The sequence below is a fragment of the Hevea brasiliensis genome, chromosome 16, assembly GCF_030052815.1.
Source record: "Hevea brasiliensis isolate MT/VB/25A 57/8 chromosome 16, ASM3005281v1, whole genome shotgun sequence".
In the NCBI taxonomy this organism is placed as follows: Eukaryota; Viridiplantae; Streptophyta; class Magnoliopsida; order Malpighiales; family Euphorbiaceae; genus Hevea; species Hevea brasiliensis.
Window position 1 is genome coordinate 36836118 of NC_079508.1, and position 144179 is coordinate 36980296.

Consider the following 144179-nt stretch of genomic DNA (forward strand, 5'->3'; position numbering starts at 1 on the left):
TATAATAAAACTATGTTATATATTCATGAAAACTAATTATATTCACTTACTATGTGGAACTTTTAAACCATTTCTCCTATGAATTGTTATAAAATAAATCTTAATAGATCATAACAATCATAAACATAATGTGAATCATAAACGTAAGATTCAACTATCACCCTATGGATCTTGAACAAATAATTTCTCACAGATCTAGAAAGCATACCTGATGCGGAGTTTTAATTAAGCCATGGTAATAATTGAGAGAGACCATTTGATTTAATAAACTGATTTCTCCCTCTTGACCCTTCTTGATTCACACACAAAACTTTATTGATGAAAGAATTTCTTGAGATGATCTTAATATCTCTGACTTTATAAAATAGAATGTGTGTGACCTTATGGGTAGAGAGAGGACCAACTCATATATATATCAAAGACTTAATCTGATACGTCCATTAAGTATCTTTATACAATTAGAATTATGATTTACTTCAATTAAAGTAATCCTTGTATAATTATGATTTGTATTAATTAAAGTAAATATTAATTAATATTGGGCCATATTAAACGAATTGATTTTGACTCATATAGTAATATTAATTACCGGATAAAATCTTACAAATGTATCACAAACCACTCGACTATTAACAACTGATGCCTCCCAACCAGGCAATACGTAAATAAATTACCCATCTTGTGACCAAACTCCAACTATATGAGTTGCAATTTCACCCTTTCGAGTTTGATATCTAGGTCTATTTTGGTAGGAACCTTGCCCCTAATGTATGCACAATCTAAAGCTCTTAGACAATTCTAATGTTTACGAAAGAGAAAGGATAACAAGTTAAATCAATCATTACTTTCCTTCTAAACACAAACAGTAAAGAGTAAAATCATGAGATAATACCTTAAAACATTTTTATCTCCGATCATTGGAGTTCGTGGGAAGAAGTTCTAGTTTCTTAATTAATCTTCCTTGTAATCTAATGACAGATTTCAGAACTTCCCCAAAATGCCTACTAATGGTTTCTCATTGTTAAGGAAAGTCAATGTAGATTTTGTATTTAAATTCCTAATCCTAATTAGGTTAGGTATCTCCAGTCACTTATATACAAACAAACACACACCAATTCTTTCATGAATGATATATAGAAAAAAAAAAATCATTAGATGGTATTGAAGCTCTATTTTTGAGATTTTTTAGTCTAGGGGTGAGCATTCAATTCAAACCGAATTAAATTATGAAAATCGAATTACATATTTTAGAAACCGAACCGAACCGAAATGGATGAAAAATCGAATCGAACTGAACAGCTCTATTCGGTTCATACTGATTGGTTTTAATTTTTTATTGATTTTTTAATTTAGACTTGATTTTCAAGTTATTTAGTCTAATTTTGACTTTGGTTTGAACCTAATAACCATTAATCAATGAAATTAAACAATTTATATATATATATATATATAATTAAATATAATTCATAAATTATCCATAAAAATAAATCAATTCAAAAATTGATTCAATTTGATTTGATTCGATTTGAATATGAAAAATTATTATTCGGTTCGATTTAATTGATTTTTTTCTCTTAAAAACAAAATCGAACCAAAATAATCGAAATTCTTATAATATAAAACTGATCCGAACGAATTGAATTTTAAAATCGAACTGATTAAATCAAATTAATTCAATTTAATTTTATTTTTCGATTTTAATCGAAATCTGCTCATCCTTATTTTAGCCCTTTATTTCCTGAGAGTCCTGCGACTTTGTTTGTGTGCACCTACTATAGCCAAATCAGGTCACTCACATAGGGTTATATTTTATTCTCCCCAACTGCCCTAGAAGCACGACTGACCATCGACCGACCTTTTCCGTTGAATTGGTTGTCTAGAATATTGATGCATTGCCTTACTAGGATAATTAAATTGATTATATGACAAAATTCATTAAGATTGAACAATAGGTAAAGTGAAATCAATACCGCTAGCCTTAATTAGTTGTTAGACATATTAAAAACAATACTTTTCTAACTTATGCTACATTTAAATTTAAATATTTAACATGAAATAATTATTATATTCGCATTATATTTCATACTATTACCCAATAAAAAAAAATACAAGAGTTTTTTTTTTTAAGTACAATTGATTCTAACAAAAAAATATGGTTTCTTAAAAAATCGTGATGTGGCATTTCAATGGATTAAATGAATATAATTAAAAAAAATAAAAATAATCTGTTAACAAACTAATTTCAAAATTTAAAAACTTAATGGCATTTTAATGGGTTAAATTAATATAATTTAAAATATAATAAAAATAATATGTTAACAAACTTATTTTAAATTTTAAAAATTAAATATTATATATCTTTATATTTTCTGTCAAACACAAAATTGCATTAGTTATTGCTAATTTAGAAATAATAAAAATAACATGTTAACAAACTTTTCTTTAATTATTAGTGTAACATGTTTAAAATAATTAGTCTTCTTACATAAGAACTAAGTTTGAAATTTCAATTTAACTTATCTATTTTTAATACAAGGTAAGAGATATGAGGAGTGATTTGCAGCAAAGTCATGGGCTAGAACTATCACAGATTTGCTTGGTTTAATTAATGCTTGGGTGCTGGTTTTATCAACAGCATTGCCCACCCTCTACCTCACGTCGTCATTGGATGATGAAATGAAATGCTTGTGCTCATCTTTGAAATTAAGAAAGTGGAATTAAACTGGTCTTGCTTGGAGATCAAAAGCATAAAGCTTGCAACTTTTATTGTTCCTGAATTGCTGTGAGATAGATATTCTTGATCCTACAGTTATTCTTTGTAGATGTAGATTTCCAAGTTTTGTAGAACAAAGCACAGATTGCAATCCAGATACATGTGTCCTCTTCATGAAATGTATAGATTCTTGTAGGGATTGAACTTCTGGATTGAGCTTGTAGTGATATTCTTTCATCCCAAAAAATGAGGTCCTTTTAGCATTTGTTGTTTGCATGTTTTACATTTTAATTACACTTTTTCTTTTTTCCAATATATATATATATATATATATATATATATATATATATATATAAACACACAGAGAATATTTTGTAATATTTTCCTCTAAAAAAAAATAAAAAAGAAAAATGATAAAGATTGAGAGAGAGAAAAATTATAGTTTATGTAGTTTTCATCAGCAACACATATTCATTTTAACCATTTGAAGCAATTCTTGGCTCTTGCTTTGCTCAAATCACATTTGAACCAAAACAGGACCAACTATCAAGTGCTCTCGCCACCCAAACGCCTATTACACTTTTCTTCTTCTTTTTCTTTTCTTTTATATCATTAATCTTAATTATGCTTATATATATATATATATATATATATACTATTAATTAGCACTTGGTATAATTTTAAAAAATAAATTTATTTAAAGATATAAAATATTTAGAATTTAAAAAGTACAAAATATTTAAAATTTTATTTCAAAATTGAAATTAATTTTATTAGATAAAGCCTGAGTTTTAAATTTCATTTTAACTTTTTTTTAATTATAAATTTAATTTGTTTAACTTAATAATTTTATTTTTAATAATATATATTATTTTAGTAGCATTTGGTTTAAACCAAAATAACTAACCAAATTTTATGAATTCACATTTTCCTTATTGGGTAATTTTGATTTGGTTCAATTAATTTTTTTTTTTGTTATCAAAACCAAATCAAATTAATTAAATCAGTTTTCAAAAAATTGAAAACGAATTGGTTAAAGTTCAATTTATTTAGGTTAAATAAAAATTAAATGTAAGAAATTTTAATTATTACTGCACAACGTATAGGTGAATTAACTAATTAAAATTTAAAGTCGAGACTTTACAACTCTACAAACAAATCCAGTGAGTTAAAACTAATTGCTAATCCAACAAGATGAGCTACCCCACAATAATCATGAAGAAATTAAGGAAGAATGCCATATAAAATAAAATGATTTCAATATACTTAAATTCTCACATTACATGAGAGATTAGTTGTTAGACATATTAAAAACAATGTTTTTCTAAATTATGCTACATTTAAATTTAAATATTTAACACGAAATAATTATCTTATTCGCATTCTATTTCATACTATTCTCGAATAAAAAAACACAAGAGTTTCTTTTAGTACAATTAATTCTAATTGAAACTCAAACTTGAGATGCTACAATTATAAACAAATCCAATACTATTGATCGAGTAAAGGTAACTATTAATCTAATGGGATGAGCTGTCTCACATTAATTATGAAGAATGCAATATAAAATAAAAATCACATTTATTTTAATATATTTAAATTATCACATTACATGAGAGATTAGTTGTCAGAAGTATTAAAAACAATATTTTTCTAACTTATGATATATTTAAATTTAAATATTTTACATGAAATAATTATTCTAGTCACATTCTATTTCATACTATTCCCCCAATAAAAAGAAGCAAGAATTTTTTTTATTGCAATTGATATTAGTCGAAACTTTGAGACCTTACAATTCTATAAATAAATCAAGTACTAGTGAGTTAATCTAACTGCTAATCCAATAAGGCCGCCTCATCACTGCAAAAAAAGAAAAAAAAAAATTAGCAATCGATAATCTATTAAAATAGGTTACTAATTGATTTAGCAATTGATTCAATTGGTTATAATGAGATTGGTTGCAAATAGCAACTGATAATCAAATCGGTTGCTAGATTAATTAAATTTAAAAAAATAAAACTTTTAGTAAAAACTATCGGTTGCAAGTAGCAACAGGAATTAGTTACTAATATAGCAACCGAAACATAATTAATTGCAAAAATTTTGTTGTCTTTAATTTTATAATTTGAAACCGTTTTGTAAATCAATTGCTATTTGTAATTAATTTAATAATTGAAAAGTTAGTTTCTAATTTAAAAAAATTATAAAAAAATTAAATTTTCAAATAATAAATAAATAATTTAAATAAATAATTTTTTTAGAAAATTATGAAAATAATAAATTATTAATGAAAAATTAGTACTAAAAAATTAATATAAAAATATTAACAAAAAATTAAATATAAAAAGATATTTATAAGACAAATATATATATATATATATATATATATATATATATATATATATATATAGTATAACCAAAAAATTATTAAAAATTAAAACTACCAATAATTTACTAACAAAAAATATATTTGTACAAAAATTTTTATTTATGCTAAAGAAGAATAAATTAAAAAAAAAAAGATGAAAAAGAAAAAGATGAAAAAAAAGAAAATATATGAGAAAAAAAAAGAAGAAAAAAGATGAGAAAAAATAATAAAAAATAAATGAGAAAGAAATATTAGAAAGGAAAAGGTGATGAATAAAATATATGAAATGAAAAAGATGAATAGAACGAGAGAAAAGAGAAGAAAGAGAGAAAAAAAAAAGAGCAGTGGAAAAGAAAATGTGTAATAGTTTATCCAAGTGAATAGGCAACCGGTTTTAGCAAATTATTGTTAGTTGCTAATTTTTTTTTTTAAATTAGATAGAAATTTTTGGGAGAAAATTTTGTAACTGATTCGCAATCGATTTGTAAAATCAGTTGCAAATGAAAATAAAAAACACAAAAAATGGGCAAAAATTTCTTTGGAGAAAAAATAGGTTTCAAAAATTGATTGTTGTTAACAACTAATTCGTGAATCAGATGCAAATAAAAAAAAATGGACATAAATTTTTTTAGGGAAACTTTGGTTACAAAATCGGTTGCCAATAACAATCGATTTTAATTAGTTTTAAAAATTGATTGTTTACAAATTAGTTGAAAAAAAAAATTGGATGGGAATTGTTGGGGGAAAAAATCGGTTGCAAAAAAAAAAAAAAATTAGGCGAGAATTTTTTAGGAAAAAAATTTGGCAACCGATTTGCAATTAGTTGTAAAAATCTATTGCTATTAACAACCAACAATAAATCAATTGTAAATAACAATTGGTTGAGCTGCTGATTTTTGTAACCGATTGCTAATTTTGGAGTCAATTAAAATATTTTTTTAATTAGCAATCGATTCTCTAAATTAGTCTAGTAATAAATTTTAGCAACCGATTTCTTAATTAATTGTTAATCATATATTTAAGATTTTTTTAATATTAATTAATAATCGATTTAGTAACCAATTAAACATCTGTTGCTACTAGCAACCAATTATAAATTGATTGTTAATAACAACTGATTTAATAATCGATTCTTAAATAGGTTGCCAAATTTTAAAAATTAATTATTTTATAAAAAAAAAAGCAAATCACAAATCTGTTGCTTTGCAAAATTGATTGTTAATGGTAACCAATTTCAATCGGTTACAATAATTAATTACAAAATTAAATTTTTTTTAGTGAATGTTAATCATGAATAAGTCACAGAAGAATGCCATATAAAATAAATCAAGTTGATTTTAGTGTATTTAAATTATCACACTACGCAAGAGATTAGTTGTTAGAAGTATTAAAAATAATATATTTCTAACTTATGCTACATTTAAATTTAAAAAGAATTGATTTCGGTTGAAATTCAAACTCCGCAAGAATTTTTTTTAGTAGAATTGATTTCGGTTGAAATTCAAACTCCGCAAGAATTTTTTTTTAGCACAATTGATTTCAATTAAAATTTAAACTCGAAACCTTCAACTCTATAATAAATTAAGTACCGCTGAGTTAAAACCAACTACTAATCTAACAGGGGTGAATTGCCTCATGTTAACCATGAATAAGTCAAGGAAGAATGCCATATAAAATAAAATCACATTAATTTCAATTTATGTAAATTTGCACATTATATGAGAGATTAGTTGTTAAACATATTAAAAACAATATTTTTTTAAATTATGCTATATTTAAATTTAAATATTTAACATGAAATAATTATTTTATTTGTATTTTATTTTTATATTATTTTTTAATAAAAAAATAAAAATATTTTTTTAATATAATTAATTATAATTAAAATTTAAATTCAATGCCTCACAGGTGGTAAATCGTGTACTACTGAGCTAGTGGTAAAAAGCAAGGGTTTTAACTCTTACCCATTTCTTAAAAAATAAAAGGTAAATTTCATTAACATGCATATATATTATTTAAATTGTTATGAAAACAGAAACGAAAACGTGGCGGGAGGGGATTGAGAAGGAGAAGGGGAAGCAGAAGCGGCGGTTAACGACGCTTCGTGGCGGAGAAGGGTGGCCACTGAGGCAGCTGTGGGATGTGGTTGAGCCTATGATGAGTTGAAGAAGCAGTTGGTCTTGCTTGGTTTTCCCTCGTTCTCTCTACCATCTTACCCTCCCTGCCTCCCTCCTCCGAGCGACTATGCCTATCTCTTCTTCACCATTAACCAAATGTTAAACAAATCACTCATACTAATCGCAATCATTATATATAGTGCATTCACCATTCTCTATTCTTCGCTCCATTGGTGAGCATGGGAATCAGGGGGAAAATGTTTTTCTTCTCTTTGCTTTCTTTCTTTCTTTCTCTTCCTCTGTTTTTCTAGGTGACCAAACATACTAGAAGGACAAATTAATTGGGGTTTATGATGGTGAAGATTATAATGCATTTGGCTTGGGAAATCCTTTTTCCTTTGTCTTGCATTTGTGATTTTTCAAATTCTTTTTCTTATTATTTGCTTTTGCAGATACGAAACATCAGTAAAATAATCCAGAGTTATTCAAGTGCCACAGGTACTATTTCTTTTTTATTGATTGTATTTTGCAATTGTTTGGATGTGTTTATGATATTACTTTAGTGTTTGGCTCATCTTAGCATCAAAGGCATGAGCTTCTAGTCTGTCATGACTCACTAGTTTGGAATATTAGCACAAGATCAGTCCAGTTCTATTTGTGGGTTGTTTGAGAATTGAGAAAAGTTCATGCATTTTTTGTGGTTATTCATAGAAAATGTAAAAGTAAATAATCTCTCATATGCTTTGGAAATTGGAACAGTTGATTGACAAGGTACTAACAGCATGGAGCTTTAATTTTCCTTTTTTTTTTTTTTATGAATAATCAGTTTATTTCCTGAGAAGAAATGCACAAATTAAAAATTTCCACAACTGCGAAGGGACCGAAACACCGTAACAATATTTCTAATCCTATCATAAGTTCTATGGAATTGAAGACTGATTGGCTTGCATGAATTCTGTGTAATTGTAAACAGAAGCACTGAAAATTTCCATTTTAGTAACTAATAAAGTAATAAATGATTTAATTTACAATGGAATGAAGATTTGTTTAAATTGTTTAATCCTTTTTTTTTTTTTGTTTCGGAATTCTGAGAATGAAGTTTTTCTGTTGCTGTAGAATTCCTTTCTGTTCCACCAGCTATTTAAGGCAAGAGTTAGCTTACTGTTACGAATTTAGGACTTACATTTACTACAGGTGTTTTTTTGGAGACTATCCCTAAGTGAAAATTGATTTTTTTTTTCTAGAAATTATCTCTACTCCATTTTCTAGATTTATTTCTATTTTACAAGTTTTTATGATTCTTATTTCTACTTTGGGTTCACTGATTTTTGCAAATTTTTAATCTTTACTGGATGCTTTTTGCCATTTTAATTTGTTGATCATATGGTTGCAGCCTTGCAGGTCTTTTTTTTTTAAGAGTAGATTTATGTATAGAAGTTAACTGTGGAGAAAGGTAGACTAGTATGGCCATAGAAACTGATCATTCTTATCATCGTCAAGCCTCTAGCAGCATTTGGTCACGCCCAGAGCTAACATCAGATGGTGAAGGCCCTCAGGTCTGAAACATGATCTCTGTGTAATTTAATTAAATAATCTGCCTGTTAATTTCTCAAGTTGAGTTGGTTATCCAATTGGGAATCATATTATTGACTAGGAGCATGGGAGTCCCCGTCTGGGACATAGATAATCAGTCTATTTCAATTTTTTTTTCTTAATCTGATATGTTAGCTTATCATTGTTATGTGATCTTTAATATTTTTTCTTTAACTATTAATATTACCGCAGGCATCTCCCTCTCAAATCCTTGATCATGGTTCAATTTCTTTCGGAAGATATGCCACTGAGACACTTGCATGGGAGAAGTTTTCTGTTTTCACTCAGAACAGATGTCATGAGGAGCTAGAGAAGTTCAGGGAACCTGGATTAGTTGCAAAGAAGAAGGCATACTTTGAAGAATATTATAGCAAGATCAGAGCTATGAGGGCATTGAAAGCAGAGCAGCAAGAAAAAACTCAGACTGGTTCTTTTCATGAAGGACTGTGCAACGCAACAAAAGAAGAAAACAATATGGAGGCTGATGCATTGAGTGAGGAAAACATGCCTAACAATGCCAATAAAATTCAGGTCCAAGACAACGATACAACTGCTAACTTTAACCCATCTGAAGGAGGCACTGCATATAGAACCGAACAAGTCACTAAAGAATCAGAAAGTTTCTCTGATGGGAACAAGGATAAAGCAAGCACAGGAGATGGAAGAGACTTCTATTTGCACTCCAATCAAAAGATCAGAAACTTCCCACAAAGACTGGCCTACCTGCAACAAAGCTGAGTTCTTCTCTAGCTAACAGAAGAGCCAGTCTGCTGTTCGAAAGGCTAAGGTAGAAAAACACTGTTATTCCAAATTATCCTTTCTTTAACCAACCCTTTGAATGATAAAGCTTGCATATTTGAAATATCTCTTTTATATCTGAAAAGTTCTGGCCCTTGTAATTTCCTCTTCAATGGATGATAATCTAGTTGTCAACATTTCTATACATTATCCTGAATCTAGATATCAAATAGTTCATGTGATTTTGCATCTAAAGTTCCAATTTGATGATCTTCACCTCGAAGATTTATAATTGGCATTTTCCTCTGAATCTTGGTGAGATCGGAAAGTGAAAAGACAATATTATTTTTATACTCTTGAATATACATTTACATTGTGTTCCAAGTAGTTGTAATTAATATATTATGTGCTTTGTGCAAAATGTCATTGGAAAGCTCTCCTGTCATGTTAACCTTACCTTTGCAATTTTATGTTATCTGTGATTGTTTGCTTTATCATTGTATGATGGTACTCTCTAACGATGAGTTTGAACTTGTTTTCCTTAACCAGCATACTTTTTCTTCTGCTGTAACCAAAACAAAGTTGAACTACAGAATTAGGAAAGATGTAGTCAATTCATTTGCAAGGCAGATGCTAGACATATTTCTGGCGAAAGAAATACTCATAAGGCTTCCAGCAACATAACAGCCAACCATTTTCCATCACGTGGACAACTCAGGGAAGCACAATGCAGTGCTAAAATTATGCATGCTTCATTGACAAAGGAGAAGATGGTCACACCTTCATCTAGTTTTAGAGGTAGCCCATTTAAGAGATATTCAAGTTCCAGGGGCTTAGCAGACAAGTTGATAGGTGTCGAATTCACCAGAAATTAAATTAACTGAAATCACCAATTATGAAATATTTTCTGCAGTAAGTGAAAAATCCAGGTTGAACCCTAGAGACTGAATTATTAAATTTCGTACACTTGTGTAATGGAAAAAGAAACAAAGTTTGGGGGAGGTTAATTTGCAATCTAAAGAAGAAATCAAAAATCCAAAATTAAGATATAAAATTAAATAAGAAACTCTCGAATTAAACAAACTTCAGTCCAAGGTAATTCGCATTCCAATGCATTGATTTGATCATAAACAAAAGAAATACAATTATCTCTTATTGAATACTTAACGTAGATTTACCAAACAGCGAGCTAAAATCACTAACTTCCCTATACTCATCAATTCGAGCCCGGCATCCTTGTTGACTCTAATTATTAACTGAATTGGTATTAAACAATTCTCATCAAATTAATACCTGCTTTAAGAATAGGAAGTAGTTAAGCTGAACAATAATTTATGAAGCATAAATCATTTAATTCACTCTATTGTTTACTTAGGTTATTATCGAAAACTGGGATCATGATCAATAAAACCTAATTGCTATTCATGTTCAATCTTATACAACAATTACGGATTATGAAAATGAACTAGCAATTGACCACATCAAACAATTAACTAATAGGCATTTTTAGCAAATCATTCAATAGATCAAAGACAATGAAATCAGAAAACAATAGATATTCAAAAAGACAAATTAAATCAAGAATCTGGTCTCACAAATCAAGCAAAAGAACTTGAATCCCTTGAACTGAATTAAAAAATTAGCCATTCATGTTCATGGCTTACAGAAAAATTAAAGAAGAAAATTGAAGAAATCTAGAATGTGAATAGAGAACGAAAGTCTAATTCTCTCTTTTCGAGAGGCTACTCCATGGTCCCTTGTGTCGGCCGCTGTCTCTTCTATTTATAATAAATGGTCTAGGATTAGGTTTTTAAAGTCTCTGTCAAAAACTGCAACTGGAGCAAAATCAGGAAACTGATTGTCGACGAATACACGGCCCAGGGCTGTGTAACTTACTTGAGCTGAATGAGTATGTCTTGCATTAGCACAGAAGGTTACACGGGTCTCCAGGATTTACACGGGTCAAGTTACACGGCCCGTGTACTTTGTTTCTTCCTCGGTTCTCTGGATTTCTTCTGGCAGAATGTTACACGGGTCTGTGGTTGTGCTTACACGATCCATGTACTTTGTATCAACAACGCTTCTCAATCCTTCGACCTTTTCAAGTTTTCTTCCACACTTCTATGTTCTGGGACTTCACCAAAACCCTGAAAAATACAGCAAGAGTCAAATTAATGCAAATGCTGAAAATTTCTCCATTTAACACAATTATTTCTATAACTCTCTAAACATATGCTTAATAGATAATTATACTTTAATCAATTGAATTAGGCATAAAGATACCCTAGAAACATTAAATGTGATGGAAGTAAAATTAATAAATTATGTACTTATCAAATCCCCCACACTTATTCCATGCTTGTCCTCGAGCATGACTTAAATTCTCAATCAACTCCACTTAGAAGTTCCTTAACTTCACCCTATCACAACATTCTCTAATAAAAGATTAAAAGTTTGAAAGAAGAGGCAAGTAAGGTAATAACCATCACAACAAATTCTATCAACACCATACCAATATATCAATAATTTTTCAACACAAAATAAAATGCTTGAAATCAATGAAGCTCACACAGTTAAAGTTTCATAAAATTTTAAATCAATACACACCAAAGCACAAGGTTAATTTATCAAGGCACAACAATTATAACCCTTTGCAAATCTTAGGGGAGATAGAAATTCTCTTTTTTTTTTTTTATTTAAAATTGTTACTTCTCTCTTGTCACAGTTATCACCTTTTTTTTTTAATTTTTTATTTCAACCGTCACCTTCAGAAAAATACCTTACTCATATCTTAGCTAGCTTTTGGCCTGAGAATCGACATGGAATTCATGAAGACCCCTGGTTAGTTTGCTTAACAAAAATAGCGAAGCAATTTTCAAGTTCAACTTTTTATTTCCCTCAATTTATGCATCTACATATTATAAAGTGCCCTGATAGATTAAATAAAGTTCTGAAATATGCATAACACTAGTTTAAAGCACACATAACTAATCATTTCACCATTAAATCAAGCCTAAATGATTTATGCAGAAAAAATTGCTCTATGGTATGGAGAAGAGGGAAAATCCATCACTAAAGTTACTATTACCTTGCCTAAAATCTGAAAAATTCAATTTAAAATAGAAAAATCATTTCAAGGACAAAACACTTCTCTCCGAGAGTTAATATAGAATCATGAATCAAGCTTATAAGAACAATTTTTTTTTTTCAAACAATTAAAAAGATTGCAACAACAAATTTCTCCTCCCCCACACTTAAAACTTACATTGTCCCTGTTATGAAAAGTCAATCATTATATTATTTCTGTGTATATTCTGTATTCTGTATTCCTATTTAGGATTTCTTATTTAGGATTTCTTCCTAATTAGTATAACACAATTATAGGAATCAATTGTATATAAATACCCATGTACAGATTAATTGAAATATATGAGAATCATCTCTTTCTACATGGTATCAGAGCAGGTCATCTATCTAGGGTGATTATTTGTTCTCACCACCCAGCTCAGGAGAGACCTTGGCGGTAGGCCGTTTCGACTCCGATCAACATTGCCATCGGCGCCTCAATCCCATCATTCAACCACGTGTCTTTGTTCGATCGATTACACCATTAAAGGACTTCTGAGGTTTGACTCTCAGATCCTATTTCGGTATTTGCTTGATTTGTGATTTTGGATTATTTTGTTGCTGTCAGCACTTTGGATTAGCGTTTCGGTTAGTTTTCTTTGTCTTAACAAATGGCAGACAATAAGAATGTTATTTTTGATGTGATTCCGATGATGACTAAGATCATGGAACACAAACTTAATGGTTCGAATTATCTGGAGTGGAGTAAGACTGTTAGGGTCTATTTGCGTAGCATTGATAAGGATGATCACCTTACTAAAGATCCACCTACTGATGATACACAACAAACTTGGCTAAGGGAGGATGCTCGGTTGTTTTTGCAGCTTCGGAACTCGATTCACAGTGAGGTAATTAGTTTAATTAATTACTGTGAATTTGTTAAGGAATTGATGGATTACTTAGATTTTCTGTATTCTGGCAAAGGGAATATCTCCCGTATTTATGATGTTTGTAAGGTATTCTACCGTGCTGAGAAAAAGAATAAGTCTCTCACGGCTTATTTTATGGATTTTAAACGGGTATATGAGGAACTTAATGTATTGTTGCCTTTTAGTTCTGATGTGAAAGTTCAAAGAGCCCAACGAGCAAGCTGGTTATGAGTTTTCTTGCAGGCCTTCCTTGAGTATGAGGCTGCTAAATCTCGAATTCTTTCGATTACGAGATTTCCTCTTTGCATGAAACATTCACACGGGTCCTTCGTACAGAGAGTACCCAATCTTCACAGCCTGCTAGTAGTGCTCTTATTAGCCGTAATCCAAATGGACAACAGGGTAATAGAAGAGGAAGTAGAGGAGGAATTACAGAACCTTGTAATCAGTGAGCTAGTTCTAATCGGGACTCAAGAGGAGTCATTTGTTATTATTGTCATGAGCACAGCCATACAAAATATAATTGTCCGCAACCAGAGGAAAAATCAGCGATCACGGATGGCAAATATGGCGTGAGAGGATTCTCTGATATCTTCCTCTGAGAAAAGCTTTTGGTATCATGAGGATTTTGCACGATTTTCCGATGATCGTGCATCTCTAAAGCCTACCAGTTCCCTATCACCGTGATCGCGAGTCGAGTAAATCCACTACATGCCTTGTGTCTTCCTCATCCAAATGGGTTATTGATTACGGTGCATGAGATCACATGACAGTAATTCTAGTCTTCTATCTACTTTTCAGTCTAATCCCACTTCCTCTCATTACTTTAGTGATGGTTCTACTTCTTGTGTCATGGGTTGCAGGCTGAATCCGACCGTCAATTTCTTTGTCATCTGTTTTGTGTCTACCAAATTTCTCTTTTAATCTACTTTCTGTTAGTAAACTTACTCGTACCTTAAATTGTTCTATTTCCTTTTTACGATCAGTGTTTGTTTCAGGATCTTATGACGAAGCAGATTATTGGTAGAGGACGTGAGTCAGGTGGTCTCTACATTCTGGAAAATCATGTACCGCGATCGCTTGTTTGCTTCAGTACCTTAACACCTCTTGAAGCTCATTGTAGATTGGGTCATCCTTCTTTATCTACCATAAAGAAGTTGTGTCCTCAGTTTCAGTCTTTATCAGTACTAGAATGTGAGTCGTGTCAGTTTGCAAAACATCATCGTTTGCCTTCTGTGTCTAGAGTCAATAAACGGGCTTCATCCCCTTTTGAGTTAGTTCATTCTGATGTTTGGGGTCCTTGTTCTGTTACTTCTAAAACTGGATTTCGTTATTTTGTTACTTTTGTTGATGATTACTCTCGTGTTACCTGGTTATATTTAATGAAGAATCGTTCTGAGTTGTTTTCTATCTTTTGTGCCTTTTGTAATGAAATCAAAAATCAATTTAATATTTCTGTGCGCATATTAAGAAGTGACAATGTTAAAGAATATTTTTCAGCACAATTTCAGTCTTATATGACACAAAATGGCATTCTTCATCAGTCTTCCTGTGTTGATACCCCATCCCAAAATGGCGTGGCCGAAAGAAAAAATCGGCATCTTCTTGAGGTAACTCGTGCTCTTCTTTTTCAGATGAAAGTTCCTAAACACTTTTGAGCGGATGCAGTTTCTACGGCATGTTTTTTGATCAATCGTATGCCTTCTTCTGTCCTTAATGGGGATATTCCTTATACTGCTTTGTTCCCTACAAAATCTTTGTTTCCCGTTGAACCCCGTATTTTTGGTTGTACTTGTTTTGTACGTGATGTTCGTCCGCAGGTTACTAAATTGGATCCAAAGTCTCTCAAATGTGTCTTCCTTGGGTACTCCCGGATCCAAAAAGGGTACCGTTGTTTCTCTCTTACTCTTAATCGTTATCTTGTTTCTGCAGATGTCACATTTTTTGAGTCCACTCCATTTTTTTCTCAATCATCTGTGTATGAGAGTCAGGGGGAGGAAGATGATATCTTAATATATACTGTCCAACCAATGTCTAGTCCTCTCTCACAGCCTATTTCTTCCGTCTCTAGACCTACTCGGCCTCCCGTTGTTCATGTTTATTCCAGGAGATTGGAGATTCCTGACTCAGATTCTCCACCAGCTACTTCGTTGGGAGATCTTGTACCTCATACTGATCATGATTCTGATCTAGACTTATCCATTGCTCTTCGTAAAGGTAAACGTTCATGTACTTACCCTATCTCTTCTTTTGTTTCTTATAATCAATTGTCTTCTTGTTCTCGGTGTTTTGTTACTTCTTTAGACTCTATTCCCATCCCTATCTTTGTTGGTGAGGCCTTTGTCTCATCTGGCTGGTGTCTTTGCTATGAAAGAGGAAATGGAGGCTTTAGATGCTAATGGTACATGGGAAGCTATTGCCTTTGCCCACTTGGTAAGAAAGCTATTGGTTGCAAATGGGTATTCTGATGAGTAAATCATGATGGTTACGTGGCTAGATTAAAAGCACGCCTTGTAGCAAAAGGATATGCTCGGACATATGGGGTTGATTACTCGACACTTTTTCTCCTGTAGCTAAACTTATACATTCGCATGTTTATCTCTTTAGCGACTACATATGATTGGCCCCTGCACCAATTGGATATCAAGAATGCCTTCCTTCATGGTGATCTTCAGGAGGAGGTGTATATGGAGCAACCACCTGGGTTTGTTGCTCAGGGGGAGTTGGGTAAAGTTTGTAGGCTTCGGAAGTCTCTTTATGGCTTGAAACAAAGTCCTAGGGCCTGGTTTGGGAGATTCAGTGAAGCAGTATAGGAATTTGGTATGCAAAAGAGTAAGTGTGATCACTCAGTATTTTATAAGCAATCTGAGGCTGGTCTAATTCTCCTGGTAGTCTATGTGGATGACATTATCATCACTGGGAGTGACTCTGCAGGTATTTCATCTCTTAAAACCTTTCTCCAAACCAGTTTAGGACCAAAGACTTGGGATTATTAAAGTATTTTTTGGGTATTGAAGTTATGAGAAGTAAGAAGGGTATTTTCTTGTCTCAAAGAAAATATGTCCTTGATCTATTGACAGAGACAGGAAAATTAGGTGCTAAGCCTTGTAGTGCACCAATGACTCCAAATTTACAACTGTTAGCAGGGGATAGTGAGTTGTTTGAAGATCCAGAGAGATATGGGAGATTCGTATGAAAATTGAACTACCTTCTGTCACTCGTCCCGACATTGCTTATGCCGTTAGTGTGGTAAGTCGGTTTATGTCTTCCCAACCGTTGCTCATTGGGAAGCCTTGGGACAAATCTTGTGCTATCTGAAGGAGCTCGGGAAGAGGTTTGTTATATGGTAATCATGGGCATTTAAATGTTGAATGTTTTTGAGATGCCGAAATTTGGATCTAAGGTTGATAGGAGGTCAACTACTGGATATTGCGTTTTTGTTGGAGGAAATTTGGTGTCTTGGAAAAGCAAGAAGCAGAGTGTAGTTTCTCGATCTAGTGCTGAATCCGAATACAGAGCCATGGCACAATCAGTATGTGAAGTAATGTGGATATTTCAATTACCAGATGAGACAGGTTTTAAGACCCCCCTGCCTGCGAAATTGTGGTGTGATAATCAAGCTGCTCTCCATATTGCTTCTAATCCGGTATTTTATGAGCGGACCAAACATATTGAGATTGATTGTCACTTTGTTCGTGAAAAGATTCAACAACAGATCATCTCAACAGGACATATCAAAACTGGAGAGCAGTTATGAGATATTTTCACAAAAGCTCTGAATGGAGCTAGGATTGACTACATTTGTAACAAGTTGGGCATGATTAACATCTATGCTCCAACTTGAGGGGAGTGTTATGGAAAGTCAATCATTATATTATTTCTGTGTATATTCTGTATTCTGTATTCCTATTTAGGATTTCTTATTTAGGATTTCTTCCTAATTAGTATAACACAATTATAGGAATCAATTGTATATAAATACCCATGTACAGATTAATTGAAATATATGAGAATCATCTCTTTCTACAGTCCCCAATATAAAGCCCAAATGCAAAAGAAAAGGAAAAAAGAATGCTAGAAAATAAAATAAGATAAGGGAAAGAAAACAAATCTGATTGTGGCTAACAAGCCACCTATGGGTTGCCTCCCAAGAAGCGCTTTTGTTTATCGTCGTTAGCTCGACATGGTAAAGCTCCTTAATCCACTGAATGCTCCTGAAACCCCTCATAAAATGGCTTGAGTTCATGACCATTGACCTTGAACACTTTTTTTAGTTCCTAAACTTTGAATTTCAACTGCACCATAAGGAAACACATTAGTAACAACAAAGGGTCTGTTATGGAAAGTCAATCACTATATTATTTCTCTGTATATTCTGTATTCTGTATTCCTATTTAAGATTTCTTATTTATGATTTCTTCCTAATTAGTAGAACACAATTATAGGAATTAATTGTATATATATAACATGTACAGATTAATTGAAATTAAGGAGAATCATCTCTTTCTACATGGTATCAGAGCAGGTTATCTATCTAGGGTGACTATTTGTTCTCACCACCCAGCTTAGGAGAGACCTTGGCCCCCGACGGGCCGTTTCGACTCCGATAAACATTGCCGGCGTCGCCTCAACCCCCTTATTCCACCACTATGTGCTGTTGCCTGATCCAGTACACCATTAAAGGACTTCTGAGGTTTGCTTCTCAGATCCTATTTCGGTATTTGCTTGATTTGTGATTTTGGATTATTTTGTTGCTGTAAGCACTTTGGATTAGCGTTTCGGTCAGTTTTCTTTGTTTCAACAAATGGCAGACAATAAGAATGTTATTTCTGATGTGATTCCGGTAATGATTAAGATCACGGAACACATTTAATGGTTCGAATTACCTGGAGTGGAGTAAGACTGTTAGGGTTTATTTGCGTAGCATTGATAAGGATGATCACCTTACTAAAGATCCACCTACGGATGATACACAACAAACTTGGCTAAGAGAGGATGCTCGGTTGTTTTTGCAATTTCAAAACTCGATTCACAGTGAGGTAATTAGTTTAATTAATCACTGTGAATTTGTTAAGGAATTGATGGATTACTTAGATTTTTTGTATTCTGGTAAAGGGAATATCTCCCGTATTTATGATGTTTGTAAGGCATTCTACGGTACTAAGAAAGAGGATAAGTCTCTTACGGCTTATTTTATGGATTTTAAACGGGTATATGAGGAATTTAATGTATTGTTGCCTTTTAGTCCTGATGTGAAAGTTCAACAGGCTTAATGGGAGCAACTGACTGTTATGAGTTTTCTTGCAGGCCTTCCTTCAGAGTATGAGATTGCTAAATCTCAGATTCTCTCCAGTTCTGAGATTTTCTCTGTGCATGAAACGTTCACACGGGTCCTTCGTACAGAGAGTACCCAATCTTCACAGCTTGCCAGTAGTGCTCTTATTAGTCGTAATCCAAATGGACAACAGGGTAATAGAAGAGGAAGTAGAGAAGGAATTATAGGCAACAGAAGTAATCAGCGTAATGGAGAGCCTAGTTCTAATCAGGACTCAAGATGAGTCATTTGTTATTATTGCCATGAGCCTGGCCATACAAAATATAATTGTCTGTAACTTCAGAGGAAAAATCAGCGATCACATATGGCAAATATGGCAACAGAGGATTCTACAGTATCTTCCTCTGAGAAAACTATTTTGGTATCTGCAGAGGATTTTGCACAGTTTTCTCAGTATCAGGCATCTCTAAAGCCTACCAGTTCCCCTATCACTGCGATCGCTGAGTCAGATAAATCCACTACATACCTTGTGTCTTCCTCATCAAAATGGGTTATTGATTTTGGTGCGACAGATCACATGACAGGTAATTTTAGTCTTCTATCTGCTTTTCAGTCTAATCTCACTTCCTCTACTATTACTTTAGTTGATGGTTCTACTTCTTGTGTTATGGGTTCTGGAACTGCGAACTCGACTTCGTCAATTTCTTTATCATCTGTTTTGTGTCTACCGAAATTCTCTTTTAATCCACTTTCTGTTAGTAAACTTACTCGTACCTTAAATTGTTCTGTTTCCTTTTTTCCTGACTAGTGTTTGTTTCAGGATCATACGACGAAGCAGATTATTGGTAGAGGACGTGAGTCAGGTGGTCTCTACATTCTGGAAAATCATGTACCGCAGTTGCTTGTTTGTTTCAGTACCTTAACACCTCTTGAAGCTCATTGTAGATTGGGCCATCCTTCTTTTTCTACCATGAAGAAGCTGTGTCATTAGTTTCAGTATTTATCAGTACTAGAATGTGAGTCGTGTCAGTTTGCAAAACATCATCGTTTGCCTTCTGTGTCTAGAGTCAATAAACGGACTTCATCCCCTTTTGAGTTAGTTCATTCTGATGTTTGGGGTCTTTGTTCTGTTACTTCTAAAATCGAATTTCGTTATTTTGTTACTTTTGTTGATGATTACTCTCGTGTTACCTGGTTATATTTAATGAAGAATCGTTCTGAGTTGTTTTCTATCTTTTGTGTCTTTTGTAATGAAATCAAAACTCAATTTAATATTTCTGTGCGCATATTAAGAAGTGACAATGCCAAAGAATACTTTTCAGCACAATTTCAGTCTTATATGACACAAAATGACATTCTTCATCAGTCTTCCTGTGTGGATACCCCATTCCAAAATGGCCTGGCCAAAAGAAAAAATCGGCATCTTCTTGAGGTAACTCGTGCTCTTCTTTTTCATATTAAAGTTCCTAAACACTTTTGGGCGGATTCAGTTTCTACGGCATGTTTTTTGATCAATCGTATGCCGTCTTCTGTCCTTAATGGGGATATTCCTTATACTGCTTTGTTTCCTACAAAATCTTTGTTCCTTATTGAACCCTGCATTTTTGGTTGTACCTGTTTTGTGCGTGATGTTCGTCCACAGATTACTAAATTGGATCCAAAGTCTCTCAAATGTGTCTTCCTTGGGTACTTTCGGCTGCAAAAAGGGTACCGCTGTTTCTCTCATACTCTTAATCGTTATCTTGTTTCTGCAGATGTCACATTTTTTGAGTCCACTCCATTTTTTCCTCAATCATCTGTGTATGAGAGTCAGGGGGAGGAGGATGATCTCTTAATATATACTGTCAAATCAATGTCTAGTCCTCTCCCACAGCCTGTTTCTTCTGTCTCTAGACCTATTCGATCTCCCGTTGTTCATGTTTATTCTAGGAGATTGGAGATTCCTGACTCAGATCCTCCACCAGCTACTTCGTTGGGAGATCCTGAACCTCATACTGATCATGATTCTGATATAGACTTACCCATTGCTCTTTGTAAAGGTAAATGTTTACGTACTTACCCTATCTCTTCTTTTGTTTCCTATAATCAATTGTCTTCTTGTTCTCGGTGTTTTGTTACTTCTTTAGACTCTGTTCCTATATTTAATACTGTTGGTGAGGCACTGTCTCATCCTGGCTGATGTGCTGCTATAAAAGAGGAAATGAAGGCTTTAGATGCTAATGGTACATGAAAACTGTTGCCTTTGCCCACTGGTAAGAAAGCTATTGGTTGCAAATAGGTATTCACAGTAAAGATAAATCCTGATGGTTCTATAGCTAGGTTAAAAGCACGCCTTGTAGTAAAAGGATATGCTCAGACATATGGGGTTGATTACTCTGACACTTTTTTTCTTGTAGCTAAACTTACTTCGGTTTGCTTGTTTATCTCTTTAGCAGCTACATATGATTGGCCCCTGCACCAATTGAATATCAAGAATGCTTTCCTTCATGGTGATCTTCAGGGGGAGGTGTATATGGAGCAACCACCTGGATTTGTTGCTCAGGGAGAGTTGGGTAAAGTTTGTAGGCTTCGAAAGTCTCTTTATGGCTTGAAACAAAGTCCTAGGGCCTGGTTTGGGAGATTCAGTAAAGCAGTACAGGAATTTGGTATGCAAAAGAGTAAGTGTGATAACTCAGTATTCTATAGGCAATCTGAGGCTGGTCTAATTCTCCTGGTAGTCTATGTGAATGACATTGTCATCACTAGGAGTGACTCTGCAGGTATTTCATCTCTTAAAACCTTCCTCCAAACCCAGTTTCAGACCAAAGACTTGGGATTGTTAAAGTATTTCTTGGGTATTGAAGTTATGAGAAGTAAGAAGGGTATTTTCTTGTCTCAAAGAAAATATGTCCTCGATTTATTGACAGAGACAGGAAAATTAGGTGCTAAGCCTTGTAGTGCACAAATGACTCCAAATTTACAACTGTTAGCTGGGGATAGTAAGTTGTTTGAAGATACAGAGAGATATAGGAGATTGGTAGGAAAATTGAACTACCTTACAGTCACTCATCCTGACATTGCTTATGCCTTTAGTGTGGTAAGTCAGTTTATGTCTTCCCCAACTGTTGCTTATTGGGAAGCCTTGGGACAAATCTTGTGTTATCTGAAGGGCGCTCCAGGAAGAAGTTTGTTATATGGTAATCATGGGCATTTGAATGTTGAATAATTTTTAGATGCCGACTGGGCTGGATCTAAGGTTGACAGGAGGTTAACTACTAGATATCGCGTTTTTATTGGAGGAAATTCAGTGTCTTGGAGAAGCAAGAAGAAGAGTGTAGTTTCTCGATCTACTGCTGAATTCGAATACAGAGCCATGGCACAATCAGTATGTGAGGTAATGTGGATACTTCAATTACTGGATGAGACAGGTTTTAAGACCTTCCTGCCTGCGAAATTGTGGTGTGATAATCAAACTGCTCTCCATATTGCTTCTAATTCGGTGTTTCATGAGCGGACCAAACATATTGAGATTGATTGTCACTTTGTTCGTGAAAAGATTCAACAACAGATCATCTCAACAGGACACATCAAAACTGGAGAGCAGTTAAGAGATATTTTAACAAAAGCTCTGAATGGAGCTAGGATTAACTACATTTGTAACAAGTTGGGCATGATTAACATCTATGCTCTAACTTGAGGGGGAGTGTTATGGATTGTCAATCACTATATTATTTCTCTGTATATTCTGTATTCCTATTTAGGATTTCTTATTTAGGATTTTTTCTTAATTAGTAGAATACAATTATAGGAATCAATTGTATACCCATGTATAGATTAATTGAAATTAAGGAGAATCATCTCTTTCTACAGGGTCCAATCCAACGAGAACGCAACTTACCAGGCATCAGCTTCAATCTGGATTTATACAATAAAACTTTTTGCCTAATCACAAACTGCTTCCTTAGTTTGTCATGGAATGCCTTTGTCTTTTCTTTATAGATCCTAGAATTCTCATAAGCCTTAAGGCGAATTTTCTCTAATTCATGCAAATGTGATTTTCTTTCTAACTCATCCTCCATGCTTAACTCAAAAACATCCTGCACAAATGTATCAACAACATCAATAGAAAAAACATAATGATTATCAGTAGGATATTTTATGGCATCAAAGATATTAAATTTGACGGTCTCTCCATCAAACTCCATAGTTAAGGTACCCTCATCCACATCAATTTTTGTCTTGGCAGTTTTTAGGAAAGGTCTTCCAAACAAAATCAAAGCTAAGTTTGATGAAAGAGCACTATCATCCTCCATATCCAGAATGTAAAAATCTGTAGAAAAAATCAATCCTCCAACCTGCACCAACACATCCTCAACTACTCCCAATGGGTAAGCATTAGAACGATCAGCTGACTGAATAATGACAATGGTTTCTTTCAAAGGACTCAAATTCAAAGTTTGAAAAACTGAATTTGACATAACATTAATAGATGCTCATAAATCTGCCATTGCATTTTCAAATTTAGAATTACCTATTTTGCAGGGAATAGAAAACGAATCTGGATCCTTACACTTAGGGGGTAATTTTCGCTGAATTAATGCCGACACATTTTCCCCCACACTGATCTTCTCATTATTCCTTAACTTGCGCTTTGTAGTGCATAGTTCCTTAAGGAATTTAGCATACTTGGGAACTTGTTTGATCGCATCAAGTAAAGGTATATTCACCTCCACCTTCCTCTAAGTCTCCAAAATTTCTTTCTCTTGTTCTTCTCTCTTAGTCTTAGTCTTAGTCTTAGTCTTAGTCAACCTGCAGGGAAATGGAGGAAGAACGGAATTATTAACCTTATTCAGTTTAGGTTCAGTACTTACCTCAACTTTAGGAACTTCAGACTCTTTTGCTCCTTGCTTCTTCTTTTTTATTGGCTCATGTGGAGTCTGGTTACCAACTTCTTTCCCACTCCGCTACAGTATAGCACTCACATTTTCTTTGGGGTTCATGACTGTTTGTGATAGAAGCCTTCCAGAACCTTGGGCTTCCAGCTTACTCACAGATGAAGCTAACTGACCAATCTGCCTCTCTATATTTTGAATGCTATTTCTGATCTCCTGTTGAAACTGTTGTGTATTGTTAGCCAAAGCCTTAACAATTTCATCAAGTGACATATCTTGATTTGAGGGAGGCGGAGGTGGTAGATTCACTTGTCTCTGTTGCTGGTATTGGTTTTGCACCGGTTGATTCCCATAACTCAAATTGGGATGATCTCGCTATCCTGGATTATAAGTATTAGAAAAGGGATCATACTTGTGTTGTGGTTGTCCATAATGTCCTACTGCATTAGCATGTTGCATTGATTCATCATCTTGTAACGCAGGACACATGTCAGTAGCATGACCCGAACCCGAACAAATCCCACATAACTTAACAGTTTACATATTCCCTATAGCCAATTGCCTCACCAAAGAAGTTAAATCAGAAATTTGTTTCTCAAGGTTAGATGTACTTACCTCATTAACCTTCATGGGTGTGTGATCCATTCTCATTTCAAACTGTTGAGAATTTGTTGCCATGTTAGCAATCAGCCTCCTTGCCTCTTCTGGTGTCTTGTCAACCAAAGCTCCTCCACTAACAGCATCTATAATACTGCGGTCCATTAGTAGAAGTCCCTCATAGAAATACTGAATCAGAAGCTGCTCACTTATTTGATGATGGGGACAGCTTGCACACGGTTTCTTAAATCGTTCCCAATACTCATACAAGCTCTCTCCATTGTACTGCCAGATACCACAAATTTCTTTTCTTATGTTGGCAGCACGGGAAGCAGAAAAATACTTCTCCAGAAATATCTGCTTCATCCCATTCCATGAGTTGTTGGATCCGAAAGGAAGGTAATATAACCAATCCTTAGCTGTGCCTTCCAGTGAGAAGGGAAAAGCTCGAAGCTTGATTTGATCCTCTGAAACTCCTTGAGGTTTCATGCTGGAACACACAACATGAAATTCTTTTAAATGCTTATGTGGATCCTCACCTGCAAGACCATGAAACTTAGGCAACAAATGGATTAATCCAGATTTTAACTCAAAAGCAACATTTAAGGCAGGGTATTGAATACACAAAAGCTGTTGGTTTAGATCAGGAGCAGTCAACTCTTTCAAGGTTCTAGCAGCCATGGTTTCGTTTTCAGAATTTGAATCCAAATCCGAATCAGAACTTAACTCTCTTGGATATTGGACTCCTTCAGATGTACTCGGAATCTGCTTAACCTGCTTAGCTAATTTTCTAAACTGTTTAGCTGTTTTTTCTACTTCTGGATCAAAGATCAACTCACCAGATTGAGAAGTTCTTATCATAAACAAAAAGAAATCAAAGTAAAAACAGAAAAATGCCTCAAAATCCTAGAAAACAATCAAATTTTGCCTCAAGAGGGTGGGGCCAAGGAATCCTACGAATTGATTGGTCTTAATCAGAACGTTTGTTTCCTTCAAAATAGGTATGGGCCGCTCTCCAAATTCAACCAAACTTCTTGATGAATAGTAACATCGTAGTTTTTTTTTTTCTTTTCGAAAACCTAAAAACAGCAACAACTCACAAACAAAATTAATAACAGAATATTCTAACGCTAAAAACACAAAATCCAATAAATTTCAGTTCCCGACAACGGCGCTAAAATTCTTGATGGGTGTCGAATCCACCAGAAATTAAATTAATTGAAATCACCAATTATGAAATATTTTCTGCAGTAAGTGGTAAATCCAGGTCGAACCCTAGAGACTGAATTATTAAATTTCGTGCACTTGTGTAATGGAAAAAGAAACAAAGGTTGGGGGGGTTAATTCGCAATCTAAAGAAGAAATAAAAAATCCAAAATTAAGATCTAAAATTAAATAAGAAACTCTCGAATTAAACAAATTTCAGTTCAAGGTAATTCGCATTCCAATGCATTGATTTGATCATAGACAAAAGAAATACAATTTACCTCTTATTGAATACTTAACGTAGATTTACCAAACAGCGAGGTAAAATCCCTAACTTTCCTATACTCATCAATTTGAGCCCAGCACCCTTGTTGACTCTAATTATTAACTGAATTGGTATTAAGCAATGCTCATAAAATTAATAACTGCTTTAAGAATAGGAAGTAGTTAAGCTGAACAATAATTTATGAAATATAAATCATTTAATTCACTCTATTGTTTCCTTAGGTTATTATCGAAAATTGAGATCATAATCAATAAAACCTAATTGCTACTCATGTTCAATCTTACACAATAATTACGGATTATGAAAATGAACTAGCAATTGACCATATCAAACAATTAATTAATAGGCCTTTTTAGCAAATCATTCAATAGATCAAAGACAATGAAATCAGAAAACAAGATATTCAAAAAGACATAAATTAAATTAATAACCTGGTCTCACAAATCAAGCAAAAGAACTTGAATCCCTTGAACTGAACTAAAAACTTAGCCACTCATGTTCATGGCTTACAGAAAAATTAAAGAAGAAAATTGAAGAAATCTAGAATGTGAATAGAGAACGAAAGTCTAATTCTCTCTTTTCGAGAGGCTGCTCCATGGTCCCTTGTGTCGGCTGCTGCCTCTTCTATTTATAATAAATGGTCTAGGGTTAGGTTTTTAGAGTCTTTGTCAAAAACTGCAACTGGAGCAAAATCAGGAAACTGATTGTCGACGGATACACGGCTCGTGTATCACTACACGGCCCAGGGCCGTGTAACTTACTGGAGCTGAATGGGTATGTCTTGCATTGGCACAGAAGTTTACACTGGTCTCCAGGATTTACACGGGTCAAGTTACACGGCCCGTGTACTTTGTTTTTTCCTCGGTTTTCTGGATTTCTTCTAGCAGAATGTTACACGGGTCTGTGGTTGTGCTTACACGACCCGTGTACTTTGTATCAACAATGCTTCTCAATTCTTCGACCTTTCCAAGTTTCCTTCCACACTTCCATGTTCTGAGACTTCACCAAAATCCTGAAAAATACAGGAAGAGTCAAATTAATGCAAATGCTGAAAATTTCTCCATTTAACACAATTATTTCAACAACTCTCTAAACATATGCTTAATAGATAATTATACTTTAATCAACTGAATTAGGCATAAAGATACCCTAGAAATATTAAATGTGATGGAAGTAAAATTAATAAATTATGCACTTATCACAAGTCATCAACAAAGTCATCAGCTCTTACTCAAGCCATTCAGGAAGATTATCTGATTTGCATTCTATTTCGAATTTCAATTGGCTTTACTTCTGATGATTTTCCGTGATCAATCATCAGCATTCACATGTGCAGACCAATTCAAAAAAGATTACCATCACTGTCCATTCGAAAATATTGAGTCTGGACAAGAAGTTTGGTTTAACAATACGAACTCTCTCTCTATCTCTGTTGTTAGGTTTAGAACTTGAATAATTTTTCAGGAGTGGTGATGAAGTTGGAGTTTTTGCAGAACAAATTGCTGAACTAAACTAAACTAAACTAAACTAAGAATGATTACCACCTAGGTGTGTGCATTGTTGTAGCAGAGTGATATTTGTCATCCTATATAAATGTATACTTTCCAAACTAAATTGATATAAATATCGTTTTATTTTCCTCTTCTTTTCATGCAGTTGCATCTTATAACTAGTTAAATGCTCTGAAGCTAAGTGAGTTGTATAATATATTCTATTTTCAGAGATTGCACACCACCCACTAGGATGCAATCATTGATGAGGTGGTCTGAAAAATCTGATATAGAATATGATACATAACTTCTTACTGGAAAAGAACATAGAAGAATGAAAGCAAAGCTATGTATAATCTGTATCAATGGAGAAATAATGTTTCTTTCCCAGAATTTGTTCTTTGTGAAGCATGTGTATGATCTGTATCAAAGTTCTTGCAGATTTTTGAATTTCATTTGAAAACTTCTTTTTTATTCTAATGTAGCTTTTTGAATTTGATTCAAAATGCTACGATGCCATTGATTCGGTCTATTAGACCTATTGTAGGCAATAATTACGTTGTATAAACTGCTTTGCTTTATAAACAATACTTGTAAAATTGTAGAAGGATGTGATGATATGGTCTCCATAGTTTTCACTTTTTGGAAGTGGCAATGCAAAACTATTTTCTCAATCATTACATGCTGCACTGCAACCATTTCATGATCTTGTCAAGCCGAAGCTATAGCATAGCTGATTTGTTTGGGGCATCCTCAGTTCCTCACCCCTATTTTCCGGAATATATATCCACTCTACGAATCCCCTTCAAATATCCTCTCTCTTGCTTTAATTGCCTGCAACATCCACAGAAAATTGGTATCAGCATTTAAAAGCAGGTTGCCTTTTGACATGCTTAGCCATGTTGCTATGAACTTTTGCTTCTTTTGATGTGTGTGTGTGTGTGTGTGTGTCTCTCTCTCTATATATATATATATTCAAAGCGCAAAATGGTGTTCTTAGTGCAAGAGACTTCCATCTTTATGGGTTTGGGGAGAAGTATATTTATTATATGTAATCTTCTTCTACCTTTAGCCAAAAGCATCAATTTTTTTGGGTTAAAAACCTGTTTTTCCCAGTTTGTGAAAATGGTCATGAGAGCAAGTAGAGTTGCTTGTACAAATGATCCAGTGGCCAATCCAATCAAAAGGCCCTTCCCTTTCAAGTGTGCAACAAAAGCCAATACAGCACCTACTGGAGTCCCAACCAGATAATAGGCACCAAGATTCACATAGGCTCCTATATGCTGCCACCCACTTCCCCTAGCAACCCCTGATGCAGACCAGAAAATGACAGCATAATCATATCTTGAAGATGCATCAACAAATCATATGCAGGTAAGATACTTACCTGAAAGCACTGCTTGAGAGCCATCCATGATAATTGACAAACAAAGGAAAGGAGCCATATCTGCAACATGATCCACAATTTCCTTCTCATTGCTAATTGCATATCCTAAAATGTGGCGACAAAAGAAGAGAGCCATGCTTATAATAACCACCTCTGCAAGTGCAAGAATCATTATGGCTGAAATTGCTACTTTAGCTGCTTGTGGATTTCCAGCTCCCAATTCGTTTGAAACCCGAGTGCTAAAAAGATAGTTATCAATGAAAAAAAAAATGAATTACATGAATTTAGCAGCAAAGAATTGTAAGATCCTTCAATTAGTACAGACCTTGCAGTGGCACCAAATCCATATGGAATGAAGTAGTGCAGATAAGTGATTGTAAAGCTGCAAGCAAGAAATAATTTGCAGAAATTAAAAGTATACTTTTCAAAACTTTCTGCATATTTGAGTGATGCAGATGGAAGAATAATGAAGCATACCATATAGAAAGGACTGAAATTTCTACTTTTGGATTTGGTAAAAGGCCAGATAGTAAAATGATTACCTCATAGGACCACCATTCTAGGCTAAAGAAATTGGCAAGCCGAAGAAAAGATTAGGGAACTAAATAAGTATTAATAATAATGGAGGGTGAACAAGAAATATAAATAAAGCATTACCAAGTCATTACTGCAGAAGGAAGAGCAAAACGAAAGAACTCCTTCATGCTCAAGAACATATCCATGGAGATTACAGATCGAGTATCCTTGCACATTGAAGAATACTTCATGTACAATCCAAGCAAGAAAACATTCAACCAATATGATACACTAATGGCTAATGCAGCTCCTACACATCCCAATTCTGTTTTGAACACAAGAACCCAACAAAATGGTATATGGAAACACAGAGTAACAAATGAGCTAAAGAGCATTGGAATGATCAAGCTCTGAGTTTGGAAGTAACGAATCAATGCTTGAAGCACAGCATATGAAACCAGGTTAGGAATGAGCCAAACTGAGTATTTGCGAGCCGCATGTGAGATTGAAGGGTCTTGGCCTATTAAGATTAGTAGCTTGTCTGTGAACATCCACAGAAGGGATATAGGAATGCAGACCAGAATCAAAGAAATGATTGCACTGTAAGTATAAGTTCCAAGCTTCTGGTACTGCTCTGCTCCATATGCTTGGCCACATACAGTCTCTAAGGCACCAGCCATTCCAAACTGTTTGACCGTCACAAAAATCAGTTTTAATGGAGATTGGAAGTTTAATCTATGGAGTAGTAGCTCAGTGACTCACAGAATCTTGTAATGTCTTTTGTTCAATTCTCATTTAAATAGAATTTTAGCAGAATTCTTATATAAATATGTTCAACTAAAAGTTGTTATGATTGGCTGAATTCATGTCTCAATGTCTTGGATACATATAAATATGTTCAAGAATTATATTACTCTAACAAATAGAAATCAAACAAATATGTAATTGAAAAATATTAATTAGCATCAATTTCTTTTGAACACTCTTTTAAAATCAAGTGATTAAATTGCACAATTTAATTTTTTTTTATTTATTTGATTTTTGTAAGTAAATTAATTTTACTGTCATATATAGTTAAAGCTTTGCTTTGCAGAAAATTCACATTTATTGATATCAGCAACTGCCATCTGACATTCTTATTAATGTTGACACAACACCAACGTGAGTAGGACATGGCCAATGAATCAGATGAACAGCTGCATAAGAAAGCAATTCTTTATATACTAATTAAATTTAATTCAATGTTATTTGGGTTATTTTTAAAACTAAAATTTTTTTTAAAAGGAAATTAATTCTGTGTAGCCAATTATAGATTTTTTTTAGAAATAAACTAATTTTCTGCAATCAAGAAAGCCAGAGTCAATCCATCTCTCTAAATCAAAGCAGCGACTAAGGCTAAACCTTCCTTTTTTTTTTTTGAATTGCAACCTTCCTCAAACTCAAAGCAGAGTAGAGCAAAAAAAACAAAAACATCGGCAAGAAACTTTGAAACATTACTAGATTGATCATCTTCAGCAGATTCACTTCCAAAATTTTCTAATTCAACAGTGGTTAAGCAAATTTCAGCAATAAACACTATTATTATTATTATTATTATTATTATTATTATTATTATTATTATTATATATAAAGAAGGTCATAAAAACTATATATGTAGCTTAAAACAAGTTGAGCAAAGAAAGAGGAGAAAAATGAATGCATGAAGAGAAAAAAGAAGCAGGAGTTTTTACAAGAAAGCTGAAGCCAGTAACACTGGTGAAAGATGTGGCAATAGAGACACCAGAGAGGGAGAGCTCGTCAAGGTGGCCAACCATCACCATTGAAACAACCTGCAAGAGATACTGTAACACCGTCACTGCCACCATTGGCGCTGCTACATAGCTTACCTTCTTCAGCTCTTTCAAATTCACTTTCCATTTTAGACCCATTTAGCTTGGCTCTCTTAATTTCCTACTGGTAGTACTCTTCCTATATATCATACCTCGCAAGTGCTTAATGATTCAATATTGTAGGGTGTTGGATGCCATTAATTATGTATTCTTAGTGCTTCTCCCACTTTGCTTTATTTATGTCATTAGTAACGTCATCTAAACAGAAGAAGCCTATCCACAAACTTTTTTGTTAATATATATATATAGAGGGAGAGAGAGAGAGAGAGAGAGAGAGAGAGAGAGAGAGAGAGAGAGAGAGAGAGTAGAAAAATTGTATTTTTGACAGTGTATTATGATATAAAATAGAAAGTTATTTATACATAAATAGCTATGGTAGAATTCTTATGGGCAGGTGTTGTGATTTATCCTAAATTTATATATTTTATTCTGTTTAATTTGATAGGCCTTACCTTTTCTGAAAATGACCTAAGCCAACTTAAATTTGAAGGACACCATCTTTTAAACCCTTCTTTTTTTTTTTTTCTCTTTAGTGTCCGATGTGAGACTTCCCACCTCTACAAGTTATTCTAAACTAAACAAGGAAAATCAATAAAATGGATTTGTATATAACGCTAGACTCCTCAAGAATGCCATATCTTTCTCCAATCTCGAAACTCGTGGCTCCAATTCATCAAATTTCCTTTTATAAACTCCAACCTCGGTATTAGCTCTCAATCTTGAACATTTTAATTCATAGTTCTTTCACTTAAACTCAATGGCAGCATGCTTATCCAGTGCGGCACCTTGTAATCACACATTCAACTCATTTAGCTCTTCGCTTTCAATTGTAGAAGTCAACTCCCTTAGCTTAATGCACTCTCTCATGCACCTCTTAAGTCCATGCTTGCCCCCACTTTATTTAATATTTTGACCTGCAACATTTATTAGGTTGTTCATTCTCTTTTACCTTCGCTTCACTTCTGTGTTCTAGAACTCAAAACTGCTTCCATTTCAAAAAAATACACAATCTGAAACACCAACTTCAATAATGAGATCAACTTCTATACTATGGAAGCCTTAACATTCTCATTAAAAACATCTTCGACAAGATCCATTTATTTCCACAAAAAGCCAATAGTAAACCCAAAACTATTTCCAAAATTAACTAACTCAAATCATCATTTTCCATATGCTATTTATTGTGGTCTATGGAAATTCTTTATGGGTATGGACCTGCAAAACATATAACAAATGAGTTAAAGGTCCATCGGGGTTTATACCCTGTGAGAACCCTGCGACGCTTAAGTTAGAGTGTGTTAGGTTGATTAGAAAGAAATGAATTAGCTCCATAGATGGTCTGATTACTTTATACTGGATATAGTTAATAGTTGATTATGGTAAGTCAACTATATAATAATATGAATATTATTAGTTAGCATATTATAGGATTATATTTCTATTTATAGTGCATAATTATAGGCATTGCTATATTTGGTAATCCCACCAAGGATGCTTATCCTTAATCAAGATTATTTCCTTTTATTGAGTGAATCTTACATTGGTTGAATCGACTAAACAAATCTCATTACTAAACCATTAAATACGATTAGGTTCATGGGCTATTGGATTAATTATATATATTTTGGGTACCTATATCATTAGTTCTCCCTCGAGTACGAATTTTTAGGTTCATTTAGAAGTCGAAACTTTGGCAATCGCCCTAAAATTTTTTGAGTGCGAACTTTCGTCTTGAAAAATTTTAAATGACTAATTATTGCTTTAATAATTTTCAAATGGACTATTGCCTTTAGATCGGCTGATAAAGCCTGTCATCTTGGCAAACTATTGCTTTATTAGCCTCTTTAGGGCTTTTTGGGCAAATATTGTCTAGCTACCTTTTCAGGTCTTAGATGTCTTTTTGAGGTCTTAGGTGCCTTTTTCAGGTATTATAGTGCCTTTGTAGGTTTTAGAGCGTCTTTGCAGGTCTTAAAATGCCTTTTTAAGTGTTAGAGTACCTTTGCAGATCTTAGAGTGTCTTTGTAGGTCTTTAGTGCCTTATTTAGGTCTCACTACCTTTTTCAGGTACTACTGCCTTATTTAGGTCGTTAGTGCCTCATTGAGGTCTTTGGCGCCTTATTTAGGTCTCATTGTTTTTTCAGGTATTACTACCTTATTCAGGTCTTTAATGCCTCATTAAGTTCTTTGGTGCCTTATTTAGGTCTTATATATTTTCATTATATTAAAATTAAATAATTCAATTCATTATTAGTGATTTAATTTTTTTATTATATTAATAACCAAAAATATTATATTTATATATTTTTAAAATAATATTATTTTCTCATTAATTTAATGCATTTTCTGTAATTTATAAAAAAAAATATTGATTTACATTAATTATAAGATAAAATATAAAAATTTCATAAAATTTAAATTAATTTTTGAATAAAATATTTTTATTACATTTTAAACCAAATAATTATGGAAACTACAATTAATATATGTAACAAAAGAATTAAATAGATATTTTAATTAATTATATCATAAATTAATTAAAAATTTATTATTATAACAAGTAAAAATTTATTCAAATTAAGTTAAATTAAAGAGAAATTTTAATTTAAAATTAAAATAATAATAATAATTTATATCACTTAAAATGTAATTAAAAATTAAATTAAAAATTAAAAACTATAAATTACCCATGCATAGTATGGGCATTATGCTAGTTGCTTAGAAAACTAGGGCTTGAAAGTAAAACGGTCTTTTCAAACTAATTCCTCTGCATGTTTCGGTATTCTAGTATTTATATCAGTTACCTCAAAGTTATGTTTTAGATCCCAAAAGCCTTAGAAGTTTGTTCAGAATGAGTGGAGGGGACTTTAGGTTGAAACAAAAGTCTTTCTGTGGCAAAGTATACGGCTCGTGTGGCACTACACGGCCCTGGGCCGTGTAAGTCTTTGGACTACTTCAAATTTCGTATTTGAGAGAGACAGCAAGTTATCCAGGGGAAGGATGGTTACACAGGGCAATTCACACAGCCGATGTATTGTGATCTCTCCATAGTTCTTCAGGTTTTGACTGCTAGAAGGTTACACAAGGTCTGGTGAGTTACACGGGGTCTGTTGCACGACCCATGTACTGTGGTTCCCCCGTGCCTTCTTCAAATTCTCTTGGCCAGGGAGTTACATGGGTCAAGCTTCATGCTTATATGATCCGTGTAATATTATGCAGTAGGCCTTCTTGCTTTTCCTGTCTCCCAAACTTGTCCAATCGACTTCCATGCCTTGGATCTTTTGGAAAATATTTGAAAAAATACAGAAAATATGAAATTAAGTAGAGATTAACAAAATTAACAAAGACTAATGAAACTAAGTAAATTGCATGCAATTGACTACCTAAATGCTATGAAATGCAATGCAATAGTGCCTTAAAATACCTATATGATACAAGTGTATCATTTCATCCATCAAAAGTAGTAACTTTTGTAAATGAAAACAAAATCATGTGCTTCTTCTAATATTAGAAAAATAGTGGCATGTTGTAATTGGTTTAGAAAACAAAATTTTAAAGTAAAAGATCATCTTCTTCCTTGGGCCAATTTGGCACACAGGGAGGAGCACCTCCTCGTCTATGATGAGCTGCCCCAGGCTAACTTTCACAATTTGCTCATTACTTGAGCTTGACTATAACGATAAGAGACTTAACAAAACCAATTGCAATACATATGTTTAGACAACTATGAATATAATTATTGTGCTTTCAAAATAAGACCCATTTGTTTTGTTATATTTCTCTATATGGGTCCATGACCAAGAAAATAAAAAAAAATGTACATATAGAAATGAAAAAAAAACTGGCTTTGCCAACAAAGTTTTCAAATCTCACTCAGATAATAATCAATCAGATAAGAGTTATACCCACGAGTTTCAATTAATTACCTCAAGTTTTTTTGAGCCAAGCAATATTTCTTATGGCTGGGTTATTGTAAAATACCAACCTCCACTTTATGCAATCTTAGATCTCTTCAACAATGATTCCTTCTCCCATCTTGAACTCGGGATATGCAAGATATGAAGGAGAGACATAGTTTTTTGTGTCATTCGCACAGATGGTGCCACTAATACGGTCCATAGAAATTCCTTGTGAGTATGAACCTATAAAATAGATAATAAATGTTTCAGAGGTCCACTAGGTTTGTGCTCGGTGAGAACCCTTCGATGTTCAAGTTATTGCTAATATAAGAGAATAGTGTATTAAGTTGACCAGGGAGAAAGGACTTACCTCCATAGATGATTTAATATCTTTATATAAGACATAAAAAATAATTAGTTATGATAAGTCAACTACATAATCATATGGATATTATTAGCTAGCATAATTATAGGATTATATTTCTATTTATAGTGCATAATTATATGTTATATTTGGCAATCTCACCAAGAATGTTTATTTTCAATCAAGATTCTTTCCTTTTGTTTAGTAGGTCTTATAGTGATCAAATCGATTAAATGAATCTCATGGCTAAAGCATTAAATACGATTAGGTTCATGGGCAATATGAAAACCCGAGTTACTGGATTAACTATATATATTTTGGGGAGCTATATCATTATTACATTAGATTAACTAATTCCAATTGATGAGAATTTGTATATTTGAATAAACACATGCACATAAGGGATATATAGAAAATTAGTTGAAGAAGTAAGAGATTGAGAAATTAAACAAGTAAGGGTGAAGAAAATTAAAGAGACGTTCTATTGGGAGCGTTGTTTATATGCACCCAAATTTGTACAATATATCTGAAAATTCTGACATAATTGATAGACAAAATGGATATTTTTTAATGAACTGAATGTGAGGGATGCAACAATGGCAAAATTATTTAGTAATATGCTCAATTTAATTGATTCAGTTGGGAAAAAGTACTTATTTTTAGTCAAAATCTAACACCATTGAAATTTTTAGAGAGACTAGTAGTGAAAGTGAAGGATTGAATTTTTAGGAAGAGAAATCTTTGTAATATTGGGTGAATCAAGTTCTAATCATTAGTGTCGACACCATATTTGGGCCGACCTCCGAAGTCAAGAGATTTTTTTTTAAAAAAAATCGACTTCATCATCTTCTCAACCGATGTCATTCGGTCACAAATGACTTTTCCGAACTCACTGATTGCTCGACCATGGAATAAACTGATCCCACGTTTAGTTAATTGTTTCCGATCTCTTACCAGATGAGTCCGAATCAATATTGGGTTTCTAGGCTATCCAGTCTTGCCAACCGATGCTCTCAGATCCCTCCGTACAAATATTGTAGAACTTCATTTGACTATTGAGGTGTTTTGAATTTCTCGTTTGAAGACCCACGATGTTTTCAAAATAAAGTTATGGTTTCTATCTGATGTAATGATGGTTCCAATCTTAAAGGTTCAAGTCAATGTCAAGTTTTCCGATTCTAATGTTCTAAAGTTCTACCCCGTGTTTAGTCATGACTTAGTCTGATTTCAAGCTCACATTTAGTCTGATCTCAAGCTTACGTTTAGTTCGATCTCAAGCTTACGTGTAATGTCTTGCTGATCTCTTATACTTTGATTAATGGTTGCTTTCAAGTTTAATGTTCAAATACGTGCAAACAATTAAGTACTCATATGACTTGAGCACTTTCTGATCTCAACAAAGAAAGTAAACAAAAGGACTTCTATTCATTTCAAGGAAAATATATAATAGTCACTCAGCAGGTGGATCACCCCTAGCCTGCTCCCCAGGTACATCCTCCACTCTTTGATTCTCTCCCTCTCTCTCTTTCTCTGGCTCCTCGTCGCTCTCCTCTTCGGCATCTGGGGCGAGCTCATTCATCTAGGAGAAGTCCTCTTCAGGATACCGCTTCTTCAGCTCGGTTAGAAGGTCATTATGGGCGTTCACATAAGTCCCGGCCTCTTTTGTGGTGCTCTCCTTTTCCTTAGCTCGGAGCTCCTCCTCCTTGGCTCGGAGCTCCTCCTTCTTGGCTCGGAGCTCCTCTTCTTTCGCTCGAAGGTCTTCAGTAAAACAAGCGAGATCGGCAGATCGACTAGCCTGGGAGTCTTCAAGTTCCAGCTCCACCTTCGCTATCCTCTCCTCATAATGCTTCATCCGATCTTTCATTCTGGCGATGTAGTCATTAGCAGAGGAGAGTTGAGCTTGTGCAGCTGAGGCGTCCTGGACCGCCTTAAGGATCTCCCTCCTTAAGGCATGGGCCTTCTCCCTAATTACGTGTTGATTTGCGATGGCCTCCAAGCCCAGGCTCATTGTCTGAGTTAAGATATCATCGATGCTCTCCTCTGCTAACCTGTTCTGATCTTTTTGGAAGCAGATAGAAGCGCCCATAACCTTAGCTAGCTCGGGATTCCCTCTGGTAGAGCGGTTTCTTTCCAGTGATTGGATCACAAGTTGAGCGCCCCTGGAAAGTGTCCTAACTGTAGGACCCGAGGACTCCCCTTCCACATTGGAAGAGATCGGAGGAGGCGAAACTTCGATCAGCTGAGGAGCAGGAGCGACGATCTCTACCTCTGGGATCGGCTGCTCCTGAGGTCAGGGAGGTGAGCTCGGTACCTCTGCCAATTCCCGCTGGGGGGTCTGAACATCAGCAATGGTGGCCCCCTTCATCGCCCGCACTTTTCGGGAGACCTCCCTCTTTCGCTTACGGCTCTCCTTGGAAGTGCCACTGCTCGCCATACCTGCACAGAAAAGAAGTCAGTGAGTTCGCTAAGATTCAGAGGCTAGAGATATGGATAGTACTAGGGCCGAGACTAATTTTATCACTCAGTGGGGGGTATTCTGTTATCGGGTCATGCCATTTGGGTTAAAGAATGCTGGGGCTACCTATCAACTCGCCATGGTCACATTATTCCACGACATGATGCATAAAGAAGTGGAGGTGTATGTGGATGATATGATCATCAAGTCCAGAGAGGGAGAGAGTCATGTACAAGTGTTGAGAAAAGTATTCGAAAGGCTCAGGAAGTATCAATTGAAATTAAACCCAGCCAAGTGTGTGTTTGGGGCTAGATCTGGAAAGCTATTGGGATTCATAATGAGTGAGAAGGGAATAGAAGTGGATGCAGACAAAGTTTGAGCCATTCAAGAAATGCCATCCCCAAAGATAGAAAGGGAGGTGTGCAGTTTCCTGGGAAAACTAAACTACATCTCGAGATTCATTTCCAACCTCACTGCTAAAGTTGAGCCCATCTTTAAGCTACTCAGAAAGAATAACACCACTCGATGGGATCCAGTTTGTCAAGAGGCTTTCGAGAAAATTAAGCAGTACCTGTCAAACCCGCCAATATTAGTCCCTCCAGTGGCAGGAAGGCCGTTGATTCTATACATGGCAGTTCAACAGAGTTCGATGGGGTGTGTTCTGGGATAGCACGATGACACAGGGCAAAAAGAGAGGACCATTTATTATTTGAGTAAGAAATTCAATGATTGCGAGTCAAGGTACTCATTCCTAGAGAAAACTTGCTGCGCCTTGGCCTGGACGGCAAATCGGCTCAAACACTACATGTTGAATCATAAGACATGACTCATCTCCCGAATGGATCCCATCAAGTATGTATTTGAAAGCCCGTTCATGCCAGGGAGGATAGCAAAATGGCAGGTCATACTCTCTCAAAATGACATTGTCTATATGACTAGAAAGGCGGTAAAAGGGAGCGTAATTGTTGATCTTCTAGTAGAAAACCCGATCCAAGATTATGAAGCCCTGGATTTTGAATTCCCCGATGAGTATGTTAATGAGGTCCGCAGCGAGGATTAAGAACCAATTGATGTATGGGAAATGTATTTTGACGGAGCAGTCAATTTGTCTGGTAATGGGATCAGAGCTGTGTTGGTATCCCCTGACGAAAAACACTTCTCGATAGCTATCAAGCTAAGGTTTGACTGCACCAACAACGTCGCAGAATACGAAGCCTGTGTGATGGGTTTACAGGTTGCCATTGAAATGAAGGTTAGAAAGTTAAAGGTGTATGGAGATTCGGCCTTGATCATTTATCAAGTCAAGGGAGAATGGCAAACCAAGGACTCAAAGCTGATCCCATATCAGAAGAACATACTGGAATTGATCAAGAAATTTGAAGAGATTTCTTTCACTCACCTTAGTCGGGACAAGAATCAATTCGCGGATGCATTAGCCACTCTGGCTGTCATGGCTCAGATGGAGGAGGGGCAGATGACTCAGGTATTGCAGATCAAAGCAAGGGGTGAGCCAGCTTATTGTTTCATGGTCAAAGAAGAAACCGATGGTAAACCCTGGTATCATGATATCCAGGTCTACATCGAAACTAGGGAATACCCTCCAGGGGCAAGCAGAAACGAAAGGAGGATGATCAGGAGATTAGCTTTGGGATACTTCCCCAGCAGTGAAATTCTATACAAAAGGAGCTCCAATGGCGAATTGTTGAGATGCATAGATGCAAGAAAAGCAAGGAGAATCCTTTTTGAGACTCATGACGGGAATTGCGCAACCCACACAAATGGGCATATGATGGCCAAGCAAATCATGAGACGGGGATACTTCTAGACTACTATGGAAAAAGACTGCATCGAGTACTTTCGAAAGTGTCATAAATGTCAAATCAATGCGGATCCGATAAATGTCCCACCTCATCAATTGTTTAATCTTGTCTCACCTTGGCCTTTCGCAATGTGGGGCATCGACGTGATTGGTCCTATTAATCCCAAGGCATCCAATGGGCATAGGTTCATCTTGGTAGTTATCGACTACTTTTCTAAATGGGTCGAGGCAACATCATATTCTCACATCACACAGAATACATTCCTCAAATTTCTCAAGAATAATGTCCTCTGCCGACACGGCCTCCCCAGCAAAATTGTCACGGACAATGCCAAGAATTTGAATGGTCCAAAGATTCGAAATTTATGTGACCAATACAAAATTCGGCATCTCAATTCTTTGCCATATCGTCCCCAGATGAACGGAGCGGTGGAAGCCGCTAACAAAAACCTCAAGAGAATAATCCGAAAAATGATCGTCACCTATAGAGATTGGCATGATATGCTCCCCTTCGCCCTTCATGCGTACTGGACCTCTGTAAGGACATCAACTGGGGCAACTCCATATTCATTGGTTTACGGAATGGAAGCTGTTTTGCCTATCGAAGTAGAAATTCCCTCCCTAAGAATTCTAAAAGAATCGAGAATCGATGAGTTAGAATGGATCCAATCAAGGTTGGACCAACTAAATTTGCTGGATGAGAAAAGGTTAGCAGCAGCGTGTCATGGGAAATTGTACCAAAGAAGAATGGCTAATGCATTTAACAAAGGCATTCGCCCATGCGAATTCCATCCGAGAGATCTAGTTTTGAAAAAGATTCTTCCAAATTAAAATGATGTCTGGGGCAAATGGTTGCCAACTTATGAGGGACCCTATGTGGTTAAAAGGGAATTTTCCGGTGGTGCACTAATCTTGACTCACATGGACGACGAAGAATTCTCACGCCTCGTGAATGCAGATGCTGTCAAAAGGTATTATGCCTAAAAAAAAAATAATAATAATAATGTAGGAGTGAAAATCCGAAAAGGCACTCCTAGCAAAATGTGTGAAAGAGGGCGAAAACCCGCAAGGGCGCTTTCTGTAAAATGAGTGAAGGATGAAAACCCGAAATGGTATCCTAAGAAAGCAAGTGAAATAAAAATAAAAAAAGAGAAAAATCTAGGGGTGAAAATCTGAAAAGGGCGCCCCTAGAATAAAAAAATGGAGAAATAAGGGAGGGAGCATGGGACCAAGAAAGGAAATAAGTCACCACGGCACGAACGTTCATCAAAAAATTACTTGAAATAATGGCAGTTAAGGGAGTTCAAAGTTAACTACGAGGAATTTATGAGATCCATTCTTGTATCCTTTTTCTTTGAAACTGTCCTTTTTTTTCTCAAGCCATAATAAAATCATTCTTTCACTCTAATTTATCTTTCTTATATACTTACACTCTAATTTATCTTTCTTATATACCCACACTCTAATTTTATCTTTCTTCTACATCTTTATTTATGCGCTATTAATCTGTTAAAAATTTATCATAAGATTAAGATTTGAATATTGATAACCTCATGTACTTTGCTTTGAGATTTGCAGGAAATGATCGATGGCCTCAAAAAAAAAAAAAAAAAAAAACTAGGGGTGAAAACCCGAAAGGGTGCTCCTAGTAAAATATGCAGATGAGAAAGTGAGAACCCGCAAGGGCGTTTTTTCACAAAATAAGAAAGGAGTCGAGAACAGAAAGGGCATCCTGGGAAGTGAGTAAGAGAAAGAAAGTTGTAGGTCAAGTCTTGGAGATTGTCCTCCATTAATCATTTATCTTCAGAATCTTGTTAAATACACTTCGATGCAGAAGAACTTCTTGTGTTAGGTTAGCCTTGTTTTGTCAGCTTTTTAATTTTTAGCATTTAAATTTCCAGTCATCCAAGCTGATTTTAATTTTCAGCATTTTAATTTTCTGCTATCAACCTCTGGTTCCTTGATCCAAGTTAATTTTAATTTTCAGCATTTTAATTTCACGTCATCAACCTCTGGTTCCTTGATCCAAGTTGATTTTAATTTTCAGCATTTTAATTTCACGCCATCAACCTCTGGTTCCTTGATCCAAGCTGATTTTATTTTCCAGCATTTTAAATTCCCGTCATCAACCTCTAGTTCCTTGATCCAAGTTGATTTTATTTTCCAGCATTTTAAATTCCCGTCATCAACCTCTAGTTCTTGATCCAAGTTGATTTTAATTCTCTAGCATTTTAATTCCTGCTATCAACCTCTGGTTCCTTAATCCAAGTTGATTTTAATTTTCAGCATTTTAATTTTCAGTCATCAACCTCTGGTTCCTTGATCTAAATTGAATTTAATTTTCAGCATTTTAATTTCCTATTTTAATTTCTAGCATTTTAATTCATACTATCAACCTCTGGTTCCTTGATCCAAGTTGATTTTAATTTTCACGTCATCAACCTCTGGTTCCTTGATCTAAGTTGATTTTAATTTTCAGCATTTTAATTTCTTGCTATCAACCTCTGGTTCTTTGATCCAAGTTGATTTTAATTCCCAGCATTTTTAATTTCCAGTTATCAACCTCTGGTTCTTTGATCCAAGTTGATTTTAATTTCTAGCATTTTAATTTCCTGCCATCAACCTCTGGTTCCTTGATCCAAGTTGATTTTAATTTCTAGCATTTTAATTCCTGCTATCAACCTCTGGTTCCTTGATCCAAATTGAATTTAATTTCTAGCATTTTAATTTTCTGCTCTCAACCTTTGGTTCCTAAATCCAAGTTGATTTTAATCCTTAGCCTTCTAATTTTTCATACCCCAACCGCCCAAAATATGGGTCTGAATCTTTACATAATTCCTATACAAAAGAATTTCATTCTTTTAGTAGAAATTATGTAAAGAGGGGCAGCTGTCGACACCATATTTTGGCCGACCTCCGAAGTCAAGGGATTTAAAAAAAAAAAAATCGACTTCATCGTCCGCTCTCAACCGATGTCATTCGGTCACAAATGACTTTTCCGAACTCACTGATTGCTCGACCATGGAATAAACTGATCCCACGTTTAGTTAATTGTTTCCGATCTCTTACCAGATGAGTCCGAATCAATATTGGGTTTCCAGGCTATCCAGTCTTGCTAACCAATGCTCTTAGATCCCTCCGTACAAATATTGTAGAACTTCATTTGACTATTAAGGTGTTTTGAATTTCTCGTTTGAAGATCCACGATGTTTTCAAAATAAAGTTACGGTTTCTTTCTGATCTAATGATGGTTCCAATCTTAAAGGTTCAAGTCAATGTCAAGTTTTTTGATTCTAATGTTCTAAAGTTCTACCCCGTGTTTAGTCACGACTTAGTCCGATTTCAAGCTCACGTTTAGTCCGATCTCAAGCTTACGTTTAGTCCGATCTCAAGCTTACGTGTAATGTCTTGCCGATCTCTTATACTCTGATTAATGGTTGCTTTCAAGTTTAATGTTCAAATACGTGCAAACAATTAAGTACTATATGACTTGAGCGCTTTCTGATCTCAACAAAGAAAGTAAACAAAAGGACTTCTATTCATTTTAAGGAAAATATATACAAGTCACTTAGCATGTGGATCACCCCCAGCCTGCTCTCCAGGCACATCCTCCACTCTCTGATTCTCTCCCTCTCTCTGGCTCCTCGTCGCTCTCCTCTTCGGCATCTGGGGCAAGCTCATTCATCTAGGAGAAGTCCTCTTTAGGATACCACTTCTTCAGCTCGGTCAGAAGGTCATTATGAGCGTTCACATAAGCCCCGGCCTCTTTTGTGGTGCTCTCCTCTTCCTTAGCTCGGAGCTCCTCCTCCTTGGCTCGGAGCTCCTCTTCCTTCGCTCAAAGGTCTTCAGTAAAATGAGCGAGATCGATAGATCGACTAGCCCGGGAGTCTTCAAGTTCCCGCTCCACCTCCGTTATCCTCTCCTCATAATGCTTCATCTTATCTTCCATTTCGGCAATGTAGTCATTAGTAGAGGAGAGTTGAGCTTGTGCAACTGAAGCATCCTGGACCACCTTAAGGATCTCCCTCCTTAAGGCGTGGGCCTTCTCCCTGATTTCGTGTTGATTTGCGATGGCCTCCAAGCCCAGGCTCATTGTCTGAGTTAAGATATCATCGATGCTCTCCTCTGCTAACCTGTTCTGATCTTCTTAGAAGCAGATAGAAGCGCTCATAACCTTGGCTAGCTCGGGGTTCCCTCTGGTAGAGTGGTTTCTTTCCAGCGATTGGATCAGAAGTTGAGCGCCCCGGGAAAGTGTCCTAATTGTAGGACCCAAGGACTCCCCTTCCACATTGGAAGAGATTGGAGGAGTCGGGGGAGGCAGAACTTCGATCAGCTGAGGAGCAGGAGCGATGATCTCTACCTTTGGGATTGGCTGCTCCTGAGGTCAGGGAGTTGAGCTCGGTACCTCTGCTAATTCCCACTGGGGGGTCTGAACATCAGCAATGGTGGCCCCCTTCATCACCCGCACTTTTCGGGAGACCTCCCTCTTTCGCTTAAGGCTCTCCTTGGAAGCACTACCGCTCGCTATACCTGCACAGAAAAGAAGTCAGTGAGTTCGCTAAGATTCAGAGGCCAGAGATATGGATAGTACCAGGGCCGAGGTCAGAGAGCTGAAGCTCGTAGTCTTCATCAGTGATCAGCCGTATCATCCAATACTTCAGTTCGGCCATCACCGCGTCTAAGCAAGAGAATTTCTGGGTGGACGCCTGAGACTTTAACTCTTTCACCATGGCATCTTCGTCCTTATTTAAGGTGATCTTCTTCAGAATTGGAGCGACCAGGTGTTGCCAACTCCATGGGATACCCTCAAAGCCGTTCCGAATCTTGCTGCTCAAAATAAAGAACTGGTTCTTGCAGTTCTTCAATGAAGAAGGGAGATCGGTGAAGAGCCCACAGTTCAGCTTTACCTGAAAGAACCAAAATTCATCATCCTTCCTTCGGGCAATCCTATATAGCTCGGCAAAGACTTTAGCCATGGGCTCCAGTCTCTTAGCTCGGCAGAGGCCCTAAAAGGCTACCAAAGTCTGCCAAGAGTTCGGATGCACTTACGCTACTGAGACATGGTGAAACTTTAAGATGGCCTTGTAAAATTCGTCTAAGGGGAAACGGAGCCCGGCCTTCAGTTGCTCTTCATACACCATGATGAGATCGCTTTCATCAAAGAAGTGATCGGCCTGATGGTCACCATGGCATTTGATCAGTTCAAAGGAGTCGATCCGTAGATTGTACTCCTGACTTATAAATTGGAGATCGGTTTCTCTCAGGACCAAAGGAAACTCATCAATTGGCAGGTTTTCTCTCCTCAAAGACGCCCCTCGCCTCGGTCTGGTAGCCGATCCAGTAATTGGAATGATGGCTGTACTGGTTTGACCGCCTAATCTAATCACATCGTCCTCTTTCGAGGTCCACAAAACATGGACGGAAGGTAGGCTCGCAGCGCTTTGACCCTCAACACTGCTCATTTTCAGAAAAACAAAAGAAATTAACCGAAAAAAGAATCAAAATCCTTACTGGAATGTGATCGGTGCAGGAAAAAAAAATTTGAGAAAACGAGAGAATGCTGAGATTGCTAGGGAAGTTCTGAAAATGACATAAGGAAGCAACTGACTTACCCTCCCCCTATTTATACCCGTCTGAGCATTTAATGCTCACAAAGTCCCAAGCGACGCATCGGTTAGTGGAATTTGGTCACTTTCCTGACACGTCGCGGGAAGGTTCCAGAAACACTAATAAAATCAAATAAATGAGATCGATTAGTTAGGGTTATCGGATTGAGCAAACTTTCAAAACCACGGATCAGCTAATGGCGATTCACTTAGAGATCAGATCGGATATGCATATCAGAGATCGGAAAAATAACTAATGCAATAATAAAATAAAAACCTTCAAATAAAATTTCATTTCATTTTCAAAAGATCGGATTATATCATTAGGGGAATCTTTATAGATCAGATTACATCATTTGGGCGATCTCTAAAGATCAGCATTACATCTTACTTAGTAAGGGCCTATGTCAAAGCCTAGTCTTATGGCTGAATCAAAAGATGTGTTTGATCAAAAAGCCAGCCACACGTATTGGATAGATATGCAGCTCAAATAGAGTGACTATGACTCTCATGATAGTGAGCGGAGTCATTGTCGATGTCATCAACCAGAACCGAGCTGCAGTCGAGACGCCCGATGTGGTGAAGGGCCAAATGAACTTCAAGTGGCACTCACTGACATTAAGATTGAAATTAGCAGTCCTTTTGCCCGAGATCGGTTCACCGATTATACCAGTAGACTGATTTGACATCGGCACGATCGTCACTTTCGATCTTGATTGGTAAATTAGTTCGGTTCCCTCACTGTCATTAGATGTTGTCCTCATGGTTCTCCGATCGCCGGGATCATAAATTTTCAGGCGAAGGGCGAAGAAAACAGTTGAAAAAAGATCAAAAGCAATCACCATAATCAAAATTATTACCAGAGATGCTAGAATTGGAGAAATGGAGAAACTGAAGGAGGAGAAGTGAAGTGTGAAGGGGATTTCTCGTTGGTGCATACATATAGGGCTTGAGCATTTATTGCATGCAGAAACCGAAGCGGATGCATCAGTAACTGAAGAATTAATTGCTTTGACCAAGGCAGGTCAGATAAAAAGGAAAATCTAGAATGGGAGAGATCGGGAAGCGATGGGGGACCCGATATGAAGAGATTGGAAAAGAAGAAGGTCATAATAGAGAGATCGGAAGGAATAGAGATCGGAAAGCATGGAGAGATTGAATAGCTTTCAAATAACTCTCTTCATAATCAGAGCCGAGTTAGTTAAAGTGTTACAGGCGTAATCAAATCTTCACCGCACGCCTCATTTGCAGAAATGCCCACCTAGCTGACAGACGCCAAAACAGTTATAGCAGTTCTGCACATTTTTATCTCTACCGACGATCACAATTGTAAGGATGGACCCGGAGCCCTTGGATCAAAAAACAGACGATAGGTTCGGCGCTTTTTATTCCCAGCCTTCGGATCCATCTTGTAAAGCAAGACCCTAAGCCGTTCGATTAAAAGCAGAAAGGACGGATATTCTGAATAAAATCCCAACCCTCCATTTTAATTCTCTTTAATTCTCAGACTTTAGATTATGTCCTTTTGGATCTAAACCCTCTGTCTTCCCTGGAGAGATCTTGACCCTTCATTAAGAGCACCCATTCCCTATAAATACCTGTAAGCAATACTGTAGGACGGACGAAAAAAAAATGGTGCTGATTATAGTGGAAAAACTCTGAAATTTAATTCAGTCTTGCTACTTTGCCATTCTGAGCTTTCGAGAAACTTTGGAACCAGTTTTCTTAAGTATCTTCATCGAAGGAGTTCTGAGCCCTGAAATTTTCATTTTCAGTGCCCGTTCATTGCTCCGTAAAGGCCATTTTCTTTATTCAGTTTCATTCCTACTGCCTCGATATCAGTGCATTACTCTCCTTGTTCAACTTCATTCCGACCTGGTTCCTGCTACTTCGAGTAAGTTTTAGTCTTTTGGCCGTTGGCTTCCACCTCTACAAGATTTGTGGACACCGGAGTTTACTCATTAGTTTCCTCAACTCCCCACAGGTAAGTGTCTAGACTGTCACTTTTGTTGAATACTCGTGCTTTATTTTATCTATTTTTATTCTTGAAATTTCTATCATATTCAGTCGTACTAAAATCCCAACATAGATTATCCAGGCCAATAATAATTTCCCGAGTCTTCTTTTTCTATTTATTCGTAAACTCTATTTACCTCTTCTTAGTTTTCATTTCCTTCGAAAATAGAGGTTTTGGTCGTGGACAACTTGTAGGAAATTTAAAAGCTATCGGTAGAAGCATCTTAACATGAGAGTTTTCAAACAAATAAAAATGACAAAAGGATAGTCGTAATAAAAGGTTGAACAGTAGGTCACGTGAAAAATTTTTGAGGTCAGGCTACGAAACGAGCCCAGGAGATAACATAATAGAGCAGGAATCGAGATAAGATTGGGTCCCAGACTATTAATCAAAAGAGATCGGATATTGCCAGTCAAAGAGTTCTGATAGGGCGATCACATAGGAGATCGGTGAGAAGTTCGGTCTTGTATCCACCCTCTAATTATAAGGCTCAGTGGGTAAAGAAAAGCTTTGCACGAATTTCTAGCGCCCTCAGGCACTAGAATCCTTAGTTCAAAGTCCTCACAATATGCGATCCTAACAAACACTCTAAGAGTTCGGAGGAGAATTATTACCCAATTCTCATCCAAAATTTCAATAAAATATATGGAGATCGGAGGAGAGTTCTTATCCTAGATCCTTCGCTTAAACTTTAAATAGAATACTATAAGAGATCGGGGGAGAGTTCTTACTTGATTCTCATCCAAAATTTCAATAAAATATATGGAGATCGGAGGAGAGTTCTTATCAGAGATCCTTCGCTTAAACTTTAAATAGAATACTATAAGAGATCAGGGGAGAGTTCTTACCCGATTCTCAGCCAAAATTTCAATAAAATATATGGAGATCGAAGGAGAGTTCTTATATGAGATCCTTCACTTAAAAACTTTAAATAGAATACTATAAGAGATCGGGGGAGAGTTCTTACTCGATTCTCAGCCAAAATTTCAATAAAATATATGGAGATCAGAGGAGAGTTCTTATTCAAGATCCTTTGCTTAAAAATTTTAAACAGAATACTTTAAGAGATCGGGGGAGAGTTCTTACCCGATTCTCAGCCAAAACCTTAAAAAATATGTGGAGATCGGAGGAGAGTTCTTATCCGAGATCCCTCGCTTAAAACTTTAAACATAATACTTTAAGAGATCGGGGGAGAGTTCTTACTCGATTCTCAGTCAAAACCTTAAAAAATATGTGGAGATGGGGGGAGAGTTTTTATCTGAAATTTCCCATTTAAATTAATACATCAAGGGATCGGGAGAGAGTCCTTACCTGAATTCTCTTAACTAATACCCAAATTAAATACCACAACTTCAATTCACAAAGTAACCCCTAAACAAAAATTTGCTACTCGATACTTACTCACTAAGGGTCATCTCATGTACTCATGTCCTTGAGCAGCCCTAAATAGTGAAATATCAAATGTTCCTTTTATCCTTATGAAGGATTAACATCGCCACTCGAACCCCCAAAATTATCAATTTTAATTTATAAAGAGCATAATGATAAATCTGCTTACCCTCATTGAGGGACGAGGTGGGGTGCCTAACACCTTCCCCACCCATATACAAACCCCGAACCTAGAATCTCTGTTTTCGAAGTGGTTTCTTCTTAATTTACCTTTACAAATGGTTTTCTTTAATTACCCTCAAAATTAAAGTGGCGACTCCTCACTTTTCCCACTTCGGTGGGAGCCTCGTCCAGGTGACCGCAAAAACCCTTGCGACAATTAGAGTGGTCAGTGGAGTGATTCGAAAAATCTAATGACGCAAAAGTGTTTTTTGTATCAAATAAGGCATCAAATCAATAAGAATACAACACTGTTGCGTGTTCATTTTGGATGCCTTTATTGACCAAAAGAACCCTTTTACGTCAATTGAATTATTGAATCACTCCATTGACCACACTCGAGGAAGAACTTCACTCACATGATATCATGAAGATTTCTCTTCCTAAAATTCCAACCCTTCTTTATGACCTATATTAATGGTTAAAAGTGTTGGAAATAAAAAGATTGAGGAAAAATAAAAAAGATAGTGAAGCTAAGGTTTTAACAAAATTTAGGAATTTGTAAATCCCTTGTTGCTCTTTAAATTATTCATTCCACCATCTATTTTTCTTTTAATTATGAATAGTGATTTCTAGTGTTGGTATATGCTAAAGAAGAAGGAGTTGGTCTATCTTAAAGACTTTAGACCAACTTTAAAGCAGTAGGGTTTGCTTTAGTTTTCCTAAATTTTTAGTTCCAACAACTTTCTCATCAATTTTAATGATTCTCTAGAGTGATGATTGACTTAGAAAACAACAAAAAAGAAAGAAAAAAAAATTAAATTAAGAGTTTCGCTATCTTTTGGAGGCAACTGAGTAAAATCTTTTCCTTTTTCTTTGCCATGAGTATAAATTCTTTCCTCATAAATTCTAATTAATGATCTAGAATTAGCAAAGAGAGCTATAGAAATACAAATACTCAAGAATAGGATTACTTGCATAGTAGAGTAGTTCTAACCTTTATGAATTGAGGAATCTAGAGATTACATGAAAAGAATTACAAGTATTAAAAATTTTCTTAGAATTATGAATGTGAATTTAATTATTGGGAGGAATTGAAATGAAAATATATTTATGTAAATAAAGAGATTTATGAGGTAATTGGAAGCTAGTGTATTATGAATTGGAATTATATTGTAAATAAAGATTAGACTTTGGAATAGTTAGTGTAACAACCCAAGCCCAACTGACCCAAATAAATAAATAAATATATATATTCTTTCCTCATAATTTTATGCTAGTGGGGTGTTATAATCTTTCCTCATAATTTTGTGACGTCCTTATCGCAATGTTGTGTTAAACTAATTAAAACTATTGAGAATAAAAGATAGCAAAACAGTAAACTTAAACTTAGAAAGCAATTCACAAAAATAATTCCAGATTTAAGATTTTGCACTTCAACCTTATTATGGACTTAACCTTACCTATTCAACAAATTGAGAATTATTACTTTGATATAAATTAATCCTAAGATATTTTAAGTCATCTCTCAAGGTACCTAAGGTGTATTTTAATTAATCTGAATCCTACTCTCATGGTGATCAATCTTAATTAAAACCCTTTAAGCTCTTTAATTAATTATAGAACTCTACAAAGGATTTTAGCTTGTTTCTAGGTCAGATTTCCTAGTTTAAAATCTTAATTTCTAATATCAATATTCACCTTTTAGTTTTTCAATTAACATCTTATATCATAACTAAGGGGGTACCAACACACAGCATGCATTAAGAACGCAGAAGATTGAATCAAATAATAAAACTCAAATTCATTAAATAACTTTAGTATAAATCCATAACCGAATTTGAGATTGCTACTTCCCTAATCTTAGAATTAAACAAACTACTCACTCATGGTGAGTTTAACAAACAAAATAAAATTAAAATAAAAGAACATGAAACAATATGAAGAAATAAAAAAAAGAGCCTTGGACTTTTGGAACTTCAACTGATAATCCTTCTCTTTGAGCTTTGAAGCAGAATCTCCAAATTGCTTAGAAAATTATGGTTGAAAGTAAAGTGAACTCTCCTACTTGTTTTTTCCTTCTAGTATTTATATCAGGTGCTTAAAGGTCTTATTTCAGAGTCCTAAAATCCTTAGAAGTTTGTTCGGATTGAGTGTAGCAGAATCCATGTCAAATTAGAAGTCTTGTCTGGTGCAAGGTACACAGCCTTATGTGGCACTACACGGCCGGACCTGTGTAAGTTTTTAGACCACTTTGCATATCTTATTTTAGGGAGGACAACAAGTTACACGGGGCATGGCATGTTACATGTGGTCAACTACACGGCCCGTGTACTTGAGTTCTTTTAAACTTCAAGTTCTCTTAGCCAGAAGGTTACACGGGGTGAGTTTTGCTTTTACACAGCCCATGTACTTATGCTTTTTTGACTTTTCTAACTTCTCAACTCGCTAAATTGACTTCTATGTCTTAGATCTTCATTAATCACTTGAAAAGATATAGAAACATGAAATTAAGTAAAGACTATTAAAATTAGCAAAAATTGATGAAACTAAGTAAAACTCATGAAGTTAACTACCTAAATGCTATGAAATACAACACAAAGGTGCCTTAAAATATCTATATGATACAAGTGCATCAAATTGCTATGCCAGGACCGGAGCCTTGGGTATTGTGGTTCGCTAATGTCTTGGGCAACTCAACATTGTCTCTAGCCACGAGGAACCTTTTCCTCATAACCCACTAGCTTTGCACAATTTTCTGACCTAGGGTAGCTCTGATACCAATTGTAACAACCTAGGCCTAACTGATCTAAATAACTTTTAGTCCCAAAACCATCCTGCCCAAAATGGTTAACCTAATTTATTTATTAATTGAACATAGATTATATATATATATATTTGTCGTAGGCCCACTACGTGTGGCTACTTTTTGCTAGTGGTTATTATAGTTAGAATGTTCTTTTATAGTATATTATGTTTATATGAGTGTTTTTATTGTTATAACAAGGGTGTCTTTATGTTGTATTGATATGAATGTCTATTAAACATCTAAAATTTCAACTTAAATGTTTTGATTTTGATAGTTATTAAGTTATGAATGAATGTTGTTTGAGCATATGAAATGTAGAGATTTAGTGAAATAGTAATAGTTTATGAATTAGGAATATGATAGCTAATTTTGAAACGTGAAATAGTTGTGGATAACTTGTTAGGATAGAGAACTATGAATGTATGTGATTTGAGATCTTTGTAATTAGTCTAGAAAATTTTACAAGTGAAAAGGTTACGGACATGATCTTGTGTGTCTTGAGATAGTGAAGGATTTTAGGGTTGAGAAAAATAATTGTTGTCATAGGTTGAACGCCTTTAGTGCCACTAGAACATATAAAAATTTAGGAATATGTGATAATGAGAATGTTATATAAATTGAAATAATGCTCTTGTTAAATATAGATTAGAGAGATGAAAGAGTTAAATTGATAGTGCTAGATGCCTATAGGAAAAGAATTAGAGCCTACCCTAGAGATAGTGTGTCAAGTATGTATGTGTGTGTATGCACATGAGAACCTACATCTCCTTAATGTTTCATAAATAATGTTCATAGATAATTTTGCTCATGATGGCTAACCTTACTAAGGTTAGATGTAATAGAATTTCATAACATTAATTGAGTAATGGCTAGGTGAAGAAACCAAATACTACATGGCTTGCTCATGTATTATACGTCAACTACACAACTTAGTCGTGTTCTGCCAATTGAGATAAGATTGAAAAAACTAAACTTTAAATTAAATTTAGGCCTATTGGCAAAATAAATCTAAACTTTTACATAGGTTGCTCATTATATCCAAAATATTTAATTTTAGACAATTTAATCATAACTTTCAAACTTGAAAAAAATTTTATGCACAATCCAAATTCTAATTTGAGGATTTTGACTTTTGACACCTGGAGAGCTAGATGGATATGCCATGTAACATTTTCTAATAAATATTGGTTGAATGAATCCAAACATTTACGTTTGTTGCTCATTTTATCCAAACCTCTTAATTTTGAACAATTAAACAAAACCTTTCAACATTAAAGAAATTTCATCCAAGACCCAAATTAGGATTACAATTTAGTCCTTGACATTTGGCGAAACCATACAAATTGGTCCTTATATTTTCAAAACTAAGCAATTTAGTTTTTGAAATTTAGCAAAGCCTACAACTTAATCCCTTAATTTTAAAATTTATAGTTAAATAGTATAATAAATATATTATTTTCCCCAAAATCAATTCTTCTCCGTGTCAAGAATTTTTTAGAATTGTTTTGGAATTTTTCTTGGGTTTTTTCAATATATGTTTTTTAGATTTTAATTAGCAAAATTTTGATTCATGAAATAAAATAAAAAAAATTATTGCGCTGGAAAAACAAAGATGCAATTAGGTTAGGTTTAAAAGTTATGACTCAACACGTGAGATCTCTCACTGTAGTTTTGATTTTTGTGTTTCCAAAGGCTAAGGGTTTGTCTAGAGACTGGCTGGTAGACAAAGACGGGTTCCGACTTGATTGCAGAATGTGACAACTAGATTAGGACAGGGAAACTCACAACTTCCCATTGCTCTTCCTAGAAAATATAAAAGTTAAGTATATTTCTATCATTTTTACTATAATTAATGATCAATTAGACGGAGGGACTAAGTTGTAGGTTTTGCTAAATCTTATAAATTAAATTACTTGGTTTTGAAAGTATAGGGACTAAATTATAGATTTTGCTGTGCCTTAAGGACTAAATTGTAATTTAACTATTAAACTTCGAGGATAAAATTTTTTCAATTCTGAAAAGTTTGGTTCAATTGTTGAAATTTAAAAAGTTTAGATAAAATGAGTAACAAATGTAAATGTTTAGATTTTCTCGACCAATTGAATTAAATGATAAGACGGATTAAATCTATTAAAAAAAATGTTACATGGCAAGTACACCTAACTATCCAGGTAACATAAGTCAAAATCGCCAACTTCGATTATGATTTTTGGATAAAATTTTTTCAATTTTAAAAGTTATAATCAAAGGAGAAATCATGCAAAAAAGGCCAAACCTTTGCAAATTTTTGCGTTTTAATTCTATAATTTCATTTTTGCCAAAAAAAGCCAAAATTGAAAGGTTTGCAAAAATTTTATCCAAATTTGAAATCTAATTTGGGGGGAGTGTGGCTATTGTAACACCCTAGGCAAGTCCCACATCGGCAAAACACGGGAGAGATGCTGGGTTTATAAGTTGGTGGTTCGTAACCCCTAGTGACGCGTTTTAAAACTGTGAGGGCTTTGGCCCAGAGTGGACAATATCACTAGTAGGCTGGGCCATTACAGCTATAATGATGTGGCATCCTATTTGGAATTTTTTATTCTAAAATCATGGGACCATGTTGACATATCATTTTGGCAAATCATATAAATAAGCCAAACATTTGCATGCTTTGGTATTTTAATCCTATTGTTTCAATTTTGGTAAAAAAAAAAACCATCTGTGTGTGTGTGTGTGCGTGTAGACCCTTATTTTGTGATGAGCATGTGCATTGAGGCCGTGGGAAACCCGATGATGAAAAATTATATGACTGTAAGATGTAATTGGAGGCATGGAGCTGAATTATTAATTCCGTGGCATGATCTTGAAAAAAATAAAAATAATAATAAAATTTTGGGGAAATTAATTTAATTAAATTTAAATAAAATTTTATTTTGTTTAAATTTAATATGGGTAGTTCTTAAATGGATCTAATTAAGTTTAATTGGGCTCTATGGGCCTAAGAAAGCCTAGTTAGGAATTTTAAATGGGACCCATTTAATTATTTTCTAAAAATTAAAATAACAAAATATCTCTCTCCTCCTTAACCCCACTCTCTTCCTCACTCCCTATTGGTGCCTTCCATTTTTTCCTGTCTTCCTATTGGTTGAAACACCTCACCCATATCCCAGTCTTATTCGAATTCTGCAATCGCAGTTGTTTAAGTCATCTAAACTTTATCACCCTAAGACTCCAAATCCTACCACACCTTTTCCTCATTCCCTATTGGTGCCTTCCATTTTTTTCTGTCTTTCTATTGGTTGAAACACCTCACCCATATCCCAGTCTTAATCGAATTCTGTAATTGTAGTTGTTTAAGTCATCTAAACTTTATCATCCTAAGATTCCAAACCCTATCACACCTCTCTCTCAAAACCCTATAAATACCCTATTAGAGAAGGGAAAAAGGGATGATGGGAGGAAAGAGGAAGAGAAAATTCAGAGCTATAAGAAATTTAGAGATATTTAAGACTCTTTGAGTTCTTCCTTATTATTATTATTCTTTTCTTCAAGAAGATTTTCATACAAGATTTTTGGAAGGTCAGTTTTTATTGTTTTATTTTCAAGATCTATGTCACACAATGTTTTAATTCTATGCTCTTTGTCTTCAATTTATTTTATATGTTCATATAGATCATGTAATCATGTTTAATTTGAGGGGATACACAACTCTGCACATGTTTAGTTTCTGTCTCTCGTATTTTTATTATTTTTCTTTATTTTCTGAATCTGTAAAAAAATTTTTAAAAATTATATTCATATTCTACACGAAATACCATTAATTTTAGGCTCAAGAATCACTAAAAAAGCTTTAATATTTTGTAAGTTATGGCTGTTTGAAGTTAGGGTTCCTGTAAAATCTTATTTGCAGGATATCCGACTTGTAGAGCCCATATCTCCCTTGTTCCTTAATATTTTTGTGCAAATCTAGTGTCTAAAATTAACTTCAGAATCTTATGAATCTTTTCCAATTGGCTTTGCATTCATATCATTTGTGGTTAATGAGTTATGAATTTTACAAAAAAGTAGTACGATTCTGTCACTTAGAAGAGTTACGATTTATGTAGACCATTCGGCTAGGGTTTTGTTTGATTTATAAATTTTATGTTATTGTATGATATGTAGGCTGTCTTCTGTAATTTTTTTATGATTTTTAGGCATTTTTAACTATTTTTAAAAAATCGAATTTCTTGCTACTGTTAATCTGCCAGAATTTGAAAATTGTATATTTATGCATGTTCTTGTATTTTCTTAGGTTTTAATTGATATTCGATCTATTTTTTGTATTCTTTTAATTCAAGAAGTGTTATAAAGTGTTTGGATCATGTTAGAAGACTTAGACTATTAGGTAGTTGTAACTAATTAGGAATCTTAACCCTTTAGGAGACTAGAGTCAGAATCCAATGTAAATTGTTATTAATATTTTCTTTATTTCTTTTATTTTCTTTAGTTTTTTTATTTTTTTATTACAAACAAAATTGGTAAGTAGCCCTAAGGTAAGTACCAAAGAGGGCATTTGCGTGGAGCTTATATGGAGCTAAACGGGAGTAAGCCAGGGATATCATTGCCATACTAGAAGAGAAGACCCTTTTTTAAGGGTAGCTTGCCCCAATGGCAACTGCATTTACCAACAAGTAAGTAGCTTTAAACTTCTCGAATAATCATTGGCATGAAATTGTAGTAATAATAGAATTTTCATTTGGTAAATTAAAATTAACTTTGTTTTTTAATTTAACTGACTTTTGCATGTAATTAATTTAAATAAATACTTTGTAAATTAAAATTAATCTTGTTTGTAAATTAAACTAATATTGGCATGTAAAATAAATTTAATTTAATACTTGGTAATTGTAAAATAAATTTGCATGTTAGAAATCTTTTTTAGGTTGTGATTGTTTGGGACTTATGTGATATTAGAATAAATTACACATGTACATAATTAACTTAGTTTAATTATCCTTAGGGTAACTTGGTGAAAATTAATTAATTAGGTTAAATAGAAACGTAGGGTTATTTGAAATTGAATTTTTTTGTAAATTAAATTCTCAATAATAAATTAATTTTAGTCATCTGGTAAATATCATTTAAATAATTAGCAACCCCATAGATAGGAATTACTTGTGCATGAAAATTGTGTGTAAACAACAACCCTTTTGTGAATTACTTGCGTGTGTAGGATTAGAATTGCATTTTTAGGATAAAGTTTAATAAAGGAATAATAAACAAGACTTCTAGAAACATTAGTAGAGGACTGGCACTCGAATTAACGAGGTTAGACCAGGCGTAAGGGGTGCCTAACACCTTCCCCTCACGTACCCACTATCCCAAACCTAGACATTGGGCTATGGTAATGACGGTTGTGGAAACTCTGCAAGGAGTAAGTTGCCATCCATGACCCTCGAAAGAAACACTGAATATGTCCCGGTTATTACCCGGGTGGCGACTCCTGTCTATCTATGCCTTCGTGGCATAAATCCTTAGTACCGTGGTAGTGTTATGGGAAGACGGTACTTACCAGTGGTTTGATTCTATTAGGATTGTATGAAGTGGATGTCTAGGAAATGCTGTCTAAGGAGGTGGCACTTAAGTGAGACCATTGTGACTCCACCATCTTTCCTGGGCATTACCTGGTGCATTTTATATAATTCCAATGGATGATATTTCGCCTCACGCCCCCACCTCCTACAGTTTGGCGACTCCACTGGGGACTAAATGGATAGTTACTCCGACATGTTTCTATTAGTCTAATATTATTCCTTTGTTAAACTTTTTGCATTGCACTACACTATCACACGGATCACCCTTACCCTTTTAGCCTCGTTAGTACTAGCCAAGGAGACCATGGTTCTACTCAAGCTATGACGAATTGGTGAATGCTAGCACCCCATGCCCGTACCTTCGAGTATATAAAAGAGCCACAGCTCCGGCCGTTGTGCTTAATGGACAAGCTCTCGCATGGGTGACCCTTTTCCTACCCGATGAAGCCCATGAGTCATAGATTTTAACCTTAGGTACCCCATAGATTTTTGTTGTGCTAGATTTATAACCTTACTGTTCAAACCATAAGTTCTAGTGGTAGTTGAGATGAACCTAGGCCTATGCATAGGCCCAATGTGTGTATAGGCCTAAGTCCATTTCAAAACCCATGTTAAGCAAGAGGATGCTTACTTATGGTTAAACTTTAAGGATATAAATCATTTATTTGTGAGGGAAGGATCGTCCTGGACCACCCCCTGTTGGTGTGTCCAGTGTACCATAGCCTAGGATAGAATTTTTTCTTTCCCTGCACGTGAGAGTTGAAGGTATAAGGGGGCGAAGATTCAGTTCTGGAGATTTTTTTTTTTTTTTTTTTTTTATAGTTTTGATTCAGTCTTTGGTTCGATTTTAGTTCAGTTTATATGGTACATTTTTGGTTCGATTCGTTCTATTGGTATGGTTCAGTTTTGGTTTTGTAAAAGTAAAGGCCAAAAAAAAAAAAGAAAAAAAAGAAAAAAAATGGTCCATTCATGTATTGCATTCATGTACACAGCATGCTTAGGCTAATCCTTAAATCCTTTTTTTTTTTTGAGCAAACATAGCCTCAAAACACACCAAAGAGACTTCCAATCAGGTCACTTGGGTTAGGGAATGGAAGAGACTAGTAAGGATTTCTCCTGCACTACTTAAGATGGAAAAAACTATGGCCGTGCTTGACGAAATATTGAATGCCAAGATGTTTGAGCTAGAAGAGACAATTGTGGTCAACTTTAGAAAGAGGCCCCAAGGTAGGCCAATTAAGTGGCATTAAAGTTATTGAGGTTCAAATTGTGTCCCACACCCCAAGGAGATTTTTCCAATTCAGCTAACCTTTATCCGAAGTTTTGGAGCATCTCAAAACTCAAGACCTCCTATAGCTCTTAGCACCCAGACCACTACCAAATCCACTCCCACCTAGCTATGATATCAACCAATGTTACCGGTCCTACCAAGCCCACAATCATGACACTGACTGATGCTTTCGACTTAAGCATGATATCTAAGACCTAATTGATGCCAAAAGGATAATTGACATAGAAAATCAACCTAAAAGCCCCATAGCTAGCCAAAATTTCCACCTACATCAGATCTCTACATGATCTCCATCACTCCAAATAACCCTAACAAAATTATTGACTTTATCCAACCCATCCAAAAGCCCAATGAACTTATCCAACCCATCCAAAAGCCCAGTGAACCTATCCAACCCATCCAAAAGCCCAATGAACTTATCCAACCCATCCAAAAGCCCAGTGAACCTATCCAACCCATCCAAAAGCCCAATGAACCTCAATCTATAATGGTTGTGGATATTTGTGATAATTCTAGCTATGATGAGGGTCCTTTAGATGTTTGGACCAATTTTGATAAGGAGGTAGTTGCATTACAACTAGATGGTTCAGTTCCACTAGTGTTTGATTTTCAAGTTGTTGGGATCTATAAAAACTAGATGGATTTAAAGGTGGCTACTATGAAGAAAGGGATGGAGTTTTTTCTTAGCACAGGCTTAGAAGAAAGTATAGATGGTCTGGTGACTTTTCTTGAGATGATGGGGCAGATCACGAGTCATGGTTTAGGCTATGAGCTAACAGAAGAGGAAGAAGAGCTAAAGCCTCCTAAGTTCTTAAAAGAGGGGACAATTACCTTGACATATGATTAGGGGTTACCACATGTGAAATAGCTAAAGCAGAAAATCAGCACCATTGATCTGAGGACTGCATGAAAAGCCAAACACCTAAAGCTACACCCCTATGTTTGAGTCTATCTTTTGTAATGCTCACAGTAGTGATATTGATGTTTCCAATTCTGATGTACTTGATAAAGATTTCGAGGCCAAGATCAATAACACTCCCAGTCCTTCTGCTTACTTGTTTGATGTTTATTCTAATGGGCATATGCATGGCATTCATAATCATTTAGAATCTATTTTTGTTAATGCATCAAAATCGATCTCTATTAATTTGGGTACACCAAATAATCCTAAAGACATTAAGTTAGCTGAAGATTTAACCCAAGAAAAAAGAGATAAATTTATAGCCTTGTTAACAAAGTACCAAGAAGCACATGCCTCGAGCTTAAAATCAGATGGCCGATTCCCAAGCCACGCTGGTGTCGCTATAGGAAAAGAGTGATCAAAAGTTGACTTAGCCAGTTATCCTAATGAGGAGTAAAATTTTATGCTATGAAGGATTAGTAGTAGCACATGTGGACCTAGAGGGAGAAGGAAAATGATATGAAGACATAAGGAGGTCTCTAGAAGTGAGAGAATACTCACAATAAGCCTACAAAAGAGATAAAGCAATAATTCATAGATTAGCCACTCAATTTACTTTAGCTGAGGGGTAATTCTACAAACTCTTATGTGTGATAGAAAAATAGGCTGAGCAAATAATAAAGGAAGTACATGCAGGAAATGTGTAGTTCCCATATGAATGGAAATGTTCTAGTTGGGAAAAAATGTTCGAAACATATAAGGATTGGCCTGAAAAACTCCTTTATATTCTTTAAGGTTATCATAGTACTGCAAGGACTTTAACGGGGGCAACCCCATTCTCTTTAGTGTATGAGACTAAAGCAATACTATACATTAAACAAGAGCTCAGATCCTTAAGAGTGATGCTAGAAGCTAAGATAAAAAAAAAAAAGAGTGGGCTTAGAAGAGATATGAAGAACTAGCTTTGATTAAAAGAGAATGTGAGCCCTGTATCATATGCAGGCTTCTCAGAGGAAGATAGCTAGAGTCTTTAATAAGAAGGTGAAGTCAACGAAGATCAAAGAGGGAGACATGGTTTTGAAACAAGCTCGGCCCGTTCCTTTTGACTTAAGAGGAAAGTTTAACCCAAGCTAGGATGGTCCACACATAGTCAAAAAGATCTTGCTACTGTAAGAATATCAGACCTGGATGGGAATGAATTTCAAGAACCAGTCAATTTAGACAGGCTTAAATGGTACTTTGTGTGAGACAGGCCCGCTAAGCTGAAAACCTGCAAAAGGCGGTCTAGGCAAAAGTAAGGGTTAAAGAAAAAAGAACAAAAGAAAAAAAAAAGAAAAAGAAAAAAGAAAAGAAAAAAATGCTAAATTGAAAACCTACAAAAGGCAGTCTAGGCAAAAGGAGAGATGAGAGAAGATCTGGATGGAAAACCTGAAAAGGCCATTCGGCAGGTTATAAAGCTTATTTCTAACTTTGGAAGGTTAGAAATTTAGCAAAACTAAATGTAAGAGGGAGTAATGGTGTACCTGAATAAATAAAGAAGTTTTTATTGCATTAACCAGGAATAGGTTTTATTGAATTATGATTGTGAATGTTTTGTGTCTTGAGGGATATATCAAAAGATTAAGTAATTGAACTGCATTGTTTTGATTTAACCTATTGTCTTGTGAGCATGATAGAATAGGTGCTTGATATGAATATCCTGGTGATTGTCTAATTTCAAAAAAAGAGAAAAAGAACAAGAAAAAGAAAAGAAAAAAAGAGAGCTCGCTAAGTGGAAAACCTAAAAGGGCCGCTTAGGCAAAAGTTAGAGCAAGCCCGCTGAAATGAAAACTCGAAAGAGCATTTCAGGCAAAAGTTAGGGCACAAATAATTGAGTTCATGGAAGAGAAAGGAGTCAAGGCAGAAAAAGTTTTGAAATAGCTGTAGAATAATGAAGCATGAGGGAGAGAAGAAAAAGAAAAATCAGAGGGAAATTGTATTGTGACCTTGAGGAAGTCTTTTTTTGGTGAACAATTCTTCTAAAAAACTTTGAAGCTATAAGAAAGTTTTTACAAAAAGAGGTCCCCAGAGGACTAAGTTTTTTTAGAATCTCTAGTAAAATCAGCATGCCCATGATAGGAAGTAGCATACAGGAAGCATAAAAATCAGAGAGAATTTTGAGACCCAGTCATCCTAATTTTTTTTCAAATCATGAATTAGATATTTTTTGGTAAGTCCTTAGACGTTGTTTAGGGCGCATGACATAGTTGTGTAAGGCATAGAAGAACATGCATCAACATGTCACCTGTGGGTGTGTAAGGCGTAGAAGAACATGCATTACCACAGTTTCAAGTGTCGAACTACGAGGGGGTCTGATTCTTCCTCAGGATAGCGAGGGGGATACGTAGGTAGTTTAGGATCGTGGTCCTAAATACGAACCCACAACATTTCATGATAGATGTTTTTTGGTAAGTCCTTAGACGTTGTTTAGGGCACATGGCATAGTTGTGTAAGGCGTAGAAGAACATGCATCAACATGTCACCTGTAGGTGTGTAAGGCGTAGAAGAACATGCATCACCACAGTTTCAAGTGTCGAACTACGAGTGGGTCTGATTCTTCCTCAGGATAGCGAGGGAGATACGTAGGTAGTTTAGGACTGCGGTCCTAAATACGAATCCACAACATTTCAAAACACAGAGTTTCCATTATCATGAGACCGTAGCTAGTCTCATGATGCAGAGTGTATCGACAGAGTAAGATGCATTCGATTTTCACATTACAAAGTTATCACTGTTATGAGACCGTAGCTAGTCTCATAACACAGAGTGTATCGACAGAGCAAGATGCACTCAATTTTCACATGACACAGTTATCACTGTTATGAGACCGTAGCTAGTCTCATGACGCAGAGTGTATCGACAGAGCAAGATACACTCATTTTTCACATGACACAATTATTACTATTATGAGACCGTAGCTAGTCTCATAACATAGAGTATGTCGACCGAGCAAGATATACTTGATCCTCATAGCCAATGTTTCATAGTTATTAGAAATTTGAGTTTCACTTTGACGAAACTTGAGCAATGCTTTCGCATTGATTTCAACTTTCGCCAAAGTGGGGGGCAAACTGTAGACCCTTATTTTGTGATGAGCATGTGCATTGAGGCCGTGGGAAACCCGATGATGAAAAATTATATGACTGTAAGATGTAATTGGAGGCATGGAGCTGAATTATTAATTCCGTGGCATGATCTTGAAAAAAATAAAAATAATAATAAAATTTTGGGGAAATTAATTTAATTAAATTTAAATAAAATTTTATTTTGTTTAAATTTAATATGGGTAGTTCTTAAATGGATCTAATTAAGTTTAATTGGGCTCTATGGGCCTAAGAAAGCCTAGTTAGGAATTTTAAATGGGACCCATTTAATTATTTTCTAAAAATTAAAATAACAAAATATCTCTCTCCTCCTTAACCCCACTCTCTTCCTCACTCCCTATTGGTGCCTTCCATTTTTTCCTGTCTTCCTATTGGTTGAAACACCCCACCCATATCCCAGTCTTATTCGAATTCTGCAATCGCAGTTGTTTAAGTCATCTAAACTTTATCACCCTAAGACTCCAAATCCTACCACACCTTTTCCTCATTCCCTATTGGTGCCTTCCATTTTTTTTCTGTCTTTCTATTGGTTGAAACACCTCACCCATATCCCAGTCTTATTCGAATTCTGTAATTGTAGTTGTTTAAGTCATCTAAACTTTATCATCCTAAGATTCCAAACCCTATCACACCTCTCTCTCAAAACCCTATAAATACCCTACTAGAGAAGGGAAAAAGGGATGATGGGAGGAAAGAGGAAGAGAAAATTCAGAGCTATAAGAAATTTAGAGATATTTAAGACTCTTTGAGTTCTTCCTTATTATTATTATTATTTTCTTCAAGAAGATTTTCATACAAGATTTTTGGAAGGTCAGTTTTTATTGTTTTATTTTCAAGATCTATGTCACACAATGTTTTAATTCTATGCTCTTTGTCTTCAATTTATTTTATATGTTCATATAGATCATGTAATCATGTTTAATTTGAGGGGATACACAACTCTGCACATGTTTAGTTTCTGTCTCTCGTATTTTTATTATTTTTCTTTATTTTCTGAATCTGTAAAAAATTTTTAAAAATTATATTCATATTCTACACGAAATACCATTAATTTTAGGCTCAAGAATCACTAAAAAAGCTTTAATATTTTGTAAGTTATGGCTGTTTGAAGTTAGGGTTCCTGTAAAATCTTATTTGCAGGATATCCGACTTGTGGAGCCCATATCTCCCTTGTTCCTTAATATTTTTGTGCAAATCTAGTGTCTAAAATTAACTTCAGAATCTTATGAATCTTTTCCAATTGGCTTTGCATTCATATCATTTGTGGTTAATGAGTTATGAATTTTACAAAAAAGTAGTACGATTCTGTCACTTAGAAGAGTTACGATTTATGTAGACCATTCGGCTAGGATTTTGTTTGATTTATAAATTTTATGTTATTGTATGATATGTAGGCTGTCTTTTGTAATTTTTTTTTATGATTTTTAGGCATGTTTAACTATTTTTAAAAAATCGAATTTCTTGCTACTGTTAATCTGCCAAAATTTGAAAATTGTATATTTATGCATGTTCTTGTATTTTCTTAGGTTTTAATTGATATTCGATCTATTTTTTGTATTCTTTTAATTCAAGAAGTGTTATAAAGTGTTTGGATCATGTTAGAAGACTTAGACTATTAGGTAGTTGTAACTAATTATGAATCTTAACCCTTTAGGAGACTAGAGTTAGAATCCAATGTAAATTGTTTTTAATATTTTTTTTATTTTTTTTATTTTCTTTAGTTTTTTTTATTTTTTATTGCAAATAAAATTGGTAAGTAGCCCTAAGGTAAGTACCAAAGAGGGCATTTGCGTGGAGCTTATATGGAGCTAAACAATAGTAAGCTAGGGATATCATTGCCATACTAGAAGAGAAGACCCTTTTTTAAGGGTAGCTTGCCCCAATGGCAACTGCATTTACCAACAAGTAAGTAGCTTTAAACTTCTCGAATAACCATTGGCATGAAATTGTAGTAATAATAGAATTTTCATTTGGTAAATTAAAATTAACTTTGTTTTTTAATTTAACTGACTTTTGCATGTAATTAATTTAAATAAATACTTTGTAAATTAAAATTAATCTTGTTTGTAAATTAAACTAATATTGGCATGTAAAATAAATTTAATTTAATACTTGGTAATTGTAAAATAAATTTGCATGTTAGAAATCTTTTTTAGGTTGTGATTGTTTGGGACTTATGTGATATTAGAATAAATTACACATGTACATAATTAACTTAGTTTAATTATCCTTAGGGTAACTTGGTGAAAATTAATTAATTAGGTTAAATAGAAACGTAGGGTTATTTGAAATTGAATTTTTTTGTAAATTAAATTCTCAATAATAAATTAATTTTAGTCATCTGGTAAATATCATTTAAATAATTAGCAACCCCATAGATAGGAATTACTTGTGCATGAAAATTGTGTGTAAACAACAACCCTTTTTGTGAATTACTTGCGTGTGTAGGATTAGAATTGCATTTTTTAGGATAAAGTTTAATAAAGGAATAATAAACAAGACTTCTAGAAACATTAGTAGAGGACTGGCACTCGAATTAACGAGGTTAGACCAGGCATAAGGGGTGCCTAACACCTTCCCCTCACGTACCCACTATCCCGAACCTAGACATTGGGCTATGGTAATGACGGTTGTGGAAACTCTGCAAGGAGTAAGTTGCCATCCATGACCCTCGGAAGAAACACTGAATATGTCCCGGTTATTACCGGGTGGCGACTCCTGTCTATCTATGCCTTCGTGGCATAAATCCTTAGTACCGTGGTAGTGTTATGGGAAGACGGTACTTACCAGTGGTTTGATTCTATTAGGATTGTATGAAGTGGATGTCTAGGAAATGCTGTCTAAGGAGGTGGCACTTAAGTGAGACCATTGTGACTCCACCATCTTTCCTGGGCATTACCTGGTGCATTTTACATAATTCCAATATATGATATTTCGCCTCACGCCCCCACCTCCTACAGTGCGTGTGTGCACTTTAATTCCTTTCCTTTCCCTTTTATTCTTTCTCCAAACTCTTGTCTTTCATCTATTTCTACTATGATTGACACCATAAAAACTAATAAACCATGCCTTGACTCTTTGCTACACACTACTAGTGTGATTCTCTTCAGAGTGTTTCCCATAAACACTACTTTAGACTCTAATGACATTATCGAGGCATTCAAATTCGAGGAGTTGCCTTACATAAGTGGGTTGCCCCTCAGACCAACATTGTTGGATGGGTCTTCACAGCCAATGAGTCCCCACCTGACCAGTAGAGCCCCTTCCAACTTGAGATGGCACAGGTGTGGTTTTGTTTATTGATTAAAGCTTTTGGGCAATAAGTAGTTAGTTGATTGTGAGTTTATTTTATAATTTATAATATAAAAACTTGTTCTTTTTTATTGTTAATTTTCAAGTTCAAAAGTTCCCATCGAAATTGTTCTTCTTTTATGAAGTAGAAACAAAGAGATGGGGAGAAACACCTAGTTCTTAGCCATATCATTTATGAGAGAATGAAAGAGAAGTGCCCATATTTCATTCAATGGCTAGAAGAGCATGTTTTGATTTATACTCGACTATTGGGTGAAGATGATGATCCTTTATCCCCAATTGGTTGCAGATGGAAGCTAATTTTTTTACTAAAGACAAGAAGGTGGCCGAAGAAAGGTTTGCTTTTTGTTGTTCTATTCATATTTTGACACAACAAGACCTATAAATTGTATTATGAGTCCAATTATCTTTTATTTTCGTTCAGCAGCTAAGCTGGGGATGAAGTTAGGATGGTTGGAAGATGAAGTGAAAACGATAATGAGTTCAATCCCAACTGTTAAATATGACAAGTCAAGAAATCACAAGATTTGGTTTAATAGCATGGTGGTTGTGTATACAGGTTGAGAAGATGCGATAAATGATCCTAAGAAGGTAGTAACATTGAGGGATGGTAAAGCATTGCTAGGTGATATAATCTATTGACTACTTGAAGTTTCTTGAAGATAAAAGTGTGGTCATTCCTTCCATAATGAGAGAGAGAGAGAGGTTAATTTTTTTTTTTGCCAAAATTAAAACGATATAATTAAAATGCCAAAGCACACAAAGATTTGACTTTTTTGTATGATTTACCAAAATGATGTATCAAGTGGGTACCATGATTTTAGAATAAAAAATGCTAGACGGGATGCCACATCATCAAAGCCACACTTCCCCTAAATTGGATTTCAAATTTAGATAAAATTTCTACAAACCTTTCAATTTTGGCTTTTTTTGTCAAAATTGAAATAATAGGATTAAAATGCAAAAGCATACAAAGGTTTGGCTTTTTTTATAATTTTTTTCATAATTAATTATCCAAAATTAAAAGTTTTGGATAAAATGAGCAACATAAATAAAGGTTTAGATTTATTCTACCAATTAGCCTTAAATTTATAATATTATGATCAAACTAAAAAAGGGTGAGATTGTGAAAAGCTCTAAACTTTGGAACTGTGATAAATTGGAGGTTATTGAGAGCAATATATATATAAATATGCACACGCGCGCGTGCTTGCGCACATAGACACACATATACATATTAGTTAAGATAAGAGGTGAGTAGGTAGGGGTGGCCATTGAGCTGGTCCAAGCTGAAATTTGCGATTCTTGTTCAAGGTTTAGGGGCTAAAAATGGACATTAAGGCACCTTTCAGTTCTAGTTTTGATATACACTGGTCCGATATTGAACAAATCCAATGGTTGGACTTTTAAAAAAAATCATATTTTTTAAAGAAAAATCCAATTTTGGTTAGAAATTGGGCCAGTTTGTTTTAATCAATCCATTTTTTATATGTTTCGATTTTAGATTGGACTGGTCTAGTTTTGGTTTCAAACTAAACTATGGCTGAGTTCACTTGTGGGTATCTTTTTCTTTTTTTGTTTGGTAATGAAAGGAAGCAAAGGTCAAACAAAACTATTGAATACAAAGACGAAAGTAAGAAACTCCATTTGCATCATGAAGTAGCTAAGACAAGAGGCTAGAAGGGAGAGTGCAAAATATGTGAACCCATAAGGGGATTAGGCTGCACAAAAGTTTGCTTCACAATAAATATGAGAAACATAAACTTTCTAACTCCTTTTGAGTAGCATTTGGATCGAGATTACTAAAGATCGGACACTACTTGATGGCTCGATGTTGCCTACAATAAAAGTTACAGTAGCAAATCCACAGCTCAACTCCCTTAACTGATTAGTTAAAAAGTCCAACAGTGACCACCCCTCTAATAGTTGTTATTATTAGTATTGAAAAGTAATGGAAATATTCTTTTTATTTATTAAGGTAATTTTGTAGATATTATATGGGAAAATTACCAAAAAAAGCTTTACTTTTAAGTTTTTTGCAATTATGCCTTATACTCATTAAATTATTAAATACACCCTATACTTTTCAACTTTTCCTAATTATAACCTACCACCACTAGGTCCGTTAATTACCTATTAGACCTACCACGTCACGCCAATAGACTTGGTGATAGTAGGGTATAATTAGGAAAAGTTGAAAAGTATAAGATTTAATTGGTAATTTAATTAGTATAAGAAATAATTAAAAAAATTAAAAGTATAGGTTTTTTTTTTTTATATAATTTCCCCATTAATTAAACTCACCCAATCAAATTTAATTCAGTAGCAACATCTATATTAATGGATAACTTCCAAACCAAATTATAATTTTTTTTCAAACCAGATTCGAACAAATTTGAAGATGATAAGCAACATATTTAAAGGTGGCAAATTTTATCCCAATTCCTCAATTCATTAGAATTTATTGAATTTAAAATTACTTATTGTCCATTTTAATTTATACAAAATACCAAATTACTTTAAAATTTGAGAGTTAATTAATAATTCAATTTGAATTAATCTAATTGATCTTAAAATGCTTTAACATGACAATGTAATAAATAAGTCATAAAAGAAATGAAAATGGAAATGGAAAAAACAAAAATGACATGAAAGGAAATATCAAAAGATTTCTAATCTTTAAATATTGATAAGGAATTGGTTTTGAACACAACTAAATGTCGAAAAATGATCTATATAGCCAACCTGAACTAGTTTTGGAGACTTAATTGTTACTATTATTGTATATTCTTTAATTAATTATATATAAATTTTATAGTAAATATTTAAGAAACAGTTATTTTTTAGTCTTTAAATTATGCTAAGGATGGCAAATGATAAATTACTTGTGAGAATCATCATATCCGAATCCAATTAGTGTTTTAAATACTTGAACCCATTCAAAACTTGATTATATTACTTGAATAATATTTGAACCAATTTAAACATATATTTTAATTAATGATTTAATTTTATAATTTTAGGAGAAATTACAAAAAAAAAAAAAAACTATACTTTTAATTTTCCTAATTATACCCCGTAGTCCTCAAGTCCATTGGTGTGATATGATCCTAACATCGCAAGTCCTTTAGGTAATTAACAGACCTGTAGAGTGTAATTAGAAAAAGTAAAAAAGCATACAGTTTTTTGCTAATTTAATTAGTGTAGAGCATAATTAAAAAAAAAAAAAATTGAAAGTACATGATTTTTTTAAGTGATTTCCCCATACTATATCTACATTTCGATTCTAACCCATTAACTTGGATAAAACTTGCATAATTATTATAATTTAGACTATTAATAGAATTTAAAGAACATGATAAATTTTAAAAAATTACAAATTTCAGGAATTTTTTAACAATAATTTTAATATTTTTAGTTTCTCAATTTAAGTATAAAGTGTTTTCACATTTTTTTAAAAAAACAATGACAATAACAAAGATAGTGTTTGGTTTCTCAATTTAAGTATAAAGTATTTTAACATTTTTTAATACAAAAACAAAAAATAAAAATATATTTTTTTGTTTATCTTAAGTATAATGTGTGTTCGCATTTTTTTTAATCAAACAACAACAACAAATAATTTTCGGCTTCTAAATTTAAGTATAAAGCATTTTCACATTTTTTTTTAATACAGCAACAGCAACAACAAATAATTTTTAGTTTCTCAATTTAAGTATAAAGTGTTTTCACATTTTTTTAATACAACAACAATAATTTTTATTTTCTTAATTTAAGTATGAAGTATTTTTCAAATTTTTTTTAATACAACAACAATGAACAAAAATAATTTTTTTTATTTCTCTTAAGTATAAAGTGTTTTCACATTTTTTTAATATAACAACAACAAATAATTTTTTTTTCTCAAGTGTTTTCACATTTTTCTAATATAACAACAGCAACAACAATAAATAATTTGTGGTTTCTCAATTTAAGTATAAAGTGTTTTCACTTTTTCATAAGACGACAACAACAATAATAACAAAAATAATTTTTGATTTCTTAATTTAAGTATAAAGTGTTTTCAATTTTTTTTAATATAATTACAATAACAACAATTATTATTAAAAGATCAAAATTTTTTATGAGAGTTTTTTTAATAAAATTACAAACTTGTTAATTTATCTCTTGACCATTATAAAAGTATTCTAAAGATTGAAATAAATTGTTCTAGTATCTTTATATATTTTGTATTTTCTTAAAAAAATTTCATTATATTTTAATTTTCAAAGAAATAAATAAAAATGAAAATTTAGAATTTCATTATAAAAAAATAAAGGGTTGGATTGGATTGGATCATTAATAATTTTATAATAGTAAATATCAAAATATATAAAATATAAATTGTTTTTAAATTTTTATAATTTATATATGTCAAGTAATAAATAAAAAAATTAATTTATATATAAATTACTCTTGGGATATTAACTACAATATATAATACATGATAAAATTGACTTGCAACTAATTAAAGTAATCTCTCAAATTATTATTTTATTTATGATAATTTATATTTATTTATAGTTTTAATATAAAATATTGATATCAATTTAACTTTTTAATAAAAAAATAGAAATATATTGATTGACCAGGAATCCATTACATTACATAAAGATAAGAATATGTTTAAAATAATATATCCCCATATTATGGCAATCAAAATCCATAAAAGCATGGAATTTTCTTTTTTAAAATGCCAAAGTATGGAACTTAAAAGAAAAAAGGGCTGAAATGAAATATAATTTCTCTAAAAATTTCATCAATTCTTCAAAAGAATGCGTCCAAGACACAGTAAAAACATAAGGCAGCACAATTGCATAATATTAAGCAAAAAAAAAAAAAACAACATTTTTTAGAAAACAAAAAGCTTGGGACGTGTGCCATTATGGCTTACTAATGGTTTTGGAAATCACCAAAGCAATTTTCATCACCAAAAAATCCTTGGAACCACGAGTTTTTAGATGCTTTCAAATAAAATTAGACGCTTACTAATGACATTATGGCTTCATTTAGGTACCTTCGTAGCCGAGTTTCGCCACTAGTGCTGGCGACTACATGCAATCTATGTCCAAATGCACAGGCTCAGAACCTATTTTGGAGGGAGCCCAATATATATTACAATCATTTCCAATGGTTTTGGGTGCCTCAAACGTGTGCCAAGCAGCAATTTTAGTATGGGCAAACCCGAAATAAAATTGGATTTTTTACCTATATGCTTTGTAGCTCGGTGCCTAGTTTTATATTCCTAAATTAGTATAACTACGTGAAGTAATTTGGGAAAATAAGATGATAACATTATGGACTCTAGGAAATATCTGTGGAAATTTTGGAAACATATTTGGACATTAGATACATTTAGGCACTTTAGCTAAGTTTCATTGAACTGGAAAACTATGTCATGTTTTGGCAGGCCTTGGATGAGTGTTATGATAAGTCTTATCATTAAAATCAACTTGGGATTACAAGTTTGGACAGTTAAAATTAGCGTATTATTTTGGAAATTAAAGCATTTACTTTGAAACTAACGCATTAATTTTGAAATTAATTCGTTAATCTTATACATGATAGAATCATGGTTTGTGAGTGTGAATTTATCATTAAATAAAAAAAATATTTAATTTACGTATTAAGTTTGGCATTGAATGTGAAAAAAATGCCTTCTTATTCCACTACATTAAAGAGGTTGCATAGGAATGAAATTTGGTTGGAACCCCCACCCCTAAACCTAAATCACTGTTATCCTAAGCACCACGTACAATATCCCCACCATGGCCATCCCTTACCCGCATAGCTCAAAATGAAATGGTCGAGGAGTGGCATGTGACAAGCAACACCCTGGGAATCCAACAAAATAGGACAATGACGTGAGGATAATGTGGGTAAATGTTGAACTGCAAACAAAGGAAAAGTAAATCATACACATCATCGATAAAAAAAATTGGCCAAACCACTTGCGTATATTTTGCGCCACCAATCTATCATCATCCTAAGTAAATGCATATTCCCTAAAACCAAATCATTTACTCTTCTCCTAAAAATAGTATCACGACAAGAATCCAAAGCAAAAACATCATTTTCAGTCCCACCTATTCTCTCAAAATTATACAAGACTTCATTGAAATCACCAAATAAGAGCCAAGGAAGAGAGGGCTTCACATGGAGCAGTATGATCAAATCCCAAATACACCGTTTACTCCACTTTTCAAGCCAACTATACACTAAAATGCCACGCTATTCTTTATTTTGGTCGTTAGAATATGATGACAAGAGTAACCTATGATTGCTACATCAACCTTTGTCTGTGTGCCAAGATATAATTAAACCACCAAAGCACCCTTTAGCATCCACAACAAGCATATGATACTGTTAAGAAATAACTGATGTATTCTAGAATCTCTAAACGGGTTAAGCGAGTTTCTAAACAAAATATAATATCAGTGTAAATATTTTGCGCCAATTGTGGACTACTTATTTTATTCTCAAACAAACAAAAATAAGACTTTTTTAATTCAGGAAATGGAATAGGTTAGGAATTAAATAACTATTCATAAGAACAATGGAATTGTTAGAAGAAAAAATACAAGTAATGAAGGAAAGGATTGTGTATTTATCTGTGTCTTATTTACAGAGATATTACATCTATTTATACATGAGAATATGAGCTAATTTAGACAAGAATAATAATTGCTGTAATTATGCTACACAAATCTCCTATAATCATGCTAATTACTGTAATTATACTACACAAATCTCCTATAATTATGCTAATTACTGTAATTATGCTAACACCCCCCCTCAAACTCAAGGTGGTAGCACAGGTGCCAACTTGAGTTTGCTTAAGAGATCCTGAAAGCAAGCGGGAGGATGCATTTTGGTGAATATATCAGCGGTTTGGCTAACAGAGGAGACAGGAATCAAACATATGGTGCCATGAGCAACATGATGACGTACAAAATGACAATCAATTTCGATGTGTTTGGTACGCTCATGAAATACATTATTATGAGAAATCTGTATGGCACTTCTATTATCTCAATGAAGCATTGTGGCAGAAGAATGAGTGACACCCAAATCAGTTAATAACCACCGTAACCAAAGTAATTCAGATGTAGCATCAGCAAGAGCACGATATTCAGATTCTGTGCTAGAATGTGTAACAACAGTTTGCTTTTTGCTACGCCAAGAGATAAGAGAATTACCCAAGAAGAAACAATAACCAGTTGTAGAGTGACGATCTGTCAGATCACCAGCCCAATCAGCATCAGAGTAGCCAGATAATACTAGAGAGGAGATAGCGGAAAAGTGCAAACCATGAAAAAGAGTGCCTTTGATATAACGAAGGATTCGAAGTACTGCAGAGAAATGAGTTGAGCGAGGAGCAGACATAAACTGGCTGACCAGATGAACAGCATATGAAATATCAGGTCGAGTAACTGTGAGATAAACAAGACTCCCGACAAGCTGTCGATATAAAGTAGGATTATCAAGAGGAGTGCTATCAAGAGGTGTAAGTTTGCAATTGAGCTCCAATGGGGTTGATACTGTTTTGCTATCAGTGATGCCTGCTCGAGAAAGTAAGTCAGATGCATACTTGGCTTGAGATAGATAATAGCCATCAGAATTTTAAGAAACTTCAAGACCCAAAAAATAGCTGAGAGAACCCAGGTCTTTCATTTCAAAATGCTGATTGAGATAATGTTGTAACTCTGAAATACTAAATGAATCATCTCCTGTTATTATCATATCATCAACATAAAGCAGCAGAAGAACAATACCACTGTCAGTTCGACGAGTGAATAATGCAGAATCATGTGGACTAGAGAGAAAACCAAGTTGAGCAAGAGTGGAACTAAATTTGGCAAACCAGGCCCTGGGAGCTTGTTTTAATCCATATAAGGCTCGCCGAAGTTTGCAAACCTTATGAGGAGAATGATAACCAGGAGGAGGATGCATATAAACCTCTTCTGTTAAATCACCATGAAGAAAAGCATTTTTGACATCCGTTTGGAAAAGTTTCCATTTACGAACTGTAGCAATAGCTAAGAGACTGCGAATAGATGTTAATCGGGCCACTGGAGCAAAAGTTTCTTCATAGTCGATACCATACTCTTGAGTGTACCCTTTCGCTACTAAGCGAGCTTTGTAGCTTTCAAGAGTTCCATCAGAACGGGTCTTGATTTTGTAAATCCATTTGCAACCAATAGGAGTCTTGTTTGGTGGAAGATCAACTAAATCCCAAGTATGAGTTTTCTCTAAAGCCTGAAGTTCATCAGTCATAGCTTGCTGCCAAAGAAGGTCAGTACATGCCTCACAATAAGAACGAGGCTCATGAAGGGTTGCAATAGTAGAGTAACAGTGAAAATCAGAAAGATAATGAGGAGTTTCTCTTACACGGGTAGAACCACGAAGAGTAGTGCTAGGAGGAGATGCAGGCGCAGGTACTAAATCAACAACTAGTGCAGATTCAACAGGGGCAGGTGTAGTTGGGCTAATATTGAGCACATCACAATCACCTGGATCAAGACTTGGAAATAGCTCTTTGGAGGAGTCAGTGAAAAATAGAGAGTCAGTATTAACAGAGTGATGAAATTTGGAAAGAGAAGAGAACATAGTATTGTCCAAAAAGGTAACATGACCAGAGATGCGTAACTTATTAGAAACAGGATCCCAACAACGATACCCTTTGTGTTCAATGCCATAACCAAGAAAACAACATAGACGAGCACAGGGTTCTAATTTGGTATGTTCATGAGGTTGTAAAAGAACAAAAGAAACACATTCAAAAGGTTTAAGGAAGGAATAGTCAGGAGGTTGTCCAAACAACTTTTCAAAAGGAGATAAATTATGAAGAACCAAAGTAGGAAGACGGTTAATAATATAAGCAGCATGAAGAGCTACTTCTCCCCAAAATTTTTCTAGACATGAGGCAGAAAGAAGAAGAGTACATACAGAATCAAGAATATGGCGATGCTTGCGTTCGGTTCGCCCATTCTGTTGAGAGGTGTGAGGACAAGAACATTGAACAACGGTGCCTTGTTGACTAAGAAACTGAAGTAAAGAAGAATCCCAACATTCCATGGCATTGTTTGTTCGGAGAATTTTAATGTCATAAGAGAACTGAGTTTTAATCATTTTTGCAAATGTGATGTAAATTTGTGATAACTCAGATCGATGTTTCAAAAAATATATCCAAGTAAACCGAGAATAATCATCAATAAATATCACAAAATAACGTAAACCATTTATTGAAGAAATAGGAGAAGGACCCCAAATGTCAGAATGAATTAAATCAAAAGGAGTGTCTGAAGTATTATTATTATGAGAAAAAGATAATGCAGGTTGTTTTGCAAGCTGACAATTTAAACAATTAAATAACTCAAACTTAGTTGATCCTAATAATCCACGAGAAATTAAAGGTTGAATTTTACTAGCAGAAGCATGACCAAGACGAAGATGCCATTGGTGAATGGAGGAATTAGGGATTGTAGCTGCAGACACAAATCTCTGAGGAAGATGTAAAGATGCAAGCTCAAATAATCGACCCACTCTGCGACCCTCCCTAAGAATCTGACCCATTTGTGGATCCTGTACCTGGACACCATAGGGAGAAAAAATAACATTTAGTCCTTTTTCACACAACTGACCAACAGAAATAAGATTGAGTGCCAAATTGGGGATATAATAGGTGTTAGGGAGATGAAGATTTGAGGTAGACACATGACCAGTATGTGTGATGTTCATTTTAGTACCATTTGCAGTATGGATTGGTTGTAAGGAAGATACAGGTTTTGCAAAAGACAAGAATTTAAGATTAATGGTCATATGATTACAACATGCAGAGTCAAAAAGCCAATAAGAATTACCCGGAGTGGCAGACATGGCAGCAGGAGAATTAGAAGAGATAACCTGTTTGAATAGTGCCTCAAGATCACTCATGGTGATGGCAGTAGAACCCTCAATAGCAGCAACAGCAGTGACAGAGGAAGATCCAGGCTTTGAGACATTCTTGAATTTAGAATGCCCTCCTTTTGGTCTTGGAGGGCGTGTGGGACAATGTTCGAGAATATGAACCATGACAATATCTGCATTCTATAGTAGGACAATATGCAAAAGCATGACCAATTTGATTACAATTCTTACAGAGTTGATTGCCAGATTTCTGATGTGAGGATCGAGTAGTTGCAAGAGCAGTTTCAAATTGAGGAGTTTTATCCAAACTGAGACAAGTTTTTTAAAAAATAATCTCTTGAATAGCAGTATCCAATGATGGGAGTGGATTTCGATGTAGCAGGGACGCTCGAACGACCTCATATTCTGATCGAAGAGCCATTAGAACTTGAATAAGATGAAGATGATCTTCACTGATTTTGGCTTGAGATATTTGATTCCAAATGGGTTGGACCTAGGCAAGAAAATCATCACAGATTGACCTGCTTCTTGTTTCAGATTATGAAGAGTAGTCCACAACTAATAATAGTGGGCAAGTCCAGTGGTCTAATATCGATTAGCCAAAAAATCCCAGATTTCTTTTACAGAGTCATAATTAGCAAATTGGATGTAGATGGACGAGACAGAGGTATTGCAAAACCAAGCGATGATCTGATGATTTTTACTATCCTAATCCTCAAGACGGTTGTCGACACCATATTTTGGCCGATCCCCAGAATCTATAAACTTCGAAACCGATCCCTAGCACAGTCTCTCCTTGTCATTTAACCACGGTTCCAATCTCTCTTCACAGAGAATTGAGTCAATGCTAAGCTCTCGTATCCGTTAAATCCTTACCGGTCTCTCAATCATTCACCGATCTCTCAAGCCAATTGTCAAATATCCTGACCAGTTAACTACATTCCCGATCTCTCTTGTCAGACGAAATTGAACTAACACTAGAGCCTTGCTGCCAGTATTCATGGTCGACCTCCCTTTTAAAAGTTTAGGAATAATCAAGCTAAGGTTCCAATCCGATTTAATGAAGATCCCGATCTTAAATGTTCAAGCCAAATTTTCAATTAAGTTCCGTTTAGCGATGGTTCCTTACCAATCTCATGCATATTGTGTTTTCCGATCTCGCACACTTAGGATAATAATCGCTTTCAGTTATTTCAATATACTCAGACAATCAAGTGTTTAGAAATTTTCCGATCACAACCATTCATCGAACAAAAGAGTCATTTCATTTCATTTTATTTCAGAATTTGTACAAGTTATTCGGCTGGGGGATCACCCCCAGCCTGATCTACATTTCGCTCACCCTCTCCCTCCTCCTCACTATCCTCACCCTCGCCCCCGGGAGCCAGGTCGGCCATCCAAGAGAAGTCCTCCTCTGGGTAACGCTTCCGGAGTTCGGCCAAGAGGTCCTTGTGAGCATTCACATAAGCACCGGCTATTCCTGTTACCATCTCTTCATCTTTTGCCTTAAGCTCCTCAGTAAGTTGAGCGACCTGAGCAGCTTCGTTGTCCCGGAGCGCTTGGACTTCTCTAAGAGCATGATCCCTTTCAGCCAGAACATGAGCCTGCTCGGCTAGCTTATCCTCGTAAAGTTTTATCTGCCCCTCGATGTCAGATATATAGTTCTGAGCGGATAAGAGTTGGGATCGGAGGGATGCCACTTCTTGACTCTTATTCTCGACCTCCTTACCCAGCCGGTGAGCCTTTTCCCGGACTACGTGCTGGTTCACCAGGCACTCTACATTCAAACTCATGGATCGGGTCAGGATGTCGTCAAGATTGTCCGGAGACAGTCTGTCCCGATCCTCCCGAAGGCAGATAGAAGATCCCAAGATTTTGGCAAAATCGGGGTTCTCCCGAACAGTCCGGTTATTCTTCAGGGAGGCGATCAGCACTTGAGCGCCACGAGAAGGGGGCCTCGCAGAAGGTCGAGAACGACCCCCTTCCGTGCTTTGAGCAACTGGAGGAGGTGGAGGCGGCTCTTCTCATCGAGGAGGAGATCGGACAGCTTCTACGATCGGCGGTCCCGAAGGTCGAGGCGGGTCCCCTTGTATTTCCCCAGGTTCATGGCCGGGTGTTTGAAGTAGTGCCGAACGCTTCATCTCTTCTACTTTCCGAGAAATCTCTCTTTCTTTCTTCCGCTTCCTGGAACCCTCACCACCCGCCATACCTGCACAAAGAAGAGGTCAGTGAGATCGCTAAGGTCCTGAGATCTGAGATGTAGAAAATACCAATGCCGAGGTCAGAGAGCGCAAGTTCGCGATCTTGGCCAGTGATCAGCTGTATGGTCCAATGGTGCAGCTCGGCAGTCACCGCATCTAAACAGGAGAACTTCTGAGTGGCCGCCTGATTCTTCAATTCCATCACTATTAAGCTTTCCTCCTTGTTCAGGGTAATACGCTTCGGAATCAAGGGCCCCTGGTGCCACCAGCTACGGGGGAAGTCCTCAAAGTAGGTCGGATTTTTGCTCCTCAGAATAAAGAAGCAGTTCTTCCAATTCTTAAGGGAGGAGGGCAGATCGGTAAAGAGCCCACAATGAGGCTTCGCCTGAAAAAACCAGTGCTCATCATCCTTTCGGCGAGTTAGCCTGTGCAGTTCGGCGAACACCTTAGCCGTAGGACTGATTCCCTTAGCTCGGCATAGGCCTTGGAAGGCTACTAAGATCCGCCACGAGTTAGGGTGAACTTGAGCAATGCACACTCGATGATATTTTAGGACCTCCTTGAAGAAGTCATCCAGAGGGAACCGAAGACCGGCCTTTAACTGTTCCTCGTATACCATAACCATGTCATTCTCTTCAAAGAAGTAATCGGCTCGGTGATAGCCGTGACACCGGATAAGTTCGTACGAATCAGGATGTATATTGTACTCCTGGCTAAACGATTGCAGATCGGATTCTTGCAAGATTGATGGCAGCTCGTCCAGGGGAAGATTCTCCCTCCCTGAAGAAGGTGCATGCCTTGATGGTGCGATCCGCCCCCGAGCTGGAACGAAGACCCTAGGAGGTTCTGGTTGTGCGCTTGGCCCGACCACTTCTTCTTCGTCAGACGACCACGGGAACTGAATGGAAGGAGGGCTCGTCGCTCTCTGACCTTCGGCATCACTCATTTTCAAAGGAAATACAGAATTTAAACTAAAAAGAAGATCAAAGCCCTTACCGGAGTCTGATCGGCGTCGGAAGAACTTGAGAAAACGAGAGAACTTTGAAGTTGTGAGCAAGAGACTGAAAATGGAATGAGAGAGCAACTGGCTAACCCCGCCCCCTATTTATACTCGTCCGAGCATTTAATGCTCACGATGTTCCAGGCACTGTATCGGTTAGCGGGACTCGCCAGCTGTTCTGACACGTCTCACGAATATTCTCAAGATTCCATAAAGAGATCGGTTAATTATAGAGCGGCAGATCCAGGTGTTTCGAATTACAGATCGGATAAGTGTCATTCGGGTAAAGAATCAGATTGGATAATCATGTTAGAGCTCGAAAAATAATTAATAAGATAATAATTGACAAAATAAAATCTTTATTTCCAAAAGATCGGATTACATTATTTGGGCGATCTCAAGAGATCGGAATACATTTCCAAAAGTCAGATTACATCATTTGGGCGATCTCAAGATCGGATTACATTAAAAATCTGATTACATCAAAAGGCCGATCTCTAAAGATCAGTGGAACATCCTATCTAAAGAGGCCTGTGTCAATAGTCAACATTGTGACTGATCCAAATGTGGTGAAAAGCCGAATAAACTCGGAAGAGCAACCGCCAAGGGTCGGCGGAACATCAGCAATTTGCTCGGCCAAAATCGGTTCGCCGATTATGCTGGTGGAACGACTCGGGATTGACACGATCAAGATCCGTGATCCAGATCGGTTAATTGGTCCGGTTCTCTCACCATCATCAGACAAGGTTATGCGATCACCAGGATCGTAAATTTTCAGTCGAGGAACAAATGAGTCTATCGGAAAGGGATCAAAAACCACAATCATGACCGGAACGACCGCCGAAGCATCTAGAACTAGAAAGTAAGAAGGAAGAGAGGAAAATCAGATGAAGGAAAGTCTCTTTCGTCAGGGGTATATATAGAGGAAAACGGGCATTTATTGCTAAGCAGAAAACGAAGCGGACGCTTCGGGAATCGAGAGGAGTTAATTCTTTGACCGGACCAGGGCTGATTAAGGGATCGGAATAATAGAGATCAGAAGATGGGAGATCAGCATGAGAGATCGGAATAGGAGCATGTCAAGAAGATCGAAAAGGGGGAGGGATCGGAAGGCAAAAAGAATAAGACAAATCCCAAATAACCGTCGTCAGAATCAGAGCCGAGGTAGTTAAAGCGTTACAGACGAGATCTCCACCGCACGCCTAAGAATCGCCCGCAATGCTGACAGGTGCTAGGGTATGTCATGACAGTCTTGTACATCTCAATCTCCACCGTTGATCTCACTTGAAAGGACGAACCCGGAACCCTTGGATCAAGAAAGAAGACGACAAGACCAACGTCTTTAGCTCTTAGCCCTCAGATCACTCCGAACAAGAGGATTTGAGACCGTCAGATTGAAAGAAGAAAAGGACGAATATTCTGAAGAATAATCTCAGCCGTTCATTTTGGTTCTCTTTAATTCTCAAGCATCCGATCATGTCCTTCAAAATCCAGACCCTCCATCTCCCTCAAAATAAATCCTGACCCTTCATGGGGAGCACCCGATTCCTATAAATACCTGCCTGAAAACTGTTCAAAGGGGGAACAAAAAAAAGAAAAGGTTGTTACTATAGTGGAAGAATTCTGAAATTTAATTCAGATTATTACTCTGCTTTCATGAGAAGAGCTTTTGGAACCAGTTTCCTGAAGTGTTTTCTTAAAAGATTTTGAACACTGGAACTTTTCATTTTCAGCTCGTTCATTATCCAGTAGCATTCCCATTTTTCAGTTCCTGGTTGTCTGTATTTTTATTTCCGTCGTTCATGTTCAATCTAATTTAAACTCTGGTATAATTCTGACTCGATTGCATCTAGTGAAGTACTCTTTGTTCCAAGGCGTACCTTAGTCTCCTGGCTACCAACTTGCGATTTTATCACGTTCTGTGATTCTATAGTTAGCTCACTAGATCCGACTCCTTACAGGTCAGTGTTCATATTGACATTTTATTTAGTTCTTGTTTTACGTAATTCCTTTTTTTTTCTTTTTCATGCATGTTATTTTCTTTAAGGTCATATCACACTTGAGAATGCAAAGGTAGGTCGTGTTTTAGTTGGCTTCTGCGTCGGCCAAATCATATTTTTGTTGATCTTTACTATTTTGGAACGCAAGTCATCTAGTCTTGAATAATATATGAGGGGTTAGGATAAAAATAGGTGACTGTATTTTAGGAGTCTCTTTGAAAAAAGAGGGTCTAAATAACACATCAGGAGAAATAGCTAAATTGAATCATTAGGCTGACGTAGAAGACAGGCTGGCATAACACCATAAGGCGGAATAAAAAAATCAAAACTCAGATAAGTAAAAGGGTACAGATAGGATACTGATAAAGTGACCTTAGGGGAGGTCAGCAAAATCCAGTCTGACGTCCCTTATTTAGTCACAAAATACCAACGAGTTAAAAGAAGTCTTATTTCGACCTTTGGCACCTTTAAATACCAGAACTCTTAAACTTAGACTCTTATGATATATAGCTGTGTCCAAATTTCAAAAGAGATCAGAGGAGAGTTCTTATCCGATTCTCACCTAATTTTATAACAAATATTTAAAAGAGATCGGAGGAGAGTTCTTATCCGATTCTCACCAAATTTTAATAAATATTCAAAAGAGATCGGAGGAGGGTTCTTATCCGGTCTCCACTCAAAATTTTAATAAATATTCAAAAGAGATCGGAGGAGGATTCTTATCCGGTCTCCACTCAAATTTTAATAAATATTTAAAAGAGATCGGAGGAGAGTTCTTATCCGATTCTCATACCAAATCTTAACCTGTACGCAAAATAATCCCAAAACCAAAAATGATACGCGACGCCAAATCGCTAAGGTTGTCTCATTTACTTATGTATCTGGGTAATCCGAATTTAGTGAAAGATCAAATATTCCTTTTGTTAAAAGGATTAACATTTCCATCCAAGCCCTCCTAACTAATTTATGAAGAATGAGAAGTTAAATCTACTCACCCTTATTAAGGGACGAGGTAGGGTGCCTAACACCTTCCCCACCCGTTTACGGACCCCGAACCTAGAATCTCTGTCTTGAAGTGGTTTCATTTTAATTTATCTTCTCAAATGGTTTTCTTTAGTTTCCCTCAAAACTAAGGTGGCGACTCCTCACTCCTTCCCACTTCGGTGAGTGATCGTCCAGGTGACCGCAAAAACCCTTGCGACAGCTTGGTTACTCCGCTGGGGAAGTCAATACCCTAATTTAACCCCGGTCTAGAGGTCTAAAAGGTAGATTTAATTTTCCAATCAAATTATAGTTAGGTGGGCTCACCCGGTGATAGTTTACGTGTTAATTTTTGTTTATTCCTACTAACTGTTCCGCTTGTTTTGCTTGTTTTGCTTGTTTCATCCTCTTACAGTGCTCTTCGTTTCGAAAAAAAAGGAAAAAAGGAAAAAATGGGAAGAATAAAATCCCCCTGAATTGGGAAGAGGTAAAGGTGTCCCTTCACACACTGAACACTCAAACGATGTCCTCACACACTTCAGTCCTATACCCGGGCTTTCTTACCCTTTTAGGAAAATAGGAGGGGGTCATGTAGCGGTACCCGTGGGTTTTACCCCATTAGTATCCGTGAAGGCTTCTGCTCAGATTGAAACTCATTCTATCCACTGTGATACTCGTGGAATTTTCTCGATAATATCATGGTTATAGAACGGGGCTCTCTTTATTCTGATGAGGGGCAATTTGGGAACCTGTGGCTTTTAGAAAATTAGACCTTGAGCTAAACTATCACAATAGCTGAAAGCCGTAGTAAGCTACCTTATAAGATAGAACCATCCAATTAGGTAGCACTCATCCGGTATCAGGAGTCTCCCTATGTTAGGACAAAAGGGGCATACTTACTCTTACCCTGTTCTGCTTTAATTTCCTTTTGTTCGTTTTTGTGAGGGTAATATTGAATTCTACTGAAACACCTACACATTTTCCTACTTTGATAAATGTGTATGTGTCACCTTGCCAACAGTATGATTCAAAATTACCCAAATTTATCTTGCTAACGAGTTTTTCCGCAGGCATCATCAAACCAAGAGTCTGTGAAAAGGATAAGGCATCATTTTTATGATGGCATCCTTGAGTCAGTCGGCAGAAGAAGTTCAAAATGCTAAACTTTGGTCCAAATCAACTCATGCTCCAGTATCTTCGCAAAATAATATTTCCAAGGCACGTGCTAGCTTACTACCCTCATGGGATCTGAATAAAATTGAGGTCAGAATGAACAGCCTCGAGGGTCTGTCTAATGGATGGAGGTCGCTTCCCGATCAGGTCAAGGCACGATTTGAAAGGAAATACGGGAAAATTGCAACCCTAATGCGAGTCAAAGTCCAAATCCCGGCATTAAAGGCCATGCTGTCAGTTTGGAATCCTAAGTACGGGGTATTCTCTTTCAATGACATAGATACAGTTCCCACTATGGAAGAATATCAGGCATTACTAGAGATTCCTTACTCAACACAGAATTGGATTTACCTACACCTTGAGCATAGGCAGACCTGGAAACGATTAACACATTTGTTGGGTATTCCTTCGGAGGAGGCAAAGTCAAAAGAAACTGTCAAAGGGAACACGCATGGATGGTATTGGACCTACCTCCAGAAGCGGTTAGATCAATACCTCCAAGAGAAACAGTGGGATCAAGCTTCAGTAGCACTCGCATTGGGAATCTATGGCCTGATATTATTCCCGGGACCATTAGGAATCATAACCTGCAGCACGGTGGAAGTATTCTGGGCGGTAGAAAAGCAGGAGGTCAATCCGATACCGGCAATTCTTGCGGAGACCTTATTAACCCTTACCTACTGTAGACAACAGGGTAAAGGGTCCATCAAGTGTTGTTCTCAAGTGTTATATCTCTGGATTATCAGTCACATATGCCCTGTGGAGACAAAGGGATTGACTTGGTACCTTGACCAGCCTCCCATCGAGAAGATGACCCGGTTAATAATCAGTCCGAAGAAAGAACAGCAGTGGCAGGAACAAATTTTGAGTTTCTATAGCCATGATTATTGTTGGAGGAAGCTGTGGGCGTCAGGCCAATCCGTTTTGATCAATACGAGAGGTAATCAGTCGGTGTCCCTGATCGGAGTAACCGGATACACAAGTTACACTCCGGCATTGGTAATGAGGCAGTTTGGCTCAACACAGACCAGAATCGACATTGAAGAATACCACCAAGGTCATTTCTACCATGAGCTCAAGGAAGAGGAAGGGTTAAAAATGGCTCGCAGATCCTGGGAAAACATCTCTCTGATGGAAAGGTCGCCTAAAGGTCCAAGTGCCACACGCGATTATCTTGAATGGAGGGATGACAGAGATCGAGAACACTCAACTGTAGAATTCGAAGACAGCGACCCTCGTCAAAACGTCCTATTAGAAAAAGCTGATAACCGTCTGGATGACTCATTACAAAAGGCAAATACCGAGAACTCACAACTGCAAGAACAAACAAAATAGTTGGAAGACCAATGGCAGTGCCTTAAAAGAAAGGTGAGAAGACTCAGGGAAGAGGCAAGGGCTGAAAAGATAAGGTTAGAAGAGCAGGAAATACGGTGGGAAAAGGAAAGAGACTCTCTGCAAGCTGAGGTCAAAGAAATGAAAATGCAGAATAGTAAGCTTCAGGAAAAAATGAAATACCAAGAAATACTCGTTGAAGAGTATAAACAAGAAAACAAAAAGAAGAAGCTCGAATTGAAAGAACAGGCACTACTCATCAACGATATTTTGAAAGAATGTGCTAAGGAAAGGAAGGAGAAAGAAAGACAAGCTGCTCTATATCAAGAGCTGAAAGAGAATGTTGACCAGCTGGAGAAAACGATAGCACAGGGAAAGCAAGAACTCCTGCCTGAATCCGAGTATGCTCTAAAAGCATTCAACCCTGCCAAACAAGAAGAAAGGTTATATGAGTATCTCAGAAAATGTCATCTCATTATAAAGAACCTCCCAGAGCCTAGGCCGATGTAAAGAATACGGTGTACAAATTATTCAGTTAATGAAATGATTTTTGGACCATTGTTTAGCAAATTTGTGAATGAATAATATGACTCCCGTAGGAACTCCCTCGCTAGGGTTATATGAAAAATTGAATGCACTATATGGACAGGTATCATAAATGCGCATTCAATCCAGTCATTCACAGTCAGACTATCGAACGATGCCATGATAAAGTTGAGGCAATTATCCTTTCGCAGATTTCATTCTGGCTCCCAAATGCCACTGTATCCTTCGTCCAGACCAGGACTTTTAGTTTCTTTACAAAATTCAAAATTCATTAAAAATCCTTTTTTTCGACTCCTTACAGGAAATCAACATTGCTTCAAATAAGGCAAGTCCGACCAAACACACGGTTTAACCCAAGCGAGTGTACTTAACAAGATCTCGAACAAAGAAGATAATGGAGGATCAGGAACAAGTACAGAACCTACAAGGGCAGGTTTCTGAATTGAAAGATCATGTCTCAGAACTTATGAGACTAATGAGGGAAATGTCCCAGAATAAACCCACAGCAGAGCCTAGCCTACCGCTACCTCCTCCACCACCTCCAACAAATGATCCACACCAAGCTTCAACTTCTTTTACCTTTCATTCACCAATTCCGGACCCGACAATCACTGTTAATCCGGCTGCCATGAATACTGACTTACCTTACTCTCATTACCCAACCGTTTCAAACACCGACCCATACCCTTCCATTCTAATCCCTCTAGTTCACTCCACCCCTCATCTCCCAGCTGGCGGAGCATTTCATACAGTGGGAGGAGGAAATAAGACGAGAGAAAACGAGAAACTATCTGCTCTAGAAGAGAGATTGAGAGCGAAAGAGGGGCTGAATATGTATGGCTCAGTTGATGTGGCATCACTTAGATTGGTTCCCGACGTGGTGGTGCCACCCAAGTTCAAGGTCCCTGATTTCGACAAGTACACAGGGAATTCAGATCCTCGCATTCACTTGGCCACCTATATCGCCAAGATGTCCGCTCTGGAGAGGATGACAGATCACGCTGGTCCACTTCTTTCATGAGAGCCTCTCGGCGGCTTTGAGGTGGTGTATTCGATTGGGCAGAGCAAGTGCGCTCTGGAAGGATTTAGCTGATGCCTTCTTAAAGTAGTACAAATTTAAGCTGATGTGGCCCCACAAGGAGGGATCTTCAAAACACAGTGCAGAGGGACAGGAAAGCTTCAAGGAGTATGCCCAGAGATGGAGAGAAAAGCGGCAGTACACCCTCCAAAGGATCGACAATGAGTCGTGTGCTCTGTTCATTGAGACTTTGAAAGCCCCCTATTTCAATTTGATGATTAGGAACACTTCCAACAGCTTCTCTGACATCATACAGGCCGGTGAAAGAATAGAGGCCAATCTAAGAATGGGACGGTTGCAGGAGTTGGCTGAGAACCCTGCGAAGAAGACTGTCAGCTTTGGCAAGAAGAAGGAGGGTGATGTGCATTCTGTCACCCGTCAAAACAATTATTCCCCATTCCCTCAAAACAATTATCGGCCATATCCTTCCCCTCATGGCCAAACCATTGCAAACATCCCACCTCCTTTTCCAAATTATCCACACCCGCGCCCGCAGTATCCCCCACCAACAAATTACCAACCGAGACCACCTCCTCCTCCTGCTCAACCAAGACCACCACAAAACAACCCAAGACCCCCAAGAAACCCCGATCCACCTCTTCCCCTCCCACTCAGTGAAATATATCGATATCTTGTCGGTATAAACCAAATTGTACCAATTCCCCTTGACCCAGTCCAGCCACCATACCCCAGGTGGTATGATGCCACTGCCCGTTGTGAGTATCATGGAGGGGCATAAGGGCACTCAACTGACAACTGCGGAGCACTCAGGGGAAGAGTGCACGCTTTATTCCGGAACGGGTGGCTAAAAATTGAGGGAAATGGTTCCCTCCCCAATGTTACCTCAAACCCACTGCCCAACCATAATGCGAGCAGTGGTGTAAACATGATAGAGTCAGACGGAGAAGGGTTGACACCGGAGGTAACTGAAGGGCAAGAACTGGACAACTGGATAGCTGAGGACATCCCTGTACTCAATTTTGAGTAAAGTACTTTTGGTTATCAACACTTGATCATTTTGTCCGTGGTGGCAAGTGTAACTCTTTAAATGGACCTTTTTCTTATGGCATAAATATTAATGAATTAATAGCGCATTTTAAATCCAATTATTTCCTTTTGAATTTCATCCTTATAATATATTCCATTTTTATTCATTCAGGACCATTCATCAATTAACACCTAATAATCCAATAGACTCAGAAATTCCTCTGGTTAATTTCGAAATCCCCATAACTGCCATTACTTCAAGTGATTCTGAGGAAGACCTTACACAAGAAAGCAGTGAAAAGGACGAGCCCTCCCTCGTGCCTTGTGGAGACAAAACGCACACCATAAACTTAGGCACAGAAGAAGTAAAAAGGGAACTTAAGGTGGTGGAGAGTGAAGAATTGGGAGATATGATCAGTCTGCTTGAAGAATTCCTCGATATATTTTCCTGGAGCTATGATGATATGGTTGGTTTGGACCCCCAGATAGTGACACACAAGATTCCCCTAATTCCAGGGACAGTCCCGATAAAGCAAAAGTTAAGGAGAATGAACCCCTACACACTGCTCAAAGTTCGGGATGAAGTCAAGAAACAGTATGAAGCTGGGTTCCTGGAAGTGGTCAAATATCCCCAATGGGTGGCTAACGTCGTCCCGGTAATGAAGAAGGATGGGAGAGTCAGGGTGTGCGTTGACTACAGAGATCTTAACAAAGCAAGCTTGAAAGACGATTTCCCTCTCCCTCACATTGATGTGTTAGTTGACAATGCTGCGGGATTGGGCAGGTGTTCGTGTATTGATGGGGCATCAGGGTACAATCAAATCCCAATGGACGCGGAAGACAAGGATAAAACTGCTTTCATCACTCAATGGGGAGTATTTTGCTATCGGGTCATGCCTTTCGGGTTGAAGAATGCTAGTGCTATCTACCAGCGCGCAATGGTCACATTATTCCACGATATGATGCATAAAGAGGTGGAAGTGTATGTGGATGATATGATCATTAAATCCAGGGGAAAGGAGAGCCACGTACAGGTGATGAGGAGGGTATTCGAGAGACTCAGAAAATATCAGCTGAAACTGAACCCTGCCAAATGCATATTCGGAGCTAGATCTGGGAAATTGTTGGGATTCATAGTAAGTGAGAAGGGAATAGAAGTAGATCCAGACAAAGTTCGAGCTATTCAAGAAATACCATCCCCAAAAACAGAAAGGGAGGTGCGCAGTTTCCTGGGAAAATTGAACTACATATCAAGATTTATTTCCAATCTCACCGCTAAAGCCGAGCCTATTTTTAAACTACTCCGAAAGAACAACACCACCCAATGGGATTCAGTTTGTCAAGAGGCTTTTGAGACAATCAAGCAGTATCTATCAAACCCACCAGTGTTGGTTCCACCCATGGCGGGGAGACCTTTGATCCTGTATATGGCAGTCCAACAGAACTCGATGGGATGTGTTTTGGGACAACATGACGATACTGGCCGAAAAGGAAAGGGCTATTTATTACCTGAGCAAAAATTTCAATGATTGTGAGTCAAGATACTCTTTCTTAGAAAAGACTTGCTGCGCATTAGCTTGGACAGCGAATCGCCTCAAGCACTACATGCTGAATCATAAGACATGGCTCATCTCCAGGATGGATCCTATCAAATATGTATTCGAAAGCCCATTCATGCCAGGTAGGATAGCCAAGTGGCAGGTTATACTCTCCCAATATGACATAGTCTATATGACCCGGAAAGCGGTGAAAGGTAGCGTGATTGCTGACTTCCTAGCAGAAAATCCTATCCAGGATTATGAAGCTCTGGATTTTGAGTTCCCTGATGAGCATATTAATGAAGTAGACTGCGAAGAAGAGGGGCCAGCTGATGTATGGGAAATGTATTTCGACGGAGCTGTCAATTTGTCCGGTAATGGAATTGGAGCTATATTGATATCCCCAGATGGAAAGCACTTCCCGATAGCCATTAAGTTGAGATTTGACTGCACCAACAACGTCGCAGAATATGAAGCTTGTGTGAGGGGTCTACAGGCTGCAATCAAAATGAAAATCAGGAAGTTGGAGGTATATGGAGACTCAGCCCTGATTATATACCAAGTCAAGGGAGAATGGCAAACCAAGGATCCCAAGCTAATCCCATATCAGAAGTACTTACTGGAGCTGATTAAGAAATTCGAAGAGATCTCTTTCACTCATCTTAGTAGAGACAAGAATCAATTTGCTGATGCCTTGGCTACTCTAGCTGTTATGGCCCAAATGGAAGAAGGGCAGGCAACTCAAGCATTGAGGATTAAAGCAAGGAATGAGCCAGCTTACTGCTTCATGATTGAAGAAGAGCCCGATGGTAGGCCTTGGTATCATGACATCCTGGCCTACTGCAGAACTAGAGAATTCCCTTTAGGAGCAAGCAAAAACGAAAAGAGGATGATTCGGAGGTTAGCGCTGGGATACTTTCCCAGTGGAGAAACCCTATACAAGAGAGGGTCTAACGGTGAACTGTTGAGATGTGTGGATGCAAAAGAGGCGAAGAAAATCCTTTTTGAGACTCATGAGGGAAATTGTGCAACCCATGCCAATGGGCACATGATGGCTAAGCAAATTATGCGACGAGGGTATTTTTGGACCACAATGGAAAAGGATAGCATCGAGTATTTTCGGAAGTGCCATAAGTGTCAGATCAATGCCGATCCGATAAATGTGCCACCTCATAAGCTGTTCAACCTCGTCTCACCATGGCCTTTCGCAATGTGGGGCATCGATGTGATTGGTCCCATCAATCCCAAGGCATCCAGTGGGCACAGATTCATCCTTGTAGCCATCGTCTATTTCTCCAAGTGGGTCGAGGTGACATCCTATGCTCACATCACACAGAACACGTTTCTTAAATTCCTCAAGAACAACATCATCTGCCGGCATGGTCTCTCGAATGAAATTGTCACTGATAACGCTAAGAATCTGAATGGTCCAAGGATTCAGAAATTGTGTGATCAATACAAAATCCGACATCTCAATTCCTCCCCATACCGTCCCCAGATGAATGGAGCGGTGGAAGCTGCGAACAAAAATCTCAAGAGGATAATCCGGAAAATGACAGTCACATATAGGGATTGGCATGATATGCTTCCCTACGCTCTTCACGCATACCAGACTTCTGTAAGAACCTCAACCGGGGCAACTCCATACTCACTGGTTTACGGGATGGAAGCGGTATCACCTATTGAAGTTGAAATTTCTTCCCTAAGGATTCTGAAGGAATCAGGGATTGATGAGTCAGAATGGATCCAGTCAAGGTTGGATCAGTTAAACTTGCTGGACGAGAAAAGGCTAGCAGCAGCATGTCATGGGCAGTTATATCAGAGGAGAATGGCTAAGGCATTTGACAAAAACGTTAGCCCACGCGAGTTCCAACCTGGGGACCTAGTTCTGAAGAAAGTGCTGTCAAATCAAAACGATCCCCGGGGCAAATGGTCACCAACCTACGAGGGACCCTATGTGGTTAAAAAGGCATTTTCTGGAGGAGCCTTGATCTTGACCCACATGGACGGTGAAGAGTTTCCGAGACCTGTGAATGCTGACACCGTCAAGAGATACTATGCCTAAAAAAAAAAAAAAAAAAAAAAAGGGGAAAAAGTAGGAGTGAAAACCCGAAAGGGCGCTCCTAGCAAAATGTGTGAAAGAAGGCAAAAACCCCGAAGGGGCGCTTTCTGTAAAATGAGTGAAGGATGAAAACCCGAAAGGCGTCCTGAAAGAGCGCGAAAAAAAGAAAAAAAAAACTAGGGGTGAAAACCCGAAAGGGCATCCCACGAACCAAAAGGGAGAAATGAGGAACGGGGTATGAAACCGAGAATGGAGAGGCAACCGTCACGGCATAAGGCTTCAGAAAACTTGAAATAATGGCAGTTAAGGGATTCTAAAATCAGCCACAGGGAATATGTGAGAGCTATCCTTGTACCCTTCTTCTTTGAAACTTCTTCTTTGTTTTTATTAACCGTAATAAAATCACACTTCATTGCCCATGTTTCTATCTTTCCCTTATATTTATCTTTCTGCAAACTCGTTATTTAATGCGCTATTTAATCAGTTAAAATTTTTGCCATAAGATTAAGATTTGACAATTGATAACCTCACGTACTTTACTATGAGATTTGCAGGGAATGATAAAAAAAAAAAAAACAAAAAAAAGAGGCTAGAGGTGAAAACCCGGAAGGGCGCTTCTAGTCATATAGACGAAGGGGAAGTAAAAACCCGCAAGGGCGCTTTTCGGGAGAAAGAAAAAACAGGAAAGGGGCATTTGAAGAAATGGGGGTCATAGGTTAAGTCTTGCAACTCGTCCTCCATTCATCATTGGTCTTCGGGATTCTGTTAAGTACACTTCATTGGGGAAGAACTTCTCGTGTCCGGATTAGGCTTGCTTTGTAAGTGCAATTTAAAATTCCTGTTATCAACCTCTGGTTCCTTGATCTAAGTTGATTTTAATTTCCAGCACTTTAAATTTCCTGTTATCAACCTCTGGTTCCTTGATCTAAGTTGATTTTAATTTCCAGCATTTAAATTTCCTGTTATCAACCTCTGGTTCCTTGATCTAAGTTGATTTTAATTTCCTACATTTAAATTTCCTGTCATCAACCTCTGGTTCCTTGATCTAAGTTGATTTTAATTTCCTGCATTTACATTTCCTGTTATCAACCTCTGGTTCCTTAATCTAAGTTGATTTTAATTTCCTGCATTTAAATTTCCTGTCATCAACCTCTGGTTCCTTGATCTAAGTTGATTTTAATTTCCTGCATTTACATTTCCTGTTATCAACCTCTGGTTCCTTGATCTAAGTTGATTTTAATTTCCTGCATTTAAATTTCCTGTCATCAACCTCTGGTTCCTTGATCTAAGTTGATTTTAATTTCCTGCATTTAAATTTCCTGTCATCAACCTCTGGTTCCTTGATCTAAGTTGATTTTAATTTCCTGCATTTAAATTTCCTGTCATCAATCTCTGGTTCCTTGATCTAAGTTGATTTTAATTTCCTGCATTTACATTTCCTGTTATCAACCTCTGGTTCCTTGATCTAAGTTGATTTTAATTTTCTGCATTTAAATTTCCTATCATCAACCTCTGGTTCCTTGATCTAAGTTGATTTTAATTTCCTGCATTTAAATTTCCTGTTATCAACCTCTGGTTCCTTGATCTAAGTTGATTTTAATTTCCTGCATTTAAATTTCCTGTTATCAACCTCTGGTTCCTTGATCTAGGTTGATTTTAATTTCCAGCAATTTACATTTCCTGTTATCAACCTCTGGTTCCTTGATCTAAGTTGATTTTAATTTCCTGCATTTAAATTTCCTATTATCAACCTCTGGTTCCTTGATCTAAGTTGATTTTAATTTCCGGCAATTTACATTTCCTGTTATCAACCTCTGGTTCCTTGATCTAAGTTGATTTTAATTTCCAGCAATTTACATTTCCTGTTATCAACCTCTGGTTCCTTGATCTAAGTTGATTTTAATTTCCTACATTTAAATTTCCTGTCATCAACCTCTGGTTCCTTGATCTAAGTTGATTTTAATTTCCTGCATTTAAATTTCCTGTCATCAACCTCTGGTTCCTTGATCTAAGTTGATTTTAATTTCCTACATTTAAATTTCCTGTCATCAACCTCTGGTTCCTTGATCTAAGTTGATTTTAATTTCCAGCAATTTACATTTCCTGTTATCAACCTCTGGTTCCTTGATCTAAGTTGATTTTAATTTCCAGCAATTTACATTTCCTGTTATCAACCTCTGGTTCCTTGATTTAAGTTGATTTTAATTTTCAGCAATTTACATTTCCTGTTATCAACCTCTGGTTCCTTGATCTAAGTTGATTTTAATTACCTGCAATTTACATTGCCTGCTATCAACCTCTGGTTCTTTGATCCAAGTTGATTTTGGTTTAACTTCTGTTGCCAATTTCTAGGTCACCAACTTAAGTGTGCTTTAGCTCCCTAACTTCGAACACCTAATCATCCAAAATATGAGTCTGAATCTTTACATAATTCCTACACCGGAAATTTTCCCTTTAATAGAAATTATGTAAAGAGGGGCAGCTGTCGACACCATATTTTGGCCGATCCCCAGAATCTATAAACTTCGAAACCGATCCCTAGCACAGTCTCTCCTTGTCATTTAACCACGGTTCCAATCTCTCTTCACAGAGAATTGAGTCAATGCTAAGCTCTCGTATCCGTTAAAGACTTACCGGTCTCTCAATCATTCACCGATCTCTCAAGCCAATTGTCAAATATCCTGACTAGTTAACTACATTCCCGATCTCTCTTGTCAGACGAAATTGAACTAACACTAGAGCCTTGCTGCCAGTATTCATGGTCGACCTCCCTTTTAAAAGTTTAGGAATAATCAAGCTAAGGTTCCAATCCGGTTTAATGAAGATCCCGATCTTAAATGTTCAAGCCAAATTTTCAATTAAGTTCCGTTTAGCGATGGTTCCTTACCAATCTCATGCATATTGTGTTTTCCGATCTCTCACACTTAGGATAATAATCGCTTTCAGTTATTTCAATATACTCAGACAATCAAGTGTTTAGAAATTTTTCGATCACAACCATTCATCGAACAAAAGAGTCATTTCATTTCATTTTATTTCAGAATTTGTACAAGTTATTCGGCTGGGGGATCACCCCCAGCCTGATCTACATTTCGCTCACCCTCTCCCTCCTCCTCACTATCCTCACCCTCGCCCCCGGGAGCCAGGTCGGCCATCCAAGAGAAGTCCTCCTCTGGGTAACACTTCTGGAGTTCGGCCAAGAGGTCCTTGTGAGGATTCACATAAGCACCGGCTATTCCTGTCACCATCTCTTCATCTTTTGCCTTAAGCTCCTCAGTAAGTTGAGCGACCTGAGCAGCTTCGTTGGCCCGGAGCACCTGGACTTCTCTAAGAGCATGATCCCTTTCAGCCAGAACATGAGCCTGCTCGGCTAGCTTATCCTCATAAAGTTTTATCTGCCCCTCGATGTCAGATATATAGTTCTGAGCGGATAAGAGTTGGGATCGGAGGGATGCCACTTCTTGACTCTTCTTCTCGACCTCCTTACCCAGCCGGTGAGCCTTTTCCCGGACTACGTGCTGGTTCACCAGGCACTCTACATTCAAACTCATGGATCGGGTCAGGATGTCGTCAAGATTGTCCGGAGACAGTCTGTCCCGATCCTCTCGAAGGCAGATAGAAGATCCCAAGATTTTGGCAAAATCGGGGTTCTCCCGAACAGTCCGGTTATTTTCCAGGGAGGCGATCAACACTTAAGCGCCACGAGAAGGGGGCCTCGCAGAAGGTCGAGAACGACCCCCTTCCGTGCTTGGAGCAACTGGAGGAGGTGGAGGCGGCTCTTCTCATCGAGGAGGAGATCGGACAGCTTCTGCGATCGGCTGTCCCGAAGGTCGAGGCGGGTCCCCTTGTATTTCCCCAGGTTCATGGCCGGGTGTTTGAAGTAATGCCGAACGCTTCATCTCTTTTACTTTCCGGGAAATCTCTCTTTCTTTCTTCCGCTTCCTGGAACCCTCACCACCCGCCATACCTGCACAAAGAAGAGGTCAGTGAGATCGTTAAGGTCCTGAGATATGAGATGTAGAAAATACCAATGCCGAGGTCAGAGAGCGCAAGTTCGCGATCTTGGCCGGTGATCAGCTGTATGGTCCAATGGTGCAGCTCGGCAGTCACCGCATCTAAACAGGAGAACTTCTGAGTGGCCGCCTAATTCTTCAGTTCCATCACTATTAAGCTTTCCTCCTTGTTCAGAGTAATACGCTTCGGAATCAAGGGCCCCTGGTGCCACCAGCTACGGGGGAAGTCCTCAAAGCAGGTCGGATTTTTGCTCCTCAGAATGAAGAAGCGGTTTTTCCAATTCTTAAGGGAGGAGGGCAGATCGGTAAAGAGCCCACAATGAGGCTTCGCCTGAAAAAACCAGTGCTCATCGTCCTTTCGGCGAGTTAGCAGCTGTCGGAACACCCAATGTGGTGAAAAGCCGAATAAACTCGGAAGAGCAACCGCCAAGGGTCGGCGGAACATCAGTAATTTGCTCGGCCAAAATCAGTTCGCCGATTATGCTGGTGGAATGACTCGGGATCGACACGATCAAGATCCGCGATCCAGATCGGTTAATTGGTCCAGTTCTCTCACCATCATCAGACAAGGTTATGCGATCACCAGGATCGTAAATTTTCAGTCGAGGAACAAAGGAGTCTATCGGAAAGGGATCAAAAACCACAATCATGACCTGAACGACCGCCGGAGCATCTAGAACTAGAAAGTAAGAAGGAAGAGAGGAAAATCGGATGAAGGAAAGTCTCTTTCGTCAGGGGTATATATAGGGGAAAACGGGCATTTATTGCTAAGCAGAAAACGAAGCGGACGCTTCGGGAATCGAGAGGAGTTAATGCTTTGACCGGACCAGGGCTGATTAAGGGATTGGAATAATAGAGATCAGAAGATGGGAGATCAGCATGAGAGATCGGAATAGGAGCGTGTCAAGAAGATCGAAAAGGGGGAGGGATCGGAAGGCAAAAAGAATAAGACAAATCCCAAATAACCGTCGTCAGAATCAGAGCCGAGGTAGTTAAAGCGTTGCAGACGAGATCTCCACCGCACGCCTAAGAATCGCCCGCACAATCTTGACAGTGCCGTGGTATGTCATGCGATCTGTACATCTCAATCTCCACAGTTGATCTCACTTGAAAGGATGAACCCGGAACCCTTGGATCAAGAAAGAAGACGACAAGACCAGCGACTTTCGCTCTTAGCCCTCAGATCACTCCGGACAAGAGGATTTGAGACCGTCAGATTGAAAGAAGAAAAGGACGAATATTCTGAAGAATAATCTCAGCCGTTCATTTTGGTTCTCTTTAATTCTCAAGCATCCGATCATGTCCTTCAAAATCCAGACCCTCCATCTCCCTCAAAATAAATCCTGACCCTTCATGAGGAGCACCCGATTCCTATAAATACCTGCCTGAAAACTGTTTAAAGGGGGAACAAAAAAAAGAAAAGGTTGTTACTATAGTGGAAGAATTCTGAAATTTAATTCAGATTATTACTCTGCTTTCATGAGAAGAGCTTTTGGAACCAGTTTCCTGAAGTGTTTTCTTAAAAGATTTTGAACACTGGAACTTTTCATTTTCAGCTCGTTCATTATCCAGTAGCATTCCCATTTTTCAGTTCCTGGTTGTCTGTATTTTTATTTCCGTCGTTCATGTTCAATCTCATTTAAACTCGGGTATAATTCTGACTCGATTGCATCTAGTGAAGTACTCTTTGTTCCAAGGCGTACCTTAGTCTCCTGGCTATCAACTTGCGATTTTATCACGTTCTGTGATTCTATAGTTAGCTCACTAGATCCGACTCCTTACAGGTCAGTGTTCATATTGACATTTTATTTAGTTCTTGTTTTACGTAATTCCTTTTTTTTTCTTTTTCATGCATGTTATTTTCTTTAAGGTCATATCACACTTGAGAATGCAAAGGTAGGTCGTGTTTCAGTTGGCTTCTGCGTCGGCCAAATCATATTTTTGTTGATCTTTACTATTTTGGAACGCAAGTCATCTAGTCTTGAATAATATATGAGTGGTTAGGATAAAAATAGGTGACTGTATTTTAGGAGTCTCTTTGAAAAAAGAGGGTCTAAATAACACATCAGGAGAAATAGCTAAATTGAATCATTAGGCTGACATAGAAGACAGGCTGGCATAACACCATAAGGCGGAATAAAAAAAATCAAAACTCAGATAAGTAAAAGGGTACATATAGGATACTGATAAAGTGACCTTAGGGGAGGTCAGCAAAATCCAGTCTGACGTCCCTTATTTAGTCACAAAATACCAACGAGTTAAAAGAAGTCTTATTTAGACCTTTGGCACCTTTAAATACCAGAACTCTTAAACTTAGACTCTTATGATATATAGCTGTGTCCAAATTTCGAAAGAGATCGGAGGAGAGTTCTTATCCGATTCTCACCTAATTTTATAACAAATATTTAAAAGAGATCGGAGGAGAGTTCTTATCCGATTCTCACCAAATTTTAATAAATATTCAAAAGAGATCGGAGGAGGGTTCTTATCTGGTCTTCACTCAAAATTTTAATAAATATTCAAAAGAGATCGGAGGAGGGTTCTTATCAGGTCTCCACTCAAATTTTAATAAATATTTAAAAGAGATCGGAGGAGAGTTCTTATCCGATTCTCATACCAAATCTTAACCTGTACGCAAAAATAATCCCAAAACCAAAAATGATATGCGACGCCAACTCGCTAAGGTTGTCTCATTTACTTATGTATCTGGGTAATCCGAATTTAGTGAAAGATCAAATATTCCTTTTGTTAAAAGGATTAACATTTCCATCCAAGCCCTCCTAACTAATTTATGAAGAATGAGAAGTTAAATCTACTCACCCTTATTAAGGGACGAGGTGGGGTGCCTAACACCTTTCCCACCCGTTTACGGACCCCGAACCTAGAATCTCTGTCTTGAAGTGGTTTCATTTTAATTTATCTTCTCAAATGGTTTTCTTTAGTTTCCCTCAAAACTAAGGTGGCGACTCCTCACTCCTTCCCACTTCGATGAGTGATCGTCCAGGCGACCGCGAAAACCCTTGTGACAATGGTAAGCAAATTTTGCATCAGTTTCATCGTTCTCTCTTGTCGGCGTAGTGATATCTCTGGTAACAATACGCCAAAGCTTGCGACCTATCAAAAAACTTTTCATTCTTTGAACCCAAAGATTATAGTTGGAACCAGTCAGTACTGTTGCAATAGGTTTTGAAATATCATATTTCTCCATTAATTACAAGATGAGGAGAAAAAAAAATGGTATAATAACAGGAATGAAAGAATGAACCAGAATAGGTTGTAGAGAGAGAAGAGAGACCCCAGAAACTAGAAATAAAAGCTAACCAGGCTCTGATACCATGTTAGAAAGAATACAAGTAATGAAGGAAAGGATTGTGTATTTATCTGTGTCTTATTTATAGAGATATTACATCTATTTATGCATGAGAATATGAGCTAATTTAGACAAGAATAATAATCGCTGTAATTATGCTACACAAATCTCTTATAATCATGCTAATTGCTGTAATTATGCTAACAAGAAAAACTAGTATAATTATGTTTTGAATTTATATTATACTAAAAAATACATATTTATTCAAAATAGTAATTATTACAAATTTTTAATTTAATAAATATTAAAATTATAAATTTATTCTATGAGATAATCTGTTGATGGATTGCCTCCTATCACAAGGAGCACTGGAATAATAGAAACCAATGTCGCATGGAACTATTTGTGTTTAAAATTCATTCCAACAACAAAAAGTGAAGCAAATTCTTGCTGTAAAAAAATAAATTAAAAAAAAAATCTTCAATCTATGCATATCTGCACCAAGTACACTTTGCTCATCAATTCTTTGATTGATGGAATTTGTGGAGACTTTTTTGATTGTTATATGTTAACAAAAGCCAAACAATATGAAAGCATAAGAGACTTAAGAAATTTTCATGGCCTTTTTGCTTAAGAAAGAAGTAATAGATTTTTAGAAAACCTCTCTCCTTTTCTAGCACTACAGTGTGCGTATACAGACACATATCAATTTGAAAGCATGGCTAATGCTTATAGCATAAAGAGCTAGAGTTTTGTCTCATATAATAAATAAAGTGTAGCAAATCTTGACCAAATCTTAGCATATATTTGACCACAATCTTAGCCAATTTATGATCAAAATATGAACATATCTTTGATAAAAATATTAGAATATAAATGAGAAGATCTCACAAGTTCTTGATGCATAAAAAACTCTCCAAATCTATTCAAAGATTATGTTCGAAAAGTTGGCAATAACAAATAAGTTTCCAAGACTTAAATTTCTTTTGTATAAAAGTTTCTCCATTACGTCTCCAATATGGCATTACATTCTTGGCTCATGCATTCACATTTTAAAGTCATTTAGAGCATGTTTTGCATCCATTTTGCCATTTGAATAGCTATTTTAGGCTTTTTTCTTTGAGTTTTAGCTTAATTTGTTTTATTTTTATAATTTTGGATTTATTTGTGTTTTTCTTGCTTTTATAGGTTAATTTCAAGTATTAAGGTCTTTATAGTAATTTTAGAAGATATACGCTAATTTGGAAGTCCAAGGACTCATGGAAGAAAAATGGAAAAAATGCAAGTTTTATGGAGAGTTAGAAAGTTACACATGCATAAACACAAGGTAATGTGTATAGTTGTTCAGTTGCAAGCTAATGCTTATTTACATATGTGCAGTTAAAGTGCAAAAACAGAGAGTTACACAAAGCAAACACACGGGGTGATGTGTAACTACATTTTTCGCCATCATACCTCTCTTTGTGTCTACTCTAAACTTGAAGCGTGCAAGTATATCATTCCATGTAAATGAAGGATGCAAATACACCGGGTCATGTAAATTAAAAATCAGCGCTGACTCAGCATATTTCACATGGATTTCTTCTCTAGCTCTTTTGCACCTTATTTTAACTTATTAAGGCTGCACTTTTGAGAGTATAAAAACATCTTATTCCTTGTTTTTGCTACAATTAGCAAGAAGTAGGAAGTACGAGAATAAAATTAGAATAAAACTTAGATTTTTGGAATAATGGGGACAACAACAAGGATTTCTTCAATTCCTCACTGCACCAAATGGATTTCATTCCATATTTCATTATCAAAGCTAATTCTTCACTTGGGTTCTTCTATTCCTTTGCTTATTTTCATGTTTATTTCATTTTACTTTATAGATTTCTCTGTAAATATGAATATTAGTTAGTAATTTTTTAGATTTCAGAGTTGGCTATTGTAATACTCTTATTTAATTAATGGATTTAGTCTGAATTTTATTCAATGATATGAGTTTTATGCTTTGATTCATTTTCTTATGCTTTAATGCTTGCTTAGTGTTGGTACCAACTAATATATTAATTTAAATAGTTGATTGATGGACTAAAAGGTGAAAGTTAATGGTGGAAAACCAAGGATTTGAACTTACAACTTTAGATTTAGAGATAAACTAGAGCTATAAGACTTAATTGGTTTTAATTAAATCAAGAGCCAGAAAGTAGGATAACTGTAAAACCCTAAGGTGTAGATTAACTGTAAAACCCTACTAGGTTACTAACTATGTTTCATGTCAATTATAATCGACTCATGATGACTTAAGAAACTCATCTTTTTTTCATTCATTCGATTGCCCTAGCCAAGGTCTTCATTTAGTCATTATAATTAATGACCATATAGAGATCAAACTCAGTACCAAAAGTTGATGGATTCCTTTTTTATCAATCATTAATTTTACGAGTATCTAATCATACCCTATATCCATTCAACTAGCACCCTAAGGCATTAGGTGTCTAAAGTCAAAGTATACTAAATAACTTGTTAATTACTATGATGATCTCAGGTCAAAGGAAATTATATACACTATTATCTTCATGAAAATATCCTACTATAACAATTAACTGGTAATAATATTGACGCGATTATGCGAGCACCAAACTATAAAGAAATTCTCCAAGGAGTAATTCAATTGAAGATCCTCAAACTTGTCATGCCAAAAGAGATTCAATGGCTCATATTGGTGCAAGTGTGCGTGGGTGGAGTTGGTGGAGTTCAATGGTAGCACTTTCTCCAAAAAATGCTAATAAAGTCCCAAAACATCTTCATTTGCAAAAGGACATAAAACATCTCACACCTAGCCATAAGAATCTCACCATAAGCAATTAGCTTGGTTGCATAGCTAGCCATGGGATTTCCATGAGACATTTGGCCAGCCATGAGACACACCAAGGGACATGTGAGGCACATGGGAAGGTGTGGGAATTACCTTGGCCGCATACCTAGCTATGAGATGATGCTAGGAGCACTATTAGCCATGGAATGCTCATCAAAAGCCATGTGATTAGCTGTTTGGTTAGTTTTAGTGGTATTTTGTAATGTGACTCTTTATATTCTTAGGGTTTTAGTGAGGTGTAGCTAAGTTTTAGAGAGCTACATATAAATAACCATCTTATTTGTGATGAAAACATAACTTTGAATTATATTTGAGAATATTAAATATATGCGACAAATTTTCTCCTCTTTAGTTCTTCAATGAACTTGAATTTCTTAAAAAGTATTGAATTACTTGCAAGAGTTTATACTTGATATTCTTAGTTCTATATCATATGTTGATATTGGGTTAAGAATCCTCTAATTTGCATACTTAGTTTTTTTATCACAAGTTGATATTGGGTTAAGTAATCTTGGGATAACACTAAATTGATTGTGGGTTTCAAGGCAAAGTCCCTTAGAGTTTGTTTCCAATATCCATTAGGTATTTCAATTGTTAGTTCAATGACCATAAATCCATATGCTTCATCTATATACATATTTAACAAATGAGTTCAACTAGTCTCCATCCAATAGAAACCATTACATGTAAATTTATCCATCTATACCATTTAAAAACAATTTACATTAAACACTTAAGAACTTAATCATTATCACGATCCTAATCATGGTATCAAGTTTTTGAATTCAATTAAAGATTTTATCAAAATAATTTTTATGATAAAAAAATGATGTATGCCATATAAAATAAAATCACGTTGATTTCAATATATTTAAATCAGCACATAAAATGAAAGATAGTTCTTAGACATATTAAAACAATATTTTTTTTTAACTTATGCTATATTTAAATTTAAATATTTAACAAGAAATATTTATTCTATTCACATTCCATTTCATACTATTTCGCTAATAAAAAAAAAAGAATTTTAATTCTTGCTAATAGATTTTTCTTTTGAATTCTTGAGGATTTGTAAGATGTGGTTGAGCCTTTGAGCAGTTGAAGAAGTAATTGATTTTGCTTGGTTTTCCCTCTCTGTCTCTATCATTTCCCCTCTTCTGAGACAAGGAATGGAAAAAAGACCAAATAAGCCCATGTATTTTCAATTAAGGGCCAAATTGATTAATCCAAATGTTAAGCAAATCATTTACATTAGTCACAATCATTATATATAGGTCTAATCACACTAAAAAGTGAAACATTTTTGCTCTTCTTCTTCTTCTTATTATTATTATGTATGCCATTGGTTGTTTCTATTTTATTGATGTATAATATGAAAAAATATTGAACTTTCATTTGTGCTTAGGTTAGCCATATTGAAGTTATAGCTGCAAATTTATTTGTTTCTTTTGGGAATTGTAACTTTTAATTAGCAGAGAAGAGAAAGAATGTATTTTTAAAAGGCAAAATGACTATTTTGACCCTTAAAGTTTAGGCCAATAGTCATATAAGTCTTTAAATTGTGTTGAGGTCCAAACAAAACCTTTAAATTTTAGAAAACATCAAATAAGTCATTCAAATTTAAAAAATGGATCAAATAAGCTCTTTTACTATTTTAAGGACAAATAAACCCTTTAACTTTTAAAAGTAGAAAAAAAAGATAGAATTATAATTTTCCTCTAACATAAATCTAGTCAAGGCCATGCACGAAGATCTTCTAATGAACAGGGTCCTCATCAACAATCTTGCGCATCTAATTTGTGTCACAACTCAACTCAATGGGCCAAACTGGTACTAGGACTTAAGCAAGCATAAAACCCCTGAAGCCCGAAGTAAGCCTTATTATTCATAAACTCATAAATAGACCCAAACATAGAGCCCACCATACAAGATAAAATAAAAGTACTATATATAAAATTGGGTCATCTCAGCCCAATAACAATATTACAAACATAACTAAGGGAGCCTAGCTCAACCCTGATACCCAACACACATAATCCATTCACTACTATTAGTTAAATAATATATTTATATACTAGTATCACAGTAGAGTTCTAAGAATTAGAAAAAATAGATAAATAACTAAATAAGTCTGATAAAATTACTAAATAAGAAGCAGCACAATCTGCGAAGAAAAATATAGGTTAGATCCAAAAATAAAATTTGCTTATCCTATAACCTGGGAGAAAATGTTAAATATGAATGAGCGTTCAACTCAGAGAGTTTAGATATTTATTATAGTTATAACTTCTATAACTATCTTTTTCTATTGCACTGTTATAAATGAGAATGCACCAAAATAAACAATTCACCCAATCATTGCATGAAAGGATAAATTGGAGCTGCACAAACACACACCCCTAATACATATTAAGAGTTGACGCAATATACCCTGGTTTCTATTGTACCATACTATGAGAGGTAGTGGTAATATAATGCACATACCTATCCTGCAGGTGACAGGAGTCAGCGATAATATAATGCACATGCCTACCTCGCCCATCCACATCCATATCCATGGAAGTCAGTGAATTTCTCCTATCATACCTATCCTTTGATTTCCACACATACACACACACACACACACACACACACATATATATGTTAGTAGTATGCCCTAGAGTATATCATTTAGTATGTATCTTGTACATATTTTATTAATAAAAGGCAATTTTACTTTTCCGTTTACATAATATATTTATGTATAATAGAAAAAGTCCATTGATATTTTGTTAGAAATTCTATTCTTAAGTTATTAAGAATATGAGTGACAGTATTTCTAGCACAAAGTATCATAAATTGGTTCACAATCGAGGATACTTCATACAGGACATAACTTATCCAGAAAGATTGTATTCATGTTTGTTCCCAAGGTATTTACATGAGATATAAATAAGATGGAATAGTGAGTCTCATGCCATATAATAAACCTGATAGGCACTTATACATGATAAGTAGGCCGAACCAGTGACGCATATGACAAGCACATGGAGTTCACTTTTGTCAATGCATTGTCATATATCATATTAGTGCATATAATCTTTAGACCTAAGATAACACAGTTATCTTATAAATAGGTGGTTTGAGTTTAATACTGCTTTCATACTTGTACTGTGTATGGGTATATGGGCATGTGTTAGCTCCTACTAGTTATATATGGAGATAGGTGTTGATCAAGATGGAATCTGTTACCCTAAGTAAATAGGGATAAAATCCTATGTTCATTTAATTGTTCTTGATGTTTTAAGTTCCTAGCCAGGACAGACAGATTTAATTAGAAAAGAGTTTCTAATAAGAAAATCTAATTAATCAAGAACTGGAATTAAAAGAGAACATAATGTTCATAGCAAATGGGATTTGACATAAACCATGACTCTAGTTTGAATTAGGATTTTGTAACAGAGAGATTCTAGTGCATGATAAAATATGATTAAAGGTTCATTTAAGGTATTCCTTATTACTGATTAGGTGGCCATGGCAAACTATGCTAGGTGTCAACCATGGTCTATGAGATGCCTAAAATGATTTAGAGAAATTATGCATGGTAAGAAAGAGTTATGGTGATATTAAGAGTTGATATCATATCTCATTGCCAATTAGTGATGAGCCTAGTGAGTCACACACATACACAAGTTAATCACCAAGTTAAATGTGATTTAATTGATTAATTAAAGAGTTTAATTGATTAATTAAATAGGTTTGGTTTGCAATAAGATTGCAAAGTCCCTAGCATGACTTGAAACCAAATCTAGGTTATTGGATGTATAATATAAGTTAAATTTATATTTAAAGTGTTTAAATATGAATTTAATTATGAGAAATTAATTAATAGAGATTAATTAATTAATTTATATTTGATATAAATTGATTAGAAAAGGAGAAATAATGATTTTGGATTGAGAACTCAAATTACAACATAAGGGTAATTTGGTCATTTCACATGGTGACATGTGGCACAATGAGATGATGACACATGGCATCATATAAGTTTTCCATTTGTCTTCCTATCATGAAAGGTGATCAAAGTCAAGATTAAGTCTAGCTTTGACACTTGGCTTAATGTGATTAGGTCAATTAAAAATAAGATGCAATGTGGTGGTGACATGTGGCATAGGGTTTAAGTGACTTAATGACCTAATTATAAAAGGGAAAAGAAAGAAGAATAAAATAGAACACTCTCTTGTCTAAAGGTGGCGGCACACCTCTCTTACTCTCCTCTCTTCATCTTTTCTCATCAATTCAAAGAGAATCACTCCATTCCCTTTGAATTAAATTGCTAAAAATTATTTCTAGTGTCCTATACACACATACAACCTCTCTAAAAGTAAGAACCCAAATTATAATTGGTTGGCAAGGCTTGAGAAGTTTATTTGGGGGATGCCCATTGGTGATCTTAGTGTGGACAAGCTAAAGGGACAACACTTGGGGTCCTAGGTGCTTCCTAAGGGTGCCAATCACATCCATAGTGTATCAAAGATGTTAGTGCTCAAACTCCTCTTTTAAACTAGGGTTTAAATAAATTAATTTGTTAATTCGCAATCTTGAATTTCAAACATAGATCCTAATACATATTAAAAGTGCTTTAATATGCAATTGAGCATTGAAATTAATTAGGCATGTAAGAGATATGGCATGATGCATGTAACCCTAGAAGAAAATTTTTGAAATTCAATGCTCCAATGTAACAATTTTCATACTTCTGCTCCTTCAATTGGTATCAGAGCCACTATATTTGCCATTTATATTGTTTATTGAGATTTAATTGTGTGATTTTGATCAAATTATGATTGATTCAAGGCTGGTTGGACATTTCATGGTGGCGGCATGAATGTAAGTGCTCACCATGGTGGCAGCATCAATGGTACTCCATGGGTGCGCATGGTTTGGGCTTCCAATATACAATTTTTGTGTATTCAAGGCCCATAATTAGGCCCATGCTTAATTAAATTGTTTAATTAGGAATTTTAATCACACAATTAAATTTTGAAAATTATTTTCAAGGTATTAAATTTGGAAAGAGTTTCTAAATTTAAATTTATTTGAATGAGATTCAAATCTGAATTTTTAAATTTGTTTGAATGAGATTCAAATCTGAATTTTTTAATTGAATATGAGATATTCAATTTAATTTTAGTATGGATGTTTTATTTAATTGTTAAATGGTAATATGCATGATGGATGATCATAGACAATAAAAAACCAATGTGATTAGATTTATTTCTTTTATTTTTCTTTGGGTTGTAAAATAATTAATTTTATTTTAGGGGCATGTATTATAAATGTTGTAATAATTTTGGGTTGTAATTTCATTTATTTGAGGACTTTAAAGTCCATATTCTTGTAAATTCACCTTGGTATGCCAAGGATTACAATGTAAATGGATTGCAAGAAGATTAAGGAGGTCAAGAGTATTGGTGGGACCAGTGGGAGGAAATCAAGATCAAGTGTTGATTATGTACTCCTTCAGCAACTCTTATAAAATGAATGAATGAAATACACCTAGGAATGCCCTGATTCAATTCTTGGTGGCTCAAAATTGAATCCCTTAGAAAGTCCATGATCATACCATATTATTTGTTTATCCATGTATGCATGAGATGTATGGGAATGTATGCAGGTATATGATATATGCATGCCAAATGGATAATGTGCAAAGTGAGACCATAATAGTAATTAAGCCGACTACTAAATCTTCCAAACAAATGATTAAGTTGGAAATGGTATAATTAAAGTAATTATATCATGGGCCCTCCATTGAGGCAATTATTTTAAGAAATTTTAAATACTTGCATGTGATGCATTTAATTTAAAAGATTTTCTTAAGAATAATTGTTAAGTACGAGATGTTGTAAATATATAAATAAGTTGATGGCCAATAATGGATGCGCCTAAGGACATTAAATTTATTTGCATGTTTACTGGCTTAATGGGATCAACTTAACTAATGCAAGATAAATTAATAATGGATGTGCCTGAGATTTTGAGCACTAGGGGCTAGATAAATGATTGAACCTCACATGAGATGTGATGGGAAAGGAGTTGCTCACTTATAGTTTATTGTAGTTCCAATAATGGATGTGCCTGAGGATGATCAATAAGACTATAAGAATTCAATCACCCACTAGAATTCCATCCAACTAGGATTTTCGTTTCCTACTTTGGAAGTGTAGGATTCGCCAAGTTAGTGGGAGGACCAATTTGATTAAAAGACCATAATCATTTTGATTAATTACTTGATACATTTACTAATTAATCTAGTTATTTTTTACAGTTAATTTTCTGATAATAATGAGCACACAACAACCACCACCATCCAATATCCTTGTGAGCATACTTGATCACAATAGGTTGAAGGGACCTAATCTTTCTTATTGGCTAAGAAATTTAAAACTTGTCCTAAAACTAGAACGTATTGGATATGTTCTAGACTCAAATGTTCCTGGTTCCTTACTCCAGATGCCACTCAAGAGGAATATGATACTTTGGACAAGTGGAAGGAGCATGATATGAGAGCCAAGTGTTATATGCTTGATTCTATGAGTAATGAGTTACATAAGCAGCATGAAAATATGCAAAGTGCAAGTGAGATCCTCCTTCACCTACAAGAGTTGTATGGTGAGCATAGCAGGAATGCTAGGTATGAGATATCTAGGCAGCTATTTCGAATGAGAATGTCTGAGGGACAGAATGTTAGGGATCATTTCCACAAGATGATTCAGCTTATTGAGCAGTTGGAACATCTTAACTTTCACATGGATTTCCAACTGCAGACGGATTTGATCCTTCAGTCCCCACCTGAGTCATTTGGGAATTTTGTGACAAATTTCCATATGACTAAGCAGGAATACACCTTGGCTGGTTTACTTAACATGATGGTTATTTTCCAAAAGAATATGTCGGGCAATAAAGGAAAAGAGGTAGCTTTGATTGCATCTTCTTCTGCTAGAAAGTCCAACAAGAATAAGGGCAATAAGAAAAAGAAACCTCAAGTTCCAAGATCTTCCAAGAAAATAACCAAACAAACAAAGACCAAAGCTGACAAAGGTAAGGGAAAGTGTTTCCACTGCCAAAAGGATGGGCACTGGAATAGAAACTGCCTAGAGTATAGTAAGTAGTAGCAGCTTGCAGTCACGAGATATTAGACTCTAGGTTGGCAATGGCTCAACTGTTGAAGCTTTAGCCATAGGATCTAAATCTTTTTACATGTGTGGACATGTTTTGTGTTTGAATAATATTTTATATGTACCTGATGCTTTTAAGAACATCATTTCTATATCTAGTTTAACTAGAAATGGTTATGAATTTCAGTTCACAAATGATGTTTGCAATATTTATTTTGGAAATAAATATGTTGGCTCAAGTTATATGCATGATGATCTTTATTATTTGGATAATAATGATAAACACAAATTGAATGCAATCAATATAAAAGAATGCAATGCCATGATGAAAATAAACTCAAGTTCAAAATATCTTTGGCACTTAAGATTATGTCATGTTGCAGAAAATAGGATTACAAAACTGGAGAAAATGGGGATTTTATCCTCATTGGATTCTGAACCTACTCCAACTTGTGAATCCAGCCTTCAAGGCAAAATGACTAGATCACCCTTTGTTGGACAAGGATTAAGAGCTGAAAATATTTTGGAGCTAATACATAGTGATGTATGTGGTCCATTTAAAGAAATAGCTAGAGAGGGTTTTTATTACTTTATTACCTTTACTGATGATAAATCAAGGTTTGGGTATTTGTATTTGATGAAATACAAACATGAATCATTTGAAAAGTTCAAAGAATTTAAATCTGAAGTAGAAAATCAAATAGCAAAAAGTATTAAAACTCTTCGATCTGATCGTGGAGGTGAATACTTAAGTATTGAATTTGATGAATACTTGAAAGAGCATGGCATTGTTTCTCAGCTGACTCCTCCAGGAACGCCACAGCTGAATGGTGTATCTGAAAGGAGAAACCGTACCCTATTAAATATGGTACACAGTATGATGAGCTATACTGATATGCCAATCTCCTTATAGGGATTTGCATTAGAATCAGCTTTGCATATTCTGAACAGGATTCCATCAAAATCAGTTTCTTCCACACCTTATGAGATATGGCATGGAAGAAAACCGAGTCTTAAGCATGTTAAGATTTGGGGCTGTCCAGCTTATATCAAAAAGCTGAACACTGATAAATTGTAAAACCAGATCAGAAAAATGTCTATTTGTTGGACATCCAAAAGAAAGTTTTGGATATTATTTTTATTTGCCTACTGTAACACCCCTCACCCGTCTACAGTGTAGCAGAGCAAGGCGTGTCACACAGAGTGCCGGAGTACCTGATCTTATCTTATTTCATTACAGTTCTTGATATATTTATTCAAAAATGGTTTAGGCACTAAAGTTGTTTATTTAATCTGACTAGTGTAGTAAATATCACATATTTTCCATATTCACAATTTAAATCTTATTCATATTCAGAATCAACTCATATATCAAAATGTTCAATTCCATTAAGTAACATAATTTGTCAACTAATTACATAAGTTCACAGTCTACTTATTATACAGTTTAAGTAAATCACAGACTTATTCAATACAAATTCTTAAATTGAATTACAACATAAGAAATGATTAAAATATACAAAATACATTATATGCTTAATGTGAGTCCTATCTACATGCATTGCTGAGGAGGTGACAACCTTGAACTCTTCTGACACTTCTGTAGATCTGGACTCCAAAATCTCAGTCGAAGTACCTGTGCGAGAAAAAAAATTCCATCGCGCTAAGCATTTCTACTTAGTGGTGCAATAGTATAACAAGAAATAATATATACAAATAAAGAAATAAATAAATCATAATTCGGATACTCAGGAATTAATTTAATTTAGTATGGTATTTCTAGTATCAACTATCTTATATACTAGTTTGTTCCTCTTTGGAAGTGCTTAGTTTATAACCTTTCAGTAAATATACTCAGTATACAAATTATTCTAACTATATTGTATTTTAAGTCTCTATGGTTCTGCAAATTATATTTTTGTTATATTTCTATTGCTAATCTCTTTTACTCATTTCATTCAATACTTAATTTAGTTGTACTGAAATTTCCTTATACTTAACTTAACTTAACTTAACTGCCTGAATGGGATAATATTTTAATTGACTGCCCGTGTAGCCTATACACTGACCAGACTGGATAAATGGTTAAAATAACACTGGGTACCTAGTACCTCTGGCCGTCATCCTATCGGTCACAAAGTGTTTCCCAGTGCGCAAACAGTGTGGCTAAAAGGCCATATAATCAATCAATAAGGCAATAAGCCGAGTATCATAACATAATCCATATAGCCATAGGCTATTAAAAACATAATCCGTATAGCCATAGGCTATTAAAATCCGTACAGTTGTGGCAAGCCAACCTATCCAAACTAGTCAACTAGGAAAACTAGGGCATATTACAAGATTACATATTTAATTCTTTATTTTTAGGGTTTATACGTCATTATGCCTTTCACTGGTCAACGAACATATTGACCTTTTTATGCATCATGGATAGGTTGATTCTAATATCAACATGTCACAATTTGCATTTCAATATGATGCCAATATAGTACAATTTACAATTCTCACAAGTTGGCATTTATTGCCAATTTATTTCTAGGCTTTATTGTATAGTATTGTCAATTTTTCAGTTTTGGTATGCTAGATTGACCTAGCTAAATGTCCTATTTCCATTGGTTTTTAGCTTCTAGTCAAAGAAGAAAATTTGTAGCTCTATGTCTTATTGAACTTTTGACACTAATTTCAGGTCATTCTGAGTTGTATAGACTAAAATATGGTCAATTTACTAATGCTAGACAGATTGTATTTTCAATGCAAATTTAGGTCATTTTTAGGTCAAATTCAATTCTAGCAAATTTAGTACCCTAACTTGGGCAAGCAATTTGACTTGGTTTTGGTCATTTCTGGGCTTTGGTGTCTTCATATGAGTTGTAGCGCTATGTCTAAGCTTTCCATTGATATAAATTTCAGGTCATTTTGACCTGTTTTGAGTGAGTTATAATCAAATGAGTGACTACTGTTCATATGGTTAAATTCTGGATTACAATGGTTCTGGACAGTTTTGATACCTCAACTTGTGCAAGCAATTTGACTTAGTAAATGACATTTCTGGGTTCTATGATCTTCACTAAAGTTGTAGCCCTATGTCTAAGCTTTCCATCAGTATATATTTCAGGTCATTTGAACCTGTCTACAGTGAGTTATGGTCATTTGATTGACTACTGTGCATATGGTCAAAAATTCTGGGTTCACTAATGGCAATTCGGATTTGGTCACTTGTTAGGTCACTTTCTAGGTAGAAATTTGGCAACATTTCTCCATAAAAGTTGGCCTATTTTATGTCTAGTTTCACCTTCAATTTGCCTCATACCAATTAGGGTCACCATTTTGCACTTATAACCTAATTTAGATACTACTAACAATACACAACCTGCACATGAAAATCACACTCCCAATTTGACAATTCTCCTCCTCCTAATACTTCAATATTCTTTCATGGCACTTCTATATATATTCAACACAATTCCAGCAAAGCAATTTGGGCAGAACACTCAAGTGCTCAATGCACACAATACACCGTTAATGTTCAACATTTAATTCAACCCAAATTCAATATACATCAACACCTAAATTACACATACACTTCCATGGCAATTACACATACTACCCCCAATTCAACGCCATCATAATTCATCAATAAATTTCATAAATTCACACACAATTTCATGAGCTTAAAGGCTGCCAAACATGGCATTTTATTAAGGTATTAAAATTTCCCTTTCATACCTCTAAATTCAAATACTAACATTAACAAACACATAAAATTAACTTGCTAGAACTTTTAATTACTTCAATCAACATCAATTCCCATGAATTTCATGTGAGAACAAATCAAACCCCTTTCATCACCATGGCTGCCGAATTTAAGGTTTACCAAAACTCAATCTTTTCCTCAATTTTTCTTAACCATTTAACTTGTTTCGACTTCAACACAACTTTTACTTAAGGAAGATAAGAAAATTACCACTAACCTTTTTATGGAGCTTGATCAAACTTCAACTAATCCCCTTCAAATTACCATCAATCTCTTCCTTGTGATGTTATGAACAACTTCAATGAAAGAATTAAGTGGAAAACATAGCGTGAAGGTGGTTGCATGAGAGGTTAGGAAGCTTCGGTCATGGTGTTTTCATGGTGGTCCATTTCGGCTTGAGAAGATGATGCAGAAAACTGAATTGTTTAGTAGACATACACATGTCCTTTAGGTGTTTAAATACCCCTTAGTGCTCCACTCACTTTTAATTAAATAACTTTATATGTTAAGATTTTAATTATTCAATTTATATCCCATTTCTTGCACTATTAATATAATATACCACAATTTTAATTTTTAAGACATTTTCAAAGTGTGCTATCACTCATTTTTAATGGACATTGAGGTCAAAAGGCAACTCTAGGTGTCAAATGATCAAAATGCCCCTCTTCGGATTGTATTCCCGATTTTTCGGTAATACCGATTTTTGTCGGTTTCTTGATTTTTCATTTTTTCTTTGTATTACTTTATTAAGTTTTTTTGACATTTCTAGTGTCAATTGCACTTCAATGAATCTTTAATTATGTCCCAAAATTTAATTCCAAGGGTTTCCTGCTGTCCTGGGGTTGGCAATTGCCTTCGTCGTAACTTTCCATTGCGGTCACCCATTGCTATGAGTTCAGCTCGTTTAACTTAGTCACATTTTATCTCTTTTATTTTTCCTTAGTTTTTCTCATCACATATTTCATTATTTTATGCTTCCTTACTGTCAATTAAGTATAGTTCCAGACATTCTGACTTTTCGGGGCAGACATTAGCCATCGAAACAGTGGAACATACGGACTACGTAAAGTGAGGATGTTACAACTCTTCCCCTCTAAAAAAGGAATTTCGTCCTCGAAATTCATCAAATTCAAATAACTAAGACTATCGTCATCTCATAGTTTTGTTCACTTTTCCATCATTATTTCCCATATCACTCCCAGCCGGATTATGGCTTTCTACTTCTTTCTCTAATGCCCTCTGCGACCCTGAGTCCATATCTTAACCTTGAATAATCAAAAGTAAACAGATTTGCATTAGTGTCACCTCGACTCTTATGAATGCAATGCATGTATGCACACTATCTTTCTACTTATCTTTGCCTAGGAATGCTTAAACCATGCTTTGATACCACTAAATGTAACACCCCTTACCCGTCTATAGTGTAGCTGAGCAAGGCGTGTCACACGGAGTGCCGGAGCACCTGATCTTATCTTATTTCATTACAGTTCTTGATATATTTATTCAAAAATGGTTTAGGCACTAAAGTTGTTTATTTAATCTGACTAGTGTAGTAAATATCACATATTTTCCATATTCACAATTTAAATCTCATTCATATTCAGAATCAACTCATATATCAAAATGTTCAATTCCATTACGTAACATAATTTGTCAACTAATTACATAAGTTCACAGTCTACTTATTATACAGTTTAAGTAAATCACAGACTTATTCAATACAAATTCTTAAATTGAATTACAACATAAGAAATGATTAAAATATACAAAATACATTATATGCTTAATGTGAGCCCTATCTACATGCATTGTTGAGGAGGTGACAACCTTGAACTCTTCTGACACTTCTGCAGATCTAGACTCCAAAATCTCAGTCGAAGTGCCTGCGCGAGGAAAATAATTCCATCGCGCTAAACATTTCTGCTTAGTGGTGCAATAGTATAACAAGAAATAATATATACAAATAAAGAAAGAAATAAATCATAATTCGGATACTCAGGAATCAATGTAATTTAGTATGGTATTTCTAGTATCAACTATCTTATATACTAGTTTGTTCCTCTTTGGAGGTGCTTAGTTTATAACCTTTCAGTAAATGTACTCAGTATACAAATTATTCTAACTATATTGTATTTTAAGTCTCTATGGTTCTGCAAATTATATTTTTGTTATATTTCTATTGCTAATCTCTTTTACTCATTTCATTCAATACTTAATTTAGTTGTACTGAAATTTCCTTATACTTAACTTAACTTAACTTAATTGCCTGAATGGGATAATATTTTAATTGACTGCCTGTGTAGCCTATACACTAACCAGACTGGATAAACAGTTAAAATAACACTAGGTACCTAGTACCTCGGACCGTCACACCATCGATCACAAAGTGTTTCCCGGTGTGCAAACAGTATGGCTAAAAGGCCATATAATCAATCAGTAAGGCAATAAGCCGAGTATCATAACATAATCCGTAAAGCCATAGGCTATTAAAATCCGTACAGTTGTGGCAAGCCAACCTATCCAAACTAGTCAACTAGGCAAACTAGGGCATATTACAAGATTACATATTTAATTCTTTATTTTTAGAGTTTATACGTCATTATGCCTTTCACTGGTCAACGAACATATTGACCTTTTTATGCATCATGGATAGGTTGATTCTAATATCAACATGTCACAATTTGCATTTCAATATGATGCCAATATAGTACAATTTACAATTCTCACAAGTTGGCATTTATTGCCAATTTATTTCTAGACTTTATTGTATAGTGTTGTCAATTTTTCAGTTTTGGTATGCTAGATTGACCTAGCTAAATGTCTTGTTTCCATTGGTTTTTAGCTTCTGGTCAAAGAAGCAAATTTGTAGCTCTATGTCTTATTGAACTTTTGGCACTGATTTCAGGTCATTTTGAGTTGTATAGGCTAAAATATGGTCAATTTACTAAAGTTGGACAGATTGTATTTTCAATGCAAATTTAGGTCATTTTTAGGTCAAATTCAATTCTAGCAGATTTAGTACCCTAACTTGGGCAAGCAATTAGGCTTAGTTTTAGTCATTTCTGGGCTTTGGTGTCTTTATATGAGTTGTAGCTCTATGTCTAAGCTTTCCATTGATATAAATTTCAGTTCATTTGGACCTGTTTTGAGTGAGTTATGGTCAAATGAGTTGACTACTGTTCATATGGTCAAATTCTGGGTTACAATGGTTCTGGACAGTTTTGATACCTCAACTTGTGCAAGCAATTTGACTTAGTAAATGGCATTTCTAGGTTCTATGATCTTCACCAAAGTTGTAGCCTTATGTCTAAGCTTTCCATCGGTATACATTTCAGGTCATTTGGACTTGTCTACAGTGAGTTATGGTCATTTGATTGACTACTGTTCATATGGTCAAAAATTCTAGGTTCACTAATGGCAATCCGGATTTGGTCACTTATTAGGTCACTTTCTAGGTAGAATTTTGGCAACATTTCTGCATGAAAGTTGGCCTATTTTATGTCTAGTATTATCTCTAATTGGCCTCATACCAATTTGGGTCACCATTTTACACTTATAACCTAATTTTGGTACTGCTAATAATACACAACCTGCACATGAAAATCACACTCCCAATTTGACAATTCTCCTCCTCCCAATACTTCAATATTCTTTCATGGCACTTCTATATATATTCAAAAAAAATTCTAGCAAAGCAATTTGGGCAAAACACTCAAGTGCTCAATGCGCACAATACACCATTAATGTTCAACATTTAATCTAACCCAAATTCAATATACATCAATACCTAAATTACACATACACTTCCATGGCAGTTACACATACTACCCCCAATTTAACGCCATCACAATTTATCAATAAATTTCATAAATTTACACACAATTTCATGAGGTTAAAGGCTGCCAAACATGGCAGTTTACTAAGGTATTAAAATTTCCCTTTCAAACCTCAAAATTCAAATACTAACATTAGCATACACATAAAATTAACTTGCTAGAACTTTTAATTACTTCAATCAACATCAATTCCCATGAATTTCATGTGAGAACAAATCAAACCCCTTTCATCACCATGGCTGCTGAGTTTAAGGTTTACCAAAACTCAATCTTGTCCTCAATTTTTCTTAACCATTTAACTTGTTTCGACTTCAACTCAACTTTTACTTAAGGAAGATAAGAAAATTAGCACTAACCTTTTTATGGAGCTTGATCAAACCTCAACTAATCCCCTTCAAATTACCATCAATCTCTTCCTTGTGATGTTGTGAACAACGTCAATGAAAGAATTAAGTGGAAAACATAGCGTGAAGGTGGTTGCATGAGAGGTTAGGAAGCTTCGGCCATGGTGTTTTCATGGTGGTCCATTTCGGCTGGAGAAGATGATGCAGAAAACTGAATTGTTTAGTAGACATACACATGTCCTTTAGGTGTTTAAATACCCCTTAGTGCTCCACTCACTTTTAATTAAGTAATTTTATACGTTAAGATTTTAATTATTCAATTTATATCCCATTTCGTGCACTATTAATATAATGTACCACAATTTTAATTTTTAAGATATTTTCAAAGTGTTCTATCACTCATTTTTAATGGACATTGACGTCAAAAGGCAACTCTAGGTGTCAAATAACCAAAATGCCCCTCTTCGAGTTGTATTCTCGATTTTTCGATAACACCGATTTTTGTCGGTTTATTGATTTTTCGTTTTTTCTTTGTATTAATTTATTAAGTTTCTTTGACATTTCTAGTATCAATTACACTTCAATAAACCTTTAATTATGTCCTGAAATTTAATTCCAAGGGTTTTCCGTGGTCCTGGGGTCGGCAATTGCCTTTTCCGTAACTTCCTAGTGCGGTCATCCATCGCTACGGGTTTGGCTAGTTTAACTTAGTCACATTTTATCTCTTTCATTTTTTTCTCAGTTTTTCTCATCACATATTTCATTATTTTATGCTTCCTTACTGTCAATTAAGTGTAGTTCCAGATATTTCGACTTTTCAGGGCAGACATTAGCCGTTGGAATAGTGAAACATACGGACTACGTAAAGTGAGGATGTTACACCTGTATCACAAAAGGTTACGGTAAGCAGAGATGCCATATTTCTTAAACAATAGTTCATTGAAGAAGGTGGCAAAGGAAGGCAAATAGAGTTAGAATTGGAGAATTCTGACCAACCAACAGATCAAATGGATATAGATCTATCTAGTCAACCTACACCTATTGATGAAACATCTACAGTAATTCCTCGTAGATCAACCAGGATATCTCACCCACCAGTGAGATATGATTTTCTTTATGAAGATGAACAAGAGTTGTTTACTCATGAAGAAGTAGATCATGGAGATAATCCACTTACCTATGAAGAAGCTATATTAGATATAGACTCTTCAAAATGGATTGAAGCTATGAAATCTGAAATTGATTCCATGTATAAGAATCAAGTTTGGAATCTTTTTGACCCAATTGAAGGTGTTATACTTATAGGGAATAAATGGGTTTTCAAGAAGAAAATTAGTTCTGATGGAAAGGTAGAGACCTATAAAGCAAGGCTAGTAGCGAAAGGGTTTCGCCAAAGGCAAGGAATCGACTATGAGGAGACTTTCTCGCCTGTTGCCATGCTTAAATCAATTAGGATTCTATTAGCAATAGCTGCATACTATGATCATAAGATTTGGCAAATGGATGTCAAAACAGCTTTTCTCAATGGATACATTGATGAAAACATTTTCTTGGAACAACCTAGGGGTTTTGAATCCCAAGATGGTTCCAAGGTATACAAGTTAAAGCTATCCATTTATGGGTTAAAACAAGCTTTGAGGAGTTGGAACATTCGTTTTGATGAAGCCATTAAGTCATTTGGTTTTATAAAAAATGTGGATGAGCCATGTGTATATAAGAAGGTTAGTGATAGTGCTATCACTTTCCTTGTTTTATATGTGGATGACATTCTGTTGATAGGTAATGACATAGGTACGTTGACAACTGTCAAGGTATGGTTGTCAAATACATTCTCCATGAAAGACTTAGGGGAGACAACCTATATTCTTGGAATTCACATCTATAGAGATAGAGCGAAAAGAATAATTGATTTATCCCAAAGTCTATACTTGGAAAAGGTGTTAAAGAGGTTTAACAACTTGATTCCAAGAGAGGATTGTTACCAAAAAGACATGGTATCCACCTTTCTAAAGAGATGTCTCCAAAGACACCTGAAGAAAGAGATAAAATGGCCAGGATTCCATATGCTTCGACTATTGAAAGTTTGATGTATGCAATGACGTGTACTAGGCCGGATATCGCATATACTATTAGTTTGACTAGTAGCTTTCAATCCAATCCAGGTTTGGAACACTAGATAGCTGTCAAGAATATCCTTAAGTACTTGAGAAGAACTAAGGATTTATTTTTGATTTATGGAGGTGTTGACTTGCAATTGGATGGTTATACTGATTTTGATTTCCAATCAAATATCGATGATAGAAAGTCTACCTCTGGGTTTGTGTTCATTTATAATGGAGGTGCAGTCAGTTGGAAGAGTTCCAAACAGAGTATGACTGCTGATTCTACTACAAAGGTTGAGTACATTACTGCATCAGATGCTGCAAAGCGGCTGTTTGGATACAAGGAACCCCGATCTCACTAGAAATCCAAACACATAGAAAGGCGCTACCACATTATCATAGAGATAGTTGGGCGAGGCGATGTAGCCATGCAGAAAATAGCATCAGCTGAAAATCCAACTGATCCATTCACTAAGCCTATGTCATAAGCTCAGTTAGACCGACATCTTGAGAAGATGGGTTTAAGATATTGTAATGGATGGCTCTAGTGCTAGTGGGAGATTGTTAGTAGTATGCCCTAGAACATATGATTTAGTGTGCATCTTGTACATATTTTATTAATAAAAAACAATTTCACTTTTCCGTTTATATAATATATTTATGTGTAATAGAAAATGTCCATTGATATTTTGTTAGAAATTCTATTCTTAAGTTGTTAGGAATATGAGTGACAGTATTTCTAGCATAAAGGATCATAAATTAATTCACAATCAAGGATACTTCACACAGGACATGACTTATCCAGAAAGATTGTATTCATGTTTGTTCCCAAGGTATTTATATGAGATATAAATAAGATGAAATGGTGAGTCTCATTCTATATAATAAACATGATAGGCACTTATATATGATAAGTAAGCCGAACCAGTGACGCATATGACAAGCACATGGAGTTTACTCTTGTCAATGCATTGTCATATATCATATCAGTGCATATAATCTTTAGACCTGAGATAATACAGTTATCTTGTATATAGGTGGTTTGAGTTTGATACTGCTTTCATGCTTGTACTCTGTATGGGTATATGGGCATGTGTTGGCTCCTACTAGTTATATATGGAGATAGGTGTTGATCAAGATGGAGTCTGTTACCCTAAGTAAATAGGGATAAAATCCTATGTTCATTTAATTGTTCTTGATGTTTCAAGTTCCTGGCAGCCAGATGCATGATTTAATCAAAAAAGAGTTTCTGACAAGAAAATCTAATTATTCAAGAACTAGAATTAAAAGAGAACATAATGTCCATAGCAAATGGGGTTTGACATAAACCATGACTCTAGCTCGAATTGGGATTTTATAATAGAGAGATTCTAGTGCATGGTAACATATGATTAAAGGTTCATTTAAGGTATTCCTTGTTACTAATTGGGTGGCCATGGCACGTTATGCTAGGTGTCAACCATGGTCTATGAGATGCCTAAAATAATTTAGAGAAATTATTCATGGTAAGAAAGAGTTCTGGTGATATTAAGAGTTGATATCATATCTCATTGCCAATTAGTGATGAGCCTAGTGCGTCACACATATACATAAGTTAATTACCAAGTTAAATGTGATTTAATTGATTAATTAAATAGTTTAATTGATTAATTAAATAGGTTTGGTTTGCAATAAGATTGCAAAGTCCCTAGCATGACTTGAAACCAAATCTAGGTTATTGGATGTATAGTATAAGTTAAATTTATATTTAAAGTGTTTAAATATGAATTTAATTGTGAGAAATTAATTAATGGAATTAAGTAATTAATTTATATTTGATATAAATTGATTAGAAAAGGAGAAATAATGATTTTGGGTTGAGAACTCAAAATTACAACATAAGGGTAATTTGCTCATTTCACATGGTGACATGTGGCATCATGAGATGGTGACACATGGCATCATATAAGTTTGCCATTTGTCTTCCTATCATGCAAGGTGATCAAAGTCAAGATTAAGTCTAGCTTTGACACTTGGCTTAATATGATTAGGTCAATTAAAAATAAGATACAATGTGGTGGTGACATGTGGCATAGGGTTTAAGTGACTTAATGACCTAATTATAAAAGGGAAAAGAAAGAAGAATAAAATAGAACACTCTCTTGTCTAAAGGTGGCGGCACACCTCTCTCCCTCTCCTCTCTTCATCTTTCTCATAAATTCAAAGAGAATTACTCCATTCCCTTTGAATTAAAATTGCTAAAAATTGTTTCTAGTGTCCTATACATACATACAATCTCTCTAAAGGTAAGAACTCAAATTATAATTGGTTGGCAAGACTTGAAAAGCTGATTTGGGGGCTGCCCGTTGGTGATCTTGGTATGGACAAGCTAGAGGGACAACACTTAGGGTCCTAGGTGCTTCCTAAAGGTGCCAATCACATTCATAGTGCATCAAAGAGGTTAGTGCTCAAACTCCTCTTTTAAACTAGGGTTTAAATGAAATAATTTGTTAATTCACAATTTTGAATGGCAAACATAGATCCTAATACATATTAAAAGTGTTTTAATATGCAATTGAGTATTAAAATTAATTAGGAACATAAGAGATGTGGCATGATGCATGTAACCCTAGAAGAAAATTTTTAAAATTCAATGCTCCTATGTAACAATTTTCATGCTTCCGCTCCTTCAATATATATATATATATATATGTATGTATGAGCATTCGACTCAGAGAGTTTAGATATTGATTATAGTTATAACTTCTATAACTATCTTTTTATATTGCATTATTATAAATGAGAATGCACCAAAACAAACAATTCACCCAATCATTGCATGAAAGGATAAATTGGAGCTGCAGAAACACACACCGCTAATACATATTAAGAGTCGACACAATATACCATGGTTTCTATCGTACCATACTATAAGAGGTAGTGGTAATATAATGCACATACCTATCCTGCAGGTGGCAGGAGTCAGCGATAATATAATGCACATGCCTACCTCGCACATCCACATCCATATCCATGGAAGTCAGTGAATTTCTCCGGTTGTACCTATCTTTGGATTTCCACACACACACACACATGCACACTCACACATATATATATGTGTGTGTGTGTGTGTGTGTGTGTGTTTGCCTAGTTTTACAACCATCACAAGTGCACGGATCGCTAACAAGTAATAAAGTGATGAGTAGAGTATCGTTCCCATGAGGAGTTAAAGGTGTAAGTACTAAACTACATAACAATCTTAATTATTTAGACTACCAAAAGTTATGCGAGGATAGATTCTAAACTAAAGCAAAGTGATTATTTAAAATCAAAGAAAGTAAATTTGGAAGTTTAAGGAGAATTCTAATTTTGTAAACAATTCTGGAATTTCATATTACCTTAACTTTATTATAGTTTTAATCTTGCTTTATCAATGGATTGAGTGTTTGTCTCTTTGATGGAAATTAATCCTAAGATATCCTAGATCCTCTTTCAAGGTATCTAAGGTGTATTCCAATTAGAGCTAAACTCTACTTTCGTTAGTGATTAGTCCTAATCAAAACCCTTTGAGATCTATGATTAATTTTGGAACTCCACGAAGGTTATCAGCCTATCTCTAGGTCAGATTTTCTAGGTTTAAAATCTTGATTTTCAAATACTAATCTTCACCTCTCAGTTCATCAATTAGTATCTTAGATCATTACTAAGTGGGTACCATCACATAGCATACATTAAGAGTATAAAAGATTAAATCAAAGAACAAAACTCAATTCCTTTAAATAAAACTCAATATATATCCATAACAAAAGTCAAGAGCGCTACTTTCTTAATTCCTGAATTTAAAGAGATACTCACTCATGGTGAGTTTAACTGTCACACCCTACTCCTCGTAAGATGTAACATGCTCCCGTAGTACACCTAATGAATTATCGTACTTCGCCTACCAGTAACCTATTAAATATACTACAGGGGATTTTAAAACAATTTTCGTTCATTTTTAAATTGGTGGGTAAATTTTTTTTTCAGATATTAAAAACCTTTATTTAAAGTCCAAACATAAATCTAATTTTTAGATATTTAAAATCTCCGTAATTTTTATAAAAATTTGGGCAGAGTGCCGTCTGTATTTTGAGAAAACAGTTCTTCAAAACCTGAAAACAAAGATACTCCCAATATATTTCTCAATCACAACTCTATTATCCAATCTCATTTCACAAATCAGCACGAGCAACTTAGTACACCATTTAAATTAAATCAAACATTGAAACATCTCATTAAGGTAACAAACTTAATATTTACATTCATGGAATCATTAAAAATTTAGTAGTGCAAAACTTTATAAATACATAAAATCTCAAGATAACCTTACAATAATTTGTATTTGATTACAATCCAAAAATATATTACAAAAGAGTTAGTACAACTGCTCAAAGGAAATTTCATACATATAATTACAGAATTACATCAAAATCTAAAGTACAAGGGTATACCTATGATATACCCGAAGATAGTCTCACTATGTCTTTTCAGAAATAATGCTCAGCTGCTTTATTACTCCTTTCACCTGCGACAACATACAAAGCTATCGCTGAGTGGTGAACTCAGTGGTGCACAAACTAATAATTTAAAACTTAATACAAGTTATACTTGACAATTCATAACAATTAAAAATTTATAATTTCTAAATTCTTCAAAGTCCATGACATTCATAAATCAATATTTTCATTCATACAAATTATTCATTTGAATAACGTTTTGATTAAATAGTAACTATTTGTCTACATTTCTTTTAAATCTCGAAACAATACAAAAATATTTTGAATCACTGACAAATTATTTATTTCAACCACAATTTATCAAACTATGCATAATTTAAAGGGCATTGCCAATAATTCACACAGTTGAACCTATGACCCAAAATTCAAATAGATGTCGTGTTGTACACCACGACATTTCAAACTCTCTCAATAACCGAGGCTAAAAGGGAGGACCAAAGACTAGCTAGTATATATGAGTACTCATTCAAACCCTTCTCCAACTGGGAAGCCAGAGAGGAAGGAACTCACCCCATCTAGTGGAGGAGATATCTCACTAGACAAGCTAATAAGAATTCGCAACATATATTGCCATGTTAACTATGGTTTCAAATCATATTCAAAACAATTTCTATTTACCAAGTGTTTACAAACCATTAACATATTGAATCATCATAAATTCATGCTCAAGGTTGGCAACACATCAAACTTAAAATTTACAATCCTCAAAACTATGCAATAAATCCTTAAATACATAAGAAAATTTTTATTTAAATTATACAATTTCATTCAATAAATTAAAATTCTCAACACAACAAAATCATAAGTCATAAAATAAACTTGTTCAAATCAATTTAGAAGTGAAAAGTAACAAAATAGTTAGTTGTGCACAAACCTTATACAAGTCGCCTCTTGGCCTTGACTCGATGTCTCGGGTTCTTTCCCGGTATTTGTTTTCCACTGAAACACACAGTTTCACAGTGTTTCAGTATCCAATTTATCATAACTCCAAAAATAAATTCAAATCTACTTATACCTAGCTTTAATATGCTAAACTTGATGTTCTTTAAAATTTGTATTTTGGGGTTACTATTCACGATACTATTCAAGTCAATTTGGTGACTTTCTAATGTTTAATAGGTATGGGAATTCTAATTTCACCTACATACCACATTTTGGTTACCTAATTTTTTGGTTTTGGTTGTTTTCTTAAAAATTAAATCTTTTAGGCAAAATTTCAAATTTTCAGTTTTGGTGTCTTGTTTTTCACTGTTCCATTGGTCATGTTGCTGTTAGAATTTGGCTAAGTTTTCTTCATAGAAGTTGTTCCTTATTGTCTTAAATTTATTTCCCCTTTTGAATCACCCCATTTGGAGTTTTGTAGCTCAAGTTATAGCCATTTGAACATGGCTGGCCGGATTGGTCTAACCCAGATTTTCTGGGCACCAACTTGGTTCTGGCAGTTTTAGGTCACTAATTTTGGGTGGCCAAATGACTTGGTTAAGTGCATAATTTGGACTTGTATTCTTCATAAAAGTTGTAGGGCTATATCTCAACTTTCTACTGGTAAAATGTCAGGTCATTTAGACCTGCCTAGCCCAAGTTATGCCAAATGAATAAATACTATTCATTTGGTCATTTTTGTACAGGTCAGAACACCCAGTTCCAGATTTGGTCAATTTGTTCACTAGGTTTTAGTCACTTTCTGGGCATGATCCCTAAATGAAAAATGTGCCATTTTGTGTTTAGTTTCATTCTCAATTGGCCTCACACCAATTGGGTTTGTCAATTTTTAGTTTTGGTCCCTGAAAGGGACCTTAGTCATGCTGCCTGCAAAATATCCATAACCAATCCGAATTTCCATTTGGTTCCAACACTTCCAACACACCACAATTGGTCATACATGACCATTTTTCAGCTCAAACAAGGTCAAACACACCATTTGACCAATTCTCAAAATTTCATCTTGTCACACCCTACTCCTTGTAAGATGTAACATGTTCCCGTAGTACACCTAATGAATTACCGTACTTCACCTACCGGTAACCCATTAAATATACTACAAGGGATTTTAAAACAATTTTCGTTCATTTTGAAATTGGTGGGTAAAAATTTTTCAAATTTTTAAAAACCTTTATTTAAAGTCCAAACATAAATTAAATTTTTGGATATTTAAAATCTCCGCAATTTTTACAAAAATTTCGGCAGAGTGCCGTCTATATTTTAAGAAAACAGTTCTTCAAAACCTGAAAATAGAAACACTCCCAATATATTACTCAATCACAACTCCATTTGCAACCACCAAACTTCAAATCAACAGCAATAGTAACACTTCAATTCAAAATCCAAATTTCAAATCGAGAGTTAATATCTCAAAACATTTCATAACTCATGCACATTGCATTTTAAATCATTAATTTATAATCATAAGTTAATTTACAGATGCAAAATCTCAAAAATAATATTATTACAATTTTATCTGTACAACTGCTCAAATTACAGAGATACATATGCCTACTATCATATTTACATCAAACTAAACTACCAGGGTATAGACAAATACCCATACAAAAATTCTTCAATTTTGCTCCTCTCTAACTGTAGTAGCTCGCTCGTTGTCAGATCCTTTTCTCTATCTCACAAAGAAGTTAGCTATCACTGAGTATATAAATACTCAGTGGTGCACAATAAGCATAAAATGCATAATATAAAACATTTATAAACAAATCATTATTCAAAAATCTCATAATCGCATTTCAATTTTCAAATCACACAATTCACAATTTAAATATTTCACAATTTTCAAAACTTAATATAACACAAATTAATCAAACAATTTAATAAACATAGTGTTGCCAAACAATAACACAACTTAAGACATGACACAAAATTTCCGAACATGTCATGTGTATATCACGACAAGGCATACTCACCCCACTAATCGAAATCAATGAGGGAGGTGGCTAGCTAGCTAATGAGTACTCATCCAAACTCACCCCTCAGACTAGAAAGCCAGAGAAGGAGGAAAGTGATCAAATATCAAACTCACCCCACAAGTGGAGGAGGAACATTGTCATGCCAAGTGTGAATTAAAAACAATTTAAATCAACTTATTCAAGTATTTTTATACAATTCACAAATCATGTTTCATTCTAAACTTTTCGTTACAAAGTAGGCAACACACTATTTTTCAAATAAGATTTTCAAAGCCATAACTAAATTCAAAACCATATTGTTCAAATATTTCATACAAATCAATAAATAATTTTCATTCCAAATTTCCATTGTAGAATAGGCAACACAACATTCTCGAGATTCATAATGAACAAAACACATTCACAATGTATAACAAATCAATTTCCATTATGAAAACTATAATTTAAAAATTTTTGTGCACAAACCTTAAGCGAGTCGCCTCTTGGCCTTGACTCGATTCTTCGGGTTCCTTCCCGGTATTCTTTTCCACTGAAACACACAGTTTCACAGTGTTCAGTATCATAACTTAGCATAAATCCAAAAATAAATTTAAATTCACTTTTACCTAACTCTAATATGCTAAACTTGACGTTCTTTAAATTTTGTGTTTCGGGGTTACTTTCACTACACTATTCAAGTCAATTTGTTGACTTTCTAAGGCTTAATAGATATGGGAATTCCAACTTCAACCACATACCACATTTTGGTCACTAAACTTGTTGGTTTTGGTCATTTTCTCAAAACTTAAGTTTTTAGGCAAAATTGCAAATTTTCAATTTTGGTGTCTAAGGTTGCACTATTCCATTGGTCATTTTACTGTTGGAATTTGGCAAAACTTTCTTCATAGAAAATGTTCCCTATTGTCTTAAGTTTATTCTCCTTTTTGAATTACTCCAATTGGAGTTTTGTAGCTCAAGTTATGACCATTTGAACCATGGCTGCCGGATTGGACTTTACCCAAATTTTCTGGACAATTTTGGTTCTGGCAGTTTTAGGTCACCAACTTGGGGTGGCCAAATGACTTGGTTAATGGCATAATTTGGGTTTGTTTCTTCATGAAAGTTTTAGGTCTATATCTCAACTGTCCACTGGTCAAATTTCAGGTCATTTAGACCTGCCTAGCTCAAGTTATGGCCAAATAAACAAAACACTGTTCATTTGGTCATTTTGTACAGGGGCAGACTGAGATTTTTCGAGTTTGGTCAATTTGTTCACTAGGTTTTGGTCACTTTTTGGGCATGCTTCCTAAATGAAAATTGTGTCATTTAGTGTCTATTTTCATTTTCAATTGGTCTCATATCAATTGGACTTGTAAATTTTCATTTTTGATCCCTCAAAGGGACCTTGGTCATGCTGCCAGTAGCATGACCACATTGAATCCGAATTTGGTTTCAACTCCAACACTTTCAACACACTTCATTTGGTCACCATTGACCATTTCCCACTTCAAACTAGGTCAAAGACATCATTTACAAGTTTCTCACATTTTTGTCTCTAAACCCTAATGTCCAAAACCCTAATTCACACTAATTGTTGCATTTAACCAATTCAATGCATTTAATCATAATTATTCAACACAATTAAGCTCACATACACTTTCAAATCTATCAAATTCATGCATACATATATCAAACCCTAGTTGACCTAAATTTCTATCTAGTCCTCCAAATAAGTTTTCTTTCATTTTATGTTAATTTCTAAGTTCTTGATGCTATACATACACTAATTAAACTAAAAATTTCAAGTTTGCATTACTAACCTTAGGTGAAGTCTTTGATCTTCACTTTCTCTCAATTTTCTTCAATTCTTCTCCTTCTAATCTTCCTTCCAAGATTTGCTTATAATTTTTCTTCAAGAAAATTAAAGGATTTATGGTGGAATTAATATTTAGAAAGCTTAAAAATAAGCTTTCATGGAGGAAAATTTGAGAGAGAACTTGGGAGAGAGAGAGGCGGCACTTTGAGGAAGATGAAGACTTTTGGTTTTTTTTTTTCTTTTCTTTTCCTTCTTTTATGTCTTATGAAAGACCAAAAATTCAATTTAATTAATTTATTAATTATAGGATTTATGGCATCATGTATGATGTCATGCATGATGTCATCTTCCTTCACTTTTTTATTCTCTCTTTTTTTTTATTTTTCTATTAGTTCTTTAATTTAATTCTCGATTCTGAAATTTTTTTTTCTTTGATTTTATTTGACAGTTGGGTCAGGAGTCAGCTCTCGGGGTCAATTGACCAAATTGCCCCTCATCGGTTCAACCCAGTTTGCAAATAATTCAATATTTCTTCTAGCTCCCTGACCTAATTATTTGACTGGCTTAACAATTCTTTTTCATTATTTTCTCTTTTCCACTGTGTTCGTAATGGTCCTAAGGACCGCGGTGTCACATTTTACAGTTCGAAATTTGAGTTTAAATCGACTTCGCAGTCGTTCCCAAAAAGGTCACTCATCGCTGTGACTCTCGGCTCATTTAACTTCTTATGTTCTGTTCTTCTTATTTATACTTAACTAATTGGCAATTACTAATTATTTGTGTTTATAGCTTATCTAGTTGTCTTAAGTATGGTTCTAATCCCCTTAATTGTCCGGACCGACTCCTGTCACCGGAACAGTATAATTTACCAGGCTATACAAGTAGGGATGTTACACATCTCCCAAACCCTAGGTCCAAAACCCTAACTTTCATAAAATTCAAATCTAATGCATTCTAAACACCTATCCATAGTCTACATACATAATTCAATCTAAACAACCATTTAAATGTATCAAATTCACTCATTTCAAGCTCCTAACTCATCATTGCCAAATTTCTATTTGGTCCCCCATAATAGTTTTTTTTTGAATTTAAGTTAAAATCTAAGTTAAATTAACTCAAAACATATGTTTTAAACTAAAAATTTCAATTTAAATTCTTACCTCTACTTTGATATTCAATCTTCAAATTTTCTCCTCTTTTCTTCTTTCTTTCTTGCTAAATCTCCTTTTCAAAGGAAGAAAATAAGGTTTTATAAAGTGATTGGGGAAGAAATTAGGGTTTAATGGGGGATTTAAAGGTTGGAGCAAGCTTTCATAGAGGTGTGGTAATGGTGGTGCTAAAGGAGAGGTGGGGCGGCTGAATGGGTTAGGGAGAGAGATGAGTGATTTTTTTTTTTATGGGTAATTAACTTGAGTTGACTTGGTAAAAAATGTGGGAAAATTAAAATAAATTTTTGACATCATTTGTGCTGTCATCACATGATGTAATAAATCAACTTTGTAATTCTTTTTCTTTTTCCTTTATTTTTCTTTAGTTCTTTAATTTAATTCTTGATCCCAAAATTTTCTTTTCTCCAATTTTATTTGGATTAGGTCGAGTCAGCTCTAGGGGTGAATTGACCAAATTTCCCCTCGCTGGTTCGATCCGGTTTGCTAGTAATTCAATATCTCTTCCGGATCCCTAACCTAATTATTTGACCTGCTTAACAATTCTTTTTCGTGATTTTCTCTTTTCCACTGTGTTCATAATAGTCCTAAGGACCACAACGTCACATTTTACAGTTCGAAATTCGAGTTTAAATTGACCTTGTAGTCCTTCCCGAGAAGGTCACCCATCACTGTGACTCTCGGCTCATTTAACTTCTTGTGTTCTGTTTTTCTTATTTATACTTAACCATTTGACAATTACTAATTATTTGTTTTCAGGGCTTATCTAGTTGTCTTAGATGTGGTTGTAATCCCCTTAATTATCTGGACCAATACCGGTCACCGGAACAGTGAAATATACCAGACTATGCAAATAGGGGTGTTACATTAACAAACATAATGTAATAAAAATGAAAGCACATAAAACCAATCTAAAGACTAAAATAAAAGAACCGAGGGAGGATTCTGCTGCTGTGAACTTGTGGAACTTTGCCTGAGAAGTCTATCCTTGGCACTGATGTGATCCTTCTTCAAGACGGCTAGGGTTCCTTGGGAAGGCTTCTTTCAAAACTCTCCCCTTTGTGTGTGTGTGTGTCTCCAAAAAGCTCTCTCTCCTCTCAATGTTTTTTGCTTGTTTCTATTTATATTAGGTGTCCTAGGGTTAAGCTTTAGAGTCCCAAAGGCATTAGAAGTCTAATTGGTGTGCCAAAATAGGAGTTGGAGTTAGATTTAAAAAGAAAGTTATTGAAATGTAGTACATGGCCTGTGTGTCACTACATGGCATGGGCCGTGTAAGTTACCAGAGCTGATGGCTTCTTTCAGATGGGGGGCAGTAAGTTACACGAGCCTTAGAGGTTTACACGGGTCAAAATACACGACCCGTGTACTGTGCTTGCTTCATTCACTTCCTCGAGCTTTGGCAACAAAAGGTTACACAGGTCTTCGAAGGTTACATGGTCCAATTTACATGGCTCGTGTACTGTGGCTTTTCTACACTTCTTCAAGTTTCACCAGGCAGGAAGTTACACGGGTCTGAGGCCATGTTTACACATCCCGTGTAAAGTGCATCAATAATTTGTCTTGCTTCTTAAGTTCTTCTAAGCTCCCTCCTTTGCTCCTTTGCCTTGAATTTCCTTCAGAACACTTAAAAATATGTAAAAAACATAAGTTTTAGTGTGCATCAATGAAATTTACAAAAACTAGTGAAATAATAAAATACGCATGCAATTACCTATCTAAATGCTATGAAATGTTGTACAATTATGCTTAAAAACATTTGTATAATACAAGTGTATCAAATACTCCCAAACTCAAACTTTTGCTTGTCCTCAAGTAAGTCAAAACTCTTTTTGAAATACTTTTTAGGGGAAACTTAGAGACATAACCAACATTTCAACTGGCATACAATTGAACTCCTTCCACCTTTCATACCAATTCCCTCCTTCAAGGCATAGAGACTTTAACAACTGCCTGTTTAGAGTGTTATCTCCTTCATGATGCTTCAACTAATTATTCTTCTATTCAAGGCCATTAATAAGCCACAAATAATCTGTTTCATCAGGATAGACTTAGGAAACACTTACTCCCCCAAATTGCCTTTATTGAGTATGATTGTGGTGAGTTTAATTTAATTCCAATTCCATAGGCTTGTCTCAATTTTCTATCTCCATTAATGTAGCATACACTTTCAAAAGATTAAAAGGTCTTTAAAAGGGTTGTAATGGGGCTAAGGGATAATGATTTAATTACCAATGAAGGGTTTTAAGAAGTGTAAATATGAGGATAGTATCTATGCACAAAGTACCAAGTATACCAAGTTTATACTACTAGTTTGTATGGAGAGGAGGGGTGGTTTTTGGTTTTTTATAGTGCCAAGCGTGCTTCCATGATACTTATCTTAGGACTTCTTCTTTTTCTTCTTTCTCTTTTTTTTTTATTTTTTTATTTATATCCCTATTGTCCTTTCCCCCAAACTCATTGCTTTTGCTAGGTTGGAAAGGCAAATTTTTCTTTGATTTTAATTGCATACTTTCACTCTTTCTTAAGTTCTACATCCTCTCTCCTTTTTTTTTTTTTTTCACCCAATATACTTTTTACTTATGCATTTAGCTTCCTCAAAAGGGTAGGGTAGGTGTTTAGGCTAGGGGCTAGGTAAATACTATGGGTAAGTAATAAATTCTAAGGGATAAATATAGGCTTTAAGTTGGCTGCTAAGGATATATATTTTAATTAAGGATGGCTAAGGCTTAGTGAGGCTATATCAAAGAATGCCTTAATCATCTCTTCATCAAGCATATGCTAGGATTTCGCCTAGATAGGTCCAAGAGACATGTTCTAGAGTTGGTGAGGCATTTTTAGGTTTGCTTGCATTTTAAAAGTTTTCTCCTAATTTTGCAAGTTCAATGTGATAGATTAATAGCTATGAAGGGGTTTAACTAGTTTAACTCCACTTAGGTGATTTAACTTTTTACAAACAACATATTGAAGCCTTTTTGCCTATCCAGATACATTCATTTCTCAATCCCAGGGAGTCTAATTATTAGCTCATCAAAATTTTGATTATAACTCTAAGTAAAAGACCTTTTGAAAAAAATCTAGAATTTTGCAAAATTTTTCTAGATTTTTAATAGACAAGTACAATATGGATATAGTTAAGCAATATAATGAAATGCAGTGTGTAAATGTATAAATGCATAATGCACTCCCAAACTCATAATTGACATTGTCCTCAATGAAAAACAGAATAAGCAAAATGTTCTAAAAAGATCATGATATTTATTAGTAAAGAGAGCAAAAGCAAGCAGAACAAAAATTAATAATCATGGACCTAGATGCCAAAATTAAGACCTAAGCCAGTACAATATACAAAAATGGCCTAATCTATGGTCCTATGACTAAAAGGTCTCGAAAGGTGAGGAAGGGCCGTCTATATCATGGTGCTCTAATATCATGTCTAATTTGTTGTGGGCCTCTTGGAGACTTTCTTCTACTATGCATAGCCGGTCCTCAAAAGTGGTCTCCAACCCCCGCATCTGAGCTTTAACGGTGGCCTCCATCCTCTGCAAGAAGGCAAGCACGGGGTCTATAGGGGGTGGTATGTAGGGAGGGACTTTGGCTGGGGATCCTTGTAAGATAGGGTCTGGTTCCTCCTGTTCTCGTTGCTGCTGTGCTACCCTAGAGGATTTGCCTCTTTCTCTCCCTCCTAGTACTACTTGGGGAATGACATTCCCCTCAGCATCAATCAAAAGGCACTGATCCCCCACTAGCCTGCATATCCCTATGGAGATACAGATGGTCTGGTAAATCCGAGAGGCACCAGCGATAGGGCGTAAGCAGACATAGGCAAGCACAAACCTAAAGTGGACAGCAATGGCAGTGATCAGGCCACCCACTGCAATGTTTCCCATTGCGTAGTGTGATATCCTTTGAAAGTGGTTGCAGAGGAATTAGCCGGTACTGCAGAGTTGGCCAGTCACCATGCACCATAGGAAAAATAGTTCATTGGCGTTTACCACTCCCAAACTATCGCCGCGTCCCATTATGGTGTGGGCAGCGAATCGGTGCATATAGCATAAGGCGGCACTTGCCAACCCACTAGACTTGGATCTACTGGAGTTGTAAATCTCTGAGTTTAGCGCAATGGATCGCTAGAACTCAACACTGTTGTAGACCATTCTGCTCTGTGGGATTTCTTGGTATCCCGAACTATCAAAACAAAAGATGGCATTGCACTCGTCCATGTTCAAGACACGGTCGACCCCCAAGAGGCTGAAAGTGATCCTCCCCGTATCACCTCTATTAGTGGCCCAAAGGGTGGCCTGGAAACTCCGTAGGAACTCTAGAGTGGTGTCCCTATAAGTGGGGTAGCAGAGTTGGGCAAAACGAGTCCACCCAATGCTATCAAGGAGGATGTCGACCTCTACTTTCAACCCCAATCTCTCCAATAGGGCAGTATCCATATATTTTGTGGATGAAATCTTGCGGTTATCAAGCCTGGCGTATAAATCTCGGTGTTCGGTGTTTCGAAAGGGCCAAGCAATGGAGAGTTTTGGTGCTGGTGGTTGTTGGGATTGTGGAGGTTGTGGTTATGGTTCTTGTAGTGGGGCTTAGCTAGTTCTTGGGTGTTGGGAAGGAGGTTGAGAAGGCAAGGATAGTGAATCATGACCTCCTCGTGATGAAGAGCCGACTGTTCCTGCGGCTCTCTTGGTTGGTGCCATGGAAAAGGAAAGGATGAAGAGATTTTAAGGTTTGGAGAGAGGAATCAAGATTGGAAAGGAAGATTTGTGAGAAATTTTTTGGAAAGAGAGGTATTTATGGGAGTTAAAGGGGTGGATAATGGTTAAAAGTCATTTAAAGGGGCGAAGATGGCATTTGGAATCATTTTCCAACCTCTTCAGTGCGCTATCTTTGACATTTTACACAGGTCTGTGTATCACTACACTATTCTGTTCTTCTTGTTCTGTTTCTCGAGCAAGTACACGGGTCATGTACTATTACACGAGGTGACCCGTGTAACTTTCTGCCTAAGCATTCTTTTGTTTTTCATTTTACACAGGGCTATGTACTAAGGAAAAAAGGCTCGTGTAAGTTTCTACCCCAGGTTGTCCCAACCCTATTTTTCAGATTCTTTGGTTATACGGGCCATGTGTCTTCACATGGGGTGACCTGTGTAACTTTCTGGAGTGCCTATATCTATGAGGTTTCAAAGTCCCGAATGTTACACGGGACGTGTACCATTACACGACCTGGCCCGTGTAACTTTTTGGGTAAAATTTTTTTATGCTCTCTGAGGGTATTTTCTTATTTTAGCTCTCCAGAAGGTTATGCTAACTTATTTTATGTGAAAGAATTGAATGCAAGTAGGAGTTAGCAATAGAATACTCCTCTATTTTATGATTTCCTTTATAGCGTGGATTAAACTTGTCTATCTCCTCTCCCTTTCTGTGTTCTTCTTATCCTATGTGCGATGTAAAGAGTGGGGTGCCTGCAAAATGAGAATGAACATAAAGAAAAGGAAATTAAAATGTAGAGAAAATGTAAAATCTTGGGTTGCCTCCTAAATAGCGCTTGTTTATAGTCATTAGTTCGACTGTCTTTCGACTTTATGATTGAATTGGAGGATTGCAGTAGGATTGTGTGAATCTTTTCTCAAGTGTATCTCCTGAGAAGTATGGCTTCAATCTCTGCCCATTAACTTTGAAGGTACCGGAGATTTCACTCCATATTTCTACTGCTCTGTGAGGGAAAATTTTAGCGACTTTGAAGGGTCTGGACCATTTTGACATCAGCTTTCCTGGGAAGAGCTTTAGTCTTGAGTTGAACAGCAGGAAAAGGTCTCCTTCTTTGATTTCTTTCCTGATTATGTGCCTGTCGTGCCATCTTTTGGTCCTATCCTTAAAGATCTTGGCATTCTCGTAGGTATCTTGCCTAATTTCATCCAGTTCATTGAGCTGTAGAAGTCTTTTTTCTCTAGCATCTTTTAAGTTAAAGTTCAGGGTTTCTATCACGCAATAGGCCTTGTCTTCAAGCTCAACTGGGAGGTGGCATGATTTCCCGTAAACCAAGCAAAAGGGGGTTGTTCCAATGGGAGTCTTGTATGCAGTGCGGTAGGCCCACAATGCATCATCTAATTTTAAAGACCAATCCTTCCTTGAATGATTAACCATTTTCTCAAGGATTTACTTCAGTTCCCTATTTGAAACTTCCACTTGACCACTGGTTTGAGGGTAGTAAGTTGTTGCCACTTTATGAGTCACTCCATACTTCTTTAGTAATGTCTCAAATTGTTGATTGCAGAAGTGACTTTCTCTATCATTGATGATTGCCCTTGGGGTGCCACATCTTGTGAAGATGTACTTCTTGAGGAATTTGGTTACCACTCTAGCATCATTTGTTGGTGTGGTTATTGCTTCCATCCATTTTGATACATATTCAACACTACCAAAAATAAAGATGGGAATGGACCCATGAAGTCTATTCCCTACACATCAAATAGCTTTATTTCAAGTATACTGTTTAGTGGCATTTTATTTCTCCTCGAGATGTTTCCTATTCTTTGGCATTGATCACATGTCAGCACAAAGGATCGCACATCTTTGAACAGATTTGGTCAGTAGAACCCTATTTGTAAAATTTTAGCTGCCGTTTTTATTGTGCTTAGATGTCCTCCATAGGGTGATGAGTGGCAGTGTTGTAGGATACTCTTTACCTCCTCCTCTGGTATGCATTTCCTTATCAAGCCATCATAACATCTTTTGTACAATAGGGGTTCCTCCCATGTGTAGTATCTCACATCATGCAGGAATTTCTTCCTTTGCTAGTAGGACATGTTGGGTGGTAAAACCCTGCATACAAGGTAATTAACAAAGTCAGCATGCCAAGGGGCTTGGGAGATTACAAACAAATTTTTATCTGGAAAGGAATCATCAATTAGCAGGTCATCAAAGCTATCCCCATGTTCCTTTCACTTGAGCCTGGATAGATGGTCGGCTACCACAGTTTTAGCTCCCTTTCTGTCTTTAACTTCAAGGTTGAATTCCTATAGAAGTAGAATCCATCGGATTAACCTTAGTTTTGCTTCTTTCTTGTTCAGTAGGTACCTAATGGTAGCATGACCTGTGTAGATGACAACTTTGGAGCCAACCAAATAAGTTCTGAACTTCTCAATTGCAAACACAATAGCTAAAAATTCTTTTTCTGTGGTTGAGTAGTTGACTTGTGCATCATTAAGCTTTTTATATGCATGGTAGATGGTGTCGCAATGGGATTTTGCGATCGCCCGGACGATCACTCACCGAAGTGGAAAAAGTGAGGAGTCGCCACCTTAGTTTTGAGGGTAACTAAAGAAAACCATTTGAGAAGATAAATAAAGAATGAAACCACTTCAAGACAGAGATTCTAGGTTTGGGGTCCGTAAACGGGTGGGGAAGGTGTTAGGCACCCCACCTCGTCCCTTAATAAGGGTAAGTAGGTTTAATTTTGCGTCCTTTATAAATTAGTTAGAAGGGCTTGAACGGGAATGTTAATCCTTTTGGTAAGAGGAATATTTGGTTTTTCACTAATTAGGATTACCCAGATACACAAGTAAATGAGACAACCTTAGTGAACGAGTGTGAGAATCGGATAAGAACTCTCCTCCGACCTCTTTTAAGTTATTTATTAAAGTTTTGAGGGGAGACCGGATAAGAACTCTCCTCCGATCCCCTTTAAGTTATTTATTTTTAGGATGAGACCGGATAAGAACTCTCCTCCGATCCCTTTTAGACGTTTATTAAAATTTTGAGGGGAGACCGAATAAGAACCCTCCTCCGATCTCCTTTAGAATTATTTATTAATGTTTTGAGTTGAGACCGGATAAGAACTCTCCTCCGATCTCTATTTAATGTTTATTAAAATTTTGAAGGGAGACCGGATAAGAACTCTCCTCCGATCTCTTTTAGACGTTTATTAGAATTTTGAGGGGAGACCGGATAAGAACCCTCCTCCGACCTCTTTCGGATTAGCAGGAGCCTGGAAGGGGCTTTGCCGATCTCCCGAATTTCAATTTCAGCTACATGTCACAAGGACCTAAAACTAAGGTTTCTGGCATTCAAAAATGCTGGAGATAAGGTTTCTTGATACCCTATGACTAAATGGGTAATACTAAACTTGATTTACCGACCTTCCATGTAGTCATTTTACGCATACCTATTAATGTCCGATGCTCGCCTAGTTTATTTTGGTTTTATTCCTCTTCATGGTATCTTGCCGAATTCCCGTTCACGTCAGCCTAATAGTTTGGCTATTTTCCTGACGTGTTATTCAAGCTTTCTCTTTTAAAAGAGACCCTTAAGTTGCAGATACCTATATTTTGCCTGACCACTTACACGCTACTAGGAGCTAAAAGCTCGTATTCAGAAATGACGAAAATTGATGAAATGATGGACCGATCACTAAAGAGATAATTCGAGAGTAACGTTCTTTGAGATTTTTTTGCTTAGAATAAACTTAGAGAAAACCGCGTACGTAAAGAGAACAAAGAAAGTGCGAAAAGTAAATGCAAATACTTAATAAAACAGTAATATGAACTCTTACCTGTGAGGAGCCAAATATATTGAAATAACTGTGAGGTGGTAAATAGTGATGAAGATGGCGGATTGATCAGCCTGAGAGTTGATGTCTGTGAGGAGCTAAATGTATTGAAATAACTATGAAGTGGTAAATAGTGATGAAGATGGCGGATTGATCAGCCTGAGAGTTGATGTCTGTCGTGAAACCGAGAGATGCTTTAGCTAAAAGGTAACCAGGTAAGAACCAGGTGGAAGGAAGTTGAGCTTGAACAGAGGGAAAGAAAGCAGAGATGATGAGAGTATGACCAGATAATGAACAAACTGGAAATGTAGAGTTCCAGTATTCAAAATCTTTTTCAAGAAAACACTCAAAACTAGTTTCAAAAGTCTTTTAATCACTAAAAAACAGAAGAGTAACAAACTGAATGAAGTTTGAGTTCCTCCACGATAATAGCAACCTCTTGTCTATATCTTTTTTTCCGTCCTGAACAGTTTTTCATGCGGTATTTATAGGAATCGGTGCTCCCATGAAGGGTCGGGATTTATTTTGAGGGAGATGGAGGGTCAAGATTTTGAAGTACATGATCGGATGTTCAGGAATTAAAGAGAATCAAAACAAATGGTGAGATCGCTTCTAATATTTGTCCTTTTCCTCTTTTAATGGACGGTCTTGAATCCTCTTGTCCGAACGATCGAGGGCTAAGAGTGAAAACGCTGGTATTGTCGCTTCTCTTTTGATCCAAGGGTTCGGATTCATCCTTACAAGTGAGATCAACGGTGGAGATTGGGATGTACAAGATCGCCATGACATACCCCGCACCGGCAAGATTGCGGGCGATTCTTAGGCGTGCGGTGGAGATCTCGTCGCCACGCTTTAACTACCTCGGCTCGATTCGACGATGGTTATTGGGATTTGTCTTATTCTTTTGTCTTCCGATCCCTCCTAGCTCCTATTCCGATCTCTCATGCGATCTCCTATCTCCGATCTCTTTTATCCCTTGATCACCTCGATTCGGTCCAAGCATTAATTGCATCTCGATTCTCAAGCGTCGCTTGCTTTCCGCTCAGCAATAAATGCTCATTTTCCCTATATATACCCTCGACGAGACATTTTCTTCATCCGACTTTCCTCTCTTCATTTCTTACTTACCTTGTTCTAGCCGCTCCTGAGAAGTTCGCTATAATCGAGGCTTTGATCTTTTCCGATGGATTTCCTTTCTCACCGATCAAAATTTACGATCCTTGATTGGATGATACTAATTGACGATGTTGAGAGAACTGGATATGACAGATCCGTATTGATGTCAAGGTTGTAACGATCTCGAGTTGCACAACTGAGTTCATTCGGATTCTCATCACATTGAGTGTTTCGACAATGATTCGATCCATTATTGGGTGTTCCGACAATGGATGAAGCATCCGGTCGCAATATCCTTGGGATCGCTTATAACCGATCCTTAGATCTGGTGGTATCCTTGGGATAAGTTATAAATCGATCCTTAGATCGCCCTTCAGATAGGATTTTCGGTCTCTAGAGATCGCCCAAATGATGTAATTCTTCAATGTAATCAGATCTCTAGAGATCTCCCACATGATGTAGTTAGACCTGTATTGTAATCCTCTCCCTAGAGATCGCCCAAATGATGTAATCTGATCTCTTGAAAATAAAGACTTTACTTTGTCGGTTATCATCTTATTATTTTGCATTGATTATTTTCCGATCTCTGATGTGATTATCCAATCTGATTCTTTACCTGAATGACCCTTACCTGATCCTTTATTCAAAATGTTTAACTCATTATGCCGATCTCTAATTAACCGATCTCAGAACATTCGGTTATTTGAGAACAGCTGTCGAGTCCCACCAATCGATGTGCTGCCTAGAACTTCGCGAGCATTAAATGCTCGGACTAGTATAAATAGGGGTGGGAGGGTTAGCCAGTTGTTCTCTCATTCCTTTCCCAGCCTCTTGTTCGCAACTTCGAAGTTCTCTCCTTTTCTCCGCTTCTTCCGCCGATCGACTCCTAAGGGCTTTAATCCTCTTTTAGTTTAAGTTCTTTGTTTCTTTTGAAAATGAGCGGTGCCAAGGTCGAGAGCGGCGAGCCCTCCTTCCATTCAGTTCTCATGGTCATCGTCGATGAAGAAGAGGCAATCGGGCCCAGCCAGGCAACCTAAACCCCTAGGGTCTTTGCTCCAGTGCCTGGTCATACCATCAAGGCTTGCACCACCTTCAAGGAGAGACCCTTCCTATAGACGAGCTTCCGTCGGTTCTTGAGAATCCGATCTGCAATCGTTTGTTCAAGAATATAACATTTGTCCTGATTCATATGAGCTGATCAAGTGCCATGGCGATCTTCGTGTCGATCACTCTTTTGAAGAGGATGACATGGTTATGGTGTATGAGGAACAGTTAAAGGCCGGTCTGAGGTTCCCTCTAGACAATTTCTATAAGGAGGTCCTAAAATTTCACCGAGTATCCATTGTTCAAATCCACCCCAACTCGTGGCGGATCTTGGTAGCTTTCCGAGGTCTATGCCGAGCTAAGGGAATCAGACCTACGGCTAAGGTGTTCGCCGAGCTGCACAGACTAACTCGCCGAAAGGATGATTTAACATCGGTTCTTTCAGGCGAAGCCTCATTGCGGGCTGTTTTCCGATCTGCCCTCATCCCTTAAGAATTGGAAGAACCGGTTCTTCATTCTGAGGAGTAAAGATCCGAGCTGCTTTGAGGACTTTCCTCGTAGCTGGTGGTACCAGGGGCCCCTGCTTCCGAAGCACATTACCTTGAGTCAAGAGGAAAGCTCAGTAGTGATGGAGCTGAAAAGTCAGGCCGCCACTCTAAAATATTCCTGTCCAAATGCGGTGATCGCGAATCGCACCATTGGACCATGCAATCGATCACCGCCAAGCTCGCGAACTTCCGCTCTCGACCTCGGCATTGGTATTTTCTATATCTCGCTCAGGACCTTAGAGATCTCACTAACCTTTTCTTTGTGCAGGTATGGCGGGTGGTGAGGGTTCTAGGAAGCGGAAGAAGGACAAAGAGATCTTCCGGAAAGTAAAGGAGATGAAGCGTTCGGAACGACTTCAAACACCCGGTCACGAACCTGGGGAGATACAAAGAGACCCACCTCAACCTTCGGGTCCGCCGACCACCAAGCCGCGATCTCCTCATAGATCGGAATAGCAGCCCCGCCTCTCGCTTGTCCCAAGCACGGAAGGGGGCCTCCTCAAGCTTCGGGAGGACCTCTTCTCGTGGCGCCAAATGCCGATCGATCGCTTGAAGAATAACCGGATCATAGGGAGAACCCGATTTTGCCAAAGTCCCGGGATCTACCATCTTCTTTCAGAGGATCGGACAGTTATCCTGAGTGGTCTCGATGATATCTTGACTCAACCATGAGCCTAAACGTGGAGTGTCTAGTGAACTGCACCATGATTCGGGAAAAGATTCAAATACCGGGTAAGGAGGTCGGGAAGAAAATCAGAAGTGGCTTCCTCCGATCTCAACTCTCATCCGCTCAAGATTATATATCTCAAGTTGAGGGACTAAGTACCATGAAGACCACTGGCCGAAAGGTCTCGTGACTTGGCTGAAAGTGAACGGCTCTCAGAGAAGTCCGCACTTCAGCCAACGGCCGCCAGTCGCTCAACTTGTAGAGGAGCTTAATGCGAAGGATAAGGAGCTTTCTGAGAAAGACTAAGAGCTTAAGGAAAAGTATGAAGTGATGGTGTCGTGAATAGCCGGAGCCTATGTGAATGCTCATAAGGATCTCTTGGCCGAACTCAAAAAGCGCTATCCTTAAGAGGACTTCTCTTGGATGGACGACTGGCTCCGGGCAGGGGTGAAGATAGTGAGGAGGAGGGCGAGGAAGAGAGAGAGTGAGCAGAATCAAATCAGTGGGGTGATCCTCACCAATAACTTGTACAAATTATGAAATGAAATGGAATATCTCTTTGTTCAATGAATGGATGTGATTGGAAAATCTTTGAATTGCCTAAGTATTTGATTGTATGAGCATAGCGAAACATGAACTAAATGCCATTATTAATCTAAGTATAAAAGATCGGAAAGCACAATAAGCATGAGATCGGTGGGGGAGAAATGCTGAACGGACTTGATTAAAATTGAAAATTTGACTTGAACACTTAAGATCGAACCTCGTTAAACCGAACCAAAACTTTAGCTCTTAATCTTCCAAAAGGAGGTCGGCAATAAAACTGTAGGAAAAGATCTAGTGCCGCTTCATTTTATTTATCAACAGAGATCGTGAATATACTTGACAGTCCTAAATTCGACAACGGGTTTGAGAGGTCGGTAAATGATTTGAGAGATCGGCGAGGCCTTAATGAATATGAGGACTCAAAGATTAATTCAATTCTTTGTGAGGAGAGATCGGAAATGTGACCGCCTATCAAAGAGGGATCTAAACGTGATTAGCTGCTCAAAGAAGAATTTTTATTGATTCTAGGATCGCCAAAATATGGTGTCGACACCTTCCACTCTTAAAATAATTTCTATTAAAGGAAAAATTTCCGTATAGGAATTATGTAAAGATTCAGACTCATATTTTGGACGATTAGGTGTTCGAAATTAGGGAACTAAAGTACACCTAAGTTAATGACCTAGAAAATTAAAATCAACTTGGATCTAGAAACCAAAGGTTGATAACAGGAATGTAAATTGCATGAAATTAAAATCAACTTAGATCAAAGAACCAGAGGTTGATAACAGAAAATGTAAATTGCAGAAAATCAACTTAGATCAAGGAACCAGAGGTTGATAGCAGGAAATGTAAATTGCATGAAATTAAAATCAACGTAGATCAAGGAACCAGAGGTTGATAACAGAAATGTAAATTGCAGAAATTAAAATCAACTTAGATCAAGGAACCAGAGGTTGATAACAGAATGTAAATTGCAGAAAATTAAAATCAACTTAGATCAAGGAACCAGAGGTTGATGGTGGAATGTAAATTGCATGAAATTAAAATCAACTTAGATCAAGGAACCAGAGGTTGATGGTGGAATTGCAGGAAATTAAAATCAACTTAGATCAAGGAACCAGAGGTTGATAGCAGGAAATGTAAATTGCATGAAATTAAAATCAACTTAGATCAAGGAACCAGAGGTTGATAACAGAAATGTAAATTGCAGAAAATTAAAATCAACTTAGATCAAGGAACCAGAGGTTGATAACAGAAATGTAAATTGCATGAAATTAAAATCAACTTAGATCAAGGAACCAGAGGTTGATGGTGGAATTGCAGGAAATTAAAATCAACTCACAAAACAAGTCTGACTTTGGCACATGAAGTTATTCCCTGACAAAGTGTACTTAACAAGATAATGAAGGCGGACGATTAATGGAGGAGGAGTTGTAAGGCCTGACCTATGACCCCGTTCTTTCGGATGTCCCTTTTCCGTTCCCGACTTTCTCCTTATTCTTCGGAAAGCGCCCTTGTGGGTTTTCACTTTCTTTTCGTCCATTCAACCAGAAGCGCCCTTTCGGGTTTTCACCTCTTTTTTTTTTTTTTTTTTTTTTTTTTTTTTTTTTTTAGGCGGCTATTCCCTGCAAATCTCATAGTAAAGTACGCGAGGTTATCAATTTTTAAATTCAAATCTTATGGCAGAAATTTAACTAATCAATAGCGCATTAGTCAAAGAGAAAGGATAGTATTAAAAAGTGAGTAAGCAGGAAAACAAAAGCAGAAGGAATGGAGTATAACTTTATCATGGCTTTAGGAAAAATAGACTTTCAAAGGAAAAGGAAAGGTACAAGGATAGATCTCATATATTCCTTTTAGTTGGTTTTGAAGTCTTTTAACTGCCATATTCCAAGTTCTCTGAAGTCCCATGCCGTGACGGTTGCCTCTCTATCTGCAGTTTCATGCCCCCTTCCTTATTCCTCCAGTTTGGGTTTTGGGCCGCCCTTTTTGGTGTACACCCCATGATGTTTTTTTTTTTTTTTTTTTTTTTTTTTTTTTTTGACGCCCTTTCGGGTTTTCATCCCTTCTCCATTTTATGCATAGTATCTCTTGACAGTGTCGGCATTCACAGGTCTCGGGAATTCTTCACCGTCCATGTGGGTCAAGATCAAGGCTCCTCCAGTAAACGCCTTTTTAACCACATAGGGTCCCTCGTAGGTTGGTGACCATTTGCCCCGGGGATCGTTTTGGTTTGGTAGTACTTTCTTTAGAACTAAGTCCCCGGGTTGGAATTCGCGCGGGCGAACGCTTTTATCAAATGCCCTAGCCATTCTCCTCTGATATAATTGCCCGTGACATGCTGCTGTTAACCTTTTCTCATCCAACAAGTTTAACTGATCCAACCTTGATCGGATCCATTCTCGACTCACCAATCCTCGATTCCTTCGTAATCCTTAGGAAGGAATTTCAACCTCAACAGTAATACCGCCCATCCCGTAGACCAGTGAGTATGGAGTTGCCCCAGTTGAGGTTCTTATGGAAGTCCGGTATGCATGAAGAGCGTAGGGGAGCATGTCATGCCAATCCCTATATGTGACCGTCATTTTCCGGATTATCCTCTTTAGATTTTTGTTCGCGGCTTCCACCGCTCCATTCATCTGGGGACGGTATGGGGAGGAATTGAGATGTCGGATTCTGTATTGATCACACAACTTCTGAATCTTCTGACTGCCTGTGTTCTTGGCGTTATCGCTGACAATTTCATTCGAGACCATGCCGACATATGATATTGTTTCTGAAGAATTTGAGAAACGTGTTTTGCGTGATGTGAGCATAGGATGTCGCCTCGACCCACTTGGAGAAATAGTCGATGGCTACAAGGATGAATCTGTGCCCATTGGATGCCTTGGGATTGATGGGACCAATCACATCTATGCCCCACATTGCAAAAGGCCACGGTGAGACGAGATTGAACAGCTTGTGAGGTGGCACATTTATCGGATCTGCGTAAATCTGACACTTGTGGCACTTCCGGAAATACTCGATGCAATCCTTTTCCATTGTGGTCCAAAAATACCCACGCCGCATGATTTGCTTGGCCATCATGTGTCCATTGGCGTGAGTTGCACAATTTCCCTCATGAGTTTCAAAAAGGATTCTCTTTGCCTCCTTTGCATCCACACATCTCAATAATTCACCGTTGGAGCTTCTTTTGTATAGGGTTTCCCCACTGGGAAAGTACCCCAATGCTAACCTCCGAATCATCTTCTTTTCATTTTTGCTTGCCTCAAGGGAATTCTCCTGTTCTCAAGAGAC

At 36.0% G+C, this 144179-nt stretch overlaps 3 protein-coding genes, 1 non-coding gene and 1 pseudogene across 19 annotated transcripts; 3 read left to right on the plus strand and 2 right to left on the minus strand.

Annotated features, from left to right (window-relative positions):
• The first annotated feature begins 6935 nt into the window (after positions 1-6935).
• LOC110659556 (uncharacterized) lies at positions 6936-27926 on the plus strand. 9 transcript variants are annotated; one of them, XM_058137426.1, is made up of 4 exons: positions 6936-7069; positions 8318-8395; positions 8595-8757; positions 8987-9774. In XM_058137426.1, exons 3-4 carry the CDS (start codon positions 8665-8667, stop codon positions 9530-9532), a joined length of 639 nt encoding a protein of 212 aa, XP_057993409.1. In that variant the 5' UTR covers positions 6936-7069; positions 8318-8395; positions 8595-8664; the 3' UTR covers positions 9533-9774. The 9 variants fall into 9 exon arrangements, with proteins under 9 accessions (XP_057993409.1, XP_057993403.1, XP_057993410.1 ...); XM_058137420.1 differs by lacking the exon at positions 8318-8395 and adding an exon at positions 7654-7699 and having other exon boundaries at positions 6960-7069; XM_058137423.1 differs by lacking the exons at positions 6936-7069; positions 8318-8395 and adding exons at positions 7082-7699; positions 27419-27926 and having other exon boundaries at positions 8987-9581.
• LOC110667618 (protein DETOXIFICATION 8) lies at positions 11587-31194 on the minus strand. 8 transcript variants are annotated; one of them, XR_009144663.1, is made up of 8 exons: positions 30886-31190; positions 29297-29841; positions 29117-29203; positions 28965-29021; positions 28640-28878; positions 28356-28561; positions 27934-28086; positions 11587-11679 (listed from the first exon to the last, which is right to left on the minus strand). XR_009144663.1 is itself a non-coding variant. In XM_058137415.1 (8 exons), exons 1-7 carry the CDS (start codon positions 31081-31083, stop codon positions 28045-28047), a joined length of 1374 nt encoding a protein of 457 aa, XP_057993398.1. In that variant the 5' UTR covers positions 31084-31191; the 3' UTR covers positions 26178-26774; positions 28018-28044. The 8 variants fall into 8 exon arrangements, 6 of the variants coding, with proteins under 6 accessions (XP_057993398.1, XP_057993396.1, XP_057993397.1 ...); XM_058137415.1 differs by lacking the exon at positions 11587-11679 and adding an exon at positions 26178-26774 and having other exon boundaries at positions 28018-28086; positions 30886-31191; XR_009144662.1 differs by lacking the exon at positions 11587-11679 and adding an exon at positions 26179-26774.
• LOC131175086 (small nucleolar RNA R71) lies at positions 24482-24588 on the plus strand. The gene has a single exon (XR_009145246.1). It is a non-coding gene; the product is annotated as a small nucleolar RNA R71 (small nucleolar RNA).
• Positions 31195-44992: 13798 nt separating the features above from the next.
• On the plus strand, positions 44993-67443 carry LOC110669920 (clavaminate synthase-like protein At3g21360; annotated as a pseudogene).
• Positions 67444-133990: 66547 nt separating this feature from the next.
• Positions 133991-134554, minus strand: LOC110639767 (uncharacterized). The gene has a single exon (XM_021790844.2). The coding sequence runs from the start codon at positions 134552-134554 to the stop codon at positions 133991-133993; it is 564 nt and encodes a 187-aa protein (XP_021646536.2).
• Between the last annotated feature and the right edge of the window lie 9625 nt (positions 134555-144179).

Coding starts and splice junctions, on each gene's coding strand:
- LOC110659556 (XM_058137426.1), top strand. CDS start 8,665: ATGGCCATAGAAACTGATCATTCTTATCATCGTCAAGCCTCTAGCAGC. Junction 8,758..8,986: donor CAGATGGTGAAGGCCCTCAG/GTCTGAAACATG, acceptor ATATTACCGCAG/GCATCTCCCTCTCAAATCCT.
- LOC110667618 (XM_058137413.1), bottom strand. CDS start 31,083: ATGGGTCTAAAATGGAAAGTGAATTTGAAAGAGCTGAAGAAGGTAAGC. Junction 29,842..30,885: donor TTACTGGCTTCAGCTTTCTT/GTAAAAACTCCT, acceptor ACGGTCAAACAG/TTTGGAATGGCTGGTGCCTT. Junction 28,562..28,639: donor CTCTCAAGCAGTGCTTTCAG/GTAAGTATCTTA, acceptor GGTCTGCATCAG/GGGTTGCTAGGGGAAGTGGG.
- LOC110639767 (XM_021790844.2), bottom strand. CDS start 134,554: ATGGTTAATCATTCAAGGAAGGATTGGTCTTTAAAATTAGATGATGCA.